General features: G+C 35.0%; 11 protein-coding genes, 1 long non-coding RNA gene and 1 other non-coding gene across 21 annotated transcripts; 6 read left to right on the top strand and 7 right to left on the bottom strand.

Moving 5' to 3' along the window:
* Positions 1–17,664: 17,664 nt before the first annotated feature.
* LOC108981845 (NAC domain-containing protein 100-like) lies at positions 17,665–19,668 on the bottom strand. The gene is made up of 3 exons (XM_018953096.2): positions 18,976–19,668; positions 18,601–18,878; positions 17,665–18,512 (listed from the first exon to the last, which is right to left on the bottom strand). The coding sequence occupies exons 1-3, from the start codon at positions 19,160–19,162 to the stop codon at positions 17,904–17,906; spliced, it is 1,074 nt and encodes a 357-aa protein (XP_018808641.1). The 5' UTR covers positions 19,163–19,668; the 3' UTR covers positions 17,665–17,903.
* A 7,712-nt stretch (positions 19,669–27,380) lies between these two features.
* Positions 27,381–31,460, top strand: LOC109010082 (protein FAR1-RELATED SEQUENCE 5-like). Its single transcript, XM_035687650.1, has 4 exons — positions 27,381–27,607; positions 28,636–29,422; positions 29,506–30,867; positions 31,404–31,460. The coding sequence occupies exons 1-4, from the start codon at positions 27,381–27,383 to the stop codon at positions 31,458–31,460; spliced, it is 2,433 nt and encodes an 810-aa protein (XP_035543543.1).
* Positions 31,461–43,755: 12,295 nt separating this feature from the next.
* Positions 43,756–53,343, bottom strand: LOC109020159 (cyclic nucleotide-gated ion channel 1-like). 3 transcript variants are annotated; one of them, XM_035687561.1, is made up of 9 exons: positions 53,095–53,343; positions 52,218–52,245; positions 52,092–52,162; positions 51,284–51,761; positions 50,951–51,157; positions 50,550–50,824; positions 46,125–46,236; positions 45,218–45,487; positions 43,756–44,625 (listed from the first exon to the last, which is right to left on the bottom strand). In XM_035687561.1, the coding sequence occupies exons 3-9, from the start codon at positions 52,130–52,132 to the stop codon at positions 44,134–44,136; spliced, it is 1,875 nt and encodes a 624-aa protein (XP_035543454.1). In that variant the 5' UTR covers positions 52,133–52,162; positions 52,218–52,245; positions 53,095–53,343; the 3' UTR covers positions 43,756–44,133. The 3 variants fall into 3 exon arrangements, with proteins under 3 accessions (XP_035543454.1, XP_035543453.1, XP_035543455.1); XM_035687560.1 differs by having other exon boundaries at positions 52,092–52,245; XM_035687562.1 differs by lacking the exon at positions 50,550–50,824 and having other exon boundaries at positions 51,035–51,157; positions 51,342–51,761; positions 52,092–52,245.
* Positions 53,344–54,384: 1,041 nt separating this feature from the next.
* On the top strand, positions 54,385–55,964 carry LOC108995458 (pentatricopeptide repeat-containing protein At1g59720, chloroplastic/mitochondrial-like). Its single transcript, XM_018971034.2, has one exon. It carries the CDS (start codon positions 54,394–54,396, stop codon positions 55,960–55,962), a length of 1,569 nt encoding a protein of 522 aa, XP_018826579.1. The 5' UTR covers positions 54,385–54,393; the 3' UTR covers positions 55,963–55,964.
* LOC108995459 (2-hydroxy-palmitic acid dioxygenase MPO1-like) lies at positions 55,951–60,144 on the bottom strand. The gene is made up of 4 exons (XM_018971035.2): positions 59,606–60,144; positions 56,535–56,597; positions 56,379–56,450; positions 55,951–56,294 (listed from the first exon to the last, which is right to left on the bottom strand). The coding sequence occupies exons 1-4, from the start codon at positions 59,954–59,956 to the stop codon at positions 56,178–56,180; spliced, it is 603 nt and encodes a 200-aa protein (XP_018826580.1). The 5' UTR covers positions 59,957–60,144; the 3' UTR covers positions 55,951–56,177.
* A 3,948-nt stretch (positions 60,145–64,092) lies between these two features.
* Positions 64,093–66,017, top strand: LOC108995461. 2 transcript variants are annotated; one of them, XR_001996860.2, is made up of 4 exons: positions 64,093–64,413; positions 64,499–64,580; positions 65,639–65,788; positions 65,984–66,017. It is a non-coding gene; the product is annotated as an uncharacterized LOC108995461 (long non-coding RNA). The 2 variants fall into 2 exon arrangements; XR_001996859.2 differs by having other exon boundaries at positions 65,639–66,009.
* Positions 66,018–79,674: 13,657 nt separating this feature from the next.
* Positions 79,675–81,628, top strand: LOC108999415 (photosynthetic NDH subunit of subcomplex B 4, chloroplastic). Its single transcript, XM_018976310.1, has 6 exons — positions 79,675–79,875; positions 79,970–80,014; positions 80,304–80,463; positions 80,566–80,621; positions 80,721–80,792; positions 81,321–81,628. Exons 1-6 carry the CDS (start codon positions 79,780–79,782, stop codon positions 81,432–81,434), a joined length of 543 nt encoding a protein of 180 aa, XP_018831855.1. The 5' UTR covers positions 79,675–79,779; the 3' UTR covers positions 81,435–81,628.
* A 2,376-nt stretch (positions 81,629–84,004) lies between these two features.
* Positions 84,005–85,450, bottom strand: LOC108999416 (chlorophyll a-b binding protein P4, chloroplastic-like). Its single transcript, XM_018976311.2, has 3 exons — positions 85,145–85,450; positions 84,631–85,046; positions 84,005–84,462 (listed from the first exon to the last, which is right to left on the bottom strand). The coding sequence occupies exons 1-3, from the start codon at positions 85,354–85,356 to the stop codon at positions 84,326–84,328; spliced, it is 765 nt and encodes a 254-aa protein (XP_018831856.1). The 5' UTR covers positions 85,357–85,450; the 3' UTR covers positions 84,005–84,325.
* Positions 85,451–88,585: 3,135 nt separating this feature from the next.
* Positions 88,586–90,491, bottom strand: LOC108995489 (expansin-A1-like). The gene is made up of 4 exons (XM_018971067.2): positions 90,371–90,491; positions 90,154–90,288; positions 89,756–90,068; positions 88,586–89,328 (listed from the first exon to the last, which is right to left on the bottom strand). Exons 2-4 carry the CDS (start codon positions 90,278–90,280, stop codon positions 89,022–89,024), a joined length of 747 nt encoding a protein of 248 aa, XP_018826612.1. The 5' UTR covers positions 90,281–90,288; positions 90,371–90,491; the 3' UTR covers positions 88,586–89,021.
* A 15,069-nt stretch (positions 90,492–105,560) lies between these two features.
* Positions 105,561–105,646, top strand: LOC118347838. Its single transcript, XR_004800984.1, has one exon. It is a non-coding gene; the product is annotated as a small nucleolar RNA R44/J54/Z268 family (small nucleolar RNA).
* Positions 105,647–110,125: 4,479 nt separating this feature from the next.
* LOC108995475 (pentatricopeptide repeat-containing protein At4g01570-like) lies at positions 110,126–115,895 on the top strand. Of its 6 annotated transcripts, XM_018971050.2 has the most exons (7): positions 110,126–112,655; positions 112,921–113,001; positions 113,075–113,164; positions 113,319–113,394; positions 114,842–114,921; positions 114,998–115,069; positions 115,748–115,895. In XM_018971050.2, exon 1 carries the CDS (start codon positions 110,244–110,246, stop codon positions 112,638–112,640), a length of 2,397 nt encoding a protein of 798 aa, XP_018826595.2. In that variant the 5' UTR covers positions 110,126–110,243; the 3' UTR covers positions 112,641–112,655; positions 112,921–113,001; positions 113,075–113,164; positions 113,319–113,394; positions 114,842–114,921; positions 114,998–115,069; positions 115,748–115,895. The 6 variants fall into 6 exon arrangements, with proteins under 6 accessions (XP_018826595.2, XP_035543452.1, XP_035543451.1 ...); XM_035687559.1 differs by lacking the exon at positions 115,748–115,895 and having other exon boundaries at positions 113,085–113,164; positions 114,998–115,649; XM_035687558.1 differs by lacking the exon at positions 115,748–115,895 and having other exon boundaries at positions 115,008–115,649.
* A 6,833-nt stretch (positions 115,896–122,728) lies between these two features.
* LOC108995480 (thioredoxin-like 1-2, chloroplastic) lies at positions 122,729–124,483 on the bottom strand. The gene is made up of 4 exons (XM_018971057.2): positions 123,875–124,483; positions 123,603–123,785; positions 123,341–123,505; positions 122,729–123,253 (listed from the first exon to the last, which is right to left on the bottom strand). Exons 1-4 carry the CDS (start codon positions 124,121–124,123, stop codon positions 123,005–123,007), a joined length of 846 nt encoding a protein of 281 aa, XP_018826602.1. The 5' UTR covers positions 124,124–124,483; the 3' UTR covers positions 122,729–123,004.
* Positions 124,484–133,200: 8,717 nt separating this feature from the next.
* Positions 133,201–143,864, bottom strand: LOC108995465 (lipoate-protein ligase LplJ). Its single transcript, XM_018971039.2, has 5 exons — positions 143,287–143,864; positions 143,004–143,201; positions 142,033–142,271; positions 139,498–139,646; positions 133,201–133,592 (listed from the first exon to the last, which is right to left on the bottom strand). Exons 2-5 carry the CDS (start codon positions 143,180–143,182, stop codon positions 133,347–133,349), a joined length of 813 nt encoding a protein of 270 aa, XP_018826584.2. The 5' UTR covers positions 143,183–143,201; positions 143,287–143,864; the 3' UTR covers positions 133,201–133,346.
* Between the last annotated feature and the right edge of the window lie 315 nt (positions 143,865–144,179).

Genomic DNA, 144,179 nt, shown 5'->3' with positions numbered 1-144,179 from the left:
TACTTTTTGAAGTAATTGGATGATATGTACAAGTTCTACTAGGTAGATGTATTGTTTCTTACTTTTGAGTAGATTTATCTCTGTGTGTGGATGGGTGCATGTGTGTGAGAGTGCATATGTGTACATGTACGTGTGCCCGCGTGGTTTTGGGTGTGTGCGTGTGCGCATGTATGTGCAAATGTGTGCATGCGCGCGAGTTTGTAGGTGTGTGTGGGTGGGTGTGTGCGTGCACGTGTGTATTTTGTGTGTGTGCATGTGTGCGATATTGGTTGAAGCTATATTTAGAAGTTTCTTGGACAGGTAGGCAAATGTACCGTTTCTTACTTTTGAGTAGAACTCTCTCACTCTCACTCCATCTATTTGTCTATGTGTTATTTATCCGGTTGAAGTCATATCTATGAGAGATCTCCAATTTTATTTTGCAGTACTTGGATGACATGTACAAGTTCTACAAGCAGACAAACATTTTTTCTTACTTTTGAGTAGAGCTTTATGTGTGTACGTGAGTGGGTGCATGCGTGGGTAGGTGTGTGGTTGTGCAAGCATGGGTGGGTGTATGGTTTTGTGTGGGCGGGCGGGCTTGTGTGAGTTTAGTTGTGGGTGCGTGTGGGTGTGCATGCATGTGCAAGGGTGTGTGTTCGTGTCAGTGTGCGTGTGCGTTTGGGTGGGTGGGTAAGTGTGCATGCATGTTTGTATGTGCGCATGGTTGTGTGTGCGCATGTGGTATTCGATTGAAATTATATGTAGGAGAAACTCAACTTGGACATGTACAAGTTCTAGAAGCTTTTAAATGTGTTGTTTCTTACTTTTTAGTAGTGCTTTCTCATTTGCTCTCTCTGTTTATCTTTATGTATGTTATTTATTCGGTTGAAACTCTATCAATGAGGAACTCCAATTAGTTGTAGTCAGGCTCTAGAGGAGGTTTTTTCAATACACGTACTACTTTGCAAGGCAATTTTCTTTTAGCTTTTAGATAATATCTATGACAATGAACACATTTTATAGCCCTAGAAAATGTGTTTGTATATATTTTGGCATTTGTTCCATTATATAAGAAGGTGCATGAATTTTGCTAGAGTGGTCACGTCCAACATTCTGATGGCTTTAATAAGATATAATTTTTTTTATCAATGTATATTTTTGTTCTATTGTTCATTTTTATTTTTTAGTATAACATACTCTCCACTTCAGTAATTATTCCTTTTACTAGGAAATATTTATATATTTTAAAATTCTAAATTTTTCTTTCATTTTTCTCATCTTCTCACATTCTCCACCATCTTCGTCATCGTCTTCTTCTTCTTCTTCTTCTTCTCCTTGCTCCTCTCATTCTTCTTTTCTTATTTCTCCTCCTCCTCCTCCTCCTACTCCCTCTTCTTCACCTTCTCTTCCTCTTCATCTTCTTCGTCTACGTTTTACTCTTTCTCTCTTCTACCTTCTTTTCTTCTCATATTCTTCACTTCTCATTTTCTATATTTTCTCATGTTCCCCTGAAGCTTTCTTATTCTTCTTCTCAACTTATTCTTAGATTTTTTTTTTTTTTTTAATCTAGACAGATCTAACAATTTTGCTTTGTTTTGGTAGACTTGTTGGTTTTAGTTTTGATTTTGTCTATTCATGTTGACTTTGATTGTATAGCTGGCCAAAACCCTTATATCCCCATCCACCTAAATATTGTTAAATTTATCATTGACAATGGCTACTCAAATGATTCATTATCGTTTGTATTTTTTCACCCTTTAGTACATTTTAACTTTGTATTTTCTTATAAAAATTTCATTTTATTAATTTAAAAATAATTATTATAATTTCTTTAAACATGTTTTAGAATGATAAGTTACTTTTTGAAATACTTGGATGACATGTACAGATTCTACAAGTAGACAAATGTATTTTTTCTTACTTTTGGGTAGAGTTCTGTGTATGTGCGTGAGTGGGTGCATGCAAGAGTAAGAGTGTGGTTGTGCATACATGTGTGGGTCTATGCATCTGGGGGCGGGCGGACCTGCCTGTGTGGGTGGGTGGGTGGGTGTTTGCTCATTTGGTTGTGGGTGCATGTGTAGGGTTGTGTGTTCGTATGCATGTGGGTATATGGGTCAGTGTGCGTGCGTGTGCACATGGTTGTGTGCATATGTATGGTATTCGATTGAAACTGTATGTAGAAGGAAAACGACTTATACATGTACTAGTTCTCCAAGCTTGCAAAGGTACTGCTTCTTACATTTTAGTAGTGCTTTCTCATTTTGTCTCTCTATTTGTCTTTATGTGTATTATTTCTTTGGTCAAAGCTATATTTAGGAGGAACTCCAATTAGTTGTTTTTAGGCTCTAGGGGTGCATTTTTCTATAATGTAGGGTAATTTTTTTTAATAAGTTCAGACAATATCTATGACAAAGAACATATTTTTTTGGCCCTAGACACCGTGTATGTATATATTTTTGCATTTGTTCCATCATATAAGAATGTGCATGAATTTTGCTGGAGAAGTCGCGTCCAACAATCTGATAGCTTCAACAAAGTATATATTTTTTTTATTAATGTTTATTATTTTTCATAATGTTATTTTTTAGTATAACGTACTCTCCGATTCAATAATTTTTTATTTTAGTTGGGAATATTTCTATTTATGTTATCAACCTAAAAATTCTATTTTTTCTTCAATTTTCTCATTTTCACCCATTCTTCGCCATCATCGTAATCTTCTGCTTCTCGTCGTCATCGTCATTGTCATCTTCTTCTTCTTCTTCTTCTCCTCCTTCCTCTTCTTCTTCTCCTTCTGCTTCTCCTCCTCCTACTCCTGCACCTACTCCTACTGCTACTCCCTCTCCCTTATCCCTTTTCTTCGCCTTCTCCCTCCACTTCATCTTCTTCGTCTACTTCTTCCTCTTTCTCTCTTCTCACTTCTTCACCTTCTTTTCTTCTTGTATTCTTCTTTTCTCCTTTCAAGTATTTTCTCATATTCCTATTAAACTTTCTTGTTCTTCTTCTCTCAACTTAGTCTTGGATTTTTTTTTTTTTTATTTAGATAGATCTTTTAGTTTTGCTTTGGTTTTGGTAGTTTTGCTTTGGTTTTGGTAGACTTGTTGGTTTTAGTCTTGATTTAAGTCTATACATGTTGACTTTGATTGTAAACCTCTATAAAACCCTTATATCCATCCACCTAAATATTGCTAAATGTATTATTGACAATGGCTACTCGAAAGATTCATTATCATTTGTGTTGCTTCACCCTTTAGTACATTTTAACTTTGTATTTACTTGATGTAATGTTTGTTTTATTAATTTAAAAATAATTATTATAATTTCTTTCATTAGATTCTAGAACGATAAGTTACTTTTTGAAATACGTGGACGACAAGTACAGGTTCTACAATCAAGCGGACATATTTTTTCTTACTTTTGGGTAGAGATCTACGTGTGTAGGTGAGTGGGTGCATGCGAGAGTGGGGTGTATGTGTGGGTAAGCGTGTGGTTATGCATGCATGGGTGTGTGTGTGGTTGTGCATGTGTGGGCTGGTGTGTAGTTTTGTGCGTATGTGGGCAGGGGACATGTGTGTGTGGAGAAGCGTGTGTGTGGACAAGCATGTGTGTGTGTGTGTGTGTTTGGTTGTGGGTGGGTGGGTGGGTGGGTGGGTGCATGCGGGTGTTGTAGGGCTGGGTGGTAGGGCTCTGCCTCCTGCCACCCTGCCCTTTCACCTCCCCTGCTCTGCTGGCAGTGCCGGCAACCCCGCATGGGAAGGCGGGGGCCCCCTTTTGTAGGAAAATAGGGGGGGGGCAGGGGTTTGGCTGGGCAGTGGACCAGGGGTCACATGGAAGGGGGCCATGCCCCCAGGATACAGTGGCAGATTCTGGGGGCAAACCCCCCCCCCTGGGGGCCCATGTGGGGTGCTGAAAGGGGGCAACCCTTCCTCGTAGGGTACAGGTAGCACCCCTAGGGTGTGGGTGTGAGTGCATGTGCAGGGGTGTGTGTTCTTGTTTGTGTGCGTGTCGGTGGGTGGGTGAGTGTTCGTGTGTGTTTGCGTGGTTGTGTGCGTGTCTATGGTAATCGATTGAAGCTGGATGTAGGAGGAACTCAGCTTGGATGCTGATGGACCAAGCGTCACACGCACGAGGGCCTTGCCCCTGAGATATAGTGACAGATTCTGTGGGCAAATCCCCTACCCTCTCCCCCCCATGCGGGGACCGGGTGCGGGTAGCACCCTTTGGGTGTGGGTGTGTATGCATGTGCAGGGGTGTGTATTCGTGTTTGTTTGCGTGTTGGTGGGTGAGTGAGTGTCTGTGTGTGTTTGCATGTGCACGTGGTTGTGTGCGTAAATGTGGTATTCAATTGAAGCTGAATGTAGGAAGAACTTAGCCTAGACTTTCTAAGAAAACAATTAAAAAAAATACGGAATGCTTCTTATATATATTTTTCCCTATAAAGCTTGTTATATATACGTTGGCATTTGTGGCATCATATAAGAATGTTCATGAATTTTGCTAGAGTAATCATGTCCAACATTCTAATGGCTTCAATAAGGTATAATTTTCATTAATTGTTCATGTTTATTATAATTTTCACTTGTAGTATAATGTACTCTCTCCCTTTCAATAATTATTCCTACTTGAGAATATTTATATCATAAACCTAAAAATCCTAATTTTTTTCCTTCATTTCCTCAGATTCTCCCATTCTTTTCCATTGTTGTTGTCATCATCATCTTTTTCTTCTCCTCCTCCTTTTCCATTTGCTCATTCTTCTCCTCCTTGTACTTCTTCAACTCCTTCTCTCTCTTCCCCTCCTCTCCGTCTTCTCAGTCTACTTCTTCCTTGCATTTTCTCATTCTCTCTTCTGCCTTCTTCACCTTCTCTTCCTCTCATATTCTTTCACTTCTCCTATCAAGTTTTTTTCTCATCCTTCTTTAAAGCCTTCTTGGTCGTCTACTTAACTTACTCTTAGATTTTCCTAATTTTGATAGATCTATCAATTTTGCTTTGGTTTTGGTAGATTTGTTGGTTTTAGTTTTGATTTTGGCTACAAATGTTGATTTTGGTTACAAAGCTGCACAAAACCCTTATATCATATCCACCTAGATGTGATTCTTCACCCTTTAGTTCGTTTTTACTTTGTATTTTTCTTAACGTAAAATCCATTTTATTAGTTCAAAATAATTATTATCATTTCTTCCATTGGGTTATATAAGGATAAGTTACTTTTTGAAGTGATTGGTTGACATGTATGAATTCTACAAGCAAGTAGACGTATAGTTTCGTACTTTTTTACTAGAGCTTTGTGTGTGTGCATACGCACAAATTAGGTGCATGTGTGGGTGATTGTGTGTGGGGCAAGGGTGGACGTGCATGGAAGGGTGTGTGTGTGTTTGCATGTGTAGGTGGGTGTGCGTGTGCTCATGCACTTGTGTGCAAGTGCTTGTGGGTATGTGTATGTACGTGTGGGCATGTGAGTGGTATTTGTTGAAGTTGCTTGGACATGCACAAGCTTTACAAGCATGCCAAGGTACTATTTCTTACTTTTCATTAGAGATTTCTCACTTTCACTCTCACTCTCTATTTATCTCTATTTGTGTTTTATTTGGTTGATGCTGTATTTAGGAAGAAATTTCAATTAGTTGTATTCAGGTCCTGGAGGTTATTTTTAATATATATATACAGACACACTACAAGGCAATTGCTTTTTTATTATTGTTATTTTAGACATATATATATATATATATATATATATATATATATATGACAATGAGCATGTTGTGATTACTAAGAAAACAATTATAAAAAAGAAGGAATGTTTATTATAATTATATATTAAATAATGTTATATTATAATTTATAACATAAAATTTTAATCTTAAACATGAAAACACTTTTAGACGGTCATTATATTTAATGATTCGGATGATGCATTTGGTAAAAACACTTTGACCATCTCATTGCCGCACCATATCTCATATACTACCAAATGAAGTACAATGCTCATCACCTCGGAGAGTAATATAAAATTCTCGCTCCCAGGTGAGTTAAAAGTGTTTGCCTCCAAGCGAGCACCAAGTCGAGCACCAAGTCGAGCAAATGTGCTCACCCCATACGAGTACCAAGGCGAGCAAAAGTGCTCTCCACTCGAGCGTACAACATTACTCACCATTTGGACTTTCCTAGACTAACCATTGAAGAAAAATCCACAACAAACACAATACATCATTGAAAACTGAGAATGGAAATTCTATTGTGTTTTAACTCAAAACAAATTTTAAAATGGGTTTTTGGTGCTTTCTATCTGAGATAAAAACTTAGAACATCTAGGACGTTCATTACATCTAACAATCTAGATGATGAATTCACATAAAGTACTCTGAACATCTCATTGTCACACCATATCTCATATGTTACCTGGATAAAGCATAATGCTCCTGACCTCTGAGAGCAAGGTAACTTGCTCGCCCCCCAAGCAAGCACATATGAGAGCCAAAGTCACTAGGCGAGCAATAGTGCTTGCCTCCAAAGTGAATAACCAAGGCAAATAACAGTGCTTGACAACCAAGCAAGCAAAAATGCTTGTCTCCAAGTTAGAACCATGTAAACAAAAAATTCTCACCCTCAGGGAGAGCCAAAGACCTTGATCACACGAGCATTGCAGAGAGCAAAAGTGCTCACTTGAGCAAAAGTGCACGCCACCTGGGTGGCCACCTGAAGAGCCAAAGTTAATGGCAAAACTGTAAATAACCAAAAATGAATGGTAAAATTGAAATTGAAAGAATTTCAAGAATTACTAGAATGAGATGGTTGGAGAATGAGATGTGAGGCAAATTTTTGTGAATAATAGTAAGATGGCTTGTGAATATTAATAAGATAGTTTGAGTTAAGTATTTATTGGATTTAGAAAAAGAAGAGAGAAAAAATTGAATAGAAAATATTATAAATTTAAAATATTTTTTAATATTATTTTTATTTTGAAATTTGAAAAAGTTGAATTATTTTTTCTTTTTTTTGTTTTAAAGCCTGAGAATGTTGTAATGATTAGTTTAAAAAATTTGTAATAATTAGTTTGAAATTATTTATGCTTAAATAATATTTATGAATAAAAAGAGATGAGATTGGATGAGATGAATATTATTTCCAAACATCCGGTTAAAGTTTGCTCTAACAATGAATAGACAGAAACGGAGGAGCAAAATTGTGAATTGAAAGCGTAAAAGAGTACAGTAAGTAGAAGATGTATGAATTAGACATTGTTTATATACGGAGAGTGTTTGTGCTATAGCCTGAGAATCTATCGAAAAGGTAAATGTATTTTTTTTTTCATATATTTTTTTAATCATCATAAATATTTAAAAAAATAAAAAATTTACAATATTCTTAAAAATAATTTCTTAAACATTAAATAAATAATAAAAAAACAACATTTAGAACACAAATTCAAAACCTAAATTTGAATGCCAAAGCATTTCTCATTCTTCTAGCCACTTTGTAATGGCTATGAGTAAACGAAGTCAGACGAGACGTACGGCTATTGGGCCGAGAGAACTGCCATTTCGCTGATGGGGCCAGGACCCAGAATGGTGTTACTCGGATAGGGTGTGTGGATCTCCAGCCGGTACATTGTTCTCAAGAAAGCTGACATATACATTATTATTATTAGTCCATCATGAGATGAAAAGTTTAAAACATTTGATAGAATAATTGTCCACCAATGATTCAAATATTTCTATATACATATTATATATATATATATGCGCGCACACACACATAAGTATGTAGAGAAAGTCTTAGGTGTATGCACAAATCTTATATAAACAAGTTTATACGCTCACGTGGCTTAAATTCTATTTGGATGTCAAGAGTATCTTAAATTATTTATGAATAATAAGAAAATAGTTTATAAATAATAAAAAATTATTTGTAAATAATAATGAAATAGTATGAAAACAGTTGTTTCCCAACAGAGTCTTTGTAATAGTGATGTACACATTGTTTCATGTCAACCCAGATCACCCAAGTCCCATTTTCCATTAAATTATTATAAAAAAAGATACCCCATTAATGAATTAGGCCAATTCAGAAGCATTTATACCCCGAAACCAATGAATGTTGTCTGTACACCCACTCCCATGGTTGGATGGCTCATTTTACACATGAGCAATTGAATGGTGACAGAGAGGATGCAAATTAACAAACAGATGGCGGAAACTTTACAAAGTCCCTTTCATGGTGGAAAAGAGATGAAAAACATGCATGCATACATAGCTAGCTAGCTAGCTAAAAGATTCCTCCATTATTAAGAGGAAATGAAATTCCTTTAGGATATACTTTGTCTGTATCATCATGAGAGAGAGAGAGAGAGCCCTAAAATCGAATGCCTCTATTCATCCCAAATAACAGCTTGCTGTCTCTGTCGAACCTAACCCAAGAGCATTATGCAAGTACGGGCCAGAACTGTTTGGAATGAAATAAGATCATCACCCACTCATATTGGTCTAAGAGCACTAGTCAATAACCTCAATGTTTTTGCTTTCTCTGCTAGAGTTCTATGATCCCAAGTACCACGTACTGAGTGAGAGAGAGAGAGATGAAGTGATGGAGGAAAAAACATTAAAATTATATATGGAGAAAACTGCTACTCTCACCGACAAGATGGATTGGGTATCGATAATTTTTTATTTATTTTTAATAATTAAGAAAGTATTTTTAATGATATTATGAATTTTATTTTTTAAATATTTAAGAATAACAAAAAAAAAATAAAATTACCCATATCGGACCCGTCTCATATAATGTGCTGCACTGCTCTATTATGGAAGCATCATGGATTTATAAAGTTAATTTAATATATAAACTCTGATTGGAGCATATACCCACCATGATTGAAAACAAAAAATGCCCACCTGTCATATCTCAACTTTTTATACCTCTAATAGGATGAATTCAAACTGTCCACTAGTTGAAATTCCAAGAAATTAAGTTAATTTAGAATCATCAATAATGTTGATATTTTTGTTCAGTGCATTACTATTCATAAATCTCACAAATCACGCATCATAATTATTTTTTTATTCTTCTTAAAATAATTAAAATTTTCTATTCATTATCTATACATTTAGCAAGAAAAAAAATTAAAAAAAAAAGTAGTGTATGGTGTGTAGTGTATGAGACTTATGAATAGATTTTTTTTTTTTTTCTTTTTACTGTTGTTTTAACTCAACCAAAAAGAAAGTATACGAAGAATAAATGAAATTTGATAAAAAGATGATCATGAGTGGTGATTAAGAACCAAATTAAAGAAACAGACATTGGATGGAGGAGGAGATCGACATCAGTACGGCTATCTCCATCATATCAAATTGGGTGAGTAATTAAGCACATTGCAGTTCAGACAGTGAGTCTAAGGGGAGGGCCCTGGAAAAGCAAAGAAATAATTGCAACTCCGAAAATCAATACACGTGTGCACCCATCTCTATCCAAACAGATATACACTTCTCTACTAAATCTTCAACTTATCTATGATTACATACGGACGAGGGGCCTAATTCATAGAGCAAGCACACGTGCCTATAGAAATTCTCTAAGGTATGTACGTGGCCATCTGCCATTGCATGGCATGCATCCTTGGATATTGACAATTCGGAGATCTGCTTTCTGTTGACTTTGTTAGTGCAGGCAGCAGCAGCAGAAGTAGTAGTAGAAGAAGAAGATAATACCCATGTTAAAGCAAACTAACTAGCATGGCCGGGGAAGAAAAAGAAAGGTTTGTTTGGCTCTCATCTTTGCAGAGTCAAAAGATGCAAAAGGAATTGATGTGCATTAGTCGTATTATTAACATCAAACAGGGATTAAGACTTGTGATAATCTACATGTCATGATGTGTGTAGTCCCTATCACAGTTTTTTGAGTGCATGCATGTAATCTGGTATATGGAACAAAGGGTATACAGAAGATCATGACCAAGCAAAAACAAAACTAGGCCGGATGGATGAACGTCTAATCGATCTAATTTCTAGCTCATGTTCGGTTTTGTGACTGCGTTTTATGCATGCAGGCTCTGAATATAATTTAGATTAATTAGTTTTGGTGAAGCTAATCATGGGCATGAACAAAGGAAGAGATACGCGGGACATACTAGAACATGAGTTTCTGATCATCAACCTTTACTCAAACTGAGGATCGATCGATGCATGTCGTTTGAAATGATTGGAAACTCTATTTTTGTTTAAATAAATAGAAATGAAATTTATTACGTATTTATTACGTATATAATTAGACTTTATTTATCTTCAACAAACACCAAGCATTACATACACAGTTCGACAAATTAAGGTGGCTTGCCACCGCATGCAACTAAACTTTTTTTCGACGAGATTCCTCCTTCTTGACCTCAAAACCATTAATACATGACATGCACGATTTCAACTTCAACGACAAAATCATATATAGAGAGAGAGAGATCGATCAGATTATACGTACGTACACATTTATGGCACAATGCATCATGCACAATTTAGCAATGGAGGTGCATCGATCATGTACATGATAGATATATTTGGCAAAATCTTTGTACAAAACGGAAAGGATAATCACTTGTAATATAATTCATGCTTTACATAGAAGGAAATTAAAAACGATAAAAGATGCTTATAAGGTTGCGTTTGGATAGTAAGGTATTCTCAGATATTTTGTGAATAACAGTGAAAAAAGTAATGATAGAATATTAAATAGTAATAAATAATAATAAAAAGTATGTAAAAAATAATAATAAAATAAAGAATACCTCAAATATTCTGAATACGTAGCTTGACCCTCACCTAATAATAAGTAAATGGACTTTACATAATAAGTAAATTAATGGGGATTAGCTTGACCCTTACCTAATATCTTATCTTAAGAAAACCATCATTGTCTTTAAATTCAATTTTTTCAAACAAAAATGTGTCACATCTTAGATTTCAAAAATAAAAAAATCCTAGCTATTTTGGAAGTATATAATTAAGAGTATTACTTTTCTTCCACCCAAAACTCTACCATTCTCAGGCACATGAATTTGAGTATTATTAAATTCTAATTAATAATGGGTTTATCTATCTTTCCTAATCATATTCATATATAACGTTGCCTAATATTAATGAATCAAATCAGGAAATTAAATAAAAAAAAAGAAAAGAAGTAGTGCCATTTGAGACTGATCTGATTATACCAAATTACCAATAGCCCCCCGGCCCCCCATCTTTCAAACATTGATGGATATTTGCATAATTTCAATTAGAGAAATTCTATTTGCAGTCTCCACTTGGGGACTGTATGTGCAGACTCATTATTAAATGAGAAAAAACATCATTTTAGGAGGGATAGTTTTATAATTTTAAAAAAATTTAAAGTTAAAATAGTCTAGACTTGCATTGCAGTCTCAAATGGAGACTGTACGTAGCATTGCTCTTTCAATTATATATCTTTCATTGCAAATAAGAAGCAATGAAAGAGAATTAAATTAATTTTATATATACATCAAGAAAATTTTGACACATTTGGTTGTAAAATCAACCATATATAATTGACTCATCTTTGCATACAAACAAAACTTAATCGCGTGTGCCACAGATAAACATGATGATTATCTTATAATTGTTTCATTCATGGATCATAAACTTAGTTTACGAATGAGCTGTGTGGCATAGTCATGACTTGTGGGTTTAATGACATCATACCATGCACTCATTTCTACATATGGGACACTATGACATAATTGGTATTCAAAACCACCTAGATAGATAGTTACTTAAAATGTATTACGTCAACATATGTAATTGAATATGACAAAATTTAAGATGCAGATCGAGTGATATTTCAAAACATGGTTTTCATGGTTCTAAATTGAAAGCATATTGTTAGTAAAACCTCTATTCACCATCCTCTTAATCATCATCATTTTACGTGGCATCAAATGATGAGAACATAAGTAATGAATGATAAATAATTTTTTAATAATTTAATACCACATTAGAAGATAAATGGAAATATGATAGCAAAAAAAATAATGAATATCATTTCTCTATTGTTAGGGTTGGAACTACGGATCATAGTTTTCAATCTCACTCTATTTCAACCATTTTGGATTGAAATTTTCCGTTTTGGTATAGTACCCGATACACTATACGTCCTCGTTCATTTTCGTTCCAAATTCTTGTTCGTCCCAACCCGTTTTGGCTATTCTGATCGGAATTAGCACTTCTGGCCCTATTTTCCGTTTCAGACTATTTTAATGTCATTTTTATAATTTTCTTGAGTTTGGATGGTATTTTTGTAAATTTTAAATTTAGATGGTGTTTAATTAATTCTAAAATCTAAAAGATATTTATATAATTATATTTTTTTGTAACTCTAAATATGTTCTCTCATTCTCTCTTTTTTTAGATATAATTATTTTTAATAATTTATTTGCTCTTTTTTTTTTTTTTTTGTGTCCCAACATAATTTTGTGACTTTTTTAATAGTCTTTTAACACTAATATCTCTACTTTTTTTAATGTTTTCAACTAATATTTATTTTATAAATCGTCAAGTCTTCTATATACACACACACACATGATGCATACTTACATATACATGTATTTATTCAATTAGTTATAAGTTTATATATCTCCTTATATTTAAAAGCGTCTATCGCCCAATGAACAGTATGAATAGTAATGAACAGTACTTTTATTTTACGCTTTCCTTATTCATCCCTCTCTACATCCTCACAGCAATACTCTTCACAAAATCACCATAACAAATCACAAAATACCACAACAGATCACAAAATCACAACAAAAAAATCACAAAATCATCACAACAGATCACAAAATCACCACACAAAATCATCACAACAGAGCATGGGATAGTCGCCGAAGGAAGGGCAGCTCGATGGTGGTGGTGCAATGGCGTGGGACAACATACGACGAAAGTATGGTGGAGAACCGTGTGAGACCCATTCGGGAGAGGGAGTTGTGAGGAGACGAGAGCTGCCATGGGGGCTTCGACGGTGGCTTGGATCCATGGGGGTGTTGCCAGAGGAAAAGGAGCTCGATGGTGGTGGTGCGGTGGTGTGAGGATGGCGTACGATGACGCTATGGTGAAGAAAACGTGTGAGACCCATTTGACAAAGAGAGTTGCAAGGAGAATAGGGCTGTCGTGGGGGCTTTGACGGTGGCTGGGTTGCTTGGAGAGGAAGAATCGGTTAAAGGGAGGTTGTGCACGACTAAGAAGGGGAAGAGAGAGAGAGAGAGAGAGGAAAAGGGAACTGAGGGCTGGGCTGCACACGGCTAAAGGCTGAAAGTAAAATGGATTGGTCTAACCAGACAAATGTGAATCATTGAAATCCAAAATTAATTAAAAAAAGTAAAAATATTTAATCATACATATTATGAAGCCTAAACAAGACACATAATTGGTGACCCAGGTTTGAGTTTAATATGGCATTTCAGATCAACTTTGAATATATAAATATGTTTGCATAATTGGATTTTAGATAGAAAGAAGAGTGTTATTGTTTTCAATTAGCATATCATATACACAAACAGCCAAAGAAAGCAAATGAGTGCTTGACTATGCAAATGAGAAGGAAATATTTTATTACACAACATAAAAGTAGGAAATATTTCATTAAAAATACATGTAGTACACCATGTAACTATAGGTTGCAACTTGAATGAGTTATATTATCCTCATTTACATGAGTTTTTTTCTTATACACTAAATGTTTATATTTTTTAACAAATTATTTTATAATAATACAAGGCAAACATGCCTCGCACGTAACTCTACCGCTAGTACATATATATATATATATAATTTAGAATGGACATATCAAAACGTATCGGTATCGAAATATTATATTCTAGCAAATATTTAAATTGGAATGATCATCCGAACAGCATTTAAAACATTGCTACTATATATTGGTGTCTCAACCATCCAACTTAATTTTGCCGCCCAAAGAAAATTATAATTTTATCCATCCGAATTGAACTGTCCAGTTCCAACCCCATCTATCGCGCAAAACTTAAAATAATATTAGAGAATTTTCTCCTGAAATGCCGTTAGTTTGGAGGATCTAGCTGGGGGATGGGATCCACTCTACGCAAGGAACACGTGGCAGGACGTGGACGGCCAAAAAGTCCTACTAATTGGCCAATTAGTGACGTACGCCACGCGGGAAATGTAGTGGGACCCCTTCAGCTTACGTGTAAACCGTTAAAAAGGGGCCTAACCCCTCTCCAAGATCTTACCTCATCGATGTGGGACATACCCAGCAACTCAATCACGTTAAAAGGTCAGGTGAGGGTGGGCCCTTTCATCTCGTCGGTTTTCAAAAGCTAAAATGCCCCCTAAAACCAAACGTTTCATCCCTAAATACACTTGCTTATTATTATTATTTTGTATTGTTAATACATTTCCCAATCTGATAAGGCTTGTATTTCCAAGGAAAAGAAATGGTAGGTGCTCTTATTTGAAAATAATACCAACCCCATAAGGGCCATAACCATTATTTAATCACTATAATCAAGTGGGGAGGAAATAAAATTCTAATGGTTAGGTTACACTTCTTAAATAAACATAATTTGAACTCTAAATACCTTAATAAGAATCCACGAATTACTCGTATGTATATAAGTATAATATTCATAAATATATTATTTCACAAAAATGTATTTGATTTGTCGATAAGCAGTCTAATAAATAATTTTTGTAAACAGAACCATCTAAAATGTTTCGATTTAAGGTTTGAGATACAATTCATATAACCATACCCATGATGAGAGTACTAGCTTAGAGAATATCGAGTTTGGATACATATTCTAAGGCATTCTAAAAATATTTCACTACTATTCATTATTTTTTTATCTACTTTTCATTATTATTCAATATTTTATCATATTTTTTTTCTTTCTATTCACAAAAGACCTCAATACCCAAATGCAAACTTAATAGAGTGGAATTAGGTATTAGTACTTGATGTGGCAAGTTTAATTGGTCATTGGTGGGTTAATTGCCTAAAGGAAGAGGATAATTGGGAAGATTTTATAATATAAAATTGGTGTATTTAGAGGATAGAGGACAACAAAGTTTGTAAACGACAACTATTCTCCATTGTCATATGGTTGAGGACTGTTACGTGCAGGACTTAAATTGCTCAAAAACGACAAATTCGATCATGTGCCCGAAACAAAAGTAAGCAGTACCAAATTTCTGTGTTATAATAATAATAATAATAATAATAATAAACAATCAATATCAGGATACAATGTGTATGTTCTCACATCATGGTGTACAGCTTAGAATGCCAAATGGATGAGGTGGACAAATCGAAAGAAATAATAAATGATAAGAGAATAAATAGTGAGGGGAGACTTGCACATCATTGGTTATTGCTAATAATAATAATAATATTTGGATTATTATAAATAAATAAATAATTATTAATTTTATTAATTATACGAGTTGCTGTGTAAACACACTACTCGTAATACACGTTATGCTTGTAAAAAAAAAATTAAAACATTAATACTTTTTTCATACATATTGGTGTGTAAAGCTTTCACGTCAATAATGTGTTGATTGTTTCTATAAGCAAACTTGTAGATAGATATTTTTGGTTGAAAATCACGGGTTTAAGCATAGTTCATGTAGGAATTTCAAGAGACGGGTGAGTAGCATAATATAGAAAGTTTGGTTAACACGGTCCAGCATCGGGTGATAAAGAACTATCCACTTGTACCATATGTGTAAAAAATACACTAATAGTACATTATACAAGGGTGAGCAACGAGCAAGGACAAGCTCAATCGATCCTACATTCTCATGGCAATTTTTTATTCCTTTTAGCTCATCATCTTCAACAATATGGAAAAAATAGAAGTAGATTGGTCAAATAAACAGATTTTATTAATATTTTTATAATTGCACCAAAAACAAAACTGACGTTAATAATACGTTGTCTTTCTATCAGGTGGAGAAAAGTTCAAAGAAAAAAAAAAGGGTTTTTTCTCTCTTCCAAAATCATCACAATGCAGCATGAAGAAAACAGCAATAATTAATTAAGCCTAACAAAATTGCAAAACATATTTTTAAAATGAACTTAGATAGTAACCAATTCAATCTTATCTCTTGATTTTTGAGTGTTTATTGTTGAGGAATAATCTCACATTATCTGTAGACAAGATTTTAGATATATTTCTAATAAATTAGCAACCCTTTTTTATAGAATTGGTTTTATGATATTAGTTGGCTCATGAATTTTTTCATGATATTAGAGTCTGTCATAATACGAATGGGAGTCCGCACTATTTATTTTGTGACAAGGATTAGAAAAAAATACTGAGCTACACGTGAGGGAGTGTGTTGAGAAATAATTTCATATTATCTGTTGATAAAATCCTCTTTTATAGAATTAATTTTATGAGATGAATTAGATTTATAAATTTTTTTATTTATTAAAATATGAGTAATACTGAATAAATAAACATTCCTAACATCTGTTCTTCTTCCTCACTGGAATGAAGTTTTTGGAAAAAGCTCTTTGAACATTAATTAAATGAGTAAAGTCAAGATTATCTATTGACTTTGCTCTATATCCATTCCATTCAAACCTATAAAATTATGTCTGATAGGAGTGTGAAGATGGAACTCAAACAAAATTGCAGCTTTTTTAATTAATGAATCTGTTATCTGTCCATCGTGGATAAGCAAAAAAGATGCATTTATTAATGTTTGTGTGTCCATCACAGTTTGCGCGTGCGGTGCTTGCCTGCACGAGGCTCTCACAGACAGAGAGAGATTTTGTCAAATGAAAGCATATTCAGGTTCGACCCCACAACAAAGTATTGAAAAATTCCCAACTTAAAGGACTTGATTCAGAGAATGAAACTCGTGTTCTTGGTGATGTAAGCAGTAATATCCACAGGACTGAATGCAATTTATTATTTTCTTTTTAAATTTTATACAAAATAAATATCACTTTTTTTTTTTTTGGCCTGGCCACCCACTGAATCAAATTCTCTTATGTCACGCTAAATGCTTGTGATCTGATTGGCATAATTTATAGTCTCTAAAATAAAGTATGGAATTCAAAACTCCACTCTTCCAAATATTAAAAAAAAAATGATAGAGATCCCGTTGGAGATTCCGTTAATTTATCCCGTTCCAATTTTTTTTCTTAGTTTTTTTTACTTAGTAATTAGCATTTTTAAATATTTTTTCACATTTTTTTAACACATTTAAATATTTTTAAAAAATATAATATTATTAAACAATATTTTCTTAATCCCTCTCCCAAGTATTAAAAAAAAAAAATTGATAGGGATCCCGCTGGATATCCTATTCATTTATCCTGTTCCATTTTTTTTTCTTAATTTTTTTTACTTAGTGATTAGCATTTTTAAATATTTTTTCATATTTTTTTAATACATTTAAATATTTTTAAAAAATATATAATATTATTAAAAAATATTTTCTTAATTATTATATCAAAAAAACTATAAAAAAAAAAAAAAAAAAAAAAACAAGATGCTTGAACTGGATGATGGATCCCCAGAGGCAGCGGGATCCCTAGCATTCCCCCAAAAAAAAAAAAAAAATTCTCTAATGTCACTCATTTTTGTATCCAAGCAAATGACTAAAAACAACAAAACATAAAGAACAGCACTTAAGAAAGGAGCATGAGTTTTCTTACAATGGCATTACATATGGCTTAGCTTTCATTCAGTTTCTCTCTTTTTTTGTTTTTTTTTTTTTTGGGGGGGGGTGATTTTGGAATATCTGTACAAAGATTTCACACCATCAAATTCAAAAGCAATAATAGTAACTCAAGCTGCTGCTCTTCCTCTTTCTGCTATTACCTCCTCAGTTTACATCTTTCTTCTGATTTCTCTCATGTTTTATTTTTCAATAATTCCACAAATTGTCAAGGTCTTCTGGCCCAGCTGAGGTAGATGGGGCCTCTTGAAATGGCCTCCTACCCATTTCGAGATTTGACATGACCGAAGAGATTTCGGCATTCACATCAGTAGTCAGGACAGTTTCCTGTGAAACACTAACCATCTCCCTCTCTGTTTTGAAACTCTGCCTCATGATTGATCCTTGATTTACAAGTATGGCCCTTAGGTATGCGTGGTCTTGCATTGTAACAGAGCCTTGGAATTGGAGATTTCCAGGAATTGGAGTGGTTTGAGTGGAATAGAAGGAGCTTGAAAGTGGGATTCTTGAAAGATTATCGGTGGGGTTTGAGGAAACTCCATACAGAGAATCGTTGAAGGAACCCGCCATCCCTTGTTGGTTTCTTTGAGCATCCATGAGGTTGGAGAAGCAGGGCACGTAAGCGGATTCAGCAAAAGGCTTGGTGTTATTGCCGTCATAAGGAGAAGAATCCATTAATGGTGGAAGATTAGGAGGACCCAATTCACCACCAAATGAGCCTAATCCAACTATGCCAGGGATATGGATTTTCTTCCCTCCAGAAGTCTTTTCAAATACCCTACATATCACCCATTCATTCTGCAATTCAAAAACACAAGATCAATAAATAAAACAGAGAGGAAAAGAGTAAAGAAAAACAGGGGAAACAGAGTGGATGAGGAGGTACCTTTGCAGTTTTGGGGAGGTTGTGGACTGAGAATTTACCCTCCAATCTGTATTCGTGCATAACCCAGTTGGTTTTCTCTCCTCTAGGTGCTCTACCCTTGTAAAAAACAAGGGTTTTCTTCATCCCAACCAGGGCTTTGCCTCTGTATATCTCCTTGTCTTTTCCCGTGGCTTTCCAATAACCAGCTTCCGTGGCCCTGTTAGTCCTCAATCCAGTTGGGTACTTTCTGTCTCTGACGCAGAAAAAGTACCATTCTTTCTCTCCCATTTTCGCTTTCCCTACATCCAAAATGATCCAAGTTCAACATTATCATCACTTTAGAAGAGAAATCAGAGAAAAAATAAACATGGAAACCAGTTTTAGCAGCAAACATACATGGCAATTCCCAGGGCTCAGACTTGTTCAAATCCACCTCTCCTATAGCTCTGGCAGAGAATCTGCTATCTGTAACTCTGTTGAGCAGGTAGTAACTAATGAGCTCTTCATCAGTTGGATGGAATCGGAATCCTGGTGGCAAATCCATCTGTTCTTCTTCCTTGTAAAGCTCTGAAACGTTTTCCATTTCCTGGAAACCTGAAAACCCTATTGCTTTTCTTTTTTCTTTTTTTTTATCTGCAAACCCTGTTTTCAGAACCAGGGATTTGATGAAAACAAGCAGTAGTATACAGAATTCAGCCTCGGTTCCTACCTGAGAGACTTATATGGACAGAAACAAAAAGCAGCTAGCCTCCGCAAATCCCTTGGGATCAGGACACGTCACGTTAACAGAGAAAAAACAAAACCCGAAGAGATTGGATACAGAGAATATTGTTGAGAAGACAAACAAAAAACAAAAGTTAGGGATAGAGAGGAAAAAAGAAGGAAGCCATGGAACTGAAAAAGGTTGCAAACCTGAAAGATGGAGATGTTAATCTAATGAAAAAGGCAGAATGAGGAACACAGACTCCTTAAATACTGGTGTTTGGAGAGAAAGAAACGTGGGAAGTAACGCAACCTGTGTAGGTAGGTGGTTTTAGCTTTAAGCCCTCCCTTTGGTTTTAACTTTTCTCTGTAATAATTCCATTCTTCCAAGATCTGGACCAAAGACAATTAATCTGTAATAAACCAGTAATGTAAAATCTGAGAATAGCAGATGCAATAAAATAATTTAATTTATTAATAAAGTAATGAAATGCAACTTTCAAGAGATAGGAAGAAGATGAGAGGGCCAGGTAGGATTCATTGTCACAGCTTACGTGAATGGTGATTTCTTGTGTTTTACCAACGTGGGTTGTTATCATCATTGAAGACTGAAGGGAGTTGAAAAAGCTCAGAATATAATCTATCTTATTCTTCTTTTGTGCTGTGTAAAAAAAGGAGGAGGGGGCTTTCCCAAAGAAATCTTCTTTGTTTGTCGAAATGAATAACAGCTGTTTTGAGTGTGAATGCATAGAAGAAGATGTAACAGCCCCTCTCTCAGGCTTTCCAAAAATTAGTTAGAAGTTCACTTTATTCAACCCCAAAATGACCTATATGACCCCACAAATTTCCTTCTATTTTGAGAGAGAGAGAGAGAGAGAGAGAGAGAGAGATCTGTTTGAAAATGGCTCCAAACCCACTTTGCAAAGATTTTTTTCATGCAATATGTATGAAAAGTGACACTTTGAAGGAGGCGGCATAACAAAGGAGAGAGTCCATTGTTTAGGATGAGCTAGAACATGCAAATATTGGATGATTATGATTCTTTTCGAACATTTTATTCCAAAGAGTTACATACATATAGAAAGAAAAAAAATATATATATATATATATATATATATATATTTAAGGCCGATTTGAATAGTAAGATAAGATAGTATGATTTTAGATGAGTTGAATAAAATAAGATTTGAAAAAATTGAATTGCTTATTATATTTTATGTGTGAATTTGAGAAAGTTATAATGACGAGACAAATGAAATAGGTTGAAAATGTTTCTGTATCGAAACGGAGCCTTACAAGCCTATTTATCAATGCATCAAATATCAAATAACACCGACTAACATCGTATCGCATAAAAAAGTACGGGTGTTTTTATTATTCTTATAGCTGTAATAGATCCAACAGTAAGTAATGTGTTTACATACTAACTAGTAAATAAAAGTACTCGAATGCATAAGAATCAATCACACACGCATATATAGATATATAGTCTTCACTCTCTTCATTTTTTTTTTTTTTTTTTTAAGGAGCTCTTCCACAAGGAACCCGCGTGTATATATCATGTGTACATGTGTCTTTGGAGGGTCCACTAATTAATAAAAAAAAAAAAAAAAATCCTTCAAATTCTAATTGCAATCTAGCTAGGTTGATGTACATGCAATAAAGTGTTTTGTGTTAAGGGACAATTAAGTGGTTAGGTAGAACAAATTATAAATTGAAGATATTATAAGACAAATCTGTTACTACTGCCTGATAAGCAAAATTGTCCGATCTATTATCAAGGTATTGGATTAAGATGGTCGTGTCGTTTCAATAAGAAATCCAAAGCAATAATGTTGCTTTCATGGACACCATTTTCCATTATAACTCAGCCAGCCAGCCACCTGAATGGATCCAAATCTTGTGGGGGTGCCTCTTCTCAATGATGACCAATTTTTTATTCTCAAATTAAATCATGAAATCTACATATTATGTTGACCCTAGATTTCCGATAATAATTCTATTCATCTGAGTCACATGCATTATTCTTTTTTTAAAAAAATGGATAAATCCGAGACCCACATGAAAAAAAAATCATTTTTTTAATAGTAAACTCTAATTTTTTGTTTTTTTTTTTAAAATGAGTGTGCAGTGCTTGCACACTATAAGACTGTATTTAACATTTCTCTTCGCACTAATATATGTGTCCCTTCTCTAAAAAACAAATACTGTTGATCCAAGAAGATCAACTGTTACTTACCTTTTAGTTTATCAGCTTTGATAGGTCAGTTGATGATTTGGCACTTCCCGATCCAGCAATGAATACCTACCTACAAGCTGTGAAGCAATGAAAGTTTGTTCTCTAAGTTGTAGTCTTGTGCAGCATTTCAAAGCAAGCTGCATCATGCAAAGTGGTAAATTCAATGAAAATTCACATGCATGATGAAAAGGGCACGATCAGTTTTCTCGATACATGGATATATGAGGGAGTGCCTAATTCCTCTCTATTTGGGTCTCGATAGAGATGGTACGTAAGACTCCATGGGTCAATAAGTGGCTGGATTCCCTTCATAGGAAGTGTACTATGATTGTCGATGTGAAAAGATAAATGATGTTCTTTATCTTATATTTTATATATTATCACTAATCATATCTGTAGATGTAATATTTTTTCAAGTATCTGATTACTTAAGTGATAAAGATATGAAGCCACTTAAATGTGTCACACCAGTAAGTATAATTTAAAAAAAAAAACTAAAGCCAAGATAAAGAATAATGTAGCTCGATCGTTTGAAAAAAATCATAGCCATTTTAAATATATTATGGCCAAACCACATCAATTCATTTTATTATTATGTCTATTACATTTTTTTTTTTCTTAAAATTGTTTTTTTTAATTTTTCCACCATATTTTCTGATCTACCATATCCAAACTTCGACCAAATCAAAGTGAGTGGTGAATGTCTAGGTCATGGGTAGATTCCAAGCTTTGAAAATTAGGAAAACACTGTCCTTAATAATAATAAAAGAAAATGCAAGCCACATTGTCTTTTTGGAATAAATCAAAATTTCCGGCAATCTTAGCTCCCAACATGTTATAAACAATTGATGAAATGCATAGTTAACACGTGTATATAATGCATACATATATATATATATATATATATATATAATAATAACAACAGTAAATGCCAAACTAAATCTACATATTACAATGCACTTGGACAAGGCCCTTCCTTTTGTTTGAGAAATTGAATGTTCCTTTTGGATTACATAAACTCAAATTAATTTCTGATTTATTAGGCATTTATAAAGTGTAATGATAATAATGCCCGATTGGAAGTTTTTGTATACAAATTTTAAATGTTGGGCAACAACAAAAATGCTTAGAAATGGAGTATCTTACAACATATTTATATGAAAAATTCTATTAACAACATACACTGGCGTAATATTCGTGTAACATGGACGTGAATCTCTGTCACATCAACAATATTACGAGTGTTAGGCTTAACCCTTGTTTAGATTCGAGACTCATTTCAACTTATTTCAACTCATCTCATCATTATAATTTTTTTAAATTTTTACATAAAATATAATTAACAATTCAAATTTTTTAAATTTTAAAACAATAATAATATTAAAAATAATATTTTATTCAAATCATTTAAAATCATCTCAATTCATCTCATCTCATCTCATCTGTAAAAACAAACAAGATTTAGAGTATTGTAAATAATAGGTGAGAGAAACATTCAATATCAAGAATTTCATGCATGCACCCTTTGAATTCTTCAACTGTCTTAGCTGCTTTCATACAGCTAGCTAGCTAGTTTACAACGCACGCGGATTTGATAAATATTATGCATGCTTGTTTGCATATAAATTTGACTATATCTATATATATAATTAGTTTTAAGTGGTTTTTTCTTCTTCTTCTTTTTTTTTTTTTTTTTTTTTTCTACAACTTTGGGCTGATACATTGAATATAATGCTCTGAGGTATAGATCGATCGCGTTAATGGTGATTTATGCTATATCTAATTGTGGAAAGTTGCCATATATCCAGACTTTAGAATTACCATAGTATCCTTAACGGGGAAGAAGAAGAAGAAGAAGAAGAAGAAGAAGAAGAAGAAGAAGAAGAAGAAGAGAGAGACCAGATACATCATACATGGATGGGTAGGAGCCTGACATTATTATGGGCGGGTAATGGGGAATTTCAGCCGTTCGGAGGAACCTCGCAATCGACGGCTCAAATTCGTTTGGAACAGTCAAAAACCATATCCGCCACGTCATAGTAAGAAATTTGAAATTTGGATTTAGACAGTGCCGCCGCTCTCTGTCCTCATCAGCCAGTACCGTGCCTCCATGTGTTGAAGTTTGACAATCATAATTAGATTAGATTAATATAACCCAGGTTGATTAGTTTCATTAAACCTCTCAGACTGTGGGCCCTGTTTCATTTGTTCCGACATGTGGGCATGGATAGGAGCATACACGTGGCATAGGACGGTTGGTGGAAAAGCTAGCCTAGGAACTTGGTTCGTGGAAAATCTTGGAATTAGGCAGGTCAACTTGTTTGAGTGATGATTAACTTTTGGGACATTAGAAAAAGAAAACAAAAACTCATTCACATTTGCCTAATTTTTCTCTATTTATTAATATGATTAATTACGTCATTTTTTTAATATAAAATAATTTTTTTAATCAATCATATATTATATACAAAAAATATAAAAAAATAACTTAAAAAATTTAATAACACTTTAAAAAAATTAAAGCGAGTTATTGACTATTTCAATTTTTGTACCTAACTTTTGTGATGGGATGAGGGTGATGAACAGGACCAAAATCATAGTGGAAAATTTGTTTTTTATTTTTTATTTTTTATTTTTATAATCTATGGTGAACAATATGCCACCATTTCTTTGCTCTATTTTTAATCTTTTATAGCTTGACTTACATGTAATCAATAAGCTTGATATATTTATTCTGATTTTTTTTTTCATGAATATTGTTTTTTCTATTGGTTGTTGAGATCTTTTCTTAATTGGCCAGTTCATTTAATATGATATATATAATTGTGTTTAATTCTTCAAACTTAATTCAAAAGAGATTTTTTTTTTTTTAGTTCTTGTCCCAATTTGGAGATGTCAAATGGAAGAAAAATAAACTTTATAACATTTATTACTCATTTAATGATATCTTAAATATTTATATATATATATAGAGAGAGAGAGAGCATTGAATGTTCTAAAGTCTACTTTTTATATCTATCTCTCTTCCACATTCATCCCTTTTAAGTTTAGGTAATAACTTGAGGCTTAAGATGTCTTTAATGCATTGAGAAGGTAATGCTTAGTAAAGGCAACATGAATCTTCTTTTATTCAAGCCATATGATTTAGAGTCGCGCCTATAGTAGCCCGTTCAATTTGACTGATAGGCAAAATGTATATTTTTTATTTTTCTTTAATTTTTCTTTTCACATTTTTAATATATTTAAATATTTTTAAAAAATAAAAAAAATACACCAATATATTTAAAATTACTTTCTTAATCACTAAGTAAAAAATAAATAAAAATTAATCAGCGGTCAACTAGGAGGGTCAAACTAACTGGGCAAAGAAACTTTTCCTTATGATTTAAGTATAGAAGAGAGAGATCATATAATATGTATGAATAATTCTTCTCATCAGTTACTATTCATCACTCTACATTCCACTTCTTATAAAAAATATTTTTATAGTCTATAAAAAAATTATAAATATGGGATATGAGAATAATAGTAATTAATACATAACATTCCAATAGGCGAATTTTTCAAACAATATTTAATTTTTTAATAAAATTGAAAGGACTATATATCTTGGTGTTATACAGAACACTCTAGAGCCTAGCCCCTAGAATTCAGATAAGAACTCTAGAGAATTTTCATCAATTTGCTTTCTATAAAATTTGTAAATATGAAACCTATTTAATTCTTTAGTAATAAAAAATAATAATAATTAGAATATATTCATTTGACTCTCTCTCTCTCTCTCTCTCAATATAATAATTAAATTAAAGCTAGGTGTGGTAACCATTTCAACACCAAGTTAATCGAATTATTTGAGGAATATACCGATCGAAACTCTGCCATTTTTGTGAATATTCAAATAAGAGAAGGACTGCCTGCAAATAAAATAATGGATATCCTCATGTAACAGAAACAAGGATGAATCATCATTGAGGACCCATATCTCATTTATTTATTTACAGACCCCTCATAAACTTTAATTAATTAGGTACAGCTACTGCATAAACATTTGCTGAAAACAAAATAGATATAAAGAATTTCAAGTCAGAAGATTTCTGTATCACTCACTTTGTTCTGAATGATTTGGGAATCAATATATTAAGACTTTTTTTAAAAAATGATAATATATTTTATATAATTTATAAATTATAATTAGAAATTTAAAACTTTAAAAGAAAACCACTGTTGTCATATAATGGTTATCATATTAATAAATTCTGGCGATAACTTATCTTTATAAAAAATATGAATAATTTTTTTTTTTTTTTTATAAGGAGTTGAGGTGTTTCGAATCCATATTTTTTTATTTAGATAATCTAGTCATATGCCATCATGCTCTTGACAAATAATTTTATTTAAATGCATTTATATCACATATCTTTATTGAAAACTGAAGCACTAACCCAACTTATATTACTTAGCAGTGTTTTAATCTCATACTGTACCGGTCACTGGTATTATATATGTTTCGTACCGGCCTATATTCGGCTTATATTCAGCCTATATTTTTATCTTTAATTTTATTTTATTTTTTAAATTATAAATTTATTTTTTGACCTCTAATTTAGAATAAATTATTTATAATTTATATATAATTTATTTATATATAATTTATTATTTTAAAATATAATTTATATATATATATATCGATTATTTCAAAACGAAACAATATCAATATCAAAATATTTCGTTTTAATCGAACATCCGATGGCGCTCACGTTTTTTGTCTGGGCGGAAACTAACGGCGGGGCTTACTTAACCGGGATACATGGAATTAAGATCTCTCCCGCATGCAACGCTTTCCATCGGGAAAGTCTTGCTTTTTTAAAGGAATGATTATATGTATTACCTTTTTCCTTGCAAGTAATAAAATGATTTTTGTCATCTAGAAGATACAAATTTTGTAAACTCTCTTTAAAAAAATATAAGTGAATTTGAATTGTATTAAAAAAAATTATTTATTTTAATAGTGAACTCCGCGTGCATCTTTAGTAGGACTCGTGAGATGATGACAAGTAAATCAATAACGAAGAAAGAAGAAATTATGAGAAATTATATATCGTATAAAAAAAATAGACACATGATGATTTGGATTAAGAAACTATCTCTGCTCATCTCATCTTATCTTTCCATTTAACTCATAATTATAATTTTTTTTTAAATTTTTACACAAAATATAATAAAAAATTTAATTTTTTCAAATCTCAAAATAATAATAATATTAAAAGATAATATTCTAAAAATATTATTTATTATATTGAATTATTTATTATATTGTGTGTGAGAATTTAAAAAAATTAATTAAAAAGTTAAAGATAATTTAAAAAAGTTATTTTGAGATTTGAAAATGTTAAATTATTTATTATATTATGTGTGAGAATTTAAAAAAATTATAATGATGAGATAAGATGAGTTGAGATGAGTTGATGTAAATTTTAAATACAAACAACTTCAATTCTTCAGAAAAGTTTATAGACTGCAAAGCCCTCCAACACTGTTTTACAATATGATCATAAGAAGCATATAGTGGTAAGGAAAATGCTAGTGTACTGTTTTTTGGGTTTGACTGTTAGTGTATTTTATATTATTTTATTATTTTTTTTTAATATTTAAAAACTTACTAGTGAATTTGTGTATGTATTTTTTTAAAAATATTTTTTTTAAGGGAAAAAAAGAAAGAAAATGAACTAACGGTCAAATCCATCAGTGAAAACTGGGCGGCACAGTAGCATGACCCTAATGGTAATTATAGATTCTTGTTTTCCTAATCAGAGCAGCTGCTAAGCGGTCCATCCGCTTTATGCACATTAACAGCCCACCAATGGATGGGCGCCACATCAGAAATAACATGATAAGCTACCTACACTCTTCCGCACAGAATAAAGTTGTAAAACATTTGAAACTTACCAGCGGCTACATAGAAATACAGAATTCATCTTCACTCCCGCGTGCGTCCATCGACCAGCAACTCACCATCGCCAAAATTTGCCGCCAGAATCCACCGCCACTAGTCCACCACTTGAAGGCCGTCGTTGTCCTCCTTGGTCCGTGAGCAAACACTGACTTCATAAAAAACCAGTCCAATAATTGGAAATTCGTTGCCCACTACGCTGCGGTTGGGAAGTCCGTCGCCCACCATAGTTGCTCGAAAATTCGGTGGAGTTGTTCATGGCTGACTCCAGTGACCTTGGTCATCCAGAGGTATTTTTTTTTTTTTTTAACATTATAAATGTTTACACTACTAGTGTTTGACAAAATGCTTGAAAGAGTTCACTTCACATTATATTTTGAGGATCTAGCTTGGCTTTCAGTTTAAAGATTGAGAGATTTTATATTATTAATATTTACACTACTGGCTGAGATATTGTTGATTTATTTGAAGAAAAAAAAATATGGAGTTCGAGCAAGATTGTATTTTTTCAGTGTTGAATGTTCACAAAACTGTCCCATTTTGTATAACTCACGTGTGATAGCCATAAGAAGGATTTTATCTCAGTTAAAATTGAAGGTGGGTTTTGAAATTGACAAATGATAATATTGGAACAAGTTGGTCAAAAAATTGATTGTGCTTGCTTGTTTTCATAGCCGGCCTGGAATCAAAAACTCATGTTGATGATATGTTCATCTTTCAAATACTGGCCTTTGAATGAATAGATAATGATGCAATGATTCTTATGAAATATTTACATGAGAATATTTTTTCTCAGTGCTTATGCAACCATATCTTTCATAGTTTTGTTGATTTTTACACTTTAAGAGTGTAAAGATATTTTTAGTGTATATTAATTATGACATGCAGCAAGAGTTGTATTTTCAGCTTGCTTGTAAATTTTCTTAATTCCTTTTTTACGTTTTGGTTTCCCGGATAGATATAAGATATAGCTAGAGAGAGGGAGAGAAAGAGATATATATGAAAATAAGAGCTAAAAAGTACCCTGATAGCTTTGTTGATTTTTCATTATGGAGTTATAATCATGCTCTTCTTTATTTATTTTTAGCTTTGTTGATTTTCCATAACTAATGGATATATAATCATGTTGTTTTGTATTGAATGAACCAATTTATAATATTGATAGTGATGAACTTGAGGCTGAAAGTGAAAACATTCAATGTGATGTGAATGTTGAAGATAGTGTCAATGTCGAAGATGGAGTGAATGTGATTCCCTCTTCAAGTAGTGGTCCGTTAGAGCCATTCATTGGTATGATATTTGAGGAGGTCGAAGACGCCCAAACATTTTACAAGGCATATGCAAGGCGACAAGGATTCGCAATCCGGACGAATCATACTCGATTGTCGAAAGATGATAAAACTCTTTGTGCAGTAGACTATGTTTGCACAAGGGAAGGATTTCGGCGAGTAAGTCGGAAAGACACAGATCGACAACTCCCTGAACCCGCTGAGACAAAGATTGGATGTAAGGCAATGATGGGAATAAAGAAAGATGGTGAAAAGTGGATAGTCAACATGTTTGTAGTTGGACATAATCATATTCTACTTACACCGAGAAGTACTAGCTTCCTTCGTGGGCATAGGAGAGTTACTAAAGTCCAAAAAAAACTTATTATGACTTTGAATGAATCCGGTGTACCGACAAGGAAAATAATGTCGGTGTTGAGTAAAGATTCAGGTGGTGAATTTAATGTCGGTTGTATTGGCAAGGATGTAGAAAATTACTTGGGAAGCAAAAGGAGGAAAATATTTGAAGAAGGGGATGCACAAAGGTTATATTCATACTTTCTTGATCGACAACTCAAAGAACCTGGGTTTGTTTTCTCCATGCAAGTTGACAAGGATGGGAGTATGGGAAGCTGTTTTTGGGCTGATGCGAGATCAAGAGCTGCATATCAATATTTTGGGGATGTTGTTACATTTGATGCCACTTACCTTACAATATTTATAAAATGTCATTTGTGCCATTTTCTGGAGTTAATCATCATCACCAGACCATAATGTTCGGTTGTGCTTTGTTGGTTAATGAAACGGGAGAATCATATACATGGTTATTGAGAACATGGCAAGAAGCAATGCTTGGGCGTGCCCCATCAACGATAATTACCGATGATGACAAGCCGATGGCTAAGGCAATTGTAGAGGTACTCCTGAATACAACTCATAGGTTGTGCTTGTGGCACATTTTACAAAAATTTCCCGAACACTTGGCCCATGTATACAACAAGTTTCCGGACTTTCAGAAAGATTTTCGTCATTGCATACATGAGACAATTACTACTGATGAGTTCGAGCAAGAATGGGCTTTGATTATGGTGAAGTATGACTTAGGAGAAAATACTTGGCTGCAAAATCTGTACAGCCGACGGGATAAGTGGGTACCAACCTACTTGCGTTCGACATTTTGTGCTGGTATGTCAACAACTCAGAGGAGTGAGAGCATGAACAAATTTTTCAAAGATTATGTTCGTTCAAGCACTATGGTTAGTGACTTTGTGCATCAGTATGAGAAAGCTATAAATGTACGTTACTTTAAAAAGAAAGAGAAGGATGTGCGGACAAAATCTACGCGGGCGATAATGAAGACACCTTTTAAAATTGAAGAGGAGGCGGCGATTGTTTATACAAGAAAGTCTTTCACGATCTTCCAAGATGAGCTGTTCAATAGTCTACGGTACCAAGCAAGAAAATTGTATGTGAGTGGTGAGGCCAAGACATATGGAGTGACAGCTCATGGTAAAGAAACATCTATTTATCACGTGACTTTGGAGGGTGATGAAGGACATGCTACATGTACATGCCATAAGTGGGAGTTTATGGGGATTCTTTGTAGACACATATTATGTGTTTTTGGCAAGAAAGCGAAGTTAAATATATTGCCACAACATTATGTTCTAGACAGATGGACTATTAATGCTAAGAGTCGACCCATTCCCGACATACCATGTTCTGATGACCAAGTGTGGCAAGTACAAGATGAGGCTACGATGAGAAAAAGCAAGTCAATGATACAACTTTATGACATTGTTGAACTTGCATCACAGTCAGCTAAAAAACACAATCACTTTACACTTGCTTTGGAAAAGGTTCACAAAGAGTTACTTGCAATGGAAGATCATGTAGAATGTTCACAAACGATGCCCATCAATGAATGTATACCATCTAGAAGTCAAGTTATATCTAACTTCTCACAAACGGTGCAGGATCCTCCACGGGTGCCCACAAAAGGGCGCCCAAAGTCTTTGAGAGCGAAGAACCCAAAGGAAACACAAACAACAAAGAAAAGACGTTGTAGCATTTGCAAGAATGAGGGACATGCTAAAAATAATTGTCCTTCAGTGAGGTATAGTAGCCTTGTACTTATTTGTATTTTGTTGGTTTTTAATTAACGAAACTAATAAAGTTTGTTGTTATTTTTGTAGGGATTTTGGGCCAACAACTGACAACATATCAGAACACTTGGATTCATAGTTGCATTTTGAATATATATTGTATGTGAAATATTCCCTCTCTTTAGCTTAGCTATATCTATTGTTGAGCTTTAATCTACAGCACTCTTATATGTTTCTTTTTCATTTCAGCATTATAGTTTCATCTTCTATATCTTCTATACTTTAGTGCAATTTTTAAAACTGGACATTTAATTGAGTTTGTCTCTAATTTCGAAGCTCTGCTCTACTTGGGAAGGAAATGGAATTCATCCCTCTTTGGTTTCTGTATTGAAAGACAACACTTGTATTCTTGTAGAATCTTAGAATTTCCCATATTTAAATGAGCAAAAGCTTCTATAGTTACCCTATTGCATAAGGCTTCGTATATTTTGAGTGTGTGTGCACGTGTTAAGGCATAAAAAGCTTTGGGGTAAGCTAATTTTGATTTAAATCATTTGCAGATTGCGTTGCAGAGTTTGGGAGAGTTTGCAAATCTTGGTGTACCAGCAGCGATGTAAGAACGGCGAGGAGAAGCTGTTTTTTGGTTTTGGTTATAAGTGGGAGGAGGTGCCGAATTATGTATTGAAGGCAACTGAAGAAAGCTTTTGGAACCATATTGTATTTCTTGTATTTATATTGGTTTGTATTGTATTTATTAGAGAAATTGAACTATATTGTATTTATTTCTAGACATATTTTTACACTTCTATTGGAACCATCTTCTATTTATTTGGAATTGAATATTTCGGTTTGAGAAAATATTGTGATGTGCAATATTCAACTGTTAATAAAAGTAGTCATTACATTAATAAAAGTAGTCATTACATTAAAGTACACCACATTACATGAGTTGTAGCACTGACTGAGATCCATTGTAATTTTTTGGATACATAACAATTACACCACAAACTACTATAAAAAATAACCATGACAACATTAACACTTTCAAGACTCCCTTGTACTTCTTCTCCATTGCTTTAAATTTGGATTCTTCGATGCGTAGCCGCTCATTAAGTATCCTGTCGTTCCTCCGTTCAGCTAACTCCAAGGCCGTCTTACAACAATTGTTTTGCTCTTTTTGGAGATCAATCCACTCAAAAAATCCACATTGTTTACCCATCTTATAGTTTGGGCAATTAAAAAATCTTCTACCAAAACTATTAGATTTTCCAGAAATACGTAGCTTCGCTTGGCAGCCACAGTAGCAAAGTGGTCTCTCAAAGCTACCTTTATCTTCCCCTCTTGCAGTCCAAGAACTTGAACTAGAATGAGAGCTCGAACTTCTCCTTGACTGTCATCATATTGAAAAGTCATTAATTTTAACAATGCTAACAGATGGTGCACAAAAGAAACTATCATGTTGGTGCAAAAAAAGTTATGTTCTACTTCAGATCTGTGCAGTTTTGATTAGAAGATGGCCATCACCATGGTCATCAATTCAATATTGTTTCCCGCAAATCATATGGCACAAAAACTGTTAGTGAAATGTCATTAACTATTACTCGTATTTAAGCTGGAATCTTGAAGCTTATTGAAGCTGGATTTTCTTTGTTGCAAAGATGCCCACTTTCGAAAGTAGGTATAAAAATGTGGTGCATTTCTTCATGAGGACATGAATGCATGAATTAGTTGAAAATCCCATGCTCAGCCTCTTAATTCAGTGCTAACCACAATGACCTCGACCCTTCCATTTATCTAATTATAGTACTACGTACTCTGAAAGTCAAAAATATAATTTCCAGATTTCAACTGGGTGACCTAAGATGCATGTACTACTTTAATTTTCTTAATTCAAGCTGGAATCTGAGCTGTTTGAAGCTTTATTAATGGCTTTATTACAACAAACAACATTGAAGCCTATTGCTCGTATGCCTCCTTTTCAAAAGCCGAACATCATCTTACCAATTCAAACATGAGATTTATTAATACCAAGCAGCTCACATGGATAGAAGCATATTGCATTTCATAAGACTAACCATCATCGTTACATGTACAATGCTATACAAAAACAATTGTTACATTAACACCTATATATAAGTGCTACACTTAGTGCTACATTAACACGTTAATATTGACACCTAGATTGTTAATAGGCCCATGCCAACGCTAATACAATGTCAAATCGAGAATTTGATCAACAATTTGATCCACTTTAATGATAATTTTTTTTCTTAGAACTTTTATCAAACACTTTCTGTGCATCATGTTTTCTGAGCTTCCAATCGGTTTTTCCCCTTTCTTCTTCACCCGTTTACATTAACACTTACAAGCAAGCACCAAATTCACACTTAAAAGAATCAATCATCTCACACAACAAAGCTCATTGACAAATCATCATTATCGTTTTCTATTTAAAATGTGAAAGGGGCAAACCAAAATTAAAACCAGAGATCTTACCGTTTTCTCTGGAAATGGAGTTCCCTCCATGCCACCGTACGGGTCGAGCTCCGTTGGGGGTCGAGTTGTCGCTGGGTCGAGCTCCGTCGTGGGGTAGAAATACCTCAGGTATGAGAAATACCGTCTAGGTTGAGGTCCGTTTGGGAATGGGATGGAGCGGCTACACAGAGATGGAGGAGAAGACGACGATGGAACAGGTATGAGAATACTGTCTGTGTCGAGCTCTGTTTGGGAATGAGATTCATAGGATGGGGGATGGAGGGTAGACGACGAACTGGAGAATGTATACGAAGCACATGGGAATAGCAGATATGTGTCCATTCGGGTGTAGGCAGATGCAGCTTAAGTGAAATAAATTGTATACGTGGCAGTCAAGTATTAGTGGGCTGTTTATTGAAGAAGGTCGGATGGACCGGCCACCAGGTATTCTCTTTCCCAATTTGATAACAATGAGAACAATAATAGATATAGCAATAAGATAAAAAAATCCAATGAAAATCAAAAAAACTCTAAGAGTAAATATATGCAGTGCCTTACACTAATTAGCCCAAAAACTGAAATTGACATATATCAGAATTTAAGAGAATCCTTGTTACATCACTGTTGGCTGACAACAAAAACATAAAAATAAATAACTTGAATTATTGTTTCAAGAAGGTAACGAATGCTGATGAGGTAATAAGTGTATAATCAAGATTTTTTTTTTTTTATTTTTTACATTCAATAATGCAGAACTGGGCTTTAGGCCCTAATTGAATTAGCTAACTGTTGCTCAAAAAGTACCTCGGGTAGGATGAAAAAAAATCAGTGAATCAGCAAACAAATCGGATTGGACTGGATCTAACCGGTGGGTTTGGTTTGGTATCAAGTTCGGTTCAGTTAGATATCAATTATATTTTTTTCAAAACTAGTCGAAATCGATCCTGTTCTAATTTTTCTTTTTCAAATAACAGACCAAACCGATTCATATATATATATATATTGATTTTTTATATTGTATAAAATATTTTTTATATAATTTTTTTATATTATATATAATTTATATATATAATATATAATTATATACAAGATAATTTTGTATTATATGATAAATTTTTAATTAATATAATATTAAATTTTAAAATCATATATAAATAATTATATATTATCACTATAGTCTATTGTATTAGTAGTTATACTAATATTATGTCACTCTATATTATAATATAGGGTTAATTATATTTTACTCCCTCAAACTTTCACTCAATTCATAATGTGTCTCCGGAACTACTAATTGCATCAAAATGGCTCCTCGAACTTTCAAAATTTCTCAATCCCCCATTTCGTCTATCAGAAGCGTTAAATCTAACAGAAATTTACTGCACATGCTGCTCATGTGCATAACATTCACTATAAAGATGTAATTATCATCTAATTTATTATCATTGACCATATAAGATATAAAAGAATATATTATATCAATTAATAATAAATTATAAATCATTAAATAATGTTTTTATTAATTTATATATGGTTAATGAATATCAAATAATTTCACTGTGTATATAGATTATTCATACTTGCTTGCAATTTAGGTATAAAATAATTTTATATGTGGTTAATGATTTATTATTAATTGATAGCATATATTATTTTATATTTTATATGAGAAATGATAATAAATTAAATGAAAATTACATTTTTACAGTAAATTTTCGTTAGATTTAACGCTGCTGGTAGACGGAATGAGAGGATTGAGAAGTTTTGAAAGTTCAATGGTCTCCAATGGTCCACTTTGATGTAATTAGTAGTTTCGGAGACACATTATGAATTGAGTGAAAGTTTGAGAAAATAAAGTGTAATTAACCCTATAATATACTATAATATATCACTATATTATATATTATAATATATCACTATAGTCTATAATACAATTATAATATATATTATAATATACTTCAATATATTATCACTATATTATTACTTACTATAATATATATACTATGTCAAGTTTGCTTGAATACCTCTCAAATGAGAGTTTCCGTATATTATATAAATTGTCAATCCCTAATTATAGCCTACTAATCATCTGTAAAATAGGAAAGAATAAAGCAATACAAGAAAGGAAAATAAAACTTAAGTTGGCGCCTGTACACATATATACAACTACTGCTATTTTACAGTCATATATATTTACTGCCATATATAGATATCATTGACATCCCTCTTCAAATTGATGCGGGTCGATCAAGAAGCATCAATTTGTCAATTATGAATTTATGACGGTGACGAGACATAGCCTTGGTAAAGATGTCAGCAGTTTGGTGTTTGATGGAAATGTGAGGAAGTGTAATCACATGATAATCAAATGCCTCACGAAAGGAATGTCAATCTACTTCAATGTGCTTGGTGCGTTCATGGAACACAGGATTGGCAGCAATCTGAATAGCACTGGTGTTATCCGCATGAAGAGGAGTAGGAGTAAGTTGCAGAACACCAAGTTCACTCATTAAACCCCAAAGCCACACAATCTCGGAACATGCTGATGACATAGCACGATACTCAGATTCGGTAGAAGATTTGGATACTCGATCCTGCTTCTTACTTTTTCAAGAAATGAGAGCATTACCAAGAAACATACACCAACCAGTAACTGAACGACGAGTATCCACACAACTAGCCCAATCAGCATCATTGTAACCCGTTAATTGTAAGGAATTCTTAGTATTAAAGAATGACCCTCTACCAGATGTACCTTTGAGATAACGAATGATCTGCCGTACTGCTGCTAGATGAGATTGACGAGGAGCCTGCATAAACTGACTGACTTGCTGGATAACAAAGGAAATATCAGGTCGGGTAATAGTCAAGTAATTTAAACTCCCTACAAACTGCCAATACAGAGATGGATCAGATAATAGGTCGCCCTCATCTCGACAAAGCTTTAAATTGACCTCTAGAGGTGTAATACTGAGTTTCCAGATTGAAGCCCAGCCAAGGTGAGAATCTCTTGGGTATACTTGTGTTGATGCAAAAGCATACCATTGGGACAAGAATGTACCTCGAGACCAAGAAAATACTGAAGTGGGCCAAGGTCTTTCATATGAAATGTAGTTTTAAGATGCTATTGTAGTCGCTCAATCAGGTGAGAATCAGAACCTGTGATAACTATATTATCGACATATACTAAAAGAACAACAAGTCCAATGGCAGTTCGCTGAATAAAGAGAGAAGAATCAAACCGACTTTGAGTAAAATTAAAATCAAATAGAGTGGTGCGAAACTTCTCAAACCATGCACGCAGTGCCTGTTTTAAGCCATACAAAGACCACTTCAACTGACAAACCTCAGTGGAGGATGAACTGAACATACCAGGAGGAGGAGACATATAGATTTCTTCCTTCAAATCCCTATGTAAGAACGCATTTTTCACATCCATCTGCCTAAGAGACCAACCTTTGGAAGTAGCGATGGCGAGAAGAGTATGTACAGTAGTCATATTGGCAACAGGTACAAAGGTCTCTTCATAATCAAGGCCATACTCCTGACAATTTCCAAGAACCATTAAACGGGTCTTATATCTTTTAATAGTACCATTAGGCCGAAGTTTAATAGTGTACACCCATGTGCAGCCAATGAGTTTTATGCCATCAAGACATGGGACGATGTCCCAAGTGTGGTTATCTTGAAGAGCTTGAAGTTCATCTTGCATAGCTTGCCTCCAACAAGCTTGAGCAGCAGCCTGAGAATAAGACTTGGGCACAAAAGTAGTATCAAGAGTAGCCTAATGGCTAGTATGTACAAATCCATACCTGTTCGGGGGACGTGCAATTCGAGATGATCGTCGAGGTTCAGTTGAGATGGGATCAGATGTCGGTTTTGTGATAGGAAGGGGCACCAGAGACTGTGGACGACGTCTTTGATACACAAGCCCTAGTTTATAATGTTCAAGAGTACAAGACACATCATCAAAAATAGGCAACTTAGCAGAAGTAGAATCATGTGAAACGCAAGACTGGAAGAAATATTGATTTTCAAAGAAAATCACATTTCAAGAGACACGAAGTTTGTGAGCATCCGCATCATAACACACAAACCCTTTGTGAACATTACTATACCCAAGAAAAGCACACCGAGCAGCCTGAGCAGAAAGCTTGTGACGTTCAGTGGACGGCAAGTGAACAAAACAAACATAGCCAAATATATGAAGAGAATTATACTCAGGAACAACACCAAACATACGAGAATATGGAGAGTCAAACTGTAAATTTGGAGAGGGTAAACGATTAATCAAATACACAGCTGTAGATAAGGCTTCTACCCAAAAACGAGGAGGCACAGAAGATTCAATCAACAAAGTACGAACAACATCCAAAAGATGACGATTCTTACGCTCAGCGATCCCATTCTGCTGAGGGGTGTAAGGACATGAGCGTTGGGAGAGAATACCCTTAGTTTTGAGAAAATTCTGAAAATCATGAGACATATATTCCCCCCCGGAGTCAGAATGTAGTGTTTTAATACAAGCATAAAATTGAGTCTCAACAAACACAACAAAAGCTTGAAAAGTGGAAAACACATAAGCTTTTGAGCAAAGAAAATATATCCAAGTGAAACGGCTATAGTCATCAGTGAAGGTCACAAAATACTTGTATTGAGCATGTGAAAGAATGGGACTCACTCCCAAAACATCAGTATGAATTATCTCAAAACATGTAAAAGCGCGACTACCATGTAAAGGAAAAGGTAAAGATTTGCTTTTACCAAGTTTACAAGAGCTACAATCAGAAGACACAATAGAAACGGAATTTTTATTCCCCAAATGACCTTGTTTCATAAGATGATTCAAAACAGAAGAATTGGGATGCCCCAATTTTTTATGCCAAACATCACTATTATTAGTAACAGCAGTACAAGCAAAAGAATCAAAACTAGAAATGGAAAACTGAAGAGGAAATAGACGTCCCACTTTAGGCCCCTTCGCTATCACGTTCCCTGACACCTGATCCTGCACACAACAACCATTACGATCAAAATGAATCTCACAATTATTATCTACAAGCTGTCTAATAGAAATTAAATTCATAGATAATTCTGGTGACACAAATACTTTGTTGAAAGAGGACCCCAGAGTTCCAATTGCAGTGATAGGAAGAGTATTACCATTGGCTATTTGAATGTGCTGGTCACCCTTATATTTACGAACATCATGTAAAACATCGGCATTTCCAGTCATATGATTGGAAACCGCATAGTCAACCAACCAAGGAGAGGTGAGGAAATTTCCCTTACCTTGAAGAGCAAGCGCAGAGAAAGCGGAAACAATCATCTGTTGGACCATCTCGGGAGTAAGAGTTGATAAAGGACTAGCTATAGGTGGCTGCCCAGGAGAAGAAACAAAGGGGACAGCAGCTAAATTAGCCTGGGCAGTAGTATGAAATCCTTGGCCCTGTCGATTCTGAGGTTGCACATGACAATTTTTAATAATATGGCCCTCCTTTTTGCAATAATTGCAGAATTTTTTGCTGCAATGCTTTGCAATATGCCTAAATTCCTTGCAACTATAGCACTGTATCTGTGTCTTGGATCTTCATTTCCCTTGAGCAGCATATGCCACATTAACCATCTCAGTTGTCACAGTTTCTTGAGTGAGTTCATGTTGAGTAGCAAGACGATGCTCTTCTCTCAATAATTCCCCCAAGCACACATGCAAGGAAGAAACAGGTTACGGTTTATCAAACCAGCTCGTGCAGTCTCAAACTCAGGTCTTAGTTTCATCAAGAATTGATCTCTTAGACTCTCCGCATGAACTTGGAATGCTGCTAGGGCTTCCTTAGGAACTTTAGAATACACTAGCCCAGAATATTCACTCCATAAATTCAGGAATCCAGTATAGAACTGTTCAATAGAGAGATTACCTTGTCTGTAGTTGGAAATCTCTAACTCAACTTGAAATTTGTGTGCAGTATTGTCTTGATAATATACGCACCTAAAATAGTCCCACATCTCCTTAGTAGTAGTAAATGATCGAAGATTGTTGACCATATGTGGTTCAACGGAACTTAATAGCCAAGAAACAATCTTGGCATCCTTACTGGACCAAGAACTAAGTTCTTTGAGATCAGTAGGGGCCGTAGAAGACCCATCCAAGTGACCCCATAATTCCATAATTCCTTTCCTTTCACAAACATTCGAAACTGAAATTCCCAACTTCCATAATTCTTTCCATTAAATCGAATGATTGAATTTTCACCCGACATAATGACCACAAAATCAAAAGGAGTGAAAAAAAAATAATTCGGTGCCGATAGACAACACAAAGAACACTGACCTGATATACTACCAAAAAATGCCAAAACCACTACCAGAAAATGCACCGAAAACCTGAGAAAATCTCTCTGCAAAAGCCTACACAGAAACTGCCAAAATGTCCAGTAGCAACTGACCCACTAACCAAAAGCTCCAGAAAGGCAAAAAAAAAAAAAAAAACACTGCTTGAAAAAACAGAGAGTGCTGACAACTGTGTAGACAGAGTTGCCCAGAAGAAATTAACCCTGAAAGTGAAGGCAGAGAGTGCCGACACAAGCCAAAAAATAAAGATAAAACACTAGTGTGTGCTGATGGGCCCAGAAAGCACTAGTTTGAAAACAGACAGTGCCGACACAAGTAAGGAAGTAGTCGCCGAAAAAACAATTGCCCAGAAAATTCTAGGGCTCTGGTACCATGTCAAATTTGCTTGAATACCTCTCAAATGAGAGTTTCCGTATATTATATAAACTGCCAAGCCCTAATTATAGCCTACTAATCATCTGTAAAATAGGAAAGAATAAAGCAATAGAAGAAAGGAAAATAAAACTTAAGTTGGCGCCTGTACACATATATACAACTACTGCTATTTTACAGCCATATATATTTACTGCCATATATAGATATCATCGACATACTATATTATAATATATTGGAAAAACCGAACCAGAAGTATTGATTTAGGGGTGTAATCGGTACAGTATCGGTTTTTCAAATCTTAAAACCGACATATATTAGTTCAGTTATAAAATATGTCTAAAATCGGACTAAACCAGACCGATTACACCCTTAACTTCAAGTTTGCTTTAAAATTTACTAAAGCAAAGTCTATGGAATATGAGAGTTATAAATTTATTATCCCTTTTAAGTTTTTCCTCTCATTACTTTCCAATTTGCAAACATAAAACGTTTATTGTGAGGAACTTGAGAGAGAACACAAGGAGAGCAATATTGACATTGAGTGACATTTTGAGACAACATTTTGACAGTTATCACACTCACAAGTGGCCTTACTTCATCTTAAGCATATGAAAGCCCTATATGAATACATTAGCCCATTCCTTACTGAGTAAGAAGGGTGTAGGTTCCCTCCTTGAGCCTTCAATATTAGATCTTGCACCCTTGGGTCCTTACCATACCCAAGCTTAATCTCTTCTATGTCCCAAGTTGGCAGGGAAGTGGTAGTTAAGACCACTTCCTTCTCACAATTCTCCACTCAGCTCTTCTGGATAGTGCATCAGACATTGCATTGTCCCTCCCTCTCTTATATTCCACCAAAACATCATAGCCCATTAACTTGGACACCTGTTTTTGTTGCATGGGTGTACCTACTTTCTGTTCTAGTAAATACTAAGGCTTTGGTAATCTGTCTTCACTACAAAAGGTTGTCCAAGCAAATATGATCTCCATTTCTGCACTGCCATCACTAAGGCATATAGTTCTTTCTCATATGTCGACAAGGCTAACACTTTTCCCTTTAAAACCTTGCTATAGAATGTTATGGGTCGATTTTTCTATATTAGGACAACACCAATAGCACTTCCTAAAGCGTCACACTCTATTGTGAATGAGAGAGAAAAATCTAGAAGAACTAATACTGGAGGTTGAGTTACTGCTTTCTTCAATTCCTGGAATGCCCTTCTAGCATCTTCACCCCACACAAACTGATCTATTTTAAGCAATTGAGTTAGAGGGGCAGCAAGGCTGCCATAGCCTTTAATAAACCTTCTATAATATCCCGTCAGCCCGAGGAATCCCCTTAAGAATTTTAGTGAAGTCGGAAAAGGCCAATCTGCCATTGCCTTTAGCTTATCTGGATTTGCTTTATCCCCATTTGCCGAGATCACATGTCCCAAGTATGCCACCTCCAAAGTAGCAAATCTACATTTGAACATTTTAGCCAACAAACTGTGCTGTTTCAGCACCTCTAAAGTCACCCTCAAATGCTCTATATGTTCCTGCATTGAGCTGCCATACACCAAAATATCGTAAAAAAATACTAGTTGAAATTTTCTCAAATATGGTTTAAAGATTTTGTTCATTAAACTTTGGAAGGTCGATGGTGCATTTGTTAACCTAAATGGCATCACAAGGAACTTATTGTGCCCCTCATGAATCCTAAAAGCAGTCTTGTGAACATCTTCAATCTTGACATGGATTTGGTGGTAACCCAAGTGTAGGTCGAGCTTGTTCATCTAGCAATTCTTCTACTACTGGAATAGGAAATTTGTCTTTCACCATCACACTATTTAAAGCACGATAATCCACACACATTCTCTATATCCCATCCGCCTTCCTCACTAACAACACGGGTGATGAATAGGGGCTGGTACTAGGCCTTATAACTCCTGAGCTGAGTAGCTCCTTAACTATTTTTTCGATCTCATACTTTTGAAAGTATGGGTAACGATAAAGTCTCAAAGAAACTGGTTTAGTGTTTGGGTAAAGGGTAATGGCATGGTCTTGAGTCCGGGTTGGAGGTAACCCCTTAGGTTCACCAAAAACTTCATTATACTGCAGTAATAGTTGTTGTACAACTTCAGGGATGGCTTCATTGGTCTCTTTTTTTTTTCTGCTTCAATGAGTTGTAGTAGTACTCCCATTTTTCCAACTTGTGGTTTTGATTTATGTTCCCCTCCTCAATCAATTTGGAAGGGGACAACCCCTACAAGCACACTGCCTGCCCTTTAAACTGAAACTGCATGGTAAGTTCCTTAAAATTCCAAAAGATAGGGCCTAACTCCTATAGCCATTGTACCCCCAACACCATATCACAGCCCACCAAAACTAGCACATAGGAATCTGTGGTGAAAACATTCCCTTGCATTTTTATTCTCAAGGCAACACTTCCCTTCACAGCCCACAAGTTCTCCATTGGCTACCCTTACTCTTACTTTTTCTTCACAATTCACATTAGACCCCCTTTTTTTTTATCACTGAGGGGTCTGGGAAATTGTGAGTGCTGCCACTATCTATCAACACGACTACTTCTTGATTTCCCACTCTCCCTTTTATTCTCATGGTCTTTAGACTTAATGACCCAAGGAAGGCATTAAGAGAAACTTCTGGTTGGGTTGTATTAGTGGTTAGGTCATAGAGTTCTTCATTTTCCTTCTATTCTTCTTATGCCAACCCCTCTACAGGTTCCTCCTCAACCAAAAACAATTTTGGTTGTTGACACTTGTGCCCCGGATTCCATTTGGAATCGCAGTAATAACAAAGCCCTTCTCACGCCTCTCTCTCATCTGTTGTGGTTTTATCTTTTGTACAAGTACAATAGCTTTAGAACCAAATCTAACACTGTTATTTGTGATTGCAGGTGGTAATTTCAAAATACTCGTGTCACGGTTATGGTGCACCTTTTTTTAGAGGCTTACATTATCTTCTTGAATTTTTACAAAGCTGTATGCAGACAAGAAGTTGGCTGGATGGAACATTCTCACAGTAAGTCTTATCTCATCTTGTAGCCCACTAAGGAAACAACTTAGTTTATACCCTTCCAACAGCCCCTTGAGTCTATTAAATATTAACTCAAAATGTGATTTATATTGCTCCACAGACCTTGTTTGTTTCAATCTAGTTAAGGCCTCCATAGGGTCATCATAGGCAGATGGCCCAAACCTCACCATTAGGGCTTTGGTAAAACCCTCTCAATCCCTTAGCTTCCTTGACTCCTCAAGGTCTTGGAACCAAACTAGAGCTTGGTCTTTCATATGAAATGAGGTTAACTTAGTTTTTGTTGAGGTAAAATATTATAATATGCAAAGAAATAGTTTGTTTTGTAGATCCACCCACTTGGATCTTCACCACTAAAAGTTGGGAAATCAAGTCTTGTCGCACGTGGAGGAGGCTCACCCCCATGCTCTACACTTACCGCCTGCTGGCCCCCCGATGAGTCCCCATGAGTCCAGTCACTATTCTTCCGCTGCAGCTCAACAGTGAGGGAAGCCAACTGATACATCACCAAATCAGATTGCCTCTTCAAGGCCAACATCTCCATTTCCAAGGTCTTAAACTATGATTCAGTGGACTGCTTCAGCAATGATAGACCCTCCTGGAGCTGATTCAAATGAGTTCCTTTAGCCATTATATGAGATTTGTAATGCAATTCACTAGGGATCGAATCTCTGGTACCACTTGTAACACTAGTTTTGGATTGTGTAATTGATAAAGATAAATACAGGAGATGAGCGAATGGGTGCTCAGCTTCGAGGGTGGGTTCCTCCAAGAAATCAGAGAGATAGAGAGAATAGGAAAATATGAATATGCATAGGTCTGACATAACAAACCCGGCTGCAGGAATACAAGGATATAGCCTCTGCGAACGGAAACTATAATAAAGCTACAGATTGTGACTAAACATTAAATGAAAGATACTCATATAATGGACTCGCAAGCCCATGGGCTCAGCCCATTATTATTCAGCTACAACTTCAGAACCTAGCACAGCCCCCGTGCTACTGCACAAGTCCCGTTTATTCCTTCCTGGCCCAAGGCCCAGACGATGCCCTAATCTACCAAATCCCCTTCTTCGATTTCACTTCTCAAGTGTTCATGCCTCTGAAGTGCCGTGTAATAACTTTCAAGATTACCTTCAACTGGAGTGTTTTTTTGGACAGCTTCGCTTTTAACAGTATCTACTTCCTGCACCTTGGGAACTAGAGTCCTCAAGACGTTGGCCAATAGAGCAAAGGCTTCAACTTTGTTATGGGTTTTGATTGTTTCTGTAGATATTGGGAGCTCAGATAGGTTGGGTGCGGAGGAGCCATTAAAACCCCATGTTAGAAGTTGTTCTCCAATGAAGTCACCTTTCCCAATGCTCCTCCTCAAAGCTGTTTCCCCACTTCTGAATTTCAACGCATATCCTTGTGTCAGGAAGAGCATCCGGTCAAGGGGTTCTCCCTGCCGAACAATATAGCTATCCTCATTGTAGTACACTTGTTTGAGCTCGTCGCAGATTAAATGCAACTGCTTTTCACTTTTTTCTTGAAACATTGGCACCTAGCTTGCAAACAATCGAGAATAAAATTGAAAATTAAATTATAAAAAATCATTATATGTTGGTGAGTGGAAATTCAATTTCAAGAACTAAAATGACATGATTATGATGGTCAAGGCACTTCTAATATCTATCACCGATACTGTTGTACTCTCTTCAGTGCAAAGAATGCCAATGATCATGTACATGGATGATAAAATGGAGTTCAGACAAGATTAAAACAGCTAGTTAACAGAAGCATCAGCTACAAGCAAATACATAATATTTTCCCATTGTCGTTAACGGATTTGATAAAGGCAAAGAAGGATGAGACGTGCAATTGACTTTAAATGATATGGGATTTGAGAACAATCAATATGCATTTTCTGTCATGTTTGTCAACCATAAAATGATAAAAGAGGAAACTTTTCTATAGAGTTTCATATTCCAAACAATATTGCCTATCCATTTATAATACATACAATCCTACGCATTCTCAACTTCTCATTTTCTTTCAACCTTTCTTCCACAAAATTAAAATAATTCTTAAATTGAACAGCTTTTTTGCTCTCTAAAAAGAAAGGAAGTACAAGGAGAAAATGTTGAGAGACTCACTTTCTTTAGCTGGGGCAAGCAAAGATGGCGCCTAATCTCTGTACTAAGATGTTTGGGAAGATGAGGGAATGGATTCTCAGTATCAATATCTTCCTTTTTTCCCAGTTTTTGTCTTATACAGGACATGATCTCTTTCTTCATATGATCAGGAAGTTGGTTTTTAGAGATCCATTCCTCTGCCTTCTTTTCTTTAGCTTTCATCCTTGCTTTATCATCCTTATCCATATAAGTGAGCTCCAACTTCCTATTTTTCTTCAAATGCATATACATCTGTTACATAGCAAGTTTAGTTCACCAAATTAGTCTTCCTGATAAGTTACTATTTGTCCCAAACACTAAAGTTGATAAAATATATATATATATATATATTAATTAATGAATTTTGTAAACAAAACAAATCAAATCTACAAGACAGAAAGTTTCAACTCTTAAAAAAATTAGCACCCATTGGAAAGGGAAGGACGTTAAACTTGTTCGCTAGTTCATGCCTAAACCTCCTTGCACATCAAGCAATAGCTTTGGTGTAGAAATCCAAGCATCAACACACAACTGCAATGCGAAGATAGCATGTAATCCCAGCCATGATTTGTTGAAGTAAATTCAGCAACCTTATATTGAGAGAACTTATCATGGTCATTGAAAGGATTCTGCTAACCTATACTTCATTATCAGCATTCATAGGTGGAGTATACTTGTAAATTAAATAGTTAGGCTATGGACCTTTCTGGCATTATTTAAAATAATGTCAAAACCTTTCATCAATGCCTTTTCCTATTCATCACCCATAATTTTGTATTAAAACAAGATTAATAAACACTTATGTTTATTAGAAATTATATCTCTAACACCAGGTCACATGATTGTATAAATAAGGGCCGGAAGCTCGGAAAAGATGTTGAGCACAAACCTGCACATTTCCAATGAAGTACAAACACAGAAGCAAGCCCAAGATTGTAACAAAAATTGCAAAAACGTTTTCCCATTCATAAGGACTTGTCTGAAGGTTTTGACCAAGAGAACTGCAAAATTTGAACGTCTATGAGATAGTAATATCAGAAGCTATTACTTCTTATTAGTAATAATTTAAACAAAAAGCACCACAAAAGGCATAATCCAGGTACAATGAGATGCGTATACGAAAGTATCTACCTAGAAATATTGAAGGATACGAGAAAATAATAGAAATTAATCCATCCATCAAAGTCTATAGCAGCTGTCTAAAGGTGATTGTTAAAAGAAAGTCTTGAGCTCTTTCATAGTTTGTTCGCGGTCTTCAAAAATTGTATCATTCATATACCTTCAAATATATCATTATAAGGCATGTAGGAATCATTTACTAGATTGCTGAAATTTGTCTTCTACCACCTAATCCTCTCCAGGAGTAAACAAAAAAAGGCTGCTATCTTTCTGGACATCACAAAGGCCAAACCAATGGAGCAAAAAGCATTCTACAAAGCACTAGCAACCTCACATGGTGATCCACAGACTTCCCACTGCTCTTACACATGGCAACACCGCTCAATTACAGTCTGACTTTTCCTCAGATTATTTATGATGAATATCCTTCCTAAAGAGGCATTCCAAGCAAAAAACACAGCTATTGGGGAAGGAATCCAAGAAGAGATGGTCAAAGAAGAAAAATGAGAAAAATAATTATTCATTTGGAAGTTGCTTCAAGTGTGGGAAGAAAGGGAATTAAGGCCGGATGTTCTGGTAAAGGGAAGCCAAAGGAACATAGGAGATCATGATGATTTTCCCAGAAGTGAAATAGGAAGTTAAATATCAAATGCCTAGTCGATTGATGCTACACCAATGAGACACAGAACCAGAAGTGCATGAATATATTTCAAGGAGAAGCAAGCTGACAAGTGCAGAGCCGAAATGATCAATAAAACATATTCTGATTCATTGGGGAAGGCACGTGTAAATTTCCTTCAAATGAGTGTAATTATATAAGGGGATGTATGATTGTTTCCCGTATTCATAGAGATTTAATATCATTTATTGTATTTGGTCAGAAAGCATACAAAGTTGAGTTCAAGTCCAGAGCAGCAATAATTAGTAAGTGTGGTGTAATAGTGAAATGTGTGAGTGTCCCTGATAGGTACCCGCAGAATATTGATAATAACACAATAAAGAACCTATTTCATTTTATTCATCATGTCAATCAACAGTTTTTATTTGTGGCATGTAAGATTGGGTCACATAATTAAATAAAATGATAAGAATGTACAAGAGTAGACTTATTCCATTAGTGGGTTGTGATAATTTATTCCTATGTAAACCGTGTACTGTCAAATGGAAAATGACCAGTAAATCATTTAGTAAACCTGGCAGTCATCATATTTGCTTGAAATAATCCACTTAGAATAAAGATATGTACAGAAATGAAATAATTTAGACACATCTAAGACAATTAATAGAAGTAAAGAATATAATGTCAAAGTAGAAACCCAAATGGGCAAGTCCATTAGAAATTTGAATAATGATTGGGGTCTTGAATAAGACGCTTTGGATGGTTTCTTGCAAGGTAAATGAAATAAGACATGTTTACTCTATGCATTATAAATTCCAGAGAAAAGAGATTGTAGGAAAAGAAATCAAACTCTTCAATGTGACAAGGTCCATGAAGGCATATGCTTTATCTCCATATCCACTTTTGGGAGAAGCTTTATTGTCTAGAGCATATATATTACATAGAGTCAAGAACAAAGCCAAACCCTTAATACCCTATAAACATTGCCCAAGCTAGAAACCAGATTGATGTAAACTCGGGGTATGCAATTGTAAGGCACAAGTACTTATTTTGAATATAAACTATGGGAATGCAGGTTTATAGGATCTGTGAAAAAATTAGAGTTGATAACAGTTTCATAACACTGAACAAGGATCGATAGAAAGAAGGGATGTTGTCCACTTTGAAGATACCAATCTGGTGACTCCCATAGATTTGATTGGGTTATTGGGCAACCCTGAAATTAAAAACCTATTCCAACAGGTTTTTGACACCATACAAATAGAAAAATTAAGCTAAAAATAGTGAAAGCAAAATGAAATCCATTGAGAACAAAATTTCCAATTCATATGTTGAGACAAAATGAACCTAAGGTGATGTTTGGATGTTAAGATTTGATAAGTTTTTAATGAATGGGGAAGAAATGAAGTTGAGATGAAAGTTTTATGGGTTTTTGTGAAAGTGTGGGTCCTACCTAAAATTAAAAGAATGTACTTTTAATAATATTTGTTAAAGTGTGAGATGAAAGTATTATATTAAAATAATATATTTTTATTCAAAAAGTAAAAAAGGTTGAGATGAGTAGTTCTGTATGTTTGGGAAGAAGTTGAGAAAAAGATTTTATTGTAGATGAAAAACTACTCTACTGTAGATCAAAATTATTCCCATCCAAACATGCCATTAGGTGATTAATGTTCAAAGATCATTATGCACTTAATACAGCCATGGAAAATTTCGAGAATGATCCTAAAAACTTTCCTTAGAAAATTAATAATTTATAGCAGTAACGTCAATCGATGGCTAAAGGCCATGAAACATGAAGTTTCAAGATACGATGAAAAGGCATCTTAGGATCCAGAAATGAGAGAAAAGGGTGAGGCCAACTATGTTCTTGGTAAAAGAATTTATGTAGATAGAAGTTCAAGATTATTATGTATGTATAAAGAAAAATATCTGCATAAGATGCTCAAGAGGCTTAACATGAAAAATCACTGTTTTATAACACACTTTTCTTCAGAGAACGAAGTCCGAGTAAGGATATGTGCCCAAAAACGCAAGAAATATCAAATGTCCCCTACCACAACCAGTGAACAGCCTCATGTGTATGCTATGACAAGTACAAAACCTGATATTTTCCATGCAATAGGATCTACGCAGATATCAATCCAATCCTAGAAAAGAACATTGATAGCCAGCAAAGCAAACACTGAGATATTTGCAAGGCGCCAAGTTTATGAAATTAAATTGTTGGATTCAATGATCTTGAGTTGGTTGGTCACAATGATGCTGACTTTGCAGGAAATGTAGATGACTGAATATGTACAAGCGGAAAACATTCATTTTTCATTAAATGATTGTTTCTTGGTTGAGGAAGAAATAAAGTTGTAATCAATGTTCACAAGGGTAGTTGAGTACATTATATGCAGCACAGCAGCAAGTAATGTGGCTGGACACCCGTTTTGAAGACAAAATGGGATTAGTTATGCAGAGCAAATTGATCAATGTGTTTTGTGATAACAAGTCCAAATAAAAAGTGAAGCACAGAGCTCTAAATGAAGATATAGTGGAGGGGGGTGAAATTAAAGTCAAGTTTGTCCCCACGACCAAGATAGTGGTGGCTATATCATGATCAGGGACTGCCTTTGGCTAAATTCATAGAGGATACAGCTTACTTTTATGGGATCAAAAGTACTTGGATGAGATAGCTGTATGGTTAAAGAGCATAAATCGGAAGGGTTCAAAGATGTCTGGATGAATTATATTATGTGATCCCACCTAACAGACATAATTGATCAAGTAAAGACAAGAGACATTGATGAGAAACAGATATGCACCATAATGTAAACTTATAATATTTTTGCATGGATAGTGTTAAGTTGCCAATAAGGTGTGTCGAGGATTACCTCGGGAAGAATGGCATTAGAGGAAGTACTTGATAAAACATTTGGTCCAGGCTAATACATGAATTATGTGTTTGACTAAAGTTATCAATGGAGGCATGGGTGCGAACTATGTTCCCAGCCACGAGGATTTGATTTCATTCAATGTATATAGTGAGATAAAGTCACCCTTTACATGTTTTCGAATAAGTGACAAAAGCATGCACACATGTGTCATGTTACAATCTGAAGTCAATCTGCAGGTTTGATACATGATACATGAGAGTTAGCATAAGGCAAACTATGGTGATTGATATTATAGTCTACTCAAGTAGGAGATGAAGGTGTGTGTGGTGATCACACCATACACTTGAGAGGAGGTTTACCAATTTCAATATGTGAAAGAGATGCAACTGCTTGAAAGAACATCACTACATGCCTACATCTATATAAATATGCAGTGGATGGGGCATTTTGGCATTAAAAAAAATTCTGTGTGGAATCAATACAACCGAGAATATCACCATTAAATTCCATTCCTTCAGAAACCTATCAATCAATTTCATATTTCAACAAATGCTCAAGAACAACAAAACCTCTTAACAAAGAGTGTTGGAATTTACAATTGCATTACATGTTTATCGAGACAAATACACTAATAAAGAAACAATTGGGAAATAATTCGATATTGAAAGACAGAGATCTGACATGGGCAAACCTCAAATTTCGAACGCCCCAACATGAACAGAACAGACACTTTTGAAGAAAAGGTGACGCTTTTACGGATTGAAGGGCTTCACGGAATATTCCAAAGTCAAAGGCTGTTGAATCTGGTGTTTTTACAGGGCACCATTCCTTTTTAAATATGTGATTTCCATCATCGTGGTCACAGAAAAAAGAACTTGGGTTGCATCCCTTATTACGTTTACAGGCTACGTGCCAGCAATCCATCAGTCGTTGAATGGATAAAAAGTACCAAAATGCACCCAACACCTAATATAACATCAGATCTCCAAAAGATCAATAAATTATGAAGAAGTCGCCAAAAAAATGAAAATTAAGAAATGCAAGACAGTGTTAGAATAGGGGAATACGTATTTTAATGACAATCAAACTTACATAACTGGCAAAGAGGTACAGATAAAAATAATTTCCAGCATTCAACCATGATACAGCTTTAAATATGGTGGTACTCTTGTCAACCTTACTCCATACTCGGAAGATTCGTAAAACTCTCGGCACATACTGAAAGAGAACGACAGTGCCCAGGAATATTTTCCAATATGTCTGACTTCCCATATCTGAAAATATAATTGGAACTGCCACCTGGAGGAATTACTTCTCACATTCAGATTAAACTTCCTTGATATGTTTTGTATTGCAATTAAAACTGAGAAAACATGTACATAAGCAAAACAACTTAGAAGCTAGCAGATCAAAAGTGTCCCTTACCTGTGGAGCTGGAAGAATAGCGAGAATGTCAATTAGGAAGTATCGGGAAAACAAGTACCTCTTTGCTATTGGCCAAGCATCTTTAACTAAATTTGTTTGTCCATGTTGTTGATCAGGAGAATCCTCGTTTGTAAAAGGACAAATAAATCGCAAAATAATATCTGAAAGAGAGATGAAGTCCAGAACCGATCGCAAACAAGTAGCTGTGATCTTTAATCTGTTATCTAAAGTAAGGCACGTTCTGTCTTCATTGATCACAGGAAGGTAAAAGAACAAAGGGTCCACTGATACTGCAATCAGACAAGATAGGAGAAATATCAAATCCCAAGTTCGAATGAACCTCCCTTGTGGGTCGATATTACACTTCCGAATGAGCCACCTCACTGGGTTACTATCCCTTTTTGTGGCTGTTTTCTTTTCTTCTGAATCGGCTTCAGTTTCTCCATTCTCGGGTATTTGTGCCTCAATATCCACGTACCTGAGCAAAATATAAGAATCAAGTTAAAAAGACTTTTTATTGATATACAAAATACAAAATCCCGTGACAGAAGCTAAAAGAACTGCCATGTGAACTATTTTGTTGGATTAATGAAAGTTTATACCTTTTTTAAAGATTCTTATATGAAACGAAGTGGCTACATTTTTCAAAAATAAATGTTAAAAAGCATGCTAACTACGAACTACATCGAAAAACAAGTAGCACCAATTTACAAATAATCATATCAGTTTTGAGGCGAGTATATAAACAGAGATACGTTAGCTACAATTGGAAAAGAAAAATGAGAAGACAAAAGCAGATGCTAACTACGGCGTCTCATTCTCTTGCCAAGTCAGACTGCGTTGCCTCATGATCGATGTACACTCTTATGAAGCTTGTCGATGATGATACAATGTACAGTATGTACTGAGTAAGGATTCCAAGCTCCAAGCTATTTGCAAACCCCTCGAGCCTTTTTCATCACCTGCATTTTTTTTTTTTTTTATAGCTTCTTTATCTGGGTGTCAAGAACTTGATGAAAACTCAACTGAGAACTGGATGAAGGCAGAGAGGAATAGAAACAGAGAGAAAAGTGAAAATGTATTGAACTGAACGTAATGAATGAATATATATACAAAGTTCTGCACTGTATTTATACTAGAATAGGAACTTAAAAACAGAGTAACAGAATTAACAGAATATTAATTCTTCTTCTCTAGTTTGACGTTTTCTTCTTTTGACTTTAACTCCATATTTTCAATATGTGAAGCTATACCCCAACACTGGGCATGAAGATAAATACTATCTTACCCGCTTTAGAACTGAATAGAAGAAATCTAAACGACAGAAACCCACAAACACTTTCTCAGATCGAATTTGAGCGACTAAAGTTACAAAATTTAATTAAATTTCATTGTCATGGATTTCTAGAATGAGCAGTCTGGCAATGAACAATTATAGCATTCCCAGGTTCTTAATACCGTAAAGTGGACCATTAACATGAGAAGTCTAACCCCTGAAGTCGTTCTTAAATATAAATATATATATATATATGTCTACTCAAGCACCTAAAAATGGTAAAAATTCATTTTGCATCCCAAAGAATTCTTTGTCAAAATTACACCATAAACAACAAAAATTCCTAATTTGAACCCCAAAGTGCCATATTTTCTCAACTAGCTCACCTGGGTCAAACCAAGGCACTCAAACGGTACGGTGCAGGAAGTGACTGATCTAATAGAAATAGTAAAAACCAAAGACAATAACAACAAACAATAAAAAATGAGGGATGGGGGTGGGAGGGAAGTAGCGCTAAAGGAAGGTGATTACAAACCTTTGTTGCAGTAACTCAGAACGGTCGGCTTGGTCTGGAGTTTACGACCAGCAAATTAGAAAGGTGGAGGCTGTTCTGAACTTTTGCTGCATTATGGCAATAGTACGGCAGTTGGTATTCAAGACTCAAGAGTGTGTGCGTCTGTATACGCATACGCATATAAAAACCCCTTCTTTTTGTTTTCTTTGCGTTTACTTGGAGATGGAAATCATTTGGAGCTCTCTCTGTCTCTGTCTCTCTCTCTCTCCCTCGTCAAGATGGAGATACTTTTTTTTTTTTTTCAATCAAGATTGAGTATACTCAAGTCTCAAACGTACTATAAATTTAATTCTGCATAATTTTTTATTCTTTTATAAAAGGATACTTATTTTTAAAATTATAAATATAGCACACAAAACCCGTAAAAACGAGGGAAAAAATTAAGAATCATACAAGCTTAATAAATTTATATTGATTGCAAAACACATTTGCTTATCTTTCTATGTTATCTATATTAATTATTGTACATTTTCAAAGAGCAGTGATACGATATAATTTTTTTTATTTATAATTCTTTATATAATTATATTTTTAATTGAGGATATTTCAATAAAATAATGTTATTTTTAAAGTTATTTTATAAAATTATCCCCTCATTTAAAACGTGATTATATAAAAAAAATTATGAAAAAATTACTGTATGTAAGCCCAATGGTGGATAACCGCTACTTAAACATTTGACATTCATTGTTTCAATTTACAAAAATGGAAGATATAATAATACTTTGAAGATACACTTCCCATCTACCTTAATTATTTTAAGTTTTACTAATTGGGCTTTCATACCGTCATCACGAAATATTATTCACATTGTATAATGTAATTTGTAAAAGTGAGACGCCTATATATTTATTTGCTACAATTAATTATACAATAAATTAGGAGTGCTACCCATATAATATGTGGCAGGGTGGACTCACCCCCGCACCATGGGGACAAAGGGTTTTCAGCCTCGCCTTCTATTAGGGGTGGGTTTGAAGAGAAAATATAAATATCAATCTATTGTGCACAGCAGCCGCCGCACACTCAATGTATTGAGTGGAAAAAAAAAAAAAAAATTTACCTGTAGTGTGCTGCGGCTTCCAGCTGATGGACAGCACAGCTCAGGTTTGAAACCACATATGTTGAACCCAATAGTCTATTGTGTCTATAAATTATTTTTTAATATAAGACGATTGGTTTCATGGCAAATGCCAAAAACCAATATAGTATATAGTATATAGTATAATTGGGTAGTTGTGTGCCGCATGGTTCGTTACGATGACCGTTAACTGCCTAAAATCAAACTCTCTTTCTTTCCGACTCCGAGCCAAGGAAATGGCTTCTCTACTGTTTCCATTGTCTTTCTCAAAGCTCAATCTCTCTTCTTTGTCTACCAATTCTGCCACTGCCTGTAGAAAGGAGCAAAGCCTTATGTCCCTTTTCAAGCAGTGTTCCACCTTGAAAGATTTGAAGCAAGTTCATGCCCATGTAATCCAAACTGGCTTTAATCAATACCTCTATGTCATCGGCAAAATAATCGTTTTTTGTGCGGTTTCAGAGCATGGAGAGATGGATTACGCGGTTTCGGTGTTCAATGGGATTGAAAACCCAGATGGGTTTCTATGGAATACGATGATTAGGGGGCTTGGGAAGACTAATCAGCCAGAGAGGGCTTTTGAGTTCTATAAGAGAATGCAAAAACGAGGAGAGGTGGCAGACAATTTCACGTTCTCTTTCTTGCTCAAGTTTTGTGGGCAACTGGGGTCGGTCATGTTGGGAAAACAGATACATTGCGATACTATGAAACAAGGCCTGGAATCTCATGTCTTTGTGAGGAACACACTGATTCATATGTATGGCATGTTGAAGGATTCCGAAACTGCACGTAGACTGTTTGAAGAAATATCCATGCCTGATGTAGTGGCTTGGAATACTGTCATTGACTGTCATGTCTATTGCGGGAAGTTCAAGGAGGCACTTGACCTGTTCTTGCGGATGCTGCAATGTGGCATAGATCCCGATGAGGCTACATTGGTTGTCACCCTCTCAGGGTGTTCTGGATTGGGTGCGTTAGATTTTGGGAGGTGGGTTCATTCCTGCATTAAGGGTAGTGACCTTAGCAAGATTGTTTCGGTATCTAATTCACTAATTGACATGTATGCTAAATGTGGAGCAGTTGAAGAAGCATATGAAATATTCAATAACATGAAAATAAAGGACATAGTATCATGGAACACAATGATTATAGGTCTCGCAGCACACGGCCATGCAGATGAGGCATTGGCAGTTTTCTCAAAAATGTTGGAAGAGAAAATTGAGACACCAGATGAAGTTACTTTCATGGGAGTTTTGTCTGCTTGTAGCCATGGAGGAATGATTGATTATGCAAGAAGATATTTTGATGTTATGAGCAAAGATTACCGCATCCAACCCTCAATAAAGCATTACGGCTGCATGGTGGATGCATTAGGACGAGCTGGGTTTGTGGAGGAGGCTTACGAGTTGATAAGGAGTATGCCAATAGAATGCAATGCCATTGTATGGAGGACATTGCTGGCTGCATGTGGGGTGCATGGATATGTTGTACTTGGGGAGAAGGTGAGGAACCATCTATTGGAGTTAGAACCAGGTCATAGCAGTGATTATGTCCTCCTTGCAAACATGTATGCTAGTTTAGGTCAATGGAGTGAGATGACAGGAGTGCGAAAAGCAATGCAAGACAGGGGAGTTCAGAAAACTGAGCCTGGTAATAGTTTCATTGGTCTTCATGGCAGAACCAGGTTAGAGATGAAGACTGAAGATGGTTACAAAGATAAGAATACTACATGTACCCAGTGGCTTCAATAATACAAGAAATATAGTTTTCTTACCTTATTTTTGTCCATTTTGTTACCTTATATTTTCCACTTGGAATAACTTTTATTTATTTGTTGTTTAGACATACATTCCAAGGGACAAAAGTACACAGTTATTTATAATTACATCAGAAACTGCAGACTATTATATTGGTAAAAAACCATTCGTCTCGTCCTTTACAAAGTAGCCATTGCAAAAGCATGGGCTTAGGAAAGTTTCTTTTGTTTCTTGCTGTTCCATTCTTTTAGATCAGCATCAATCTTTGCTTTCACACTTGCACGGAACCCTGGATAGGGTTCATATCCAAGAAATTTCTGAAGAACCTGCAAACCAACAAGAACACCATATCCAATTCATTTTTAGGAAATCAGAAAATCATTCGTGAAATGAGGATTAGAAATAGATACCTCGAGCAATACAAAAAAAGGAGCCATTAGGAAAGCTTGAACAAGATTGTCCAGAAGAGCTGGTGCTCGTCTCTGCAAACAAAAGAGATATTTAAGGGCTACGTCCAAGATGATAGGAAAAAATAAACAATACATCATGCTTTAGAAAGCAATCACCTCAAACACCCCATGTCCTATAAACTGTCCAGACCAACAGAGCAACTGAGCTGCTAGAACAACCTGGATAGTTAATTTCCAAAACAGTTAAAATTCAATACGTCCAACAATAAGTGAAGGAATTGTAAAAACGTGGATGAATTCTACTTTTAACAATCCTAAAGGGATGAATTTAGGTAGGAAGTCTTTCTCATAAGCAATTAATGAGAAACATATTTCATTCTGATCAGTACTATTTCTAAAGGAAAGAAAGAATTCAATTTCCACCAACTGGCCCGTTCAATTCTCACAATTTAAAAACTAAAAGTAATTCTCAAGGGAACACACAACTCGATAGTTCAACACACTGGGCTCTACTCCCACAGAGAAAAGGAAAGGAAGAAAGAAGAGCCACAAAAAGGCACTAGAAGATTCATCCCTAGTCTTTATCTTCCAGGTTTGAAGAGAAACAGAAGCATGAGTTTGTCATGATGCAACCGAGTATTTTCAAAAAACAAATATGGGAAAAATTTCCCAAGACTGAAAAGGATGTGCGCTCAACCCGTCACCAAGTAGAACTTGCCAAAACTGCTTTAAATTCAAAATTAGTGATATATATATATATATAATTGTTCAATGTTTGTTCAAATTTTTGTTTTAAAGTGGGAGTTTGATTAAGAAGCCTTCTCTATATGTCTCCTTTTCACACAGTTCATTTGTGTGCTCCGGCTGTTTTCTGCAATAAAGATCTTTTCCTTATTTGTTCACAGCATTTGCTCCAAATCTAAACCTCAATATCAGGAATCAATCATGCGTTATGGATAAATGTCAATAGGTATCTGGTTATTACATAACCAAAAACAAAATACTAGACATAACCCGGATGGACTTCACGATGTGACAAAGGTATCCCAATGCAACATCTTCTTTTGAATATGAAAATGCACCAATCAGTTCTAGATGAAATAAAAGTTCACTGTAGGAATGACTTTCTTAACTATTTCAATATAAGGCCACTAGAGCCTCCCAAAAGATTCTGATATTAGAAGATTCTTACAAACAAACAATCATATAGATTGGTAATATAATTCTACTCGGAAACTTGGTTTCTTCAAGGAGGGTAAAGTGAAGTATCCTAACTTGTTTCCATGTCTGTGTCTTGAATTTAGGATGAACAGAAGGATAACTCCATTATCGATTAATATTCCTACCAATAACAAAAAATTAAAAAAATAAATAAATAAAAAGTGGGGCGGGATGGTAAGACATCTTAGCTGGTAAAAAAACTCCAAAATTGGTCAATTTTTTTTTTATTAATATAACACTGCAGCATGCAGCTTTTAGTAAAAGAAGACTCGGTGGTCACAGAAAGCTTCAGAATTGCTTTCAATCATCTATTCGATGCTTTCATTTGTATGCTCATGTCGTATGCCTTCTCCAATGACTAGTCAAGCCATTGCATAACTTTGGCCATAGCCTTCCAGACAACCGCCAATATTTTATTATGCAACTCTTAAAAAGTGACAATATAATGGTAAGTTCAGAAAACCTTACTTGAGGTGAAATGGCAAAGAGGAATAAACATATTTCCCAATAAAGCAAGTTAGTACGTAAAATATTTCCTGTATTACTTCTATGGTCTACTAAAAGACATCTATTACATATCCCTATGAGCACAGAGAAGAGCACATTATCTTACACAAGAAACTTGCTTATGAAACACATCAGACAAATAAGCGACACTGAGTGACAGAAATGAGATTGATAAATATATTGCATGCGCTATGAGCCAATAGCAAGCTTAGTTAAGACATCCTATAAACATGAAAGAGAATTTTGTGGGGGAAAAGAAAGAAAATGAAAAATGTAGAATGTCACTGGATTGATCTTGTACTGCTCCATGGGAGAATGAAAAACACGGAGATTAGTTATTATTCTTTGTCTTTGCATTCTTCATCAAAGCAATGATTCTACAGTCTGATAAAGATTAATTATCTAAATCGAGATTAATGTGCAACTGTTAGGAAAGAGCTGTAATTAATAGATCATAAATGGAGGGGCACCACATTTCTACGTAAGTAAAAAAGAAGACCATAATGGCATGGAGATTTGTGGGAGGGACAGGGGTGGAAGTCAGAGAGAGAGAGATAAGGAAGTTACCACTGGGGCCACAAAGGATTATCTAAATATCTTATTTTCTGTCAAGAAGCTCCAATTGCATCACAGAGATTACAAAAAAAAAATCATTTTCTTCCTTACACTTGTAGCAAGTGCTATCGTTTTCATTTTTTATTTCAATAATTTCTGCGATAATATGAATTATTACTTGAGAGCCATCACCAAAACTAATCCTGAGGAGTTTTAGGATTCTTCGGAAGGGTGGGTTTGAGATTTTTCAATCACATATGTGCCTCCCATGCTCCTAACACTCCTATTTTTAATTATAAACTAGTAGCTTAAATTGCTCTGTGAAACTAAGAATTTAGCCATTCCCATAGGACCCCACATCAGGGCAATCAACAAATGAGTTGCACGGAAAAACCAAGATCTGCATCCATACTAGCACAGATCATTCCAACAATAAATAATTCGCGACAACTAAATATTGAAAGATAAGACATTTGGTTGACCATGCTTCAAACAACAGAAAGATAGAGATCATTTCAAACCAATATTGGGTCCTGCTAGAACTAAATGCGAAGCCCAGAATAAAGCCACTAGTACCCGGTCAATGTAAATAGTCCAAATTCAAAAATTTTGTCTGAGGCACTAGCCTTAAAGAGTATACCTAGCCATCTTCTCAACAAAGCGCAAGCACACAAACCACATCTCATAAGTTCCAACCCCATGGTAGATATAAATAAATATGAAAAGGTAAGCAGAGTAAAGGAAACGAGCATCATGCAAGACCGGAACAAACAGAACCCACCTGGAATTAATTATGCTCTGTTTGGAAGCTGAGAAAACCAGGAAAACCTTTTAGTTCTTTTAATATCACATTCTATGCCCCCCAAAAACTGAAACTTTTTACTACCCACAGAGAATTGAATCCTTTTTCTCAGCAACAGAACGGAATTAAGGAAAACAATTACCTTCCACGCCAGAGAGAATCCAAGACGATCAGCAACGAAACTAGCTCCAACCCAACAGGCAAAACACAGCAAAGCGGCCAAAGAACCAGCTCTCTTATCAAAAGCCACATAGATTAAGGAATAGATCAGAGTGGACAAGAAACCAAAATTCAAAACCAGGAACCCAGACGGAAAAATATCAATTTGAGAGGAGGGAGTATAAAGAGCTGGCGTGAAGTGCAACAGCATAAGAATCGTGAAGACGATTGGCCACACGAAGAGAGTGTGGATCAAAATGTTGATTGGGTTGCTGTGGTACGCCCCATAGAAGGCAAAGTGCCTCTCAAGATCCAACAATCCTATTCTGCCCATGAATCGTTTTTTCTTGGGAATTAGTGAGGTTTTAGGTTATGAACATAAAGATTTTCTCGTCGACTGTGGTTTGGGGAAATAACAAGGAACGAAGTGGGTATAAAACGGGAGGATAAGAAGATGGAATAGCCGAAAACCAGAGCCTAGAGCACGTTGGGTTGGGCGTTGCCTTTTACCTTCTAGACTACCATTTTTTTTCTTTTTTTCATTTTCCTTTTTTTCTTTTTTGTCATCATATATAATATATATATATATATATATATATATATATATATATATATATATATTTCCCTCTTTTCGGTCAAAAGTTAGAACGGTCGGTTGCTTGAGCCGTGAGGTATCAATCATACAAATTACAAAGTATTTTCATACGGTTGATTTGTAGTTCAACTAAACATAAGCCACAGTTTGGATTTAAATTTATTTTAATTCATTTTATTTTATAATTATAATTTTTTTAAATTTTTACATAAAATATAAAAAAATTCAAATTTTTTAAATATCAAAATAATAATATTATTAAAAAATAATATTATAACAATACTTTATTCAATTTATTTAAAACCATCTCAACTCATTTATTAATACAAACGGAGCCTAAAGCCATGTTTGGATAATGAATTGAGTTGAGATTAGTTGAATTTTTTTTTATTAATAGTAATAAATTGAGATAATGAAGTGAGTTTTACAGAGTGTATTTAAGATAAAATTAAATGTATTTAGATATTAAGATGAGTTTAAATATATTTATGAAAAATTGAAAAAAATTATGAATTCTGCATGTAAAGAAGTTTTGAGTTGATATGAGTTTAGTAATTTGATAATTAAATGTTTGAATATTAGATTGGACTTACAATTAGACTAGATATTAATCTCAATTCAATCAAAGTGACAAACAGATTTAATAATTTTTTATTATTATTAGGACGAGATTATGGATATAATTAATGATTTGTACGTTTTGCAGAAAAGTATAATGCACTGAAAATAAAAGAAATGTACATATTTAATATGTTATTTTGGTTTTGCAAATATCATTCATTCCATAAATTTAAAAGAAATACAAACATTGTGCTAGATTGACTTTAATACCATATCTATCAACTCACATTGACCTAAGTATTGATGCATGTTGCAAATAAATCGAGTAGAGTCGAGTTGAAATCGAATAAGGACATTCAAACTCAATTAGCATATTTATTCTTTTGAACTCGACTTGAACTCAATCGAATATCTTTATTTGAACTCAATTCATTAATCATTTATGTTGTTCGAATTTAACTTGAGTTCGACTATAAATAAATAAAAGACTTGAACTTGACTAAAAATAAACAAATGACTCGAGCTCGAGTAGGTCGAGCTCGGACTCAATTTTCTTTTTTAATTTCTTAATCTTATCTTTTGATTAATAAAAAGATTTTAAATTTTACAAAAAATCTCTAACTGCTAATGACTTAACTATTCAATCAAATAGTTTTGATTAAAAAATTCTTATAGTATAACTTTTTATAAAATAACTGATAGTTGTAAATTAAAATTAATAATACATAAGATAATTGTACTAAACTAAACTATTTAATACATATATATATAAATAATATAATAAGTCAAAAGTTCTAATTTTATGATGTATTATTATACAAATGATCACGTACACATTTTGGGAATATAATATATATTAAATAAGGAAAATTATAAATAAATTAATAATATATAATTAAGTATATAAACTATAACTGACATGTAATAAATATAACACATATATATATAACATATATTACAAGTTTCAAAATGAGTTTAAAGGAGTCAAGTTGAGTTTATATGAATTTTGTTCACAAGTTTAAACCGAGTCAAATAGAGTTTATACGAATTTTGTTTGTTTAATGTTTGAACTAATGTTAGTGTTTATGAATATCTCATTTATTAAATAAATTGGATTCGAACTAATACGAAAAGTATTTTATCCCATTTCATTTAATCATTATAATTTTTTTAAAATTTCACACAAAATATAATAAATAATTTAACTTTCTTAAATTTCAAATTAATAATAATAATATTAAAAAATAATATTACAATAATATTTAATTTAATTTTTAATTTTTTTTTAATTTATTTTACCTCAACTCATTATTCAAATCTCTCGCTAAACTCAAACTGTTTACGGACTACTCTATTCATTTGCAGCCAATATCAAATCAATAAAGTATATGAAGCATGAAGGAATGGCAGTTGTCATATAGCATAACCATTTTCTAATATAAATAGATTAATTTTAAGTAAGTGTTTGATCTCTGGCCTCTCACGATGTGTACGACAAAAATGTTGTTAACGTGTAAACCGATGTATGGTTTGGGCCAAAGGGTTGGCCGATGCCTCCTCGCTTGTAACGATATATCTTTTGCATTTTTTTTTTTTTTTTTAAGCTTTTGAGTTTTTCTTTCTTCTGTCTGTCTCTTTCCCTATATGTGGGGGTTGAGATAAAATGAATTTAAATAAAAATTAAAAATTAAATAAATTATTATTAAAATATTATTTTTTAATATTATTATTATTTTAAAATTTGATAAATTTAAATTATTTTATATATTTTATATAATAATTTAAAAAAATTATAATAATAAAATGAGATGTAATAAAATATTTTTATTATTCAAATAAGTTTAGTTTATGTAAATTAATAAAATGTCGAAAATATTTTTCGAGAGTAAAATATATTAATCTCTCAAAGACGCGTGTTGACAAAATCCATGGATGTGTACGCACACAGGAATGTGAAAGGCCGCAATTAATCTCTGGATTTGTTCCATTTTCTAAGTTATCTTTCTCATTGTTCATATTGACAATGACAACGATTCACTTTAGCACTATTTTCCTACAATTAATTATATATATAATTGCTTAAAAACGAAGATCATGATAATTGAAGGGGTAGGTGAGGATTGATATGTATTTATTTCATTTAAGAAATTAAATATCACTTGTTATATAATAAATAATTTTTTTTTTTTTTAAATCTTAAAATAAAAATAATCTTAAAATATTATATTTTAATAATATTTTATTTAATTTTTAATAATGATGTAAATCGAAATATTAATATCATCAGGAATTCTCATTCCTATAGTTTCATAAAAAACAATTAACCCTTTGTCATTGTGCTTAATAGCATTTTGAATGATTTCTTTTGTTTCAGCTGTGAAATGTTTATCCCTCCAATGTCGAAGCATTCCAGAAAAACTAGCAGTTAAAATAGTAACTATCTCAAATTGTTTGAGATTGTTATTAATATAAGCGTAGACATTTTACTCATGGTATTGAAGATCTCTTGTTCAAATAATCTATCAATATTTTATTCATAAATTTTGTCAGAAGAAACAGAAAACTAGGTTTGAAAAACTCTTTTTTCAAATTGTAAATCAGAAAGTGTAGGTCTGAGATACTAGTTCTTTGTCAGACTCATTAGTTTGAGTCATTTTGAATAAAATCTGGCGATCTCAAGTTTTCTTAAATCAATATCTTGAAAATTCTTTTCAAGAAAAACAAAATCTTTAACGGTAGAAGAATCACTATCATACGATTCTTTAGTAGAAAATCTGAAACAACAACTTCTTTACCATTGTTATTTAAAGCATTAGTAGATAGTTGCTCTTTCTTAATATTAGCAAGTATTTTAGGTTTTTCTACATTTTCTTCCATACGATCTAACTGTTGTCCTATAACATAGAAAGTTTGGTTAACAAAATTATTTTTTCCAATAATCTCTTTTGTCTCCATTATAATAGTAGCATTTGGATCAATATTGAATATATTGAGGGGAGAAGCTTTTACCTCAGTTCCTGTAACACATTGAGCATATATTTTTTTATTTGAAGCTTATAATTAAGTCATTTAGTTATTATTATTATTATTATTATTATTATTTTATTAATATTAAGGTTTTATTTATTGATTATTATTATATATATATTTTATCAAAATCTGTATTAAGTCTTATAGGATGTAAACACTAGACTGCGGCTCTAGTGATTTACCAGATTTTCCTAGTCAATTTTATCTACACCGAAACTCATTTCAAATTCAAATAAACTACTCTACGCTTCATGTCACCCACTTTGTTATCCCTCTATTTTCGGTGATCAGACCGAGTCTTCCTCCTGCAAACTTCCTAAAGTACTCTGAGTTGGACACGTACAAGTCAGTTTCCATCTATTTATCTCCTCTCCGTCTGTAATTTCAATCACAGAAAAGCCTCAGGCAACAACCCAACTGCCCTCCACCTTACTCAGAACCAACGTTCATTCACTGACTTTCATACTTCATTCTGCTCCTTTGTTTCTTGGTGGACACTACATAAATTGATTTTCTCTTCTCTCAATTTTTTCACCAAAAACAGAGGCCTCCCTCAGTGCTCTTCACCCGCTAGCCACTGCCACTGCTCTTCATCTTTTCTGTGGGTAAGCCATGTTCGATCTCTCTCTGCGATTGATCTTATGTCTCTCTCTCCACTAATAGTAACAAAACAAAAAAAAAATCTCTCAGAACTCATCACCTCGCACAGAAATTTGCTGCTGATTTCTTTCCATCACCCCAGGTTCACCACCACGCGATTTCATCTCTTTCGGTGAGTTCTAAAACTCCCCTGTGCTGCACAGCTCTATCACTTTTTCTTACTTTCTAGTTGGTAATGTCTAGTAGGTTTTCTTACTTTCCGTAGAGTACTTTCATATTTGTTGTTCTTACCAAATTGCCCTTAAGACCCTTGTCTGTTTGACTTGTAGTTCTCCTATAGTATATAACGAATGTTTATTTTGAGATTATTACACATACAGCCTTAGTGTTTAAGAAATGGCTAAATTGTTTATGGACTGACTATTTTTATGTGGACTCTTATCTACGAGCTTAAGTCTTATTTGTTACAAAGATTAACAAGTTATTTTTAAATTAGACTGGACTTCATATTTTAAGTTAGGCTTAGTTTAATTAAATAAGTATGTTAACCCATTAATCTATATTTTATAAAAAATATTAGAAATTATTTATATTATTAAATATTAAATTTTTTAACTAGATTTCGGTAGTAAATACTAAATGGCTTAATTATATAATGAGTCTTATGAAACAAATTTTCATTAATATCTAATACATTTAAATACAATGCGATTGCTTACTAAATTAAAATATGTTATTAGTATATAAATAATTTAAGATATAAGCATTCATTGATTTTATGTTAAACAAAATATTTATTCATTATTTTCTACAGTATGAATTTAAATTAAGTGGGATATTAGGGCATGTTTTTCTAGAAAGATTTAGTGAAGTTTTATATTTTGTATACGTAATAGTTTGCGAGGCGAGTTTTTGGAATTAGTGAGAGGTAAGTATTTTGATCATAAATTAAGATCATCACAGTAGAACTTATATAGATTATTATTAGCGCCAGTTCTTTGACAGCTATTTTTATGTACCACTCATGTCATATGTAAACATGTCATCCAACATAGCATACGACCATGTCATTTCGCATTATGTTCAGATTCAGAAATTATTATTATGTATGTATTATGTCATGCATCACATGTGCATATGACACGTAAGCTATCTTAAGTTCAAGTGTAAGATAAGATCAGATTAGTTAATCAGATGGTCATTTAGATGCATGGTATCAATGCAATTCAGTTTCAGGGAGGATGTGCAAGACACGAACTCAAGCGGGTCCACCATAGTATGCCAGAATATCATCAGCAGCTCCCCTCGTGGACGCAGGATGTGGGGCTAGTGCACAACCTAGCACATAGGGTTAAATGTGTTGGCCAGTCAGATAAATCAGTTAAGTCAGATCAGTTAGTTAATTCAGATAAATCAGTCATGCATAACATAAACATCAGTAGGACAATCATGAATTTAAGCTATTTGCTTGAAAACTTTTATGAAAACTTTATGTTTATTATGTTTACGTTATGATAGATTTCTTGTTAAGTTTTTGACTTATATTAGTTTATTTCATATCTTTTAACCACCCAGGTAAGGATGATGAACACGAGCAGGCAGGGTAGAATTAGAATGAGCAGTTGATTTAGTTTCAGACTTTCTAGAATAAAACTATTTTTATGATATAAATTTATTCAGTTTATTCATTTAAGTTTTTTTGGAAGACATTTTATTAAACAAATCTTTTATGAAATAAATGCTAATTTCATGTTATTAAATATGATATCTCTAGCCGGATTTTTTTTATGAAAAATATATGACACTCATTGCCTACGAGAATGGGGTGTTACAATTCTCTTATGAGAAATAATAATTGTCTCAAAGGAGGGTGGCTATATTTAACCACTTTTTTGCCTTCTTCTTTGACAAAACTAGTTTTAACAACATTTAAACTATATTTAGAAATAAAATGATTTTGAAGAAAATCAAAGAAAACTATATGCTTTTTGAGGAGCATATATTTTTTCTTTCCATTTTCTTTTAACGATAATTTTTCAGAATTAGAAAAAGTAACAAGATAAGTTTTTCACTTTTTTTTTTTATCAGTAAAAAGTAATTTTCATTAATATGAATGAAAATAGGCATGTCCTATGTACATAGGGAGTATACAATAGAAAGTACCTAAATACATTCTTAAAAAGCTAAATTCGAGCTAAGAACTCCTATATACTATTTCCATTAAGAACAATCGCTGAAAACCATAAGAGTAAAGTGTGCAGAAAAAAATTCTAAAACTCCTTCATTGTTCGCTCCCTATCTTCAAAGCATCGTGCATTCATTTCTATCCAAATACATTACATAATGCACAACGGGATCATCTTCCAAGCTGCTGCTACCTGAGAACAACCTTGTTGACCCTTCCAACAAGCAAATAAGTCAACCACCTTTGCCGGCATAACCCACGCAACATTGACCAAGCAAGCAGGTTAACTACCTTTGTCGGCATAACCCACGCAACAGTGACCCTACTAAATATCTCATTCCACAACTCTCTCGTCACCTCACAATGCAATAGTAGATGGTCCACTAATTCTCCATGTTTTTTGCACAAATAACACCAATCCATCATAATGAGGCCCATCTTCCGCAAATTATCCGTGGTTAGAATTTTTCCAAATGCAGCAGTCCACACAAAAAAAGCCACTTTGGAAGGTAAGCATGACCTCCAAACACTTTTCCACGGAAAATGTACATTACCTTGTGATGCCAAAATCTTATAATATATCTTGACTGAGAACTTCTTATTCCCTTTGCACCTCCATTGTAACCTATCGTCCTGTGCCGTTAATCTTTCTGAAGAGTATATCAAGCTAAAAAATTCTGAAATAGTATACAACTCTCAATCATGGTTAGCTCGAGTGAATAAGATATTCCACTAATAAGAGTCTTGGGCAAACACAAGCAGATCCGCTATCGAAGCCTCCCTATCAGCCACGATGTTATAGAGAGCTGGGAATGCCCTCTCCAAAGAACACTCTCCACACCAAACATCCTGCCAAAACTTGATGCGAGTGCCTTGTCCGACCACACATCTAATATTATTTTTAAAGCATTGCCATCCCCCCTTATATATCTCCACAAACCCACACCATACCCCCCTCACTTTATTAGTGCACCAACCCCCCAAGCACCTCCATGTCTAGAGTCTACAACTTTCTTCTATAAAAACTCACCTTCTTCTTGATACCTCTATAGCCACTTCCCCAAAAGTGCTTTATTGAAAGTTCTCAAATTGCACACACCCAAACCTCCACTCGAAACTGGGGAGCAAACTTTATTCAAATTAACAAGATGTAATTTGGTTTCTTCCCCCAGACCACCCCACAAGAAAGCCCGGAATAACTTCTTGATTCGATGCGCTACCCTCGCCGGCAACATGAATAGAGATAGGAAATAGGTTTGGAGGTTAGATAAAGTGCTAGTGATCAATGTGAGTTGCCCTCCCTTCGATAGATACAATCGTTTCCACCCAGCCAACCATTTCTCCACTCTCTCAATAATCCCTTCCCATATACCTCTATCTTCGAAAGTGGCCCTTAATGGAAGATCCAAATATTTCATAGACAAAGAACCCACTTCACACCCCCAACGTTTCTGCTAGTGTACTGATATGGGGCACCACACCCACCGCCACCATCTCAGATTTGTCCAAGTTTACCTTGACACCTATCACGGCCTCGAAGCACAACAAGAGTGCTTGTATGGCTTGGATTTGACCCACCTCCGCTTCACAAAAGAGCAGTGTATCATCTGCAAATAAAGGATGTGAGATCATGACAGAGCCATAAGTACCATTGTCTGTCGAAAAACCCACTATATAGCCTCCATCTACAACTGCCTTCACCATCCAGCCTAATGCCTCCATAACAATTACGAATAGAAATGGAGACAACGCGTCCCCTTGCCTCAATCCGTGGGAACTATTAAAGAAACCCACTGGAGTACCATTAACTAACACTGAGAAATGCACAGTAGTTATGCAATATCGAATCCATGAAATCCATTTGTTACCGAAATCACATCTCCCAAGTAAGTAAAGGAGAAAATCCAAATTTACATGATCATAGGCTTTCTCCATGTCAAGCTTACATAATATGCTTAATTTACCCTCCTTTAACCTCTGATCCAAACACTCATTGGCAATAAGAATTGAATCAAGTATCTGCCTCCCTGAACGAAGGCATTTTAAGGCTTCGAAATGATTTGCTCCATTACCACACTTAATCAATTAGCCAGAACCTTCGAGATAATTTTGTAAACCCCACTCACTAGGCTAATGGGACATAAATCATCAACTTCCAACACACTTTGTTTCTTCGGAACAAGGGCTATGAATGTCGCATTGAAGCACTTTTCAAATTTTTGGAAAGCATGAAATCCAATAAAGACCAGCATAATATCACATTTCAAAATCTTCCAACAATGTTGGAAAAACCCCATTGAAAACCCATCCAGCCCAGGTGCTTTGTTTTTGGCCATGCTTCTAATGACCTTATGCACCTTATCTTCTTCAAACGGTCTTTCCAACCAGCTCGGACTCTGCATATCAATGGACTCAAAAGGCAAACCATCGAGCTTTGGCCTCTAACAAGTCGGTTCCATGAGTAGATTCTCATAGTTGTTCACAATATGGTTTTCTAAATTAGGGGGGAAGAGAGAACTTGATTACCTGCTTTAAGAGTCTCAATAATGTTATTGCGCCTATGAGAATTGGTCACTCTATGAAAAAATTTCATACATTTATCCCCTTCTTTTAGCCAAAAAGTCCTGAATTTTTGGCGCTACGATGTTTCCTCCATCAACAAGACCATCTCCAATTCAGTCACCACCACACTCTTCCTCAATAATGCCTCTTCAGAGGCGTTTCCCATCAACAACTGTTCCTCCAAGTCCTGAAACTCCTCCCAAAGCATAGTCTTCTGGTTGTCAATATTGTCAAAAACTTCCAAGTTCCACCTCCTTAGATCTTGCTTTAAAGCCTTAAGCTTACCTGCAAGGATGAAACTATGGGTACCAGAGAACTGGTAAAAAGACTACCAGGTACGAACTTTCTTAGCAAAACTATCCACTGCTAACCACATATTTTCGAACTTGAAATACTGGCGACCCCTATTAATGCCTTCACAATCTAACATAATAGGAAAATGATCCGAGCAACACCGGGCCAGCCTCTTTTGATACAACTCCGAATAGTGGGTTTCCCAAGAAGGAGAAACAATAAACCTATTCAGTCTCGACCACCCCTTACTATTGGACCATGTGAACTCACCCCCAGCAAGGGGAAGATCCATTAGATCCAAATCAAACATGAACTCGAAAAACTCCTCCATGGCTATTGAGTGGCGAATATTCCCTGATCGCTCGCATGGAAAACATTATAAGTTTTTCTCTTATCATGGTTTCCAGTAGAACTATATTCTTTAAACAAATAAATGAAATCAATTTCAAAAGCTCTATTTATCACAGTAAGTTGGTTGTAATGAATAGACACAATCATATCCGAAGCTGTAGGAGATAAAAATGAAGCATCATTTTCTTCTTTATTAGCTTCTTCCTTTACGGTTTTTCCTTTAGATGTTTCGGCATCCTTGGTAGTATAATAAGCATAAGTAACCTAAGAGGAGTTAGAAACTCCTTTCAGTTTTAAGTAAGGATTAGCAGGATGAGCTATCTTTACAGAATCTTCCAGAAATTTTTTGAGATTTTGGTCTCTTCTTTCTGGGTTTTCAGAAATAGGATGAATAAAAGAAGATCTAGTTCTAGTGAAAGAATTTCTTCTTTCATTGTTTGCTAAAGGTTGGTCAAAACTAATTTTAATATTACCATCCAAATACTGCTGAATATAATCAAGGTTAAGCTCATGAGCTAAAACCATAGTAGGATGAACTTCATTTTCCAAAGTCCATTCATTGGAAAGAGAAATATCTTTCCAATAAATCATTCTTGGAACTTGAATGTTCGCATTAGGAATATGACTCTGAACTAACAAAATTTTATTTCCTGAAATTTTCAAAATAGCTTTAGGATTCAAATTGGTCTTTAAAATCCTGTAATAAATGCAGTAAACTATGACAAGAGGTTTGCTACATTCTTCCATTTCATAATCAGAAGTTAAAATATTTAAAGTCAAAACTTTCTAAATATTAGGATCATTCAAAGTAAGAGTTAAATCAGGAAAACAATCAAAGTAGACAGGACCACTAAACAGAGAAGATTGAATCATGCCTAGGAAACTAGTTTCAAATCTCTTGAATCGAGCATCTCATAGACAAAGAAGTACCGAATCATTGATGGTTTTTCTTGTTAGAGGTTTAACAGCAACTTGAATAGAACCAATATGCAAAAATTTGTAACCTTTTACCAGAAAATCTTGAATCGATTTTCTGTTAAATAGGCAACGCTTTTCATGAGTTTTTGAAATAGCATAGGTTTATATAACAGTTTTAACATTGAACTCAGTCTTGAAAGCAGATTGAACCCAAGTGATTTTGTAAATAGATTTGGCATCAATCTTTGGAATACTCCAACAATTCAAATCAACAGAATCAATTTTTTCAACAGAAAAGTCTTCTTCATTAATAATATCAATAGGTAGACTAAACCTGGAACTAATAGATGAATTGGATCTGAACATCCTATTCATTATGAAATCAACCAAAACAAAACTCAGCAGTTACAAACCCTACCTTCACTCATATCTCTGTTGCATTTCGTAACACATACCCTTGGTCTAACCTTGTACCTACTCTTGCCCTACGCGCACTTGGCAAAATAGGCCTTATAGACAAGGTTCTAGGAAGTCAATTACAGACGGGGTGACGCTAACAGAAACAAGAACTAAACAAGATCTAACAATTACAAAGTAGTTTGGAGATAACACAATAACCAAAATGAAGAGAAATTATCAATCTACCAGCAGACAGAAGGCTATGTCTTCTTGCATTTCGTATATGAGTGACGATAGGATTAGTGAGTATTAAGTTTAGTTTTGGTTGATTCCATGATAAATAATATGTTTAGAACTAATTCATCTATTAGTTCTGGATCTAGTATGCCCCCTGATATCATTAATAAGGAGGCATTTTCTATTGAAGAAACTGTACTGTTGATTTTAATAAATAGAGTATTTCAAAGATTGATACTTCATTTACAAAACCAGTTGGGTTCAGTTTGTTTTTAAGACTGAGTTCAATGTTAAAATTGTTGAACAAGCTTATGTTATTTCTAAAACCCATCATAAATGTTGCCTGTTTAACAAAAATTCGATTCAATATTTTCTGATAAAATGTTACAAATTTCTACATATCGATTTTATTCAAGTTGCTGTTAAACCTTTGGGAGAGAAGTAGTTGAATGCCATCAAATTATGCAGGTTACCATAAACGATGGTGACATTGTATGGACTGTCTATTCAGAGATTATCTAAGTCATGTGCCAATGATGTGTGTAAACTTATATGCTTTACCAATGTTTTGCTACACGATTGACCATGGGGCCGTTCAGCAAATGGTAGGAGACCAGTTTCAGCATTTGAGACTGTAAATCAATATGTCTATGCAGTCATGCAGGTACTATGTCGCATTGCCAGACGGGTGATTGCTCCAACACACGTGATTGGGGTGGCACCTTATATTCAAGGAAACCCAAGACATTATCACTGGTTCGAGGTAGCTATTTTTCAGTCGGATAAATCCAAGGTTATTGATTACTTTACACTTTACAAGTGCGGCCGCAACCACTGACAAAATTTGAAAAATCACTAATTGATAATATCATTGTAGAAATGTCTTAGTGCAATGGACAGGACTTTCGTCAATGCATGAGCATCCGCTAAAGTAACTAATGCATATATAAATCAGTATCACCACATTGCCCAAAGTGTGTTGGCATTGTGTGATTTCGATATGAAATTCACATTTGTATATGCCATGTAACGCTCTATTCCCAGAGGTCCGGAGAGTTAACTCTTAATACCTAAAATTAGCTTAAATAGTACAACTATAAAATCCAGAAAATCCAATAAAATATTAATCAATTTAATCAATCCAAATATCTAAGTTCCTCCATGGGGACAATAAAGAAAATCTCAATAACATAAATTAAAAACTCTCCAAAACTCGAAATTATCCTTAACTCATCAAATCAAAATACCCAAAAAACAAAATCAGTTTACTAATTACGACGCTCAAATAAGCACTTGTACCCTTAGGCACTTATTCCACTCTGATCATCACACCTACTAAAATTTCATACTCTTGTTCTCTAGCTGAACCATCAAAATTATCTGAAAAATATATGGAGATAAGGGGTGAGTTATCAACAACTCAGTAAGCAGATGACATATACTGGTGTATAAACATGAGCATTTACAGAGTTCAGAACAAAAATATTTTCTTTCAGAATGCAGAATCAGAATAATGTTTTCAAAATGCAGCGTCAGAACATGTTATTAAAAATATCAGAGCGAAAGTTCAAAAATATTCATAATCAAAATCCATTTGGCATAGCATAAACTGAAACATCACATCTTATCTTATCATATCAGAATAAATACCATATTTAACCCTCGTGGTAGGGTTGTGCAAACCTCGGTAGCTAACCAAGCAGAAATAGAATGTGAATCTTCCTCTTATTCATTCTCGGAGTCCCGAATGTGCACATAGGAAAGACCACGCAGAAAACCACTTTGTTTCCAAAGTGGATGCACCAGAAACAGAAAAGTTGGTACCAACCCGAACAGAGGCCACAGTTTTACACCTGTGGTAAGGTCAGAACGGAACAGAAACAAAAACAGAATGTTATGCCAGAGGTTTTTAGAAAGAGAAATGATACTTGCAGTCGTGAGTATGTAAGCGTCGTGCAGTCATTTTGAAAAAAGTGAATAAATATAGGACTCACATGAAAAATAAATTAATTTTTTAATAGCTGACCTTACTCTTTTTCAAAGTGACTATACTGCGTTTGCGCATTCCACAACTGTATGTAGCATTGCTCTTTCAGAAATCACATCAGATCATATCAGAGTACAGAAAATCTTCCAAATAGAACAAAATCATATCACAACATAATTTATACACAAAATTTCATATTCGCTCTATTTTGAAAATTCAGAAACAGGATGTCAAAAATAAGCTCATGTCTACACCAGTCATGACAGAAAATAATTTATTCTTAAACAAAATCTCATGAGTAATGCAGAACAAATAACTAAGGTAGTTCAAATTTCTTTTCAAAATCAAATATGTATATTTTTCAAAAATAACCCAAGCTCATTTTATTTTAATGCAAAGTCTAGCATAGGAATCCCACTTACCTGAACTTCTTAACTTTTCGAAAATTTTCTCAAAATGCCGAACAAATATTAATCATCACTTATAAAAATCACGTAATTTTCGTAAATTTTCAATCAATCACGTATTTCGATATTCAAACCAAAATTGCTAAAGGAACCTATTTTAAATCCTCAAAACCTAAAGTTCTCATAATTCCTAAAATACCATCATTTTCTAAAACCATCAATATCCACTTAATCAAATTCGTACCTAATAAGAGATTTAATCGAACAAGTGTTAAGACAATTACAGAACTCAATAAAAAGTAATATTTAAAATATCTAAAGTACCGACAATGTATTATAAATTAATAGAATACTTAGACTACTTTAAAAATCTTATAAAATACGCCATGAAAAATTCATCTCTTAAAAAAAATAGGTTTACTTCCTTTAGTTAACAATATTATTAAAATATTTTCTACACAAAAATAATGTTTTATGAGACTTAAAACCAAAACTCATTTTAACATAACAACAAAAATAAATAAATAAATACCCTTATCCGAAAACATATTTCTGGAAAGTATAAGGGTAAAACTGGTAATAGAACTCAACTATCAAGTTAACACTTTATATATCTATATAATATATGTATTATGTACGTACATCATTTATAAGAATAAAACTAAATGCACACACAATATACGGGGATAACACCCAGTAAGCGGCGGCAGGGGCTTACCCACGGGAAATCGAGGCACGCGTGGAGGGGTAAGGGGCGACGGGGCTGGCTGGAGGAGCTGTGGTGGCGCGGCAGAAGAGCAGGAGCACAGTGGAGCTTCCATCGAGCAGCGCTGAGCATGAGAGAAAGAGAGGGAGAGGTGAGCGAGAGAGGGCGGAGAGAAAGGAGGGAGTAACCGAGGGAGGTACTCACCGTGAGGGGGTGCTACGGCTGGGGTGGCCTGAGGGTGTTTAGCGCCCTTATCTGTGCGAGTGGCGACGGCTTGGAGTGGCTGGTGCGGTGCAGTGCAGTGGTCCAGTGGGTGGACCTCTATTTTGGGTGGCTAAAAACAGGGGAATAAATGGTTGGGTTTTCCATTAGAGGGGTGGCTCGCGGTAGAGTTAACAGTGGTGGTTTTCGTGAGGTGGGATCACAAAGTGGTGGGGCTCTCAGTGGAGGGTATTGCAGCGGGTTGTGGTGGCTGAAAGCTGCTCTGTTTTTGGATACAAAAATAGAGGAAACCGAAGCTTGCAGTAGAGGCTATGAGACGTTAGGCGACAGCTTCGTGTGGCTGGGTAATGGGCACGGTGGTGAGGTCTGAACTGAGGTTCACAGTGGAGAGTGGATGAATTGTGCAGCAGCAACGAGAGGGTACAGTGGGTGATGGAGGCTGAGGTATGAAAAAGAAGAAGTGGCAACTCTAGGTTTTCGTTGAGGATGAAGAACATGCAAATATATAGATGAATGGATGACCAAAAAAAATAAAACTATAGAGAGCCGAGAGAGAGACGTGTGCGCGGATGTGTCGTGTGTGTGCATGGAGTGGACGAGAGGAAAACTTACGGGAATTAAGAAATATAGACGGAAAGAGAAGAAAAAAAAATAAAAATAAAAAATAATAATAACACATATGGGGAAGTTAACGTGTGGAAGAAAAGATGTTTGAAACAAAACAAACACAAAAAGAGGAGGAAATAGAGGCATATGTGCATGTGATGATAAGTGCCTAAAAATATATCAAAAGGGCGATACGAAAAAAAAAACCCTAGAGAAAAGAGGGAGACATGCGTGTGCATGAATAGGGATAAAACCGACGTAAAACGTGTAGAATCGTGGAGTCTGAAAAAAACAAGGTAACACGGGCTTGGGCTTACTGGTTCATTCCATGTATTTGGGCTCATGGATATGGCACGATAAATGGGCTTTTCCTCTGACTTTTGGCCTTCGATCCAAAACTCTATAATCTTGCAACTTGTCTTAAAAATATTTTCGGCCCATAAAAAATATTTTTAACCCAATAATAATAATAATAATAAACAGGCTTGGCGCTAGGCCTGGGTGTTACATGCTAGGTGGGAGGGTTTGCCCATGATGTTCGCCTATTAATCTATGCATTGAGTCATCCGGGGAATAATTTCCACGGCCTCTCGAGGGTAAGTTTTATACATTATTTAATTCTTGGAAGAGTCATGTTAATTTTTTCTTTGAAGATAACATTATTTAGTGTTTTAAAAAATTATCAGGTTATTATTATTGAGGGATTTATACCCCCAAATCCAAGGGTAAGGTATCACAAGTCTAAACATCATAGCAATTGTTCATTCTAAGAATATCAAGATTTTTTCAATTATCGGGATTCTTTCCTACAAAATGTTATTGAATGCATTTTTGGTGTTTTAAAAAAAGGTTTTAGAATTTTGAGGTTAATGCCCCCATACATGCCAAAAAAAGTAATGATATATTGTTGTTGCATGTTGTACCATACATAACTCCATTCGCATGGTTACACCTGATGATGAGATCTTCCAAACGTTTAGCAATCCGGATTCTTATTCAAGTATGATTGTGAATGATGATGTGGTTGCATCATCTTGTATTTCAGGCATGTCAAGTGCCGATCTATGGCTGCAACTAGGGATGTTATTGCAATACCTTTGTGGACACATAGTAGTAGGCATTGAAACGTGTAATTTTCACCATGGTGTAGGATTTCTTTTTTTGTAAAGGTGAAACAATAGTTTGTAAATTGGGGGCTTTAATTACATATAACGATTTTGTCTTTAGAGCAATTGTTTTTTAATTGGAAAATGCAATTGCTGATCCCGATTAAAATTGACGTAGAAGATCGAATATTAACTTTTATGAATGGAAAATGCTACATGCCCCGCTGGGGGCTCCCACTGGGGGATGTAGCATTTTTTTATCTATTTTTTTAAATTTTTTTATATAGATATTTTTAATCATTTTAAATATTTTAAAAAATAAAATAAAAATTACAATATTATTAAAAAATATTATTTAATCACGAAATAGAATAAAAAATATATTTATTCTATTTCATGATTAAGGAAGTATTTTTTAATAATTTTTTTTTATTTTCTGATTAAAGAAGTGTTTTTTATTGATATTTTAAATTTATTTTATTTTTTAAAAATATTTAAAAGTGTGAAAAAAAAATAAATTAAAAAAATACACATAAAAAAGTACATGCTAAGTCCAACGGGAGCCTTCAGTGGAGGCTGTAGCATGTCCATTTTAAATATTTAAAAAAAAATCATAATATTATTAAAAAATATTTTCTTAATCATGAAGTAAAATAAAAAATTATAAAAAATATTTTTTAATAATTTTTTATTTTACTTCGTGATTAAGAAAGTATTTTTTAATATATATTTTTTTACTTTTTTATTAAGAAAATATTTTCTTAATAATATTTTAAATTTATTTTTTTTTAAATATTTTTAAATATTAAAAAATCTATATAAAAAATTATTTAAATAAAATACATGTAAAATAATCTACAGCCCCCAGGCTGTAGCATCACCCTTTATGAATATACGTACTCACAGTATTTAACAAAGCAATTTACTAATATACTTACGCTCATACTTACTAAATAATACGTAAACAAATTTTGGAATAAAATGGGGCACGAGAATGTTGTCTTTATAATTGATAATTTAATATTTTTACACATTTTGGATTAAATAAATTTGAGAGCAAAAAATGTGGGAAATTAATTTTTAAATGCATTGGGGGGATTTCCTCATAATATTTGTTATTTATTACTATAACATATAAATAAAATAATGATTCAATCATTACAATAACAAATCAATTATTGATAAGACCCACTATTTTTTCAACTTCTCATAAAAAGTTAAGCATATCTCAACCTATTTCATACATCTAAACACGTCTAAACAAATCTCAATGGGACTCACAAAATTTGCTAAAACATCTCAATTCACTACTATTCACATATCAATTCAAATCATCTGAACTTACCATAGCATCCAAACACTGACTAGGATAACTAATTTATTCAAATTGAGTCACAAATTAGGATGATCTCTTCCAAGGCAGTCATGTTTTTGAATCTTAATTCCATGTAAGTTGTAAGGCAATGGTGCTAATATTGTTGTTGTTACACTAGTCATGGGCTCCCAAATCACTTGGTGTTTGTTATTTTTTTTTTTGAAAAAATCTCTTGATAATTAATTAGTACTTGTCAAGCATCCACGCGTTCAAGGAAGGTTTGGGTATCAAAAATACCTCAGGTATTCTTAGAATACTCAATTACTATTTATTACTTTTCACAGACTTTTTTATTATTATTTATTATTTTTTATTACTATTCAATATTCTATTATTACTTTTTGATCATTAAAAAATGTGACTTTCTTTAATTATTAGCTTTAATGAATTATTTACAGATGAAAAAAGACAAAATGTTCTAGTTAAAAGATGATTTGTCATATGTCTCTTAAAATTCTGCTCTCTTGAATTCATAATTAATGCAAAAAATGGATGACATGACCTAATAAGAGCAAAGCTATTGTTTCAAAAATTATAGATAATAGAAATAACACAAAATGTTATAGATGAAGAGGAAGTGTTCTTGGCTTCAAATTTTCATAAACTTTCAAATTATTTTAATTTTATGATCATTTAACACATGAATAGATGATGGGGCTCAACAAGAGCAAACTCTAAAAAATCATGAATGCTATAGTCTCTCTAATTTCTTGAAATAATAGGGGTAATCAATATTGCTCATGTTGTGGTTTAATAGGGTTGTTCTTGAGTACTCAGAGATCCGATCGAATTGATTAATTTGGATTGACTTGGTTCAATTTTTCTACTCTAAATATAGTTGAGTAATTCAACATATAATCGTGAAATGCGTAAACGTTACGTAATCACTTTAAAAAAGAATAGGGTCTACTATTAAGAAATTAATTTTTTTTTTATGTGAGTCTCATTTTTTATTCACTTTTTTCAAAGCGATTACGCGGCTGTTGTACAATTCACGGTTACAAATATATTTTCTCTTTATAGACTGTTGTCCAGTTAAAACGTAAATATGGTAATGCAAGTGCCATTTTTTTTTCCTATTTTCAAATTGAAAATATTCATGGATTTAACTCATCTCATAAAACCAGTTCTACAAGAAATGATTGCTCATTCCTTATAAAAATGCTCAAGATCTTGTCCACATGCAATGTGAGTTTATTTCTCAACATCCTCCCTTATAGGCCATGCAGTATTTTTTTTTTGTCCTTGTCACAGGGTAAGTAGTGTGGACTCCCATTCATCCTTTGGTTAACTCTAATACCATGAAGAAATTCATGGATCTAACTCATATCATAAAACCAGTTCTACAATAGAGGATTGATAATTCCTTATAAGCATGTCTAAATCCTTGTCCACAAGCAATGTGTGATTATTCCTTAACACAGATGAAAAAACTTCTACATATGAAGATTCTTAAGTGAGAGATAGTCAGATACATAAAGTTAATCTTACAACATATATTATTGTTCGTATGTATTTTCAGACAAAGATTAAATGTCCAATAAATATTTTAGAAATTATTTAATGTGTCTATCTCTCTTCATATTACGGCCTCAAATTCCTATATCTTACATCCATATTATGAGTCCTAGTTGCCAAACAATTCAGGTTATACTGATCACACCCAAGAGAAAACAAAATAAAACCAAAGGAGAATAGGATTTTTACCAACATTTTCCCCTTAATAAATGGCAATGTCAGTTTAGATGCAATCAACAAATTAAAGCCATCAAACAGTAGTAGTTTATTTCATGACGAAGGACCCAATACAGTGAGTCTTTTGAATGAGGATATGTGAGTCATTTGGCAAAAACGCTGTGGCGTGTTCCCTCGTATCCGATTTGGTTTGCATGTGTGTAAAATGGAAGGGTGGATGCAAATGGTTCCCTTATCCACTCTCCCTCCCACAACACCAAATTCTAAAATAGCAACCAAAACTCCCACTTTTCACCGTTCTACGTACCTCTCTTTCAAACCATGGCTGAATCTGTCATGGGCTTTACCATCATCAGACCACATGTTCATTGTTCTGTCCAAACAAAAAGATTGGAAACAATTCCATGTTCGAGACTGGTAAAATCTTGTCTCCATTTCCATGATTTCATAATAGGAATCATGTTCTAAGTTTTCGAAAGATGGGAACTGAGCATGTGTCATGCTTTTGCAGCTTAGACAGAGTTCAAGCTCTGTACCTTTCAATGGGTGGCAGCAGGTAAGTCTTTTTGGATAAACTTTTTTTTTTTTTCCTGTTTTTTCAATCGTACATGGCACTCTCTTGCCTTAATGAACGTTGTTATATGATATAAGAAGTGAGATTTTCTTCTCTTTAAAGTCTTTTTGGATGAGCTGTTAATTTCTTTTATGGTTGTTTTTGGATAAACTGTAAAGCGTAGCCAATTGCATGTTTGGTTGCTGAGAACAATGAGGAAAGAGAAAAAGAATCTGTTCTCTCTATCTGTACAGCATCATATCGTGTCCCTTATATCTTTTTAATGCAATAGTTTGAAGGGCGGAAGAGCAGAAGGTCCTCTTTATGTAAAGCAAATGCTCTCCCTGATTGGCCTCTGATGGCTGTTCTAGTTGAGCATGTGGAAGGCCAAAGAGATTTTGTAACCTTCAAATCTGTTGTGCATCTCAGCGATCAAGCCATTAAGAACGTCTGTAAGTGTTTCATTTATTCCCTTTCTCATGAAGCTGAGAATTAGAATCTTATAAAAATTGAATGTTCCTCTCTTGTTTTGGCTTTCCACTTTACTGTTGTAGATGCTTTCTACATGATTTTCACTTGTTGGGGATGCTTCTTCTTTGGTTCCATGAAGGTAAGCTGTCTCATCCACTCCTTTAATTTTTTGGGTACATCATTGTAACTTTCTTTTAGTTAAAGGTGTAGTAATTATAACATAGTTTTGCATGTGTAGGATGCTTTCTATGATTCAGAACAATACAGGAAAGATGGAGGAGATGGTACTGGAAATTGGCTATATGAGAAGGTAATGTTCTTGCTCAACTCATCATTGGAATAATGGAAGTTGGAATATGCAGGTTGAATTCACCTTTTAAACAATTAAGAACAACTTTCCACCATGCAGATATCGTTCTCTCTGAACCTGCTCTCTTTTCTGCTACTTGGCATCTTTAAAATTATTTCTCTAATTCGTTTCCTAACTTGAGGAAATTAACTCAGAAATTCTCAATTGCAAAAATTCTCAACAGTTTTTAATTTGAACTATGGTCCATGACCAACTTTCTAATGTATGTTGGTCATCCAATTTCAAAAGTTTCCATCTGGAAATATAGGCAGCCACTCCCTTATTTACAGTCAGGCTACTCGATCCGGTTGTCCTATTTGCAAGTCGGTGTGGAGGACATATATCTTCTACTCTACTAACAAAACAAAATTTGATTTGCAATAGAAGTTTAAAATTAAATTCTCATGCAAATCAAATACTACCATGTTAATTTTGTGGCCACCTGAGTCCAAGGATTGAAAATTATGACTGAGATCTATGACAATGCAGCAAGAAGACATTGAAGAAACTGCAAGAGCTGAGTTGTGGCGTGAGGAGCTGATAGAGGAGATTGAACAGAAGGTCGGAGGGCTGCGAGAGTTGGAAGAAGCTGTTAAGAAATGATGAGCTTGTAAAAGTGATTTTCTGTGTTTATCAATTTACTTCAACTCACTAAACCATGCTGAAGGCATTATTGTATATACTTTTCAGCCTCTATGATGCTTTTATATGTCATTGATAAAGAGCATGCACCACATGTATTAGCTAAAAAGGGTAATAAACCATCTTGAACTTGAAGTGGTTGATTTCTTTATCAACTCAGTGCCTCAAAAACTGTTTCCAACTCTAGAAAACCATATAGAACTAAAGAATGACTATTTTTTTTTTTTTTTACCACCAAGAATGGTGGTTGAATGATTTGGGATGATCTGTCAAAGGAGCTTTTGTGACCAGAGGTTTTGAGTTTGATGTTTAAGCAAAACTATCTCTTTACCATTATAAGGCTACTATCTTAATTCTTCACCGGACCATCGGTGAGACGGTACTCTTGAGTATGATTAGATCAGGATGATAAAGTAAGCCTTGTAATAGGGTGTGGCATTACACCGTGTTATCCCAATTACCATAATTATCATCAACATTTTACAAAGGCTTAAAGCTCAAATAACTGAGTTGTGGCGTGTGGTGCTATAACTGATATCTATGATATATATGGGTGTAACCGGTGTGGTTTTGAACAAATTTTGGGACCAAACCGGTATACACCGGTTTTGTATTTTCAAGAATTGATATTGCACCAGTTACCCTCCTAAACCAATACTTCCGGTTTTACCGGTTCTTGTTCGATTTGATCCGATTTTCCGGTTTTAGTATTAGTATTACTAATGTATTTATCAAAAGGAATATGTTGAGAATTTATTAGGCCATAAAATGTAATTAATATATATACTTTATATTTAAAACATATGATCAAACAAATGTTCATGTTTAAGATTTAAATTTTGTATTATAAATTATAATATAACATTATTTCATATATAATTATATATATTATATAAATTTATAAATAATATAAAAAATATTATATATAATATTAAAAATTAATTAAAATATATATATACGAATCGGTCCAGTGCTAGAAAACCTAAAACTAGAACCAGATTGGTTTTGACCTGCTTTAAAATGGAGAAACGGGTCCCAGACCTAACCGGTCTAGAATCAGACTGAACCAATCTATTCAGACCAGTTCTCCAGTTTATTTTTGTAGCCCTAAATTGATATAGCTTACTCTTTTAGCAACTTATACGGTTAGTTGTGAGCAGGATGATCGGCTACAACCACCTCGAGACCTATGGCATAAAAGCGGCCCCGTTTAGATAGTAAAAATATTTTATCTTATCATTACAATTTTTTCAAATTCTTACACAAAATATAATAAACAGTTAAACTTTTTTAATTCCCAAAACAATAATAATATTAAAAAATAATATTCTAACAATATTTTATTCAACTTTTAATTTTTATCTCAACTCATTTCATCTTAACTCACTATCCAAATCACACCTAAATGGAAAGATACTGCCTGACTCATTGAAAGAAATGAACCTCTGAAAGTACTAGTAATAAATGCAGTGTATTTTATCACTGTTAATCTACATAAAATTGATTTTATCTCACCATTTGCAAGTATACTTTAAGTTTCTACAAGAAACAATTAAATTCTAAAATTCTTAATCCTAGAAAGATTGAAACAGACCGTCCAAGAGAATCCCCGAGAGAGGGAGGAGCAACTCAGAGAAGGGCCTCCTGGTCATGTCCATGATGAGATTTGAGGGACAACCTAAAGAACGGCCTTGTGATCATGAGACACCAATGCCATGAGCAAACTAACTAAAGGTTAAAGAAATATCACGAGTTAAGACCTCTTCTCATTAAAGTTAATTCACTTCAGAATCGAAAAGAATGGATTAGTCCCTAATGATCCTGATAAATTCACTTCAGATCACATGTGTATTATCTTCAATACTAATTTCCACGTTGTATTGATATAGTGAGGTTCAGTTATCCTTCTAGTCTTTTTGATTCTTTGGTATAATGAATAACACACATTCCTCTGGGCTAGCAGAGCATCCATCCATGGTTTTCATTCAATGTTAATGATGATTGTCTGTATCAGCAATAAACTGGGCTCCATTTAGGAATCTGTTAGATGACCTATTTTATTAAACACTAATCATAAGTGGAAATTCCTTTATTTCATTTAATTAACCTTTACCATGCCTTTATTATAGCCTATAGGGTTCAACTGAATGATATTTCATTGGTAATCATGCAAGTGATCAAATATATATTGATCATCCTGTTCACCTTACTTATCAAAAGAAAACAAATGATCATCTTGTTAGTGTTCCTGTCTCTTTTGCTAATTGCTAATTTCTGGTCTCTGGTGTCCACTGTCAAGGTAGCTAAGTCTGCCTTCCTGTTCCTTATAATTTTGTGTTCTCTCTTGCAGCAACCAGATTTGACTCTCATGAGTCACATTAAGCTTTATTTAAATGACAACGATGATAGCTGAAAGAAAAATTGCTGTGCACCATCCCATTTGAAGATTTGGCTGTACATTTCTACTTTAATGGAGTTAAATACAAATTCTAGATCGATTCACAGCTTTAAGTGTTGTAGTCCGTAAGACAGGAGTAATTTTTTTTTTTTTTTCTCTTAACATACTTGTAACATGGATAGCTGCTGATATTAGATTTCAATCACCCAAAAAACAAATAAAGTTTGTAGGAAATGAAAGCAATTACACTAGGAATTCCTCAATTTCTTGCTTCAGAAATGAAAAGCTAACTGCTAAGTAGTAGACGTAATCTGCATGGTGAAATCATATTGGATTCAATCTAGTTCCCCTGTACATGGATCTTGTTCACACTGATGCCACATCTAACTGAAAGCCGTGCCCCCACCCCCCCACCCCACGGAAAACTGGTTTTCATGTCATCTCTTGGGAGGACTTAGTAGCCCCCTAGTGTCTGGATAATGGTGTTGTGCCATGGATCTGAAAGGTGCTGCAAGAGATTGTCAAATGGTCCTTTTCCAGTAATATTGTGCTGAACCACAAATCCCAAAAATGCCAACATTGCCAATCTCCCTGCATACATGCAATAAAGAGAAATTAGAATTTAGAAGACAAATTTGAGAAATATAGTACTTCATCCTAGATATCCAGTCACACCTGGTATATGGTACATTTTAAGTAGCTCAATGACAAAATCGATGATGAAAAGTAGTATTAATCTACAATTAAACATCAATTTACCATTTGCAATCTCCTTCTCCTTGGCCTCAAGAGTAGGTGCAAAGTTAAGTGGGTTGAAAATTCCGCCAGGGTATCCCAGCTCATGGGGGGGCAGACTGTATTGCTTAAAGATGGGGTCCTGGTTGACACTTCCTGGGTTCTTTATGTCTTGCCACCTTCTGATCTCAACGTAATGGAACAAAATGAACTCGATCACGAACAGGGTCGATGAGGATGCAAAGTATTCAGCTTTCCCAGCATCATACCACTTTGGGACATCAAGAATCCCAATCTTTGTGAAAACCTCTGGAAGTAGCATTCCTGCAACACCCAACATAGCCCAACGACCATTGACAAGCTCTGCTTGAACGTACCATCTCAGGTTTTCAGGATCCTCAGCAAGTCCAAGAGGATCAAACCCATTGTCACCAGGAAGACTGGAAATTTCAAAAGCACTCAAGTTTCTTACTTTTGACATGTTTTAAAGGGCTAGTACTTAAAAGATTTTCTTGAGTGTAGATTCATGAATACGTACCTGCCATTAAGGTATCCCGGTGAGGCCAACCCCGGCAACCATTCACCTTTCTTAGCCTCAACTTTGAGAGAACCTGCGGAAGATGAGGAGTTTGCCATTGGTCTAATGGCCAATTCTCTGTGCAATTTACCTGAAGATCCAGTAAGGAACCTGGATTTCGAGGCACATGGCCGGAAGACCGAGGCCGAGGCTTGTGTTGTGACCGTGGCCATGTTTTCCGACCTTAAACAGTGGGGGAAAGTGGGTCTCAAGGGAGGAAAGTGGTGGTGGCAGTGATGGTAGAATATAAACTGGAAGGTTATGTTTTATGCATGCTTTGTTTTTCCATTTCAAGGGTATGCTTGTGGCTCCAGTTCATTGTTTGAAGTTGACGGTTGGTTTGGTTGATTTTTAGGATCCGACGGCTGAGATGTGTTTAGGAGTTATGGATTGGCCAATGGGGATCCATTGGACCTTATCCTTTTATCTTCGTGCCATATCCACAGATCTATTTCTTTGATGTAGTTGGTTGAAAATGACGCTGTGTGGGGTCCTTTTTCTTGCCACCAAACAAGATTTTTAGTGTCATATCTCCCAATCACTGCATGCCAAGTGGCTTCATCATCACATCTATCTTAGCTGAAGATTCATAATTTCATACATATATTTGAGTCACTGTGGCCTTTGCTTTGTGGTCTTGCCAACTCCCATGTACACAAGAGGCTGCCTTTTCACATGTAGCAATCGAAATTGTTGCATCAGATCCCTATCACCACCATTCCACCTTTTAATGTAAGAAATCTTTGATAGTTCTCCTGCAACCATGAGAAGTACTAGGTTTGCACAAAAATATTGTACAAGGAAGTTAACACACTGATATTTGATTATTCGTGCTTTGTTTCAAACTTCATCTTGCAATTTTCAAAAGACTCATGACTTGGTAACTCGTTTTTCTATAAGAGCACTCTCATTAGATTATGCAAATGCAAATCTAATGGGTTGTTTGGCTAATAAAGTATTAGAGCAACATGCACAAGATGTCATTCCTATCACAAAGTCACAAGATCATTGAGGCTATCATTGAGGCTCAGCTGCTCTCGACAATGTCAATGGACTTGATATGCATCCTCAGTCAGTACCAAATGCACCTACTGCCTATGTAAATGTTGCTATCAGATTACTAGAAAGTCCCTCCTTTAGTTGAAATGTAATGTACTTTTATGTATTTTCAGAGTTAGTTACATAGTTGTACAAATTCCTTTATTCTTTAGTTAGTTAGAGCTATTTTCTTTTTCTGTACAAAAAGGCAGCTGCACCTTGCATATATGAATTAATGAAGTGAGACAACACTTTTAGAAGATTCTCTCCTCTGCTTCTTCTTCTTCCATTCCTTTTGTTATTCTTACATAGAGTCTCAAAATGTGTTGCATTGGATTATGCAAATATAAAAATGGATGGCTTTTTGCTACAGTAAGTAGGGGTGTAAATTTAAACTGAAAAATTGAAAAATCGGTCCAGACCAGACCGGTTGGTCTAGTTTTGAACCGGTCCGGACCGGAACCGGTTCTTATTTTATGGAAACCGGCAGGATCCGGTTCAGTTTCGGTTCCATAGTTTCCAGGACCGGATCAGACCGGTTGAAAAAATATATATATAAAAATTAATTTTATATATTATACAAAATATTTACATATATAATATATAATATATAATTATATATTAAATTTTTATATATAATTATATATCATATATGAAATAATTTCATATTATAATTTATAAATTATAACATAAAATATTAATCTTAAATATGAACATTTGTAATTCGTTTGATCATATGTTATTAATATAATTATATATAAGATAATATTGTTATAATTTATAAAATAAAAATTTAGTCTTAAAGATAAAAATTTAATTGATCACATGCTTTAAACATAATATATATTAAATTATTAATAACATTTTATCATAAGAAGTAACACTTTATTATATGTTTTTTACATTTAAAAAAAATCGAAAAACCAGATCGGAAACCGATAAAACCGGAGGTACCGGTTTAGGAGGATAATCGAGACGTAATCGGTTTTAAAAAAGTAAAACCAGTACATACCGGTTCGGTCCTAGATTTGGTCCAAAACCAGACCAGACCGGACCAGTTACACCCCTAACAGTAAGTTAGTGTTGTGGGTCAAATTTGATAGTTATTGTAGCATGGCCAAAAGGAATAAAAAATATTTTTTTTCTTTACTTCCTACCATGATTTGGTTGCAGCAGTTTTTTTAGGACTATAATATTATTGATAATTAACATATAATCGGTAGAATGGTAAAATACAATAAAATACAATAATTTTAAAATTTTAAAAAATAAATTAATATTATTTTATTATTATATAAATAATATATGGATAATCTAATGTGAAGATTGGATATGAATGTAATAGACAAACACAAATTCATATCATATTAGTTAAAGTATGAGTTTGAGTTTAGCTATTCTAAAGAGAGTGTCATTAGAGCATTTATATTCGGTTCCTTAAATTTTAGCTAAAAATGACACTCCCTATAATTTTATCCTAAATTTTACTCATATTCAAAAAATCTTCTACATCTCATTTCCCATATTTTCTCTATTCTATTAAAATAATATTCTTCTATTCTTTCTTTATTACTTTTTTCTCTCACTTCCATTTACAAACTTAACTACTTAATAATTTTTCTTATATTTTGAACTATTACTCTAGTGAATATTTTAAACAAAAATTTTAAATTTTTTTTTTGCAGGTATAGTAATATTTTTAAAATTAATATTTAAAACTATAATAAATATGAGTATGAGAGAAAATACAGATGATTGAAAGAATAATTTATTTTATTTTTTAGAATATAATATTAATAAAAAATGATTTAGGAGATGAATAGTGATTCTCTATATTTAGAAAATCACTATTCATTCTCTAAAACAAAATTCTAAAATAAGAAATGGGTTGGGATGGTCCCTAAATTCTTTCCTATAATTTAGGAATAATAGTAGAATAGGGCATAGATGTGAATGCTCTTAGACGTAGCATAATTTAGCTTATGTAACTTCGACCAGGCCTCCTTATCCAACTTGAAACCCAAAACCTCACCTACTCCAAAGGGCCTGTGGACATGGAATGTAGCATGTCCATCAATTTTTCAGGCAATCCTCGAAAACCCATAATTTGGATTAGACTGCCAAGTTACACAGGCCCAAGATCCACGGTAGTGCTGCTAGACCTTGTGAAATGAATGCCCCCTATTGAGAGAGCAGAGCCATAGTAGGAGAGCTTGAGCAAATGGAATCATACTTCTACTTGGATCCCACTTGTGTCGATCGTCCCATTTCTCATATGTTTAAGGTACATGGTTCCTTGCCGCTCAGATGAATCTAATTACACATTTTATTCACAGAGATTTTGTGTTGCTGGATGCAGCAGTCTACTATTAAAAAGCTGACTGATTTTATTTCATCGTTCTCAAAAGACAACTTCAACAGAAGCCGATTACAGTTGCTTCATACACAAGACAGAAGTGCTTCTCAAATGAAGCACAACAAATGAACCAGACCAAGACCAAGACCAAGACCAGGACCAGGACCAACCCTACTAGAAAGTGGCGGGTGAAAATTAATGCCTGCCCACCACTGCCCTATTTCTGTCTGCTTTTCCAAAAGAGAGCGGAGCAGATTTACACATAATTCAATCTAAAATGGTAATTAGGGCCACCTCAAAATAACCCTCTGTATCCAAAAACTAAATACACCATTAACGAGTACTCTGACATATATATATATATATATATATATATATATATATCATTTTTCTTCTGTACTACCACAACAGTACTAATACTAAAATGGTCTTTCTGAAGTTTTATTATGGGAATTGCAAGCCATTAAAGGTCTGGCCAAAGGACCAGCCAGCAGGAGCAACATTGTTAGAAACGACAGTGCGCCCATCACTTGTGGTGACCTTCAAGGAGAGGCTTTGTCCATTCAGATAAGCATTGCTTTGCCAGTTCTGACCCCAGTTCCTAGACATTGCTTGCCAACCTGTTCTCGAACCTTTGATAGAAACAGCATGCACATCTCCAGCACCTCCAACGTTGGTGATCAAGACCAGGTTGAAGTAAGAATGGCCATTAATGGTGAATCTGATGCCCCCTCTCTTTCGGCATGGGACCCTATATTATCACAGATAAAAAATATTCAAAGCCTTGGCTTTTTAGGGAGGAAAGGTAAAGAGATGTACACTAAAGTCCAAATCTAAGTAGATAAAAAAGAAAGATGCTTTGTCTTACACGGAAGATATGCCCAAAAAAGTCAGATGCATATTCTATTGAACAAGAAAAAAATAATAATAATGGAAACCCAACAAATTAGTTGTAATTAAAATAATGATTTCTTGGGTCACTCCAAATTCGAAGACACAGAAAGCTGACAAGAAGTTAACCAGTAAGTGGATCCAGGAAATGCTTCGGTATAAGCGTTATAAGCGCAGAAGAGCTGTGCGCGCAGCAGATGATTAGCTGGTTTTCACAGTATTCTTTTATTCTGGCATGGGATGGCATGCACCAAAATTAAAGACGACCAAATTTATAAACCGCGTACCTTCTGTAAGCCACAGGAACAATGCCAGCTCTGTACTGAGCAATCTGTTGGAAGACAGGCTGAGAGAGATCAAAATGTTGCTGTGGAGGGTTGCACCACCCGCCTGCATTGTTAGGGAGTGCATTGTTGGGTGGGCAGAAGTTGGTGGCAGTGACCACAACAGAGCGGGGCAGGCACCACCTTGGTTCATTCACACACTTAATCTGAAAACACGCTCCACAGCTCAATCCGTTGTTGAATAAAGCTGTGCTCAGAGCTGCTGTGTTCGTCCCATATCCCTGGCTGTATAGGTTTCCATACCCACAAGCTCCTCCTGCACAAGGGTCAATTATAGGAATGAACTGCCTGGGAAGGATGATCGATGCATGAATAAGGATAAAAATTTAGTCACTTCTTACCCATTGTACCAGAGGCATCACCGCCTCCATAGAAAGTGGCATGGGCAACAGCCCAACCTCCATTAAACCCATTAACAGATGAGGCAAAAGAGAGAAACCCCACCAGAAGAAGTCCAAGAAATGCCATTTTTTTCCCTGCAGTGAGTGGTGATATCAGTTCAGTACCATTTCGAAACAATTCAAATGAAAAGAAAAGGTCACATGCAGCAGCACAAACCTTTTGATGAACTGAGAGAGAGAAAGAGGGTTGTGATCAGTATACTATACTTATGAGGAAATGGGGGGGGATAAATAGATGCTGGGAGGGAGGATCAAGCAACAGGGGCTACCTCGGGCAACGTCATATACAACTGACACTATTTGAGGTGTGGGGACCTAAAACCGCCAAGTGCAATTGGTTCTTGTCCGTAGGGAACAAAGGACACTTTCCTTGAAACCACGTGGTTTTCAGCTTTCCTGTGTGTGAATGATGCGCAAAAGTCGCTCTTAGATCCGAAGATTCAACTCGGGTTAAAGAAGACCATGTTTTTCTTTTGTCATTTTCCCCTCTATAGATTAAACTTTCGGCGCCTATTTGCATGCGAGTATAGTTCCTTTTTATTCTCAATATGTATATTCCAGATAGGCAACAGATCAGAGACTGTTTTGTGCAGAGAACACAGTTTTTGAAGTAACTTGATCAAAAGGGAAATGGTGCTCTGATATATTTGACAGAAAATTTTCAAAGGCATGCTGTAGATAGAAGGGAATTTTCCTTGCTTCCAAAATACTCTTCAAGTCAAGGAATCTTCAATCTTGCTTGCAATTCATGAATGCCAGCCAAAATCACCAGAAATTGCCCATAATTCATAGAATATAGACGTACATGCAGTAAAAACTTAATTCCTTGCAACACCCCAACTACTACTACTAGTCTAAAATGGCGGCATCGATCAAACCAGAAATAGCATTAATTGACTTTAGGGTAACTTTCTGCAGTGCTTATTATACATTTTTAGAACTTAGCATTAATTGATATATTTGATTATCAAAAATGTTTCACGTTCTTGTCAACAAAGGCATATGACCTGAAAGCATAACATCTAAACTTTTAAAATGGAGGTCTTGAGTTCGACTCCGTCCCGACTAAACAAAAAATATCAGGAATATGCTGCAATTAATTCTCAATCTAAGTTCACTTTCATGTTTTGAAATAGTTTGTTAGCAAACGGCAACAGTACTAGTACTTCTGACTAATTTCAAACTGAAGACTTCGATCCAGCACATTCAATATCTTCCATTCTTTTTTTCTCTTACAAAGTAATAAACTCATTCAATTTCATCTAAATAATATTAGATACAATTTTATTATTCACAAGTTTCACAGACTCTAATTAAAAAAAAAAAAACCCGCGCTATAATTTATTTACCTTTTTTAAAAAAAAATACACAAACTTACCCATTTTAAAAGTATATAAATTATTTTTTTTTAACGATATATATATTAAGTAATGTTACATACAGTCGTAGAGTATACAAGTGATGTGCAGTAATTTTTAAAAAATAAGATGTACTATTAAGAAATTAATTTTTTTTCTTATAAGTCATATATTTATCTTATTTTTTTAAAATGATTATGCGATACTTATGTATTCATAATTATAAATATATTTTCTCATATATATTATTAGACGAGTGAGATACACATTCCATTCGCACATGGGTGATCATGTGTTTGGTGATGTATTTTTTTTCTATTTTTTGACAAATGTTAGGTGATGTATAATAAACAGGCTGTGTTGCATTGGAAGGATAAGAAAACAGCTCAATCTCATTTATTGCGAATTGTTTTTTTCAGAAGGAAAGCAAGTGGAATTTGCAGGTACGGAATTCATATGGGATAGTTGCACTTTTCCGTCAAAGCATTTCCGCAACTCGATCGATGAGAAGACAATACACGCGTCAAGTGGAATTATTTTATAATATTTAAGACTAAAATACACGTTATTTATAAATAGCTTTTAATACTTTTAGTTTGAGTTTATTTCTTTTCACATTATAAAAGTTATTTAAAGCATAAAATATTTATGAGAGACTTCGATCCAAAAGTGGATAAACAGCAAAAAAAAAAATTATGTAAACTTCGTCTCATTTGTTTTTACAATGAGATGAATTAAGATTAAAGTTAAAAATTAAATAAAATATTATTAAAATATATATTTTTTAAATTATTTTTATTTTAAGATTTAGAAAAATTAAAGTGTTTATTTTATTTTATATAAAAATTTAAAAAAATTATAATGATTATATGAAATGAAATAAATTAAGTTGAGTTGACAGTAATTGTAAAAACAAACGTATCTGTTTTACGCAAATATGAAATAAAATGTTTTATAGAGTAGTGGTGATAGAGTAAGTTAGTAACAATTCGTCTATAATTCATTCACAACTTCTTAATAAAATATTATTTTTCAACAAGTTAATTATGTCATCAAGATAAATTCTTAAAATTATTATTTTATTTAATAATTTTGTTAAAATGGTCGTATTTAATGAAAAAGTAAGTTATTAGAGCCCTTCTTTAAATACAAAAGTTCTAGAATAAACTTACATCATGCTTTTATTCATAGGATCATGCCACTTAAATAATACATAGAGCTTCCCTACAAAATTATTACATAACAAAAGGATAAACATAACATGAAAAGATAAATATGATACTTATTATAACAACTTGTACTCAAGAGATAAAGATTGACTTAAGCTACTGAGGATATAATCCTCTTATTAACAAACTACTTTTCTTCCATTAGACTATAGGACACTTGGTCAAGTTGATGAGTACTGCTAACAACTCCATGCAACCAGGTGATGATGGATGAACTGTTTGGAACAGTAGAGTCGGCAATGTTGGGCTCACATATATATTGTAGAGAAGAACACCATTTGGAACGGCAGCTAATTTCAATTGTCACACGCCCAAGAAGAAACCAAGAAGGAGAGAGAGAGAGAGAGAGAATTAAAAAGAAGTATTCAATTTGTATTTTTATTCTTCTCCGTAATTGTACATATTGAAGCTGATTTATAGAATTGTTTCTAGTTGTATCTAATGGGCCCAAGGCTTATTACTCTAACAGATTCATTAACCTAGACCAATAGCTATGGCCCACTACACTTCACTACAGCCAACTTCTTGTAACCCAGCCCATTGCGCAGGACACCTTTACCTTCAGACTTTCTTCCCATTGTAGAACCCTAACCATGATAATACCTCTCCTTTCAAAACACCTTGCCCACAAGGTGTGAGAAGATTGTCGCCAACGAGTTAAACTCCTCCTAGGTGGCATCCTCCGCTACCTGTCCTTACCATCGGACCAAAAGGTCAACAACTGATCTGTTATGGTGATTGCATAACCTTCTGTCGAGGATCTTAGCGGGTTCTGGCTTGAGGACACCAAATGAATCCACAGGAAGTAACTGAGGTAGAACCACCACTAACGAACCCAGCTTTCGTTTCAACTGAGACATATGAAACACAGGATGAATATGAGATGAAGCTAGAAGTTCCAATCGGTAAGCTACAACTCCAATCTTCTGAAGCACTCGAAAAGGACCATAGAATCGTGGAGCAAGTTTCAGAGACCTTTGTTGGGCTACTGAGGATTGTTTATATGGTTGCAACCGAAGGTAAACAATATCCCCTACTGAAAAGCTTTGTTCCTTCCTTTTAAGATCTAAAAATTTCTTCATACGAATCTGGGCTTTATGCAGGTTATCCTTCAACAAGCGCAGCATCTGATCCCTATTCAACAACTGTTGATCTACTTCAGTAACACGAGTTGTACCTGGCATATAAGACAAGAGCATCCATTGAGATATCTGTCCAAGGCAATTCAGGGATCGGCAAGGGTTGCAACAACCCATTAGATACAGACTGCTCCACCTTGATCCTCTAGCAAATATCACAACCCTTCACAAACTCCTTAACAGCAGACTTGAGCCCAAGCCAAAACAAATTTCTTCTCACCCTATACAATGTCTTATCAACACCAGAATGTCCCCCTTTTGAGTAACTCCTGTAATTGAGTATCCCTAGAATAACTCTGTTTAAGCTCTACCAATCAGCTCACAGTAGGGAGTGAAGTGAGGAACAATGAACTCAACTCCTCACACTGCCTTGAGAGTGCATCTGTCACTCGATTATCCACACCTCTCTTATACTCAACAATAAAATCATAGCCTAAAAGTTTAGTGATCCACCTTTGTTGCATAGGGGTGCCCACCCTTTTGCTCCAATAGATACTTTAGACTTTGATGATTAGTCTTAATAACAAAAGATTGTCCAAGCAAATAGACACTAGGGCTAGCAATTCCTTCTCATATGTCGATAAAGTTAGAGCTCTACCCTTCAAGGCTTGGCTGAACAATGCCACATGTCTTGATTCCTACATCAAAACAGCTCTAGTCCCTATACCTGAAACGTCACATTCAATCACAAAACTTTTAGTAAAATCAGGTAAGGCCAAAACAGGTGGTTTAGACGCTGCCATCTTCAACTTTTCAAATGCCTCTTGAGCTTCCACTGACCACACAAAGTTGTTCTTCTTAAGTAAAGCAGTAATGGGAGCAGCAATATTCTCATACCCCTTAATAAACTTTCTATAATAGCCAGTTAGTCCAAGTAGGAATTGGCCAATCACTCATAGCCTTCAGTTTAGCAGGATCTGCCCTCACCCCATGCATAGACACCAACTGTCCCAAATAATCCACCTCAGCACAAACAAATCTACATTTACTCAACTTGGCAAACGACTGATTTTTCCTCAAAATATCTAGTGTCATATGCAAATGCTCTACATGCTCAGTTTCATTTTTACTATACACTAGAATATTATCGAAGAATACTAAAATAAATCTTCTCAATAGGGCTTAAAAATATAATTTATCAATGACTGGAATGTAGAGGGTGCATTAGTCAAGCTAAAAGATATGACTAAAAATTTGTAATGACCCTCATGGGTCCTAAAAGCAGTTTTAGGAATGTCTTCATCTTTCACACGAATTTAGTGGTAACCAGATCATAAATCCAGCTTAGAATAAATCTTTGAGCCACACAATTCATCAAGTAACTCCTCCACAATAGGAATAGGGAACTTATCTTTTATTGTCTCATTGTTCAAAACCCGATAATCAATACACATCCTCCAACTTCCATTAGCCTTCCTCACAAGTAAAACTAGAGAAAATAGGGACTCTAACTTGGGCGTATTACCTCATTTTGCAACAACTCCTCGACAATCTTTTCGATCTCCTCTTTCTGAAAATAAGGGTAACGATAAGGCCTAACTGAATAGAATAATCATGAGATCTATTAGGAGGCAAGCTATTAGGTTCTACAAAAACACCCTCATAAGCAGATAAAAGTTTCTGAATAGCCCGAGAAGGCTCTGCCTTTTCTTATTGCCCCTCCATTAACTGTAAAACTACACCCTTCTTCTCCAAATCACTCAATTTAAAACTGGAAGATTCTTCCAGTAGCCTAGACTGTTTTAATCCCTTCAAAACAATGTCATTACCTGTATACAACAATTGCATTGCAAGTTCTTCAAAATTTCACAATATGTTGCCTAGTGTTTGCAACCATTGTATACCCAAAACAATATCACAACCTACCAAAACTAATACAAATGCATCCATAGTAAAGGTCGTCCCCTATATTAACATGGACACTGTAGTACAACTCCATTCACTTATAATTTGCTCTCCATTAGCTAATTTCACCCTCACTTTATCATTCACATTCAGCCTCAACTATGCCTTAGCAGCCATTGTTGGATCTACAAAATTATGGGTACTGCCACTATTAATCATAATTACCATCCATCGCATGCCAATCCTGCCTTTAACTCTCATTGTCTTGGGACCTATTGCACCAGTAATAGCATTCAATGATATCTCAGGTTTCATCATCCCCTCTAAGAGACACAAAGAATCATCCACTCATTTCCCTTCATTGTTGAACACTTCAAGAAATTCATCTACAATTTCTTCAATCAAGAACAACTTAGGACTTTTACACTTATGGCCAGGAACCCATTTGAATTCACAATAGTAACATAACAATTTTTCCCTTTTATCTTTCATCTGAGATTGAGAAATCTTTTGAACTGGTAAATTGAAATTCTTGCTACTATCAACACCAATAGCTATGGCCCACTAGACTTCACTACAGCCCACATCTTGCAACTCAGCCCATTGCACTAGACTCCTTTACCTTCAGACTTTCATCCCATCGTAGAACCCTAGCCGTGACATTAATTTATGTCACTTTGGAGCGATTAATAGTAAAAATGAAGACACTAAAGGAGTTAGATGTTAAACTTGATAGTTTCAACTATAAAGGTGACAATATGCAAGACAAGCCAATCATGAATGCTCAAGAATTGTTTATGTCAAAGGTAAGCAACAAAGTTTTCTTGTGTACTATGATGATTTATTTGAAATGGTTTTGAGATTCTAATGCAATTGGTAATGCCCTTCTTCTTTGAAATTGTTAGTGATAAACCCCAATATTATACTCCACTTGATGATGATAACTTATTTTCATTAGTGACACAAGATCTTGGCCCTAAGATGTTCATGATGATCAAAGATGATATTGATGTTTGCCAACTGAAATTTATAGGCGAAATGACTGTTTTGTTCCTAATTTCAAAGAATTTTAAAAGTTAAGGGAGTTGAAGGGGAATTTCAAAAGTCACTTCCATTTGAAGACACAAGTACGTTGGTATCAAGAGCTCAATTTGAACCTTTCAAGATAATCACAAAAAAATGTGTTGAGCAAGAAAAAGAAAGAGAATAGACTTTGAAAGAAAAGAAAATGGGAGAAAGAGAGTTGGCTTAATTGTTTGGCTTTAGTTTTAGTTAAGAAATTTTGTCAATTTTTTCTCAAGTCAATACAAACTATTGTGGTGAAGGTTGGATTTCAATTTCCTCTTTGCCCTTGAGGACAAGGGTACTTCTTTAATGATGGGAGTTGTTACGGATAATTACTAATAGTCATCCATCAACACGTAGCTGCATAGAATTGTTAGTCGTTTTCATCAACTTGGCCAAGAGTCTTAGAGTCTTATGAAATAGCAATAGTTTGTTAAGAAGATAGTTATATCATCAGTAACTTAAGTTCATCTTTATCTATTGAGTTTAGGTTGTTAATGAGTATCATATTTATCTTTTGCCATGTTTATCCTTTTGTTATGTAATGATCTTTGTAGGGAACATACATGTATTATTAAAGTAGCACAACCCTATGAATAAAGACATGAGTGAAGTTTGTTCCTAAACTTTTGTGTTTGAAGGAGACCTAAGTTACCTCTAATAACCTACTTTTATCATTACAATCACAACAATAAAAAGATCATCATACCGAGAAATATCAATATTATAACTCAACAATAATAAAATTATAATTTTGAAATAAAATCTAAATGGGTCAAAATGAGTTGATTTTGAGTTGAGCAGGTTGACCCATTTTTAAATCATATCTTAACGGGTCAACCAGTTTTTATCCAAACTCATTAACATTAAACTCAAACTCGCTAATTTCGTGACGTGACGTGATCGTGTTGGGTTCATGGGTCATGTCACATATTGACACCCCTACCAATCATCTGAGCTCATAACAATATGCCTTCCACTTGAAGTGTGTTGCAAGCTTCTGAATTTTGTTTCGTACCGGCCGGTACAGTCGAAGTATGCCGGGCCGGCCAGGTAGCTGGTATAGAGAAGACATTTGTTTCGTACTGGTACAAATTTCGGCCATACCGGTGTGTTTTAGCCGATACCAGTCGATATATCAAATTTCGGCCGATACATAATTTCAGTTACTTGTTTTTGTTTCTTCTTCCGTCTTCTTCTACTTTTGGCCTTAACACTTCATATGGGGTAGAGAGATAGAGAGGGACTGGTCTGCGTGTTGGGTGCAAAGAAGAAAAAAACAAAAAATAGAAAAAAATCGTGGGAGAGAAGGACGGGGAAGAGATAAATATGGAGAGAAGATAAAGAGAGATAGAAGGGATGTATGAGACATAGAGAACATGTAAAAGGTGGAATAGAGAGTTGCAAATATCAAAGAAATCTAGTTTAGGATTTGCTTTTTTCTAAGTGAATTTGCTTCTTTTCTTTTTTTAGATATAAAATATATATTCTATTTATATGAACTACAAAATGAATAGCAATTTTATCTTTTTGTAGTTTATGTGTGTGTATATATATAATTTATTTATGTGTAGACTATTCTGAAATCGTACACGAAACAATATAGGTATTGAAATATTTCGTTCCAATGCCTTGACTGAAACGGTCACCGAAACGGTATTCAAAACCTTAGTGTGTTGTGATCTTTTTATCTCTTTGGATATATTTGTTGTTACTTTTCCAGCTCCAAGATTCTTTTCTGCTAACTTTATCAATTTCTTTTCAACAACTTATTTCTTTTTTATATGTTATTGGTTGAGAATCACATGTGCAATACACATCATTGATTTTTTATGCGAGAAATGTGTCAAATTTAATTGAGTAAATAAAATCTAAAAAACCATAATATGCATATCTATAATAGTCTAACAATAACCCATGCCAAAGTGAAAATTATAGTCTAGTAAGCATAAAAATGAAGATAGAATGGACAAATGCCATAGAATGGAAAAATGCAACAAGATGGAAAAATGCAACAGAACATAAAAATGCAACAGGATAGGAAATGAAGATAAGACGAAAAAAGCAACCGAACTACAAAATAACATAGGTCAAAAAAATGTAACAGGTCGAAAAAACGAAGATATGATAGAAAAATGTGTTAGAATGGAAAATTATAAATGCTAAAAAACCATAATATGAATGTCTATAATAGTCTAACAATAACTCATGCCAATGTAAAAATCAAGGGTGATGCTACACCCACCAAGTGAAGCCATCGAAAGTGCTCACTGAATGTGTAATTATTTTTTTTCAAACATTTTTTAAACTTCTTGAACATTTTTAAAAAGAAAATCACAAATTCATTAAAAATCACTTCCTTAATCATTAACTAAAAAAATGCGTGCAAAAAATTGGTGGACATCCTCAGTAGGAGAAATGTTTTCCAAAAATCATAGTCTAATACGAACAAAAAATGAATATAGGATGAACAAATGCCATAGGACTTAAAAAAGAGATATGGCAGAAAAATGTAATAGGAATCATAGGTTGAAAAAATGTAACAATATGGAAAAATGAAAGATACAATGGAAAAATGCAATAGAACTAAAAAATGCAAACGCTAAAAAATCATCATATGCATGTCTATAATAGTCTAAACAATAATTTTTGCCAATATGAAAACCATAGTCTAGTAAGATGGAAAAATGAAGATAGGACGGAAAATGCAATAGAACAGAAAAAGAAAATGCCATCTATTGTTACAATTTTACGCACATAACCATGCGTGCAGTGTTCATATCAACTACTGAAATGGTAAAACTTTTGAAATTTAAAATTTGAATTAAAAAAGAAAAAATATGATGAAATGGGGCTGCCACTCAATACGTATAATATAGTGTATAAATTTGTACGTACTTATAGCACTTATCTACAGAAAAACACTATAAGATGGATAATGAAAATATGATAAAATAAGATAGGACTAACAAATACAAGATGATGGAAAAATGTAACTGTGACGGAAAAATATATTAGAACAGAAAGTTGTAAATGCTAAAAAACCATAATATACATGTCTATAATAGCCTAACAATAACTCATGCCAAAGTGAAAATCATAGTCTAGTAAGACGAAAAAATGAAGATAGGATAAACAAATGCTATACATCGGAAAAGTGAAAATGGGATGGAAAAAATGCAACATAACTAAAAAATACCATAGGTCGAAAAAGTGTAACAAGACGGGAAAATAAAGATAGGCTGGAGAAAAGCAATAGAATGGAAAAATACAAATGTTAAAAAATTATAATATGCATGTCTATAATAATCTAACAATAATCCAAACTAAAGTGAAAATCATAATCTGGTGAGATGGAAAAATTAATATAGGACGAACAAATTCTATAGGATGGAAAAATGAAGATAGGACAGAAAAAATAAAATAGAATGGAAAAATGTAACATGATAGAAAATGAGGATAGGATGAAAAAATTCAATATAATGGAAAAATACCATAGATCTGAAAAATGCCATAAGACATGAATATGAATATATGGCGAAATGCAATAGAAGGAAAAATATGTCATAGGATTGAAAAATGAAAATAGGACACGAAAATACCACAGAACATAAAAATTCCATAGGATGGAAAAATGCAAAAGAACAGAAAAATACCATAGGATGGAAAAATGAAAAAGAATAGAAAAATACCAATGGTTGAAAAATTGCAACAAGACGGATGAATATAGATAGGACCCTAAATGTTATAGGAAGAAAAAATGCAACATGAAGAAAAGTAAAGATAGGACCAAGAATTCTAATAGGTATGAGAAACAAAGGTAGGTCGGAAAAAGAAGATAGGATGAGAAAATGAAAAGATTATCAAAAGATGAAGGTAGGATTGACAACTGTAATAGGACAAGCAAATGAAGATAGACTGAAAAATACAATAGGACAGAGGCCTCGCCTGATGTACGAGCACTTTGCTTCTCGTGGTGCTCGATCGAAATACAAACAATTTGGCTTTAGCAGCCTTGGTGCGACTACTTTGCCTTTTGAGGTGCTCGCCTTAGGTATGAGCATTTTGCCTCCCAGGCCGGGATGAATATTTCTATATGGATAATCTCACATATCACATCAGCTAAAAGACAAGTGGTAGCCCAATAGACATGAGGTAGTCTTTAATTAATTCACGGGTTCAGGCAATAATTGCTATATTAGCCAAAGAGAGGGGGGCCTAGCTTTTATATGAAAATATATATAATATTCCTATACGGATAATTCGATGCACAAAACCAATTAGACCTCAATATCAATCTATATTATACCCGCAGTCCCATAGATAATGTACTATTATTCGATACACAAAAACAAATAGACAACAATTGGTATTTGTTCAAAAAAAAAAAATAGCAATTGGTATTCTTCGCCCTACCATATTTATTGGAAGTTTGGGACCTATATTTAGATGAATAATTATATTTGAATGCATTTATACCACATACAATCCATATGATATAATTTAATTCGGTAGATAAATTTTAAATTTTGAATTTTATAAATTAAATTATGTCATGTAGATGATATGTGGTGTAAAAGCCTTCAAATAACACTACTCTATTTAGATATGTATTTGTTTCTAATTAAGATTGTGTGCCTTAGGCCACAAGTTAAGACTTTAGCGCACAATGGTTATGCACCATACACAAAGATAATACTATGTACACTTTTAAGGCCTGAAAGTCCTACATACTTCTTTTAATTAGAGTCCACAGTAAAAAATGAGGTGATTCATATGAGTCTCAAATCTGCCTCTTTTTCTTTTTTTTTTTTTTTTTAATTGTGTGCACTAGACAGCCTAGACTTACAGATCATAAGACAGTACCAATCATTTATCTATTAGATATAATGAGGACTTGTAATTAAAGTGTTTTATTTTCACTTTTTACACTCAATCTTTCCTCTAAATATCTCCATGATCCTTATTTAAGAAACATCTTCGTGGATGTTTTCTTAAGTAGTCAAGATTTCGAACCAAATCGCTTAAATCACAATGGGCAATGTTAAATGTATGAGTTTTGTAACATAAATTCATTTTTGCGTACTTTTTATTTACTCCACTGATGTAGTTATCCACGCAACTTTCTCATTTGTGCACCACTTTTATTAAAAAAATAAAACATAAGAAAAGATTAAAAAAAAATCGTGAAAAGCCGTATAGATATATAAGTTTTTTGTTAGTACATTTAGCATTTTCCAAACTCCATATATTTGTTTGATATGTTTTTTTGGTGCATTTCAAAACATTTTACTTATCTCAACATACAAATTGATTCAATTTTATTTTGTTTTCCATTTTCTTTATGCATATAGATATATATATATATATATATATATATATATACACCTATTCCCTGAAAGAAAAGTCATTTTATAGAAATTCAAACATTATATTTATAAAATATAAAAAAGCAAAGGAAAAAAAAAAAAGCAGAAAGTGATATATGATGTGTTGAAGGTGGTGGTGCGGATGCTATAGTAATGCCATTTAGATTATGAAAGCGACAGTGCATGAAGTGATTAGATAGCTAGATTGTTTGTTTTCTCCAGCGGATTCCCCAAAGCCTGGAATCAATTACCAAACCAATACCTGAAAGCAACAATCCATGAAGCACTCCCCATTCTCTAACTATAAATCTTTCCCAAATATTTTCTGCAATTAATATAATTATAGGAGAGATTGGCTGCATAATTAATAATAACATTAGAATCTCGTACTTGGTGGCAGAATGCTCAAAGTGTTCATCTATATTATTTTAGAAAAAATCTACTCATCATCATTTTTTTTATTATCATGTCATCATCTCATGATGTGGTATTAAATGATAAGTTTACAAATGAAACGTAATAAATAATTTCCAATCATTTTAATAACACATCATGAGATGATGAGTAGCATTACTCATTAGCTTAATGATAAATGACTAAAAACAAATAAGACAATGATTTACGTGTGGTTCGGTACTAATGTATATGTTCACGGGTCTTAGATGCAAAATTTACTATAAATAAAGTTTATTACAAGTTCTTTCTTCTCATTAAACTCTCTACAATCACTCTCATGGAGATCTTTAGTAAAAATGGTCTTGGGAGCTCACTCATTCAATTTTTACTCTTCAAGTCTATCCCCTTCTTTGGTGTCTCTCCCCCTCTTCAAGTCCCTCTCTCTCCTCACCTTTAGATCTCATCTTATTTATGTCGAATCAAGTCATTGTATTTGGCAATCCTCTTGCTTTTTCTTCCTTTTCTTGGTGGGATTTCTTACCCTTAACAAATCTTATATATTAGATAGAGTAATTCAATATTGTATTTATCTCTTTTCTATTCTAGTTAAGTAAAACTCAAATAGTAGATAAAATAAAAAACATTTAGTGGTACAAAACACAAAACGCACTGTTAAGATATAAATTAAATAATAAAAATCTACTTATTTCTATCAATTTAAACTTTTGAGACAAGTAATAATTTTATATGGTAGTAGAACTTGGCTTGATAATCTTTTTACAAATGTGATTATGAACAAAATACATTAACAAATTTCAATGCTTTGGATTTGATTCATTTATAAAATAAAGATTAGCTATGAATTTGGCCTTTACATGGTGGAAGTAGCTAGCTAGGCTGATCTCACAACCTAATCGCTTAAATTTAGGCAACGTTTGGAAAAATAATTGTTCTCAAATATTCTCAAACCATTTCACTATTATTTTATTACTATTCTCATACTATTTTATTACTATTCAAAAACAGAAAAAGCTACTTTACCTCCCCATTTGACAGCTGGTCAAAAACAAATTTTGCAAGACAAACATTAATCCATCACATAAGAAAGAAAATTATCCAAAGAAAAAATAGAAAGCTAAAAAGAGGGGAGGGGTTTAACAAACATGAAATTCCCTTTTGGGTTAAGATCAGTAATTAGTAATCAGTAATTACTCGATACATGTGAAATATTAGAGTGTAGAGAAATGACTTCAATAACCAGTAATTATTTGATACATGTAAATATTTTAGGATTGTGCTGTAGCCTATATCCCTTGATGTTTATAGTTGTTTATACATAACAATATTGAGTGGTCTGGAAAGAGAGATCAAGAGTAGGTTGAACCAATAATCACTATTTTCTTTCTTTTGTTACCTCAACAATCTCTACGTTAGTCTTTATGGATTAGAAAAATTCTATTTACAAGCTCGTATAAAGAACATACTCTTCACAACGTTTAGTTGGGATAATTTGTTTTATAAGAAAAGTTTAGAATTAGGTTTCTTGTAAATCAAAACTTGCCACGTAAGCGGTGTGAAATGTGTGTTCACTAAACCAGCTTGTAAATATAAAATTTTTATGAATATCTTTGGGCTCATTATTGTTGCAAACGGATGGTAAGTAAGACCTAGATTATTTGCAATCGTGAATTCTGCAACTGCCGTGTAATCATTTTGAAAAAAATGAATAAAATATAAGATCACATGAAAAAGATTAATTTTTTTATAGTAGACCCCACTCTTTTTCAAAGTGATTACGTACTTTACGGTTATATGTAAAATTACTCTATAATTTGATTTGAAAATTTAAATTTAAATCTTACGAATCAAATTATAGATGTTGTGTGCACATGGTGTAAAGATTTTTAAATAGTTATAAATCTTTTTTTTTTTAGTCATGTAAAAGTGTATAAGTTTGGGCCCTTCGTTAAAAAAGATAAGTCTGGGCCCTAAGTGATCGGACAGGAGTCCAGTTGAACATTCCCATGTGTTGTTATATGAGCCTATCGGATATCGCGTGCGACGATCGAAACGGTAAGCTAGGCCCTTGGCGCGAAGGCCCAACTCTCCATCCGCATGGCACCGTATCAATCTCGATCTCTCACGTAATTCGGGAAGACTATGGGAAAAATATGTAAAATAAATAAGTCCAAGGATATTACTGCAATTTTGTTTTTTCCTCAAATTGACGGTCCTGATTTCGTATTGTCTATCACAGAAGGAAGCGCCTCACTTTGCCCTAATTGTTGTGCCTCTCTTGCTCTATATAAACGCCATAAACCCATACCCTAACCCTAGACCACCCTTTTCCCCCAAAAGACTAATGCTGCCGAGGAAATCCAGTGTTTGATTTCTCAAATCCGTATTTTGATTATATCGTGCTGTTTATTTATCTTGATTTCTTCCCTGGTTTCATTTTAAAGATTGTGGAGTAATATGCCTGTGCCTGTGATGGGTTTAAATATACTCCGAGACTAATCTCTGTGAAATCAATTTAAATCTGAGGCAGAGGCTTCTATATTGTCATTGTTTTACACTTTCTTTGGTTGCCTAAAGGTTTGGTAAAGCAATCAGTGCTTGTTATTTTCCAACATTTTCTCAGCAGCCAATCAGAGTTTGAAGGATAATTGATCGGCTTTGAGCTCAAATATTTATTTATGTTATATATGTTCTTCCAAATTCTCTTTATGATCCGAGATTTGTTTTGTTTTTTGTTCTGATTTTGTACTAATGGCTTGAAATTCTAGGCATCCAAGTAATTTGAGTGTTTATAAACTTGGTTTTTTTCTTGAGTAGATGATGTTAAGCATACATGTTTGCTTGTTTGGAGCGCTTGTTTATGAACTGGATATTACACTTCATTGATGGCATATGTGCCACGCTAGTAATTTGAAAAGTACTTTCGACACTGCAAGTGATGATAAAAAGACAGGGACATCAGCACTACTTTGTAGAATGTTGACTTCGTCGTTTGGGAATCTCTCTGATGCAGTATACAAAGTCACTAATGTGTGTAAAACTTTGAATTCTATTAAGCAGAGTTTTTTGTCGTCAAATTCTGCATCAATTTTTCCCTACGTATTATTGTTAGATTCTATTCTTCTTCTCATTTGTAGAGTCCTTTTGCTTCTAATGTTTAGTTTTAAATTTAAAGATTTTTCGGTGTTTTATATGATTTCCAAATGCAATTCGCAATCAGTCGTTATGTAGTGATTCTGTATTTTTGTTTTCATTTATATGTCAATCTTAGATGCACTAAAAGGGTTGGCAGATAATGATGGTAGAGATAATGACATCAAAATTAGAATGTGATGAGTTTTTATGTTTTGGAATCTCTTTGATGCTCAAAATCATAAGCTTTAACCTGATCTTGTCTCAAGCATTATGCTACTGCCAATGATGCATTAAAAATACATTTATCAGATACAATTATGATGATATCTGATTGTCACTACCTCTGAGGCAAAAAGTACACCAGGTTATGGATAACCGGTTAAATAACCGAATTTGTAATCGGATTTGGTTGGGTAGCCCGGGTTCAATCCAGATTGGACCAAAAAAAAATCCAGTCTGGATGCACACCTGCTTTCTGTCTGTCTCATTTTTAATTAATGCTTCTCTAATTTGAAAATGCCTCCTGGTTTTTTATCCTTGATTATTGAGTGGTTAAATTGTCAGTGTCTCTCTTCTTCAATAAAATAAAGGCAACACAGTTTTCATAAAAGGTTGCTGTATAATTACCAATCACACAGTAATCATTCAAAATATTTTGACATGAAACTGATAATTTTAGGCCAATGCCAACGTCATAGAATACTTATTGGGCTTGAATTGGTGCCTTGGTGGTTCTGTTTCAAGTTGGATTACCTTATCTTAGCTTTTGTGATTTTTGCCTTTTTCTCCATATAGTTTTTATAGGTTGTTTCATTTTTCTTTTTGGAATCCACTTTAGATTATGTTGGATGGTTGACAAAGTGCTTTGTAGCCTTGTGATTGTTACATAAGAACGGAGATTTGAATGGAGCTTTTGTAGAAGCCTGAATGATGAATTGGGCTCCAGAAGCGCCTCATGTGATAAGTTCTACCAATATGTATATGAAGGCTTGAGAAAGCAACTCATTTCTTTGTTTTACTTGTATATCTGGCAATGGTAACTCATTTTTAAATTGCTATGATCTATAATTTGGCACCTTCATTGTTGTTTTATAGGCCTTGAACAGTTTTTAATAGAATTTTCTATTTGTATTGGGTTTTATCTCTGCCTTATGAAACTTCCGATTCTTTGTATGAATATACATTAGCATGGTCCATTACAGTTGCTGACATTGTTACTTGTCTTGTAAACACACCATTTGCCATTAGGTCGGGTTTTCATTTGTGTTTACTTCTTTCATAACTGTGACCAATGATGGGTGAAAAAAATGTGCTTTGAGATCTTTCAGAACTGTGACAAACAGTAGGTGGATGGTGTTGACTGTCGAGCATACCTGCCGCAAAATAACCAAAACCATCGTCGATTACTTTGGTTTAGTTTGGATAATGAGTTGAGTTTATAATATTATATATTAAATATTTCATAAAAGAAAATTAAAATTAAAATTAAAAAAATATAATGTGGAGAGATTGTGTAAATAGTAGAAGGTTATGTAAATTTTTTTTATAAAAAAGTAACACTCATCTTAAATAACGTGTGAAAAACTCTGTTTCTTTTAGGGTCTATATTTTTATAAAAAACTTGTTTATTTAGGGTTTGTAGATCTAAATTTGAACATCAAAGCTAGATGCTCATGTTAGATATGAGCATATTATAGAGATAACATCCAAAATGAAAACCCACCATATAGGTAAGCTGACAAGGTATTGTACTTTGTGCGAGAAGTAAATGAGGAAGGAAGAGAGAGAGAGATAGGCTGGTGAGTCGGGTAACGAGTTCTCGCAACTTTAGGTATTGTTTGTTTTTACAATTTATTTTAACTTATTTCATTTAATTATTATAATTTTTTAAATTTTTGTATAAAATATAATAAATAATTTAATTTTTTTAAATATTAAAACAAAAGTAATATTAAAAAAATATATTTTAATAATATTTTATTCAACTTTTAACTTTAATCTCAATTCATTTAATCTCAAAAAACAAATTAATCATGCACAACATATTACAAAAATGTAGCCTTTGAAGTTCCAATCGAATTAATGCAGCCATTGAAGTTCCAATCAAAAAACAAATTTAGCCTTTGAAATTCCAATCGAATTAATCGTGCACAACATATTACAAAAATGGTCATCTAACATTGTCGTGCTATAATCGATACAATATCAAGTACTTGCATGTTTGGATATAGGAAATTGACAAATGTTTGAAAAAATATGTTGAGATAAGTTTTTTTTTGGATTTTTGGTGAAAGTTGTGATTCTTGCCTCATTTAGACCGATTCAAATTTAATAAGAAACATAATCAGTTTTAATGAATTTTTTGAATTGTTTACCAAATAGCTTTAATCGGTCTATTCAAATTGATTCTAGCTGATTTTAGACTGATGGGAGTCGATCCCAACCGATTCAAAACTGCTCTTATTTTTTAAGTTGTCTGATAACTAAGCATTTTTTTTTAAGTTCATATATAAAAATATGATAGAACCAAATATATATTAATTTTTTTGTTATTGTATTCAATAAGAATCGCAGAAAAATTGAAAGATAAAATAAGCAATTCTTTATTTTCTTTGGCTGAATAAAAAACTTAGGAGATAAATGAGTATTTTATATCAAATTTGTAGTTGTGCGTAAAATACTACATTTGACATGTGTTTACAATTTAATAGACCCACATCTCCAAAATGGATATCATGGATTCGACCCTATCTCCCAATGTATATATATAAAAAATAGTCTTTTGAATTGTATATTTGGCAAAAAATGTTAACAATTGAGGTTAAATTCATTAATTATATATTTATTGAAATATTTATATTCGTATCATATTTTTATTAAAATTAGTCAATGAATTTATATTTTATATCCATCTGTACATAAAATTAAATGCTTAAATTGTATTTTATGTGTTTTTAATATATATATATTTTTTTATCAATATTGAAATTACCAATTAAAACTTATCTTGAGTACCCGATTTCGATTCTCGTGACTTATCAAACATATGTTTGAATAGCAAAAAGTAGGTGATTTTTTTTTTTTGAAAAACATCTTAATATTTAAAAAAAATAAAAAATTGATAGTCGGGGCCACCCTTAAGAGTAGGGCTGAACATCAACAATGTTAGAGTGCCTTACCTCCGACTCTGACTTTGTTGAATGTTGAATCTAACTTCCAACTTCAACTTTGATTTGCATAGCTTCCAATCTGACTTCGACTCCGACTTGTCAAAGCGGAGTCGGATTTAGTTTTTTTCTTAGTCCATTTAAAATTTTAATTTGACAATCTTGAGTCCTCACTAATCAAATTTGGGCTTCTAAATTTCAATTTGTTTTAAAAAAATTATATATTTTTTCAATTTTAATTTTATTAAAACATAACCAAAATTGAAAAAATAAATTATTGTACAAATTATTGTTATTATACATGTTATTATATGTTAATGTTTATACATTAGTATTACATGTTATTATACATTAATTATTATATATTACTAGTACATGTTATTATACTTTAGTTATTATATATTAGTATTATATGTTATTATAAATTTATATATTTGTGTTTATATACAATACATTAGTATTAAATGTTATTATACATTAGTTATGATATAATTAGTATTACATGTTATTATACATTAGTGTTACATGGTAGTAATAGTTAATAGTATGGTATTTACATATATTAAACTATTATTAGTGAATTTAGCTATTTATATTATAGTATAAACATATTATTTTATAATAATTTATTCATACTAGTATATTATTGAATTTAATTAACTATATTAATTATAGTTATATAAAAAATATATAATTAATATATAAAAAATACACATATTTTTTATAAAATATGTACAACATTGGAGTCGGAATCAAACATATCAGAGTTGGAATTGAGCTGGAACAGAATCAGAAGCAGAATCGAATTTTTAGATTTTTGCTCAGCTCTACTTAAGAGTGGCCGACATATGGGCTGATTCGCAACCCAAGTGGTAGCCCGCAGCGCCTTGGTTTCTTACTAAAAGAACAAGGATCGAATCTCCCTCTCCATGTAAAAAAAAAAAAAGTAATGTTAGAAAGAAGTCACTATAGAAATGCACACTTTGTACTTACTGCGTGGCTACTTATAGTTGATTATTCTTAATACTCACTTAGAGAGATGTGTAGTCTAGATGATGTCATATCATGTGTGTAAAATAGATGCTTCCAATAATAGTTTCTATCTATATTTATTAAAACAAAAAAAATACTGATAAATAGTAACCGGTGAATAACAAATACTGATGTATTTTTTGGTTGCGATACCGAAACAGCAAAATGGCTCTTCTGCTACAGCCTCGGCCTCGACATTCTTGTTTTTCTGCCTGAAGTCTATCTTAGAATCTTGTGTGCGAAATACAAAGTGGAATGCAAGCTGCGCAACTCAGCAATGTGGCATGAAAGATCTCTCCCATCAAAAACCAAAACCATAAGAACCAGCCTATCCAAACTAGGAGACCTACTAGCAGTCGCATCCCTCACTAAAACTTTGTCTCAGTCCGGCACTCGTAACCTCGACCCTAGTTCCATTCCCCTCTCGGAGCCTCTTATCCTCCAGATCCTTGGCTCCAACTCCCTTCACCCCTCCAAGAAAATCGACTTTTTCAATTGGTGCAGGTTTTCACTCAGGCCCAATTACAAGTACTCCACGGCCGCCTACTCCCATATCCTCCGCACCGCATGCCGCACTAACCAGCTTCACGAGATTCCCCACCTATTGCTTTCCATGAAGGAAGATGGTGTCATCGCAGATCCTGAGACTTTTAAGATCTTACTTGATGCATTTATTCGCTCCGGTAAGATTGACTCAGCACTCGAGATTTTAGATCATATGGAGGAAGTGCAGTTGGGGACGACTACGAGCTTGGATCCCAACATGTATAACTTGGTTCTTGTGGCTCTGGTTAAGAAAAGCCAGGTGGGTTTGGCCATGTCCATCTTCTTTAAGCTTCTGGAAGGTTCAGCTTTGATCCCCAGCTCTGTTGCCTGTAACGAACTGCTTGTTGCTCTAAGGAAAGCAAACATGAGGGTGGAATTCAAAAGAGTCTTTCACAAACTTAGGGAAAAGAATGGGTTTGAGTTTGATTCTTGGGGTTACAACATATGCATTCATGCATTTGGTTGTTGGGGTGATTTGGCTACCTCTTTAGAGCTATTTAGAGAAATGAAGGAAAAGAGTTTGTGTGGTTCTGGATCATTAGGTCCGGACTTGTGCACCTATAATAGCTTAATTCACGTTCTATGCTTGGTTGGGAAGGTGAAGGATGCACTAATTGTGTGGGAGGAGTTGAAAACATCTGGTCATGAGCTCGATAAGTTTACCTACCAAATAATTATTCAAGGGTGCTGTAAATCCTATCGGATGGAGGATGCAACCAACATTTTTAGTGAGATGCAGTATAATGGGTTTAGCCCAGATACTATTGTGTATAGTTCACTCCTAGATGGGATGTTCAAGGCGAGGAAGGTCACGGAAGCCTGTCAATTGTTTGAGAAAATGGTTCAAGATGGGGTACGGGCCTCGAGTTGCACATATAACATTGTGATTGATGGTTTGTTTAGGAATGGGAGGGCTGAGGCTGGTTACTCTCTGTTTTGTGACTTGAAGAAGAAGGGTCAGTTTGTGGATGGTGTTACTTATAGCATTGTCGTGTTGCAACTTTGCAGGGAGGGTCTGCTTGAGGATGCACTAAGGTTGGTGGAAGAAATGGAAGACAGGGGCTTTGTTGTTGATTTAGTCACTGTGACGTCACTCTTGATTGGACTTCATAAGCATGGGCGGTGGGATTGGACAGAGAGGCTTATGAAGCACATTAGGGATGGCAATCTGGTTGCTAATGTTCTTAAATGGCAGGCTGATATGGAGGCTTCGATGAAAAATCCACAGAGAAAGGAGGACTATACACCAATGTTCCCTTCCAAAGGCGACTTAGGTGAGATTTTGAGCTTAATAGGTTCTGCAGACAATACAGTGGACAATGAGTTTGTTTCAGATGACTCTGGAATCAAAGATGAGAGGACTTCATACACTGACAGTGATCAGTGGTCGTCATCTCCATACATGGATCAATTGGCAAACCAAATGAAGTCCACCGAGTATCTTTCTCTGTTTTTTTCATTATCTAGAGGGCAACGAGTTCAATCCAAAGAAACATCCTCGTTTGATATGGATATGGTCAATACTTTCTTGTCTATATTTCTTGCCAAGGGAAAGCTGAGCTTAGCATGCAAATTGTTTGAGATTTTTAGTGATATGGGTGTTGACCCTGTGAGTTATTCGTACAATTCTATCATGAGTTCATTTGTTAAGAAGGGTTATTTTAATGAGGCATGGGGTGTCCTTGGTGAAATGGGTGAGAATGTTTGCCCGGCAGACATAGCAACATACAATGTGATTATTCAAGGCTTAGGGAAGATGGGAAGAGCAGATCTAGCCAGTTCTGTCCTTGATAAGCTAATTAAGCAGGGAGGATATCTTGATGTGGTCATGTACAACACACTGATTAATGCCCTTGGGAAGGCTGGTCGGATTGAGGAAGTAAACAAGCTTTTTGAGCAGATGAGGACTAGTGGAGTCAATCCTGATGTTGTCACTTTTAATACTCTTATTGAAGTTCATAGCAAGGCAGGTCGACTGAATGATGCATATAAATTCTTAAAAATGATGCTGGATGCAGGATGCTTGCCTAACCATGTTACAGACACAACTTTAGATTTTTTGGGAAAGGAAATTGAGAAATTGAGGTACCAAAAGGCATCGATCATGGACAACAAGAGTGATCCTTGATGAAAAAATTTGCGGGTACGTTTGGTTGATGCAAGATCTGAAATGTTGCACCTTGCAAGCAAATAGTTCTCTGAGCATTTAACTTGAGTTCTTGTATGAGTATCAACTCACAAATTGTTGATTTGGGTGCCATTTTAGCCCACATTAGCATTTTCATGTACAATTAGGACGGCTATAAATTTTTTATAAGTCAATAAAAGATTATATGTAGTATAAGTGTAAATGGTGAAAATGTAGTACTTATCTTTCTTTTTCCCTGTGACATGCTCATGTTATGCAGAGTTTTGTTGGCCATGGGGATTCTATAAATGAAATCAGGACCCAGCCACTGAAACCATCACTTGTGGTGTCTGCAAGCAAAGTATGCATCATAACACCCTTTTTTATCTCTTAGCCTTTGTGTTATAGCGTATCACTAATATTCAAGTGACCAGGATGAATCAGATCTATGGAATATTCATACTGGAATATGCATTTTGATGTTTGCTGGAGCTGGTGGTCATCACAATGAAGTCTTGAGCGTAGTAAGTGAAGAATAAGAAGAGTTGTCCTCACATTCTCTTGATAAAGTCATAAGGGGAAACACCATCTGGTTATTTATTGGTAATTTGATTTGTAGCCTGTGGTGCAAGATAAGGATTTTAAACGATTAGACTGGCATTCTGTTGGTTATTGTAGGACTTCCATCCTTCGGACATATATTGTATTGCAAGCTGTGGAATGGACAACACGGTAAAGATCTGGTCAATGAAAGGTAGGACATTACTGTTGTTCTTCCTGTAAAAAATATTGTTAGAAAGAAAAAAAAATAGAGAAACGATATTTGCAATCCTAAGGTGTGCAAGTCTCATGCATTTCTTTTGAAAAAAGTGGATAAATGTGAGACTCACATGAAAAAAATCATTTTTTAAGGATGGGAGACCCCACTTTTTTTCGAAGGAGTATGCGGAGCTTGCACACCCTATGACTGTATATAACATTATTCAAAAAGAAAGAGAATATAACAGTCATTTGAACAAAATTGGAACATTGGACTACTCAAATAGTGTTTTTCATTTTTGTGTAGCTTTATATATCAGTTTTAACACAGGAAAAAATAGAAAACGATATACATATCTCTGAATAATCTTAAGGGCCATTAAATTCAGTGTTAGAATTGATGATCAACTTGGTATTTATCTCTTTATACATTGTTAATGCTGCTTTGGGATGTAATGGGTGCAATAAGAGAGCCTTCTTGAAATTTCTAAAATGTCATTTTAATTGGATTAAAGTGCTAAACATTTTGGTTACTCTGGAAGTGTTGAATTCTAGGCAAATAATACAAAATTTTGGACAGAATTGGTTAATAATACCCTCGCTATAGAACATTTCCTCATTTGGTTTACAGTGAGATCTTATTACAAGCTGTTGGCATCACATGGTAATGTTCCCTTCCCGTGGAAGAATATTTGGAGGTCTCATGTGCCTTCCAAAGTAGCTTTCGTCGTATGAACCGCCTCTCTCGGGAATATTTTGACCATGGACAATTTGAGGAAGCGGGTTCTCATTGTTATGGATTGGTGTTATTTGTGCAAGAAGAATGGGGAATGAGTGGATCATTTATTACTGCATTGTGAGGTGACAAGAGTTGGTGTGGCTTAAAGGCATAAGGGTGGTGGATTTAATAGTGTGCCGGAAGGATATTTAAGGCTGTCCCCAAGTGGTTGCAGTTTGGAGGATGATTCCTTTGTGCATTATGTGGTGTATTTGGATGGAAATGAATGATTGGTGCTTTGAAGATAGGGAGCACACAATGGAGGAACTTTAGAACTTTTTTCTGCACACCTTATTGCTCTGGTTTTCAGCCATTGTGCTTAATGGAACTAGTGTTCATGACTTTCTGTTTTTCATTTCTGGTTCCTAGAATGTATTTAGGTGTCTTTTGTATACTTCCTTTGTACTTGGGCTTTGCCTACTTCATTCGTATCAATAAAATTTTCATTCTACTTATAAAAAAAAAAGGTTTTTCTTTGGCAAGTCTAATGATCCTATTTATTTATGAATTATTTATTGTAACACCAATTTGATTATGTTTTCTTTCTTTACCTTAATCCGTTTAAAGATTCATGTTCTAGCAGGTTGGCTTGTTGCATTTAATTTTTGCAAGTTAAGATTGTTAACTTTTAAAATATCCTGTCTTGTTATTAACCCTACTTCAGGGTTCTGGACATACGTAGAGAAATCATTCACATGGACAGATCTCCCTTCCAAGTTCCCCACAAAATATGTTCGGTTTCCTGTGAGTATCAGCTGTGTTTTGTGTTACAGATGAGTTTCTGTTCTTGTTGAATCTGAGTTCACCTCACACTTTTCAGGCGTTCACAGCTTCAGTTCATTCAAATTATGTTGATTGTAATAGGTGGCTTGGTGATTTTATCCTCTCAAAGGTGAAATTCTCTGATCCAACATTTGTGTTTCTGCTGATCTGTAATCAAAAGCTTTTTTGTCTTGTGTGTTAAGAGGGGGAAGACCATAGTATGTGGGTTGGGGATTGAAATGTGTTTCCTTTCCTAATCAACTGACTAAAATCATCTAGATCGGTTACTTTAAATAACTTCCTGGAAAACCATTTGCTCAAGCTTTATGGGTTGTGTAACATGTTTCGTTTGTTTTGGCATTGATATCTAGTATTTAAAAATTTGCTTGGAATGTCTTCAAGAAATATTAAGTATTGATGGCTATGAGAATGACTTAGAAAGGCATATGCGCATACTTGGGTGAAAAGATTACTATTGTCATATTTTTTTGCTTGCCGTCAGCTGGCTTGAACTTGAAATTGCCTGGCAAGTGTAAGAAACTAATTGGAATTATCATAACTTGGAGTTTCTTCTAGATGACTTCTTGGAGATGTCAACGAAATTGTTTTACGGGAACCCAAAACAAAGGACCAGTCTCCTAGGGAGGTTATAATTGCTCACGACTCATGCACATAAAAAGTTTTTTCTTTCCAAAACACCTCATCTATATCACTTTATTTCAAAAGTATTTTTGTTTATCTTCATTGACTGTGAATCTCAGTTCAGCCTTTTGTTGCTGTAAGAAGTTGCGAAATGTTTTCTGTTTAGGATTCAGTTGATGAAGGGTTCCAGAGTGCGACATATGGTTCATCAAGTTTTCCTGCGATTTTCATTATAATGTAGCTGCAATAGGTAAGGCAGGGCTAAGTGGGTCCCCAATTTATACTTCTTTAGGGAAAAAAACCAAAACAAAACATTATATAAGGAAACATAAAGACACTAAATTGAATATTAGCATTCTTCAAACTATAGTCCATACTCTTAGTAATACACTTAAGTTATTTTTGAAAATTGCGAGTGTTTAGGGGATTTTATAAAATGTACCGTATAAAGTTGTCAAGAGCTAATATGGTTCACTTTTATTATAAAGATGACCACTTGAATGCAAAGTTAAGAGGTTGGAGTTTTTCACTTTGGGAGTTCTTATTACTACCACGGCTTTATAGCATGTATGCCCCATCCCCGGACTAAATGGAGCCAGTCACAGTTTTGCTACTTTCTCTAAAAAAAAAAAAAAACTACCTTTTGAACAATAAATTCTTTTGGGGGTGTTGACCTTCATGCAATATATGAGCAAAGACCCCAATAATTGGGCTTGTTGACCTTCAAAAATGTAAGATGTTATATGTGCAACTCGAGGCCGGTACTGCATCTTGAACCATTTTCTCGAAGAGCTTTGTTACTCATCATTATTACACGCTATACTTATTTTTATTTTTATATTTTTTGGTTTTATTCTTTCTAAACTAATTGAATTCTTCTACTCATCAATCATATACTACAAAATTTCTCATCAAACCAATGAACGACTTTGTTATCTACCTTACTAGTGCATACTCTCAACACGCATTTGCATATATGTTATATACAAGAAAGAGAGGGGTATTTATATGAGTGGGATCCCTTTATCTCAAGATATTACAGCCAAACCAGCAGAAGATAATCCAATCTAAATTTGAGTTCTTAATCTTGCCAATAAACTTTGCATACTTTCGAGTTTTTGACCAAGTTGTTTAATAGTCTCGAGATGCTGTATCGAAGATTCTGAACCATCTACATCAAGCAGTAAGAGTAGCTCACTTGGTCTGTGAATCTGTAAATGCATCCTCTAGTGAAGCCAAGATTACTGGCCTGTGAATGTCATCACTTCCTGCAATTAATCGATGTATCAGATTCTGACCCTCATTAGAGAAGATCAAAGTCCCAGAAACTACAACGATATTTCATCATTTCAAACATATATACAAGTAGTTAAACAAAATAGCCAAAAGAAAGCATGTGTTTGCATTTCAATAAAGGATTCATGTATACGACAATTCAATCCAAACATGTGTGAAGGAGTTCCAACGGGTTTGTGCTGTGCATCAGGGAGGAAAGAGGGAGCCCTCCCCACCCTCCCTTGGGGGTGGGAGTATGCCCAAACAACATACATTACTACTTGCAAAATACATGTGTCAATTTTACGTCAAAAAACACTATAGACACAAAGGGATCCCACACACTGATGTGGCACACTCACAACGTGTCACGTTTCTTTTTCTTTTTGTTCCTTGTTTTTTTTTTCTCCTCTCGTGCGAGCCCCCTCCCCTCCTCCCTCTTTCCCTCTCTGTCTATTCTGCCGGCCCTGAGGTGGTCCCCGACCACCATAGTGGCGATGCGAACGTTGGAGACGGGCCGAGACAGAGAGGGAAAGGGGGAGGAAGGGAGGGCCTCGCGCGCTGCCTTGAGTGGGAGACGCTATCGCTTGGGCAGCTTCTGTCGACCCTAAGGTGGTCCCCGACCACCATGGCGGCAATGCAAATGGTGGAGACGGGCTGAGACAGAGAGGGAAATGGGGAGGAGGGGAGGGGTTCGTGCGCTGCCGTGAGTGGGAGACGTTGCCACTTGGATCGTCGGCGGCTTCTGCTGGCCTTGAGGTGGTCCCCGACCACTATGGTGGCGATGCGAATGGTGGAGACGGGCGGAGGGAGGAGGGGAGGGGAGACGCGGAAGGGAGGAAAAAAAAAAAAAGAAAAGAAAAGAAAAAGAAAGTGGGGAGACGTGGCACATTGTGAGTGTGTCACATCAGTATGTGGGATCTATTTGTGTCTGTAGCAGCTCTCTTTTACGTCAGACAGGAATGCAACATCATAATTCAACATTCTAACATTTTAAAAAAGTGAAATAATATGAAAAATCTAACTCATATATTACTCATTGATGAATTCCATAAACTTAAAGTGAAAACAAATTATAAAGCAACGAGTATTTTATTAGAAAATGCAAAAGTCAAAAGTCAAATACACACGACATATATAAGAAGAACATCAAATTAGAGATAGGATAAAGGAAAGTCATGAAAGCCCAACCCATTAGAATCTATAGTTGCTGCTTGAAGAATAATGTATCAAATAAGAAAATTTTAGGTTGCGTTTGAATGTTGAGTTGAACTAAATTTTTTATGACTAGTAGTGAGTTAAGATAGTGAAATGAGATTTGTAGAGTCCATTCAAGATGAGTTTATATATGTTTGGATAATAAGATGAGTTTCAATGTATTAATGAAAAATTGAAAAAGGTTGTGGGTTCCGCGTGTAAAAATGTGTTAATTAAGTTGAAAAAAATTGTGGATCCTACGTGTAAAAAGGTCTTGAGTTGAGTGATGTTTAGTGATTTGGAAGTTGTGTGTTTGGATGTTGAACTAGGCTTAAATTTGAACTCAACTCAGATGAGTTCAGTTGCTTCCATGTTCCAAACGCTCATTTATTGTCCTCTTATGATCCTAAAAATTTCTATAGTTCTTTTCCCTCCAAATACAACACATCAAGCAGATAGGAACCATCTTCCATATGGTTGCGGTTTATGAACATCCAAATAACCCTTTCCAACTAGTAAAGAATCTACTATTATCCTTCTAGGCATAAACCAAGCCAACCCAACTTTACCCATGAAATCATTCCACAAAGCTCTAACAATCTCACAATGGAGTAAAATGTGGTTTAAGATTCCAGGCTCTTCTTGCACATGCAGCACTAGTCAGTAAAAGATTCATATATTCCTTAGGTACTTTTAATTAACTCTTTCCATATTCTTCTGTTTTTGAGTTTTTATACATCACTGTCCATGTTAACTTCATACATAATGCCTTTTTCACCTCTTGTAAGCCTCTTACACCCATTTTGGCTTTCCTCCTCCACAGATTTGCAAGACTTCTCTCAAGCCATCCATTTAGGCTTTTTAGCTACTACTGATTCTTGCCAAAAGAATGAAGAAAACACTGCAGAGATCTTCTTCATTATTCCCTTAGGAAAGAATTGACAACAAATGCACCGGCATGCTATCAACTATACAAGACATGTCGTATGAGAATGAGTCTACCATCGTTGATAGTAGACAAGCCTTCCAACTCTATGATTTTCTTCTAGTTTTTGGAGCAATGGCTCTAATATACTTACTAGTAGCTTACCATTATGAGTCTATGAATCTGAGCACCTAGGTACGTGTAGGGGAACTTAGCTTCTAAGAAACCCAGTGTATTACACCCAATTCTTTTTCTGGACACTGTAGCTTTAGTAGGAAAGAATACAGCAAATTTCTCCTTGCTAATCAACTACCCTAATATAGACATACTTTTTCAAGACAACCATAAGTCCTTGTAATGATGATCGAGATCCATTAGAGAATACCACCAAGTCATCCACATATGTCAAATGTGTAATCAAAGGACAGCCTCGCGGACTTTAGAAGCCACCAATAGACCCTGCATCAAAAGCTTGGCTGATTAATCTACATAGAACTTCCTGTGCTATAATAAAATAAAAGATATGGGGACAACAGATCCCATTGTCTAAGTCCACGTGATGACTTAAATAATCTTATGAAAGTTCCATAACTTTCATTCATCATGATGGAGAACTACAAAGAGTAGATACAGGACACCAACTTGATTTAGTCTTCTACAAAACCAAATTCCTTCAGCATTGCCAGCAAAAAATCTCATTCAGTCCTGTCATATGTCTTAGCCATGTCAACATTGACCATAACGTTGCCGCCTTACACCCTTTTGTTTATACTATAAACTAGCTATTGGGTAAGTAAAATGTTGTAAAAACATGCTCCTCCCATTCAAAAAAGCACCTTGTCCACTCAACACCAACTTTGCAAGAAGAGGGGCCATTCTATTCATTGTTCATTATTTAGAATTTTATACACCATTGTGAGTAGACGAATTGGTTTTTTTTAGGTCAACGCCTCTTATTATTAGAATCCCTCACTAAGATAGAAGAACAACCATAATTACAAATGTCATTTTAAAAAAAATACATTAATAATGAATATAAGGAATATCTAATTTGTCCATACGAATTAAACTCCGAATAAGTCCTTGCATTGAAACCCGACCCATACACTCTAAAGATCTACCTCGAGTCCCCTCTTTTGCCAAGAAATATGCCGAAAATGGACATTAAGATCACGAACAATCTCCTTAACTTCCTCCAAAAAATCTCAAAGAAACCAATATTTACACACCCTCGAAGCTAGCCATCCCACTATTACACTAGAATCAAATTCTACCAAGAAATCTCTCAATCCCAACGAACGACACAAACGGAGTCCAAGTAAAACTCTAGCAATTGTATTTGTTGCATGGTCATAATAGTGAGCAAAACCAGCGCCTTGTGAATCCCGAATAATACCTCCCCCACCGACACTCCCCGATTACCACAAGAACCCCATCCACATTAATTTTAAAACTTCCCACCTGCGGCGGCTACCAAGCAATTAATCTAGGCCTTTTGATAACAACTGGAATGCTCGGACAAGCCAAGTCCCGCAATACTAGCCGATCATGAACACCCCTTTTACGAAACTATCGCAAGTTACTGGATATGTCTCTAAGAGAGACCTTAACACTCCGGATAATAGCATCTGAATCAAGTTTAATACCTTCCATTCTTGCAGCACATCTAGCCCTCCATAATTCCCAAGAAATAAGAATTGGTAGGACACCATGAATCCAGTCCAGTTGGGAAGAACCCGCTGTGCGTTGCCACTAGAAATTCATCATACCTTCCCAATTACGAATCTGAGAGATCCTAATGCGACATCCATCTGAAAAAAATTCCCTACTTTTTTAGCTCCATCTCCCTCACATAAAATATGATGCAAGGTCTCAACTTTAGATTGCGCACAACAGCTGCATTTTAAAGCTAGTGGTATGTCGAGATGTTGAATAATATCATCAACAGGTACAGCTCTCCTTCTTGCTCTCCAACAAAAAAATGACTAATTGGTTTAAACTTGGAAAAATTCACCAGATCTTTATCTTTGGGTATCAACACTATGTAAGAGGCTGATTAAAATCTTGTGCCTTGAAAAAATTTTGAGGCACCTTCTAACATATCTTCCTGGATAATCCCAATATTCCATGAAGAAACAGGATCCAAATTGGAATAACATTGATATATATCTTTAATTCTTCCATAAATGGTGTCCTGCATAGGTGATCATTTTCCATTTGAGAGATTACAGGGGCTATAAAAGCATCTAACCTGAAGTCTTCCACTGAACTATTAGCAATAAGGGTTTCTTTAGATAAGCTCACTGCAGCCTTTTGTATTTGTTCCGGACTTTTCATAGTTCTGCCACTATCCTATCCATCCCCTTCTTGCAGCCATTTTATTCTTGATTTTTGTTTAGCAATTTATTTCCTCATGTAGTAAACAAGTTTCAAGTTCTATCTTCTTTCTACTCAATTCATGTTCCATTTGACTAGATGGATTCTCACACAGCCCCACCTCTAACTCAGAATTATTCTTGATGGTATTGACGTCACTTGTAACAATCATGCTTTTATTCTATATTTGCATATTTCACGGATCTCGCCAAAGAACCCTCCTTTCTGTTTGTTTGTTTTTACAGATAAGATGATATAAATTAAGATTCAAATTAAAAAATTGAATAAAATATTATTAAAATATATTTTTTAATATTAAAATTAGATGAAATGAGTTTAAAAATTTACTCAAAACAAACGAGGGAGTAATTGCATTTAGCATAAACTACAGTAAAGATAAACATTGACGTCATTTATGTAGACGAAGTGATGGTGATGGTGATGGGTTATATAGGAAAGGATTATGTTGCATGTACACAATATGGTGAAGGGCCATCACGATTGTCGTACGTGTATACATTGAGCATCCCATGATCGATTATCATTATCCTTCCTTTCAATGAATCATCATCCATTGAGATTTCTCGCATTGTTCTCGTCAAGATATCCAAAGTTGAGAGTCGACAAGGATGCTGTTGATGGTTGGACTTTCATATTCAGTAGGAATCATCCCTTTATTTTAAGTGATTAACATAAATAGTTAGTCAAATTAAGATACGTAAACCCAATATAATTTTATAGATATATATTGCGAGTTGCACGTCCCTATATATCTTGAGATATTCTGCTTTTCTTGAAATATCTCGAATTTGTAGATATTTGTTTTGTTAGGAATGACAGCTACGTCATTTGCTTTTATGGATAGAAAGATAGAATGATTGGGCCACATGTCCACTTGCTCATCAACTTTATCGCATTATATAATATTTTTGGTAAATGGAGTGTAAGAATATGAGAAATCCACGTTGGTTCCACGGCATTTCACCAATTAAAACTAGCCTGATAGGGGTGCATTGGGGTCCCACGTTTTTTTTTTAATGTGAAAACGTGTTCATCACATATTCAACTTGAGATGGCGTGGGGGGAAAATAATTGTCAATATACCCCACTATACATGACTTTTAAGTTTGGATATGCTTCCGAATGCGAAAAGGCATATAGCTTGATTGTTATAACTTTTCTAAAATGATGGTTCTCTTTCAAAAACTTAATAAAAAAAAATGGATTCTGATATCAAGAAATTCATCACCACCCTACTCATCTCAGTTTGAGTGTAATGATCTAAGAATCTTAATACTTTGTGATGCATTTGGTGCGTGTTTCGACTTGAGTACATAAATTACATGGAAGAGAGTAGAATTTGAGGACAAAGTGTGAAGAGAGAAAGACAATATCCAAACAAATCTTATTAGAAGTTGGGATCTGTATAAACTCTATAGCAGATCACAATATCCAAACAAATCACACTGGCAGGGCTCAACACAAAAAACCAGAAGCCTGCTTTGGAAAATTTAACAATCTATGTACATCTGAAGATCGATAAACAACCTGATAAAAAAAAAAAAAAGATTGATAAACAAGAATTCAAAAATTATGGAGCTGCTATACTCCATCCATCCACTACTTTCTAATAAGATTTGTGCTTGTATTTCAACACAGCATCTCTTTCCTGAGTTGCATCTTATTGCCTGCTTCCCTCAGAACACCAGACAAATCTATGCTTTCCATGACCATATCCTCCACACTTGCTCGCTTGGTGGATGTGAATGGTGCTGGATATATTGAGACTTCACCAACTGATGCTAAATTCATTAGCTCAGCTTCATCCAGACCTTTCGCCGGGCCAAGACTACATCTTTCAGCCCCATGCTTTGCCAGTGCATCTTTGAATTTCTTGATCTGAAATAGGAGGAATGAAAGTTCAAATTTCAAACATTATGTTGAAAGTTATGAGAAGTCAAGAAAGATTTACGGTGAAAATCTTACAGTGGCATTGGTGCAGCTGAAGCTACATAGACGACCTTCTGCACCTCTATAGAACCTAAAGAATGGTAGGACATGAACGTGGAGACTGTGACACATGGTTTTGAGGTTCTCATAGTTAACTTTAATAAAAATCACATTCGGATTCGATTCAGCTAGCTGACAGATCTGACAAGAATGCAATGTTCAATAATCAAATTAGATTTATATACAAAGGCATGTGATAAATTTCTTAACTAGAACACATATCAAGAATCAAAGATACCTTGGGATGTAGAGCTTTGCAGCCTCCGCAACCAGGTGAATAGAAGTTAGCTATGACCAATCTATCACCAGCATTAAGCAAAGAATCCACAAGTTCTTGAGCAGATTGAATCTCCACCATGTTGGGTTTAAGAGTCTTGTCCCACCATCTCATGGCTCGGCTTACGCAGAATGAGGTTTGTGCCTGAAATCAGAGCATCAGTTCCCAAATTCAATAAAGAACACGCTTTCTTCAAAATATGTAAAGACAGAAAAAGCAAAATATTCACATACATGAATGAAGAAATTGCCGGAGGATTTGGGACTCCAGTCTCTTTTGCCCTTTTGGTCCGAGATATGCAAGGGCTTTCCCATAAAATCAACACTCAAAACTGGAAAAGCTCTCGATTCTACGTCTTTAGATTGAGAAGAACCAAAGGAGGGGCAAAACCCACAAACCGCTCTGGGTTTTGAGCCACGAATAGTCTCATTCAAATTCGACCCATAGGAGTACAGACAACTCTTCATCGACCAAGCCATCATAAGAATATAAATCAGAGGCCTTTGGAGGTTTGTAGGACGAAACAACCAGAACACAACTTCAAGCAACAATTTTTGGAATCAAAAGTAGCTGGGGCAACGAAAGTTAAAAGAGCAAAGGTTGAAAACTCTTGAAACAGAAAACCAAGACAGACCCACTTCAAATTTTCAGCAAAAAGCGCAAGAATTGAACAGAGAGTCCGCTCTTTTTGACTCAATTTTGTAGTTTGAAGAGAGAATTTTGTTCGTTCCTTCAAAGCCTCCCAGGAGAAGGAAGATCTGAGATTATAAAGAGGTAAAGGAGAGAGAGGGTGGGAGTCGGGACAGAATCATTTTGTTTTGGGTTTTACTTTATCCAATTTTTCTAAAAAAAATCAATTCAACATTTTTTTTTATAAAACTCTCATTCATGTAATATTAGATAATAGATTTATAAATAAGATAAAATAAATAATTTTTAATTATTTAATATTATATTATAAAAAAAAATTAATAAAAAATAACATTTCTATTTTTTTAACTTAAATTTTTTAAAATCCAATTGACACCAAATTTGAGCAGAGTCTGGGCAAGTTGACTGGTCTGTTTATTAGATTAGATTTTTGAGTTGGCCACGTTTTGTATCGGATTTTTTTGTAGATGCTTCGGCTCATGATGTCCCACGAAACCGGTCAAACCCTGAGCCGCCTGTGTTTTGCCACTCCAAGATGTGGATAAGGTCCCACTTCAACGTTATTTTCTTTCCCACAAATGACGAAATTCTGCTTTTTATGTTTGGATAAATTATCGTGATGAACATTGGAGTTTGCTCTTTTTAAATTTTGAATTCTTGATTAAAGAATTTCGCAATCATCCAATTTTGTATATTTCACATTGACTTATAAATATAATTTTTCAACTATTTTCGAATTGATATTTCATTTAAATTTAGAAATGAGTTGAGATGATTTTAGATGAATTGAATAAAATATTGTTAGAATATTATTTTTAATATTATTATTATTTCGAGATTTCTTTTTATAGATAAAAAGAAGTTTAATTGATCCACGTAAATAGATAAAATCCGAATACACAAGAAATATACAAGAAAGAGCCTAATTACAAACTACGTGCTACTGATAGTAGCGTGCAAAACATTAACTCACTCCATCCCAAACAATAGAAGAGGCCCAAAACAATAAAGTATAAAAGAAGTAGTCCCTAAAACTGTCCGGAGAGCTTTCTTTATCCTCAAAGCAATGACCATTTCTTTCGTTCCACGTCCACCACATCAAACATAAATGTACCATCTTCCATGCATTAGCGATTTGACAATTGCCCCTGATCCCTCGCCAACAAGACAATAAATCTATCACCCTCTTAGGCATGACCCATGCGATACCAAGCCTCAAGAAGATTGCATCCCACAATACCTTAACTACTTCACAATGAAGAAGAAGGTGATCTGCTGATTCGCTGTTACATTTTCACATGTAGCACCAATCCATGATGTAGAGTCCATGCTTTCTTAACTTGCCAATTGTTAAGATTTTACCATGGGAGGCCAACCAACAAAGAAAGCAACCTTGAGTGGAGCATTGCTCTTTCAAATGCTCTTCCACGGGAAAGCATTAGGGGAATGGTTCGCCAAGGCCTTGTAGTATGAATAAATTGAAAATTTCTTGTTCCATGTGCATGCCCAGAGTAAGCAATCCTCCCCTTCTGCCTAGGCTTCAGCGCATATAAGATTATGTAGAAATCAGTGATGGCTCCCACCTCCCAATCCTGGACAACTCTGGTGAATCTCACAGACCAATGAATGGAATCAGCAGTTCTGCACATATTATCAACCACTGAGGAGCCATGGTCAGATGCAATCCTATACAGAGAAGGGAAAGCAATTTTCAAAGCAACATCTCGGCACCATATATCATGCCAAAACCAGATTTGCGTGCCCCTTCCCACCATAACCTACAGTTACTGACACAATCATCCAAACTATTCTGGATCAGTTTCCAAACTCCCACTCCATAGGCCCCTCTAACTTCCTTAGAGCACCACTCTCCCAGACGCTCCTATATTTAACATCTAAAATATTCCTCCAAAGAGCATCCCCCTCAAGATGGTAATGCCATAGTCATTTCCCGAGAAGTACCTTGGTAAAGGTTCTCAAATTTCTTAAACACAGCCCACCGCAAGACAGCGGGGAGCAAACTTTATCTCATTTGATCAGATGAAATTTCTTTGCATCCTCTAGCCCTCCCCATAAGAAATCATAGAAAATCTTCTCCAGTCTATTCGCCACCCCTGCAGGAACAGGGAATAACAAAAGGAAGTACGTTGGAAGATTGGATAACGTACTCTTAATCAAAGTGATTCTCCTGCCCTTAGACAAGTAAAGTTTCTTCCATCCTGTCAGTTTGCCTTCTATTTTCTCAATAATCCCTTCTCACATTACCTTAGATTTGTGAGGGGCCCCCAAGGGGAGTCCGAGGTACTTCATAGGTAAGGATGAGACTTTGCATCCCAATATGGCAGCTACCTCATTTAAGTTGTTGACCGAGCCAATAGGAACTACTTTCGACTTATATAATTTCACCTTAAGGCCATATACAACTTCAAAGCAAAGTAGAAGTGCTCTTAGAGAGCGAATCTGGCCCAGATATGGGTCGTAAAAGATCAATGTATCATCAGCGAAAAGAAGATGGGAGACTGTTAATCTTCCATACGTAGAACTGCCCATCGAGAACCCCGAGATGAAGCCCCCATCCACCGCCCCTTCCAACATTCTGTTCAACACATCCATAACTAGAATAAATAGTAGTGGGGATAGTGGATCCCCTTGTCGCAATCCCTGAGAGTTGTTGAAGAAGCCTTCAGGAGTGCTATTAACCAAGACAAAGAATCTAACGGTTGTAATACAATGCGTTATCCACTGACACCATCTTTCTCAGAAACCGTACCTACCAAAGATATACAACAAGAAATCTCAGTTCATATGATCAAATGCATTTTCCATATCCAGTTTACACAATATACCTAGAATGCTAGTTCTAGCTTTGCTCTCCAGGCATTCGTTGGCAATGAGGACCGAATCTAGTATTTACCTTCCTTTCACGAAAGCATTTTAGGACTTCAAGATGATCTTCTCCATGACTTCACTCAGCCACTTCGCTAAAACTTTAGAGATGATCTTATAAACCCCACTTATCAAGCTTATGGGACGGAAATCATTCACTTCCACCGACCTTACCTTCTTGGGAATGAGGGCGATGAAAGAGACATTAAGCCTCTTCTTGAATTTCATAAAAGAGTGAAATTCACTAAAAATCCTCATTAGATCCTCCTTAACAATGTCCCAACAGGCGTGGAAGAAAGCCATTGGAAAGCCAGCTGGCAGTTGGTCCCGAGGCTTTATCTTTATTCATACCTTTTAGTACACCAAGCACCTCATCTTCTTCGAAGGGTCTCTCCAACGAAGCCGCACTTGTGTGATCAATGGAGTAAAAAACAAGCCCATCTACCTTGGGCCTCCAAAAGTACTGTTCTGTCAGCAGCTTATCATAGAAGTGGACAATATGATCCTTGATAGCATCTCTACCCAATAAAACCCTACCCTCCTCATGAAGAACCTCTATGGCGTTGTTCCTTTGATGAGAGTTTGCAACTCTATAAAAAAACTTTGTACATTTATCCCCTCCTTCAACTAAAATGCCCGTGATTTTTGTCTCCACGAGATCTCCTCCATAAGAGTGATTTTTTCTAGCCCAGCAACTACTGTCATTTTTCTTGCCCTGTCATCAGCTGATAGAGCCCTATCCACCTCTTTCTTATCCAATTGGTGTAGCTCCTAAAAAAATTTGTCTCGCAGGTCGTTGATGTTCCCAAAAACTTCCCAATTCCATATTCTTAGATCATTCTTTAATGCTTTAAGCTTCCCGGCTGAAACAAAGCTAGGAGTGCCCATAAGTTGATATAAGGCCCACCACGAACTAACTTTTTCTATGAACCCATCCACCTTCAACCACATGTTCTCAAACTGGAAGTATCTCTGTCCCTCATGAATACCCTCACTATCAAGAAGAATGGGAAAATGATCCGAGCACAGCCGAGGAAGCCGTTTTTGGCATAAAGTGGGAAAGTGAGCCTCCCATGTCGGAGAAACAATGAACCTATCCAATCTCGACCAGGCCTTTTCGTTTGACCAAGTGAAATCCCCCTACTAGAGGGAGATCCACCAAGTCTAACTCAAAAAGAAGAGCTCATAAATCAGCTATGCATGCTAGAGTCCATCCCCCGATCGCTCACTCGAAAACTGAGTGATGTTGAAATCACCCCTGATACACCACGGAAGATCCCACCAACTACAAAGGCCAGCTATCTCATCCCAGAGAAGTTTTCTGCTACTGTCGTCATTCAGCCAGTAAACAACTGCAAAACCCCAATTAAAACCATCATCCACATTCGAGAAGGCACATGCAACTGAATAATCCCCAATGCAATCCTCCACAAGATTAACTACTCTCTTATCCCACAACACTGGGATACCCCCTGAAGCACCCTTAGAAGAGAGGGAGGTTCATCCTGCATAAGAGCAATTCCACAAACTTCTGATAATGTGCCTATCAATAAACTTTAGTTTCGTCTCCTGCAAACAAATAACATCCGTCTTCCAATCTCGTAATAAATTCTTCACTTTAAGGCACTTGTTCGAGTCACTCAAGCCACGAATATTCCATGATAGAATCTTGGGCTTCATGGATCGCCAAGATTCACCCTATCCTTGTGATGCCCCCTGCTCGCACTACCCTCATGTGCATCATAGTTTATGGAGTAGGCAAGTCTCTTAAGCTCCCTATCCTTCTTAACTGCGGATCTGGCTAGCAGAGGCTGGCTTGCCTTTATTGCGATGAAGAGAGCTTGCAACTGGTCCGCATAACCCTCACAGGTCATACCTAAGAAATGGTGCATATCGTTAACCTTATGAAGGAGCCAATCAGTTTGCAAATCATCCCAAGGAGTTGTTGGTGGCAACAAACACAGAGGACGAGGCACTTCCTCGATTTCACATGGGTCAATTAGCTGCATATCAGCCCCTAGCTCCTTACACACTAGTTGAAATTCTAACCCATAAGAGGAACCTATGTCTGAGACCCTCCTATCTAGAGAAGAATCATCAGTGTCTTCCATCTCTGTGCACAAGACCATTGAAAGAGTCTCTAAGAGGCCTAGAAGGCGCAAAGAAGCTTTTGAAGCCTCCCCCGAGGCTAGCCCAGATAAGACCAACAGTCCCATGTCACTAGCCTTGCCATCTGAGGACAGGGGTTGCTCGGAAATGGAAGTCGTGGGGTCAATGGTGATCATCGGCCCGCTTTGTGGCTACGGCGAGTTGTCGTTAGCCCGAGAACAACAGGTGACATCTAAAACGACTATCGCGGGCGGAGGCGAGGCGTTAAGGGCCGACTGGTGTTCCTTTCCCAAGCCAGAAAAGCCACCGGCGACCATCGGTGGGGTCTGTGGCGACGATGAGTTGGCTAGAGAAGCCACCGATGAGAAGAAGATTTGCAGGCCGCAAGGAGAGGGCTCGGGGACCTTTGCTTGCCATTCCACCCGAAAAGGCCTAACGACTTTAGGGCTTAAGATTGGGCTTGAGGCCCGTGTTTGGGGGCACAAGGCCCATGTCTTCGGTTGAGGTCCAAGTTGAGACCCGTTGTCTCTTGATGAGTTAAGGCTCATAATGGGGCTCTCGTGCCTCCTTAAGAGTGCGCCCAACCCATCCATAGGGCCCTTTAAACAAACATATCCCTACCCTTTCATCCTTCCTTCTTTCAGTATCAGCATGAGCATCAGTGTGAATTGAAGGACCCGACACCTCTCTTCCCAATCCCATCACCATGCTCAATCTCAAGTCAATATTATTCATCAAATAGGAAACTTCCTCTTGTACTCCTAAAAGTCTAGCTCTGATAGCCCAAAGAATGCCCTCAACTTCACCCACCTTTTTACGTCCGTTAGAATGCCCCTCTAGGACCGCTGGGCAAGGACCATTCATCACACCTCCACTACGTTTGTTTCCCTTCGGTGCCATGGAAGCAGCCAAGATAGAGGCATAGGAGGCTGGGGACCTTGATTCCAAAACAAAGCCAGAACTCCCATCCCTACAAATACCACCCACTGGTTGCGCAACCACACGTTCAGCCACCTTTCTGAGATGGTAAGCAAATCCCTCCTAGCAGCACCCCTTAGCTCCTTCAAGGACAATCAATGAGCCCCTTCTCCTGCTGTTATTGGATTCTTCCAAAAGCAAGTAACAACCTCTAGCATTTCTGTGATGCTGCAGAGTGAGTACCCCATTACCCACCCTTAGCTTTCTGAAAAATCCTTCGCGCCGATGGGAGTTAATGGCTTCCACCACCATCCTAACTATCCATGAGGCAGCCCCCCCTCCGCCTGCGGTTAATGAGGAGAAACAGAGTCATGCGACAATTTCTCTCAATGATGCGAAAGTTATTTGCACCCGTCTTCGTGAAAATAAAGGTTTTCGATTTCACTGTGAAACGACAAACTTCTTCCATCAAAGTTTGCAAGAAAAGAAAGATGATAACGGGATTAAAAGTAAACATGAAGGGAAAGGGAAGAGGAGGGTCAACTTTGACGAAGGGAATGAGGAGGGTCAACTTTGGCAAGTAGTGCCGGAGAGGAGGTTGCGTGCATGCATGCAGGCACTGGGTTTTTGTACGGAGAGAGTATTTTTTCTTAAGTGGTATACTCTCACTAATGTATGTTTTGAGATTTGAAAAAATTAAATTGTTTATTATATTTTGTGTGAGAATTTGAGAAAGCTGTAATGATAAGATGAGATGAGTTTAGGTGAGTTCTGAATCCAAAGAAAGGCCTAAGTTTTTTGTCAACTATATGATTTTTCGATAAAGATAAAATTCATTTGGAATTGGATTAGAATGAAGAATTAAGAATGAAATTTTAAGAAAAACACAAGAAATTTGGTTGAAGTTCATATAAGGTGAAGATGTGTCCTCTTCAAATATAAAGACGGTATGGTAAAAATAGGCTAGTTTGGATTCAGAGATGAGATGAGATGATTTTATATGAAAGATGAAAGTTAAAAGAAATATTGTTAAAATATTATTTTTTAAAATTATTATTGTTTTGGGATTTGAAAAAGTTGAATTGTGATTTGAGAAAGTTAAATTGTGTATTATATTTTGTGTAAAAATTTGAGAAAGTTGTAATAATAAGATGAGATGAAATAATTTCCAAATCCAAACGGAAACAACTGATCTTTTTCTTTCTATCTTTTTTTTCACTAAGCCAAATAGATAGTATTTTATTCCAAGAAAGTTATACTCATCATCCTTACACTACACACTACAGATGATTTTTTATCTTTTTATTTTTTTTTTCTTAGCAAGAATATGATGTATGGATGATGAATAGAATAACTCAATTAATTTAGTAAGAATAAAACCAAGGCACAGGTAATTGCCAGTAAATGTTAAGAGAAATTATTTGTACAATCTCTAAGTAGACAAGGCACAAATAATCCCTTTATAAAAATGTGAACTTCACCTTAAAAAAAATGTAGAAAAACCTATTCTATTTCAGTAGATCCACCTTTTTATAAAAGACATGCACGTAAATTATCTATTTAAAACTTATACCTAAGATTATTCAACAGCTAATGCCAAACTCAGCAGCCACTAGAGAAACAAAACCTACGTCCATTTTGGGTTCTGAAACTTTGAAGAGCTTAAAGATATTTATGGGAGGCTGGTGCAAGGCAGTTAGTGCACCCGAGCTTCTAGATAATGGTATGAAGCTCTTCTAGATGAAGTGTTGCAGTTCAGAAGTTAACCCCACGGGTTTGGAGCTTTCTGTTCTGTGTCCTTTAGATAGATAGATATATGTAGAAAGATAAATGGCCCATTGGTTTCGATTTTTTAAAGCCTGTTTTGCCAAAACCATGGGTTCACACAACACAAGGCATCTTCTGCAACAAGTCAACAGATTTTGGGATGTTGGATAAGAACCCACTTGCCATATCCTCAATAAAAAACCTCAAATGCTTTTTCCAAAAAAAAAAAAAAGAAGCGTTATTAATAATATATATATATATATATATTATATATGCACACACATGTATATCCAATAAGTAATTCAGCCTTCTTGCATTTTAAGAGAATTCTTCCTTTTTCCTAAAGAGTATTTACTAAGGAATTTTCAGTCCCACATCTATCATGTTTTGACCTACTTAAGATTCGGTCCAAAGTTTTTTTTTTTTACCAGAATAACCCCTATACGTGCTAAGACTGATAAACGGGTATCTCTATTACAAATTCCGTCCATCACTACTCTTTTTAGTGAAAGAAAAATCTATCAAAGGGCGTGAGTTCCAAGTAGGTCACAGCACATGCCGCATGGAATGTTAGGACTAAGATTTTCTTACATGAACTAATAAAACAAAGACACAAAGGAGGATTCGAATACGGTTCACCCTTGAGATACTGGGATCAGTACCACTTCAAACTGGATAGATTCGTACGACTATTTTCTGTGGGAAGTAATAGGTCTATATATAGATCTCATAAAAATATTTTACAATATAACATTTCATATAAAATCACGTCAGTTTACAAGTTTTTTTATTTTTTTGGATGTCGGAGAACCTCTCCAAGACAAGATCTCTTGAAGGGAGTGATACCCCAAGACTAAAGGAGTTCACCACTTGGGTCAACCCCTTGGGTTAATGTCAATTTATAAGTTTACTTTTGTAAGGTCTTTGTAGAGACCAAACATTTCTCTTTTTCCATTTGAGTGGGGGTTGGGGTTCAACTTATTCAAGAAGAGAGAATTTTATATCTGAATTACCTTATAATGGGAAGCAATGATGTGCTTGACTGAAGCAAAGTAGGCGTTTTACCAAAAAACAAAACAAATAAACTTTGAAGGGATTCTTGAAAGGGGAAAAAAAGAGATTATTATGGAATTCGGAGATTAGTTGGATCATTTCTAAATCACCATGTAATTTATTGAGAAAATATTTTCGATTAATGTTCCCAATATACCAGAAATAAGTCAACAAATAAAGCCAATAGCTTATTCTGGTAATAGAATCATTAGTGATATCAAACAATTAAAACTTGTATGAACCTTGAATTGAATAAAAAATAAAAGAAAAGAAATTCAACAGCAACAAAAAAACTCACAGGTGACATTTTAGCATTTATTATCACAATGAAGAAGAATGAGAGAATGCACCCTCAGATGGAGAAGCCAAAGCTGCTGCTTCCAATTCCCGCTTTGTCAATGGCCTGGTTATGGGAGAAAATTGTATATTTGGAAGAGTCTCAATGTCTTCTGACTCTCTTGATCTTAGGGAAAAGTGGGTATCAGTTGCCTCTTCGGTTTTGTCAATGAATGTTGATCTTGGCATATAGTCCTTCATGCGGCATATAAATTCCAAATGGCTCCTTGCCTGAACAGAAAAAGAAAAGGAAAAGGAATAACACGTGATCACACGATCAGATAATATATATTTAAGTGTATGGGGAATACACGAAGAAAAGTAAAGCTACATTAAAGATCTAACTAAGTTGATTCGTTGGTCTTTTATGTTGATGGTTACAGGCCTCTTGAATCTTCTATTTACCTTTTCTTTTTTATTTTCTTTGATTTTTTATTTTTATTTGTGTAATGCAGCTTTACTTCTGTTTTCTTTATTATTGATAGGAATTCTCTTGGTAAGACCCTATAAAATCGATTAAAACCTAATATTCATACTACAACCACAATGATTCATATAACCTTCAAAATAAGTCCAATTCAACCAGTTAACTGATCAGATTTCTCCCTAGAAGTACTTTATTGAAAATTCTCAACTTTCTAACCCCCAAACCTCCATAAAGAGGTATAGATCTTATCCCACTTAATCAAATGGAAATTTTTCTCATCCTCTAAACCTCCCCACAAGAAATCACGAAAAATCTTTTTCTTTCTATTGGCCACCCCTGCCGGCAAAAGAAATAAAGATAAAAAGTATGTTAAAGGTTAGATAAAGTGCTATTGATTAATGTGATTCTACCACCTTTGAACAAATAAATCATTTTCTAGCTAGCCAATCTACATTCAGGGGATGCTTGGGAGATGAGATAAGACGAGAAATCTATGAAAAATCGTGAAATGGTTTATGAATAGTAGTAAAATAGTTTGAGTTATGATGTTTTATGAGATTTTGAGAAATAAGAGAGAAAAAATTAAATAATATATCATAAAGTTAAAATATTGTTAGAACATAAATTTTTTAATATTATTTTTCTTTTGAAATTTGAAAAAATTGAATTGTTTTTGTGTTTTGTTTGTAAGTTTGGGAAAGTTGTAATGATTAAGTAATGATTAAATGAAAAATTGAAATTGAAAAATATTTGTGTTTGAATGATGTTTGGAAATGAAATGAGATGCATCCCATCTTCCAAACAACCCCTCAATCTTTTCAATAATCCCATCCCACATTGCCTTGGATTTATGAGAAGCCTCCAAGGGAAGACCAAGATATTCATAGGTAAGGATGACACATTCAAACCCAAAATAGCATCCAATTCTCCTAAATTATTAACAAAGCCAACATGGACCATTTTAGATTTCGATAAATTCACCTTAAGGTCGGAGATTGCATCAAAACAAAGCAAAAAAGCCATCAAGGAATGAATCTAATCGGGATCCAACTCACAAAGAATCAATGTATCATCAGCAAAGAGGAGATGAGAGACATTTATGCTACCATTCAATCAACCTCCCACCGAAAAACCTGAGATAAAGCCCCTATCTGCTGCCACCTTCAACATTCTACCCAACACATCCATTACTAAAACGAACAGGAAAGGAGACAAAGGATCCCCCTATCTCAAGCCCCGAGAACTATTAAAGAATCCTTCAAAAGTGCCATTAACTAGATCGAGAATCTGACAGTTATGCAATTTTTCATCCACTTACACCATCTCTCCCCAAAACCATACCTTTTTTTTATAAGTAAATTTACACCCATCTCCCTGGTCATACCCAAATAACTAAATTAATTAAGTGTGAACGATAAAATAAGAAAAATAAAAAGAAAATATGGGTACCCTTTATTAGCAGAAACAATGATTAAATTTCCCCAAAACCATACCTACAAAAAATCCCAATTAACATGATCAAAAGCCTTCTCCATATCCAGTTTACAAAGAATACCAAGGGCATTGGCTCTGAATCTACTTTCCAAGCATTCATTAGCAATGAGGATTGAATCAAGAATTTGTCTTCCCTTAACAAAAGCATTTTGTGACTTCAAGATAGTCTTACCCATAACTTCACTCAATCGATTAGCTAGAACCTTTGAAATGATCTTGTATACCCCACTCACCAGACTGATAGGACAGAAATCTTTCACCTCCACTAACCTTGCCTCTTTTGGAATAAGGGCAATGAATAGCATTTAGACTTTTCTCAAATTTCGTTAACGAGCGAAATTCAAGAAAAACCTTCATGACGTCCTCCATAATAATATCCCAACAAACCTAAAAGAAAGCCATTGTGAAGCCATCTAGGTTAGGTGCTTTGTCTTTGGCCATCCCTCTTGACTGATCAAACGAATAAAAAACCAGCCCATCAACCTTAGGCCTCCAAAGGTATTGCTTCGTGAGAAGCTTATCATAAAAGTGAATAATGTGATCCTTAAATTCAGCGCTGTGTAAAAGGATCCTACCTTCCGAATGAAGGACCTCAATGGCATTATTTCTTTGATGGGAATTAGCTACTCCATGGAAAAACTTTGTACACTTGTCCCATTCCTTCAACCAAAGAGCCCAAGATTTTTGTCTCCATCAAATCTCCTCCATAAGAGTGATTTTTTCCAGCTCAGACACAACAACAATTTTCCTTGCCTTGTCTTCAACCAAGAGGGCCCCATCAACCTCTTTTTCATCAAAACAATGCAGCTCCTCAAAAAGAATATTCCTCTGATCAATAACGTTCCCAAAGACTTCCATATTCTATTTTTTCAAATCATTTTTCAGGGCTTTAAGTTTCCTAGCTAAAACGAAACTAGGAGTACCCAAAAACTAATATGAGGACCACCATGATCTAACCTTTTTTGTAAACCCATCTACTTTCAACCACATGTTCTCAAATTTAAAAAAGTATCTCCACCCCTCATGAAGACCCCCCACAATCCAATAAAATGGGAAAATCATTAAAGCATAGACTAGGAAGGCGTTTTTGGCATAGGTTAGGAAAATGAACCTCCCAAGAAGTAGAGACAGTAAATCTATCCAACCTAGACTAAGTCCTCCCATTTGACCAAGTGAAGTCTCCCTCTGCCGATGGTATCAACCAAATCCAAATCAAAGACTAGGGCTGAGGAGTTAGCCATGGCCGAACCAATACTAGAGTCCCCTGACCTTTCACTCGGAAACCGAGTGACGTTGAAACAATGAAATCCCCTCCAATACACCATGGGCCATCCCACCAACTGCACAAACCAGCAATCTCATCCCACCAACTGCATATCATTGCTTCAAAATGATATGCACAAGTCAGATTATTTTTCACTTTGCTTGATTTTCTTCATTTTCCTTTTCAAACTTATTTTTAAATACTCTATATCTAACAATCCTATCCAACTGAAGAGAGAAACCTATTTTTCTGAAACGTATATAACACTTATGGGATGCCTAGTAATAAACCAAAATGCGAATCTCATGACCCAAGAATATTATCAGATTCCTAATCATTCCCAAATGTGGGTTTAGTCACTTTCCATAAAATCTAAGGCTTGTTTGGTTTCTCAAAAGTTTTCAAAAGTTTTTTAAAATCAAAATAAACATCTTTAAATCTCAAAAACATTTTCTATTTCAACTTTTCATTCAACCATTACCGAACACAACAATCAACACAACTTTTTTTTTTATAAGTAAACTCTAAAACAAAAATACTCTTAAAAAGTTATTCTCAAACTTTTTTTATATAATTAATAAGAGAATTTTACTACCAAGAATAGATATAGCCCAAGTACACAGGGAGTATACAAGAGAAAATACCTAAACACGCACTAGAAACTGAAAACGACTACAGCAAATCAAGAAGATTATCTCCATTCAATACAAGAGCCTTTAGCCCAAAAACTCAAGGTACTAGAGAAAAACTCCCCAAGTTCTCCTATCGAGCGTTCTCTATCTTCAAAGCACAGCCCATTCCTCTCTAACCATAAGCACCACATCAAGCACAAAGGAATCATCTTCCATATGGCAGCAATACGTTGTCTCCCCTCAAAACCTTTCCAACATGCAAAAAGATCCACCACTTGCTTAGGCATCACCCAAGTAATACCCGTCTTACCAAAAATCTCATTCCACAAAGTCTTAGCCACCTCACAATGAAGAAAAAGATGGTTAACAGATTCACCATCTTTCTTGCACATGAAGCACCAATCTACGATACAAAGTCCACACTTTCTTAAGTTATCCGTGGTCAAGATTTTTCCAAGAGACACCAACCAACAGAAAAATGCCACCTTACTAGGCACCTTAACTCTCCAAATGCATTTCCAGGAGTAATCATAGACACAAAGGCAGGTTAGCGCCTTATAAAAGGAACTAACCGAAAATCTGGAATTTCCTGCATGAACCCACAGCAGCCTATCCTCCATTCCCTGGACAATCTGCATATCATATAATCTTCCAAAAAAAACAGAGACTACATTCACTTCCCAATCATGGACATATCTAACAAAATCAACATTCCATTGAAGACTATAATTCAAAAAAGAAAAGGAATCAGCCACTGCAGCAGCTTGATCCCTAGCAAACCCAAAAAGGGAAGGGTAAACATTCTAGAGAGCTGAATCCCCACACTAAATATCATGCCAAAAATGAATTCTTGTTCCATCCCCCACTTTGAATTTAAAATGATTGAAGAAATCCCCCCAACCCATCTGAATGGACTTCCGCAAACCCACCCCATACGCTCCTCTTACTTCATTAGAACACCAACTCCCCCACATCCTCCCATATTTAACATCAATAATATTTTTCCATAATGCATCCCTCTAAATATGATATCTCCAAAGCCAGTTCCCAATAATAGCTTTGTTAAAAAGCCTCATGTTTCACATCCCCAAACCTCCACGAGAAACCAGTTGACAAACCTTATTCCAACTAACCAAGTGAAACTTTCTTTCCTCCCCACAAGAAATTCCGAATAATCCTCTCCATTATATTTGCCACCCCTACTGGCAAAGGGAAAAGAGAATGGAAATATGTAGGAAGATTAGACAAGGTACTCTTTATCAAAGTAATTCTTCCCCCTTTGGACAAATATAACTTTTTCCAACCAGCTAACCTCCTCTCTATCTTCTCAATCACCCCATCCAAAATCATAACAGATTTGTGCGGAGCACCCAAGGGAAGACCAAGATAACTCATAGGCAACAAATATACCTTACACCCCAAAATATTAGCCAAATCTGAAATATTCGAAACAGAGCCCATTGGAACAATTTCAGACTTAGATAAGTTGATTCTAACCCAAAACAGCTTCAAAACATAACAAAAGGGCTCTCAAAGCACGAAGATGTTCTTGATTTGTCTCACTAAAAATTAAATTGTCATTGGCAAAAAGGAGGTGAGCTTTTAAGCTACTCTGAGACTCATCTCCCACCACAAAACCCGACAAGAAACTCCCTTCCACCACCGCTTCAATCATTCTACTCATAGCCTCCATAACTAGAAGAAAAGAGAAAAGGAGAATGAGGATCTCCTTGTCTTAAGCCATGAGAACTATGGAAGAAACTCACCAAAATGGAGAATCTAGTCGTTGAAATACAATGGTTGATCCACAAACACCACTTCTCTCCAAAGCCATATCTCCCAAGTAAGTACAAGAGAAACTCCCAACAAATATGACCATATGCCTTTTCCATATCCAATTTAACTAAAATACCATATTCACAAACAACTTTTCAACCTACCTATCCACCTTCACAAACTCCAATACAAAACTAATTTAAAAAAAATATTTCAAAATATTCTCCCCATTCCCAGAATCCAATAAACAATACATCTCAAAAAATTCTCAAAATTTTTCATAACCAAACATTCCCTAAATTCTCAGGCATCGCCTTCCTAGGAACGTGGATGAAGGAGGGGAATGTAGGATTCCTCAAATCAATCGCAACTTAGCTTAATTTCCCCATCACTGGCCATGTTTACTTGGATTTCTGTTTTTGATAATGAGTGCTACCATAGGTTATGTTTAGAGTCAGTATACATGGAAGATACTAACACGAGGATGAATGTATCAAAAGAATTTAGGACAAAATATATAATTGGGGAAGTCATTAGCATTACCAGTCGATATTCAGGAGCTCTGGCAGGAAGTTTCAAGTAAGCCATGGTCTTGACTTCATAGTCCCATAAAAAAGATGTGTGGTGGATCCATCGGGTTTTGGTAATTGATTGAGCATTTCCACCAAACTTGCGGTTACCAAATACATAATCTGAAACCAGATGAGATAAAGTTACAAATTTACAGCTTCCTTATTCCTCCATAAGGAGTCCTTAAGTCATGTATAAAACCTAAAGGAAGAATACGAGGTAAGTGTCATACAACAATTTCATCAACAATAACCATAAAGGAAAAATATACTCAAACTTCAATCAAAATATAAAAATGGTAAGCAGATAAAAATTCGGAAAAATATCCGGGATGCCACATAGTTATAAATTGGTATCCATACTGTAGCAACTGTAGTTGCTACATTCAAACGATAGTATTTTTAAAAATCAATCATATATGTGCATAGAAACTGCCTATTCTTTCATTTAAATTAAGTATAGCATTGTGAATGCTGGACTCATGATACTTATCAACTGTGGCAATGCATCTAATCCTTAAATCTTTGGACCTTGGGAAACCTGATGAATTGTCATATCTTCAGATATCCTACATTCTAGTAGGGAGAAAAGGTGGTGAATCTCAGTGACATATAAAGGAAGAATTAGCGCTGAAAACATGGCTTTTATATAGTAAAACATTGCACACGAATTTATCCAATTGTTCATAAATCAAATCCACATAACCAGGTACCACACGGTGGGTTGGTAAATAAGCTCTTTTTTCCCCGCTTCTCAAATTCTGAGATAAGATCCACTGTGTGGCAGTACCCAGTGCTTTGGGGTTCATCTGGCATAACCCTTTCAGGGATGCCCAGAGGTGCCAACTGTCAACGATATTGTCATGGCTCTGTAAATATAGCACATTTCCACTAGCTATTGCAAATAGACATGAACCCAGCAATAAATAGACATGAACCCAGGAATCCTGGCACTATCGGGTAGACATAAAGCCAGAAATTAAGCTTGGAAATCTGGCACTATTATGTAAACATTTCTCTATATAATAAGATACAATACCTATGAAAAGGGCATTTAGACCAATTTTGACATGGTATCAGAGCCCCTCTGATTTCAGTCGCATTGGTCTTAATCACAGAGTGCAATTTTTCATTGCTATTCTAGGGAGAATTATTTTTTGATTCAGCAAGTTCTTTCTTGCTCTTAGTGGGTTTTGGGGCTTTCTATGGTGTCAAACTTTGTGGGTTTGAGTTTTCTGGTGGGAATCGAACTCGGGGGCAGAGTGTGTTCATTTCTGGGCTGAGTGTTCTCTCGCACATCTATGGGTTCCGAGTTGTGGGCTCATCATCGTGGTGGCTGTCGGCAGTTGCGAGTGGTGTTTCTGTGCCAGTCGGCACTTTCTGTGGTGATTGACGGCGTAGGTGAGTGAACGTGGTATTCCACAACTTACTCCTACTCCTCTACATGCGGATAACACCAATGCTATTCAGATTGCTGCCAATCCCGTGTTTCATGAGCGCACCAAACATGTTGAAGTAGATTGTCATTCCATCTGTGAAGCACTTGATCAACATGTGATTACACTTCCTCACATTTCCACCAAACACCAAACTGCTGATGTCTTTACCAAGGCTATGTCTCGCCACCGTCATCAATTCATAATTGACAAATTGATGCTTCTTGATAGACCAACATCAATTTGAGGGGGGATGTCAACGATATTATCATGGCTCTGTAAATATAGCACATTTTCACTAGTTGTTGTAAATAGACATGAACCCAGGAATAAATAGACATTAACCCCGGAATCCTGGCACTATTGGGTGGGTAGACATAAAGCCAGAAATTAAGCCTGGAAATCTGGCACTATTATGCAAACATTTCTCTATATAATAAGATACAATCCCTATGGAAGGGCATTCAGACCAATTTTGACACCAACAGCCCCCTCAAACCACTTTCTCGCACCAGGGAAGAAATGGAAAAGAAAAGTAAACCACTCATATAACTTTGACAAGAGTCTCGTTCAAGGCAAGTCTGGGGTTTGTCTTAAAAGTTGAAATCTATCTCATATAAGTTTGGCATCACGAGCATCCCACCCACACGCACCTTAAAACATAGATATAGTAGGTTATTCTTATTACTAGCCCCTTTCAGAATGAGATTGGGGTATTCATATATTCCTTACGGACTATTTAGGGAATACTCAATAACTAGGATAAAGTGTTATGTAATGCTTAACATGAAAAGAGCACTACATTTGGCTACTACTGTATTTTGGCCGCAACAGGGATTTAAGCTAGACCCTCTATGAATAACCAGTAGTTTGTTAAAACAGCAGTAAAGAGCAAGTACACCCATATCCACAGAATGAAGCATAAATCAAACTCGTTTCAAGTAGCTTAACTCACTAAGATCGTCAAAACAAAAGAAGAATCAAATTGAAGATTGAGTTGCAATATAATACATCAAAATTTATCTACCCATGTCATTATAGGACTTTTAAGCGAAGGGCTCAATGCATGTTACCATTTTCACGAAGGTTGAAATCCCCAATTCCTTGGAAAACTTTGTTGTATAACTGCCCGCTCCAAGACATAATAGGTTGAGGATATGGTTGCAAGCCAGGAACAGCGTCTTTGTTGCATATGAAAGTAACAAATACCGTGCCAGGATCAACAAGGACGGTACCTCCCCCAGTAAACCTTCTTATGACGGGAATCTGATCACATAACACAGATTCAATTTCGAGAAGTTCTGCAGGCTTCCTAAGAAATATATTCATGGAATCCTTATGAGTTATTCATATCCGACATATAAAAATATAGAACCACAAGCCAAGAGAAAGAAAATGAAAAGATGAAAGCAGAACCAATGACTACTAAAATCAATCAGGTGCTTCAGACACTTCAAAGATTTCAGTGCACCCTGGTGAAGTAATTGCAATCATGTCTAAGCATCTGTGTCTCTTTCTGGTTAGCTGTTATAAAACTCAAATTACAGAAACTCACTAAGCCTTAATCCTGACTAAATCAGGGTCAGCTCAGCTCCATGAATTCTTTTTAACCAATCAGATATTCTGTCGCATCCAAGATCAGATATTCCATAACCTCTTCCTTCACCATACCCTTATTCAGTACTTGCACCCACATCATTGGAGTCAATAGGTCAACTTGCAAAAGTAGGATGTGAACCCAATTCCAGAACTCTCCTAGCACAATGAACAGAAACAGCTACCACAAGGGTTTGGGCATCCCGTTGAACTTCAACTAGTCCATTTGGGTTTCTTAATCAACTTCAGTCCACCAAATTTCTCAACTTTTTATTTCGATTAATGGCCTATTAAATATCATGTGTTGTGAATTTCCACCTTTAAGCTACTATCTTATTCAACTACTGAACTTTTTTTGACAAATTAATATGCAGAAATATGAATAGTAGCCAACAAAAAGAGAAGTGGGATCCAATTTTACACCAAGTACGAAAGATATTTTTTTTACCCTGATATGCCCATGACAATAGTAGGTTGATTGGTTCCGTCGTTAATAATGCACCAATTGTCTGAGGACGTTCGAAGCAGCCGCTCCTCCAAATGCAATTGCTTCAAAATAGGTAAACCTTTGAACCTGACAAGATTCATCAAAGGAAGTCCAAGTTTACCGGCTTGAGGCACAGACATTGCAGAATCCAATCAGACCCTAAAAGTTATTGCAAAACAAAAAAATTCAAGTCGAGTACGTAAAATTAAAACCAATATGTAAGAATTCAAGTTGAGAACTTCACCTTTTGGAGCAAGTAAAAAAGTGGTTCGGGTATGGAAAGTCGAGACAAAAACGCCTTGGAGACTCTTGAAACCGAAACCCAAGTGTAACATAAGGGTCCTAAGTTAGGGCTTATAATTATTATTTTTATTATTCTTCCACCCTCTTCACGCCCATATACCTCTCAGTGTTGACTCTAGTTGGAAGAGTTTCCTAATTTGTAGCCAATTCACGCTCCAAAACCCTCCCATAAATCCTCTCTTTTTCCCTCACAATATTCCCTTCATCAAACCAGCAGCACCCTTGCGGCCAAACCCATTCTCACAGCAAGCCCCCACGTTGAAAACAGAGCCCCGTAGTCTTCCTCACAGCAAACCAACTCTCTCCTCGCCGGAAAACAGCACAGACAGCGCCGACGAGGATGTCGGAACACCACCCAGGCTGCCCAGAACCCGAAGAACAGGCACTCCCTGTCACCCCGCGCTATTTCCGGTGAGACCCTGTCGGAATCCCCTCTTCTTCTTGTTGATTTCTCTGTTTAACAGTTCTCTCTCTCTAAACTCTCTCTCTCTCTCTACGTCTCACCACCTGTTCAGAGAAGCCTTCAGTTGCGCCGCCGCGACTCCCAGCCACCTAGAGCCCGCCGTCGCATCTCCCTTCTCTCTCGGTGAGTTGAATCCCCTGTCGCACAACGTTACTCTCCCGTAAGCCTATGTTCTTCTTTCTCTTTTAGTGCTGCAGAGAAACCTCTTTATATTAAGCACACCGCACGCCAGCTGAGGTGGACTAATTGTATTAATAAAAAACAAAACTCGTAAATAAACTGCGTTCTTCTCTCTCAGAAAACAGATTCCTGAAACAGAAGTGTTCTTCCTTATAGTTCTTTCTTGTCTTATTGAGTTCGGAGTTCGAAGT

Source organism: Juglans regia, chromosome 2 (assembly GCF_001411555.2).
Source record: "Juglans regia cultivar Chandler chromosome 2, Walnut 2.0, whole genome shotgun sequence".
In the NCBI taxonomy this organism is placed as follows: Eukaryota; Viridiplantae; Streptophyta; class Magnoliopsida; order Fagales; family Juglandaceae; genus Juglans; species Juglans regia.
This window is presented reverse-complemented; position numbering and strand designations above follow the sequence as displayed.

What these genes read in the sequence shown, in the direction of transcription:
- LOC108981845 (XM_018953096.2), bottom strand. Translation starts at nt 19,162, where the DNA reads ATGGAAAACGTTTCAGAGCTTTACAAGGAAGAAGAACAGATGGATTTG. An exon ending in TGAGCCCTGGGAATTGCCAT is followed by an intron (nt 18,879 to 18,975) that starts GTATGTTTGCTG and finishes TTTTGGATGTAG; the next exon opens with GGAAAGCGAAAATGGGAGAG. An exon ending in ACCTCCCCAAAACTGCAAAG is followed by an intron (nt 18,513 to 18,600) that starts GTACCTCCTCAT and finishes TTTGAATTGCAG; the next exon opens with AATGAATGGGTGATATGTAG.
- LOC109010082 (XM_035687650.1), top strand. Translation starts at nt 27,381, where the DNA reads ATGGATGGGCGCCACATCAGAAATAACATGATAAGCTACCTACACTCT. An exon ending in GTCGTTGTCCTCCTTGGTCC is followed by an intron (nt 27,608 to 28,635) that starts GTGAGCAAACAC and finishes TAATATTGATAG; the next exon opens with TGATGAACTTGAGGCTGAAA. An exon ending in CATATCAATATTTTGGGGAT is followed by an intron (nt 29,423 to 29,505) that starts GTTGTTACATTT and finishes CATCATCACCAG; the next exon opens with ACCATAATGTTCGGTTGTGC.
- LOC109020159 (XM_035687560.1), bottom strand. Translation starts at nt 52,132, where the DNA reads ATGAGGCAACGCAGTCTGACTTGGCAAGAGAATGAGACGCC. An exon ending in CTATTCTTCCAGCTCCACAG is followed by an intron (nt 51,158 to 51,283) that starts GTAAGGGACACT and finishes TAATTCCTCCAG; the next exon opens with GTGGCAGTTCCAATTATATT. An exon ending in GCTTGCCCCAGCTAAAGAAA is followed by an intron (nt 44,626 to 45,217) that starts GTGAGTCTCTCA and finishes TTTGCAAGCTAG; the next exon opens with GTGCCAATGTTTCAAGAAAA.
- LOC108995458 (XM_018971034.2), top strand. Translation starts at nt 54,394, where the DNA reads ATGACCGTTAACTGCCTAAAATCAAACTCTCTTTCTTTCCGACTCCGA.
- LOC108995459 (XM_018971035.2), bottom strand. Translation starts at nt 59,956, where the DNA reads ATGGGCAGAATAGGATTGTTGGATCTTGAGAGGCACTTTGCCTTCTAT. An exon ending in GATTCTCTCTGGCGTGGAAG is followed by an intron (nt 56,598 to 59,605) that starts GTAATTGTTTTC and finishes TTAACTATCCAG; the next exon opens with GTTGTTCTAGCAGCTCAGTT. An exon ending in TAGGACATGGGGTGTTTGAG is followed by an intron (nt 56,451 to 56,534) that starts GTGATTGCTTTC and finishes TTTTGTTTGCAG; the next exon opens with AGACGAGCACCAGCTCTTCT.
- LOC108999415 (XM_018976310.1), top strand. Translation starts at nt 79,780, where the DNA reads ATGGCTGAATCTGTCATGGGCTTTACCATCATCAGACCACATGTTCAT. An exon ending in CAATTCCATGTTCGAGACTG is followed by an intron (nt 79,876 to 79,969) that starts GTAAAATCTTGT and finishes ATGCTTTTGCAG; the next exon opens with CTTAGACAGAGTTCAAGCTC. An exon ending in CTTTCAATGGGTGGCAGCAG is followed by an intron (nt 80,015 to 80,303) that starts GTAAGTCTTTTT and finishes TTAATGCAATAG; the next exon opens with TTTGAAGGGCGGAAGAGCAG.
- LOC108999416 (XM_018976311.2), bottom strand. Translation starts at nt 85,356, where the DNA reads ATGGCCACGGTCACAACACAAGCCTCGGCCTCGGTCTTCCGGCCATGT. An exon ending in CCGGGATACCTTAATGGCAG is followed by an intron (nt 85,047 to 85,144) that starts GTACGTATTCAT and finishes TGAAATTTCCAG; the next exon opens with TCTTCCTGGTGACAATGGGT. An exon ending in GGAGAAGGAGATTGCAAATG is followed by an intron (nt 84,463 to 84,630) that starts GTAAATTGATGT and finishes GCATGTATGCAG; the next exon opens with GGAGATTGGCAATGTTGGCA.
- LOC108995489 (XM_018971067.2), bottom strand. Translation starts at nt 90,280, where the DNA reads ATGGCATTTCTTGGACTTCTTCTGGTGGGGTTTCTCTCTTTTGCCTCA. An exon ending in TGATGCCTCTGGTACAATGG is followed by an intron (nt 90,069 to 90,153) that starts GTAAGAAGTGAC and finishes ACCCTTGTGCAG; the next exon opens with GAGGAGCTTGTGGGTATGGA. An exon ending in GTTCCTGTGGCTTACAGAAG is followed by an intron (nt 89,329 to 89,755) that starts GTACGCGGTTTA and finishes GTGATAATATAG; the next exon opens with GGTCCCATGCCGAAAGAGAG.
- LOC108995475 (XM_018971050.2), top strand. Translation starts at nt 110,244, where the DNA reads ATGTGGCATGAAAGATCTCTCCCATCAAAAACCAAAACCATAAGAACC.
- LOC108995480 (XM_018971057.2), bottom strand. Translation starts at nt 124,123, where the DNA reads ATGATGGCTTGGTCGATGAAGAGTTGTCTGTACTCCTATGGGTCGAAT. An exon ending in GCAAAGCTCTACATCCCAAG is followed by an intron (nt 123,506 to 123,602) that starts GTATCTTTGATT and finishes CATTCTTGTCAG; the next exon opens with ATCTGTCAGCTAGCTGAATC. An exon ending in TCAGCTGCACCAATGCCACT is followed by an intron (nt 123,254 to 123,340) that starts GTAAGATTTTCA and finishes CTCCTATTTCAG; the next exon opens with ATCAAGAAATTCAAAGATGC.
- LOC108995465 (XM_018971039.2), bottom strand. Translation starts at nt 143,182, where the DNA reads ATGTCTGTGCCTCAAGCCGGTAAACTTGGACTTCCTTTGATGAATCTT. An exon ending in ATTGTCATGGGCATATCAGG is followed by an intron (nt 142,272 to 143,003) that starts GTAAAAAAAATA and finishes TATATTTCTTAG; the next exon opens with GAAGCCTGCAGAACTTCTCG. An exon ending in GAGCTCCTGAATATCGACTG is followed by an intron (nt 133,593 to 139,497) that starts GTAATGCTAATG and finishes TTTTCTGTTCAG; the next exon opens with GCAAGGAGCCATTTGGAATT.